Source organism: Lepidochelys olivacea, assembly GCF_965140295.1.
Source record: "Lepidochelys olivacea isolate rLepOli2 genome assembly, chromosome: 2".
Classification (NCBI taxonomy): Eukaryota; Metazoa; Chordata; order Testudines; family Cheloniidae; genus Lepidochelys; species Lepidochelys olivacea.
The window spans coordinates 110,370,211-110,479,456 of NC_140412.1; the positions used below are offsets into that span (position 1 = coordinate 110,370,211).

The following is a 109,246-nucleotide window of genomic DNA, read 5'->3' on the forward strand; positions in this document are numbered from 1 at the left end:
GGGTTATACATGTGTGTAAAACTAAGCACATGCACAAATCTTCGTGTGATCAGGGCCTAAAAAGAAAATAAAACAGATCAAGAGTGGGGAAAATTAGCCAAATGCTGAATGGGACTAATGGGGACCCAACTGCTCAGTCCTACGTTCTGGTTTTGATTTTAATTAAGCAAAATGCATAAGTGACCCATGCTGAATTGTCACCTTTGGTACTAAGCCTTCCCACCTCCATTTTTCTGCCACCCTCATTTATATTACCAAACCCGGGCTAATATTTCTTGTTTGGTATGTTAACCCTGGACTTTTACAAAAATAATTATGCTTCATTGTAATTTTTCATGTCTTAAAAAAAATATGTAAACCTTGCTTTTTCTTAAACCACATCTAACCCTAATCTTTGATATTTTAAATTTATTTTTGTCACCCTTTTTACCCTCTGTATATTTTTATCTTTAATCCATTGCCTTATACCATTTTTGTTTATATTTAACAGCTGTTTTAATTTCGGTTTCATTTTAACAATGCCACTTAAAAGAGGGATTATATTTTTTGCCATGTGGGATGTGTTTTGGCAGCAGAACTAGAATAGGAGGGAGAATAAAATGAAGAGAAGACCCAGAAGATGACATCAGCATGGCTCCACCCTGGCAATGGTTTTCACAAGCTTGAGTTGGAAGGTTGTTTGATTCATGCACCTATCAGTGCTCCACCATTGTGTTGCTTCTCTACAGTGCCCCTTGTGAAGCACTAATACTCTAGAGAAAATGGGCCAGGACCTTAGCTGGTGTAAATCAGATATCTTCATTGACTTCAAATAGGGCTTATGCCCACAGAGGACTTGACCTATATTAAAAATGGATTCACTGAAGCAAACTCTTTTAGGCTACAGCCACAGTGCACATGAGTGGTGGTCGCATATAGGGTATGTGTAGCTACACACCAGAGTGGAAAGCAGATTGCATCCACATTGCTGTGTGTAGATACATGGGTCATTGAAAGGTTTTGGCAGCGGTGAGGCAGAGGGAAAAGTCTCTGGCAACAGGGCCTTTCTCTGCAATGAGGATAGGCTATAGGAGGGAGGGAAGGAGCTGCTGAATCATTTCCCCTCTGCCTCCACCCTGCCAGAGCCTTCCTGCAGGGAAAGGCTCTGGCAATGGGGAGGCAGAAGACCCTACACTGCTAAAAATAGCAGTATATCTGCAAAGGCACTGTTTGGGCAAGAGAGAGCCATGTAGAGTATATATCCAGAGGCTTCAGATGTGTCTTTTTTCTACTTGCCTAAGCAGTACCTTACCATCTACACTGTTATTTCTACCCAGGCAAGAGCAGTGTGTAGGGTATGTACTCCAAAAGAAGCACACAGTGTAGGCATACCTTTAAAAAGTAATAAGGAGAGAGGAAACTCTGTGCTCGAAATTCACATCTGAAAGTCCATATTCCCAAATAACTGCTACAAGACAAAGCCCCATAGATGGAGTCTGTATTGTTTTGTGCAGGGAAACACAAATGAGCTTCAAACACAACTATGTGTTTGACTACGATTCAGACTATGATGTGGACCGATCACCACAACATTTAATATTTGGATACAAGGGATTTTGTTCAGCCTATAATAAAAGAAAAGGGATGGCTGAAAAATTCAATTTGGAGTTTGGACTTCAAAATCTGCATCCCAACAAAATTATATTTTCCTAGCTGTTATCACTCTAATGAGGATCAATTTTCCAGAAATTTACCTTTGAAAAGGAAAAAGAAAACCAACAAGATAGCGTTTGTCAGCTTCTCTGGGCACATGGCTGCCAAGAGTCAGTCATCTTGTGTCAGGCATGTTGTAAGTACCTGCAGCACAGCTGGATCCTCATGTATTGAGATGGGCTGCACACAACAGCTTCACTTCCATGGCTGAGCACTGGAGGATACAGTGGGACCTGGCCAGTATGGAGCCTCAAGGAGCCAGAGAAGACAGTGATGGTGTAAACAGGGACAGGTAGGAACAGAGAAAGTGGCTGAATGATGGACTCAGAGGTTAATACGGGGAGGACAGAGTCAGGGGGTCTGAATGATATGAGCAAGTGAAGTAGCCTTTTTTTAGTGCACAATGTCACATAGGACACACAGACAGGCCAGCTCTACATTACAACTTAAATTGGTATAGCTATGTTGCTCGGGAGTGTGAAAAATCCACACCCCTGAGCAATGCAGTTATACCAACCTAGCCCCAGGTATAGGCAGCGCTAAGCCAACAGTGGGGCTTCTTCTGTTGTCGTAGCTACCATCTCTCATGGAGGTGGATTAACTAGGCCAATGGGAGCTATTTGCTTAGCTCCACAAATACATCTGACTTATTCCTATTTCGCTGGCAGATTACATGAATTTTAATGCTCAGAGTCAAACTTATGGCCGATCCTGATCTGGCATGCCGTGATGCATCCATGTAAACTACCCTCAGTGCTAGAAAATGGTATGTGTACTATTCCAAGGCATTGCCAAAGCTCAGACTGCCTAACATCCCAAGTAGAGGCAGACTGTATGGTAATTCTGTGAGGCAAGTAGGCGCCCATGAGAGATTCATACAGCTGAGACCAACAAATTCTTTTCTCTTATAACGTGAAAGATCCTCCAAAGATGAATTGCCGAGATGCTGCCCAACCCCTGGGATCAGGAACAGCTTGGCTTTATGCTGGCTTTGTCAATGTAGACAGGGCACAGGACTTAGCTATGCAGAAGGAGGTGTTCACCATCACTCACCTGCCACAAAGCACTGTAGGAGGCCAAGATAGCTTGAAAGCAGGTGCCGCCAGCAAAAAGGCATTGCTAGGGGAGCTGACATAATGCAATGATTCCAAGTATCCCCTCAGCAGCCTCTGCCAGTGGGGCTCCCATGGCTGCCCTAAAGGAAGATGATGACAGTACCAACCACTGGGACTTAGGGAACAATGAAGAGACAATTCATACAACCTTCCCCCAGAGATCCTGGAACGAACAGGCTGTTTGCTGCCATTACACTGTTCGCTCTGCTGGTGTGTTCTACCCTCCCACACCTGCAAAGGGAGAGAGTCCTGGAGCTAGGCTCCAGCCCAAGCCTGAAAGTCTATACTGCAAATGTATAGCCCTGCAGACCAAGCCACACAAGCCTGAGTCAGCTGACATGGGCCAGCCATGGGTGTTTTAGTTCAATGTAGACATACCTTCAGAGGTCAAGGGCATGCAGATCAGCGTTGTTAAAATTTCCAGTGCTCCCAAAGTTTGGGGTTGTTTCAGGCCAGTTTGTTACAAAACCTTATTCTCCTGGGCTATTATTTTTACTTTGCTCACTCATTCTACCTCTCTCATTCTCCCCCAGTTTAAATTTCTCGATTCAATTCATTGCTTTTTGAGAGCAGGATTAAAGATATATACTCCATAAGCAGATAGGAATGGTTGGGTTTTTTGTGACTACCAAAATTCATTTAATAAATCTGCAGATTAGGAATGTTTATGCAGACCAGAGTAATGAAATTAATGCCAGGGTTCGGTAGGTTAATCTTTTTTTTTTTTTTTGGGCGGGGGGAGAGGGAAGAAAAAAAAAAGAAAGAAAGCATCTCCAGCAACCCATTGTTCAGCTATTTGTGGACCTTTGATGCTATTGTTCAGCTATTCTGACCTTTGATGCTCTGCTGAAGGAAGTCAGGGTGAAGGGAGCACTGAACTTAAATGTGATTGGGGCTGGAGAGATGCCATCTGTGAAGAGTTTCAAATTTGCAATGCTTCAAGATTTAGATTTGGCACACAGCCCAGTTAGTGCATTACTTAAGAGGTCCGATCTGCATAAGCACCACGAAGGTTGTAAATATACCTTCCACACTTGGTCATGCTGTTACGCAAGAGCTCAGCTGTGTATCATTTCTACAGTGTTCTGGGGGTGCCTCCCACTGAGAGCCAAAAGGAGAGAGAACTTCATTAGGCAGTTTCTACCTGTCACCTCCCCCACATAAGAGAAACTGCTCCTGATTCAGCAGAGATTTTAAAAAAAGTCTACAGTAGCAAGCCAGCAAAGCTAGTTTTATAATTATTGCCAAACTAATTCAGCTCTGAAGTCTCCCAGGCATGTCTCCTTAACCAGAGGCATGGAAGTTTTGCAGGTAATCCTCCCCATAATACTCAAGCTCGATGCAGTCTAACTCTCTTGCATGACTACCTTTATGGGGCACTGTGCCCACTCAGAAATGCAGTACTCAGTGGCTCTCAACCTTTCCAGACTACCGTACCCCGTTCAGGAGTCTGATTTGTCTCACATACCCTCAAGTTTCACCTCACTTAAAAACTACTTGCTTATAAAATCAGACATAAAAAAAAATACAAAAATGTCGCAGCACACTGTTACTGAAGAATTGCTGACTTTTTCCTTTTTACCATATCATTATAAAATAAATCAATTGGAATATAAATATTGTACTTTATTTCCGTGTATAGTATAGAGAGCAGTATAAACAAGTCATTGTTTGAAATTTCAGGCTGAACTGACTTTGCTAGATGACCTTTTCATGTAGCCTGTTGTAAAACTAGGCCAGTGTCTAGATGAGGTGATGTGCCCCCAGGAAGAGCTCTGCATACCCACGGGAGAACGCCTACCCCGGGTTGAGACCTGCTGCGGCACGCCATGTCCAAGGAGCAGTAAATGAACAGTCTACCTTTTGTGCAACCAATGCCGTTTTAATGCCTCCGTACATCTTCTGAAAGCGCCGGGCGGCTAACATGGCCCAGCTGAACAGTGGAATGGAAGACGACATTGATGCAGGTTTAATCTGACGCATTGATGCAGGGACCCCATAAGGAGGCAGGTCACTCAGCAGTGTTAGAACACCAAGGTAAATGGGGCAGACAACACATTCCTGTATGGTCCCAAACAAAAGGTTAAAACAACCGTAAAACCAGGTGCCCCTGAGAAGCCCCATAGGAGGAGGTGTGCAGCTGGGAGGTGCCGAAGGGATGCAGTCCCGAAGTAAAGAAGTGCAAGCTGCCTCCCCTGTGCTTTAAGGCTGTAATTCTGGCCCCAGCGAAGTCAACGGCAAAACTCTCATTGATTTTACTGTGGCGAGGATTTTACCCCAGGTTTCTTCAGCTCTTAGATTCTTTGTTCTATAAAAGACTAGTTTAAACTGTAGTTGTAACTTTTTTTTTTCAGTCTGCTAATGCAGAGTACCCCATTGTTTCTGACTCTGTAACACTGCCTCAGATAATCTTCCCGTATCTTAGATGGCCAGTCTAACACTATTCTTGTATTATCTATCGGGGGTGATATGGCTGTACATCTAAAACATCACATCACACAATTCTTTGATTAGCATTATTAATGTTTCCAGTTTGGGGCATGCTGACCTTAAACAGGGAGGCACACCATGGAAAAAACACCTACATCTCTGCAGTTCAAGCCACAATTGCTGAAGTACTAGAAGAGAGGCTGGTCTCACGGTCACGTGTCCTAACACACACACAGCAGCCGTATACGTTCAGTTGGAATGACCATTACTTTAAAAATTTTAAAGAAATAGAACAAAAGTCTTCACTGGATTCCAGTGATCCTGTAGCAGAGGTTTAAACTTTCTATCATAGGAATGGAGCTGCTGCCTAAGTTCCCCAAGGTCATTGAATGGTTAAGCTCCCCAACTCATCAGAAACTCTGCCCCTCCCAGGGAAACAAACATCATAAACAAAACATCCAAAGACGCAATTAAGATCAGGTCCGTCTATAGCCAGCTGACCTAGGCTTTCCACCAAGAGGTTTAACGAACTTCCTTCCTGCTGCAGTGGAGGAAGCCGATGAAAGTTTCAACATAGCCTCTCCTATAGGCTCCAACTATGCACCCCTGAAAGGATGCAACTGACAACCCTTTCAGCCCACAATTTCCCCAGGTAAGGTCCCTTACCTCACCTAAATGTATTTGCCCCTTGCTGGGGTTCCCAAATACAGCTGATCAGAAATTTTTGAAATTCAGCATTTTTCAATCAGGAAAGAAAAAAAACCCGACATTTTAAAACACATGTTCCAGCTAACTCTATTGCTAAACAAAGTCCAAAAATAAACCACACTTCCTTGCGGAATTTTTCCTTCTCTGGTGTCTCTACGAACATTTTATCCATAGTCCTTCGTGGTGTGCCTCACCTGCAAATCCTGGTCTGTCAGTCATCTGCACGATGGCGTACCTTGAAATACTTCCTGGTGTGAGGCCTAGAACTCCTAAGCATCCCTTGGAACTAGTTTCCAGGATGCCCTGCTGCACAATGAGGTAAAGAAAGATACTAGGCCTAGCTTAAAAAGGCCAGCACACATTGTTAGACAGGCCCATGCACCCTACTTTTATTTATATATGTATATAAAAATTGTATTGCTCACTAATTGACCAGTTCTCAAAGCTTTCCCCAAGTCTCACGTTTTGTCACTCCCTGGATGTCAGAGAGGTGAGACTGCCAAATCATAGTATGTCTGCCAAGGAGTCACACGCCTGGTATTGATAGTACATGAATTTGGCATAAAGCATGAGTTTTTCTTTAAGGATTACATGATAGTATTAAGGAAAATTAAATCTTCTGCAGAGGGTGAAAAGGGCAAATACTTTTGCTAAGAGGTTTCACTTAATCCCTGTCCAGAAAAAGCAATCTGAAGGGTCAGTTTTAGAAGGCAGAATTACTGTTTTCACCTTTCAGATAAAATAAGGGCACATATCAATGAGTAGAAGTAAAACTAGGACTTTTACTCATCATATCTGCTTACTTACCAAAGAAAAACAACAAAAACACCTCACCCTATCCTAATTGCTAGCCCTGACAAAACTCAATCTAGCAAAGTCAAGATGGGAGGGTCTTTCCTTGTCCTACATCAACAACCATAATAAGAGTGCTGTAGACCTAATTTTGCTTTTAATTACATCTGTGCAACCCCTACTTCAAACTATGCTCTCCCTTATACCCATTGCATTCAGGTGTAATAAATTGTCTTCAGTGGGGTTAGGCAAGTAAATGAGGATTGAATTCAGTCCTGTGATAGTTAACAATGCTGTTGATATGTGAGATGTAGCGCTAATAAGTATTTTCTACAGGGGTTTTTTTAAATGACAATTTTTTAAATTATTCACAGATTTTTTTTTTTCTGGTTTTCAGTTGATTTCAGTTTTTCAAAACCCAGAACGTTTTGGGGGGTTTTTTGTGAAAAAAAAAAAAAACCTAAACTTCAAAAAACATTTTCCCATTACAAAAGGCATTTTTGTTTGTTTGCCCTAGTAAGAAGGAATAAAATACCCTCACTTTGTCATAGCAGTTTCCTCTGCACTGCTAACAGAATTAAAAGTATATGCAAAGCTGATGCAGTGCCAATAGTTAATCCTTTCTATAACAGCTGTCTTCCACCTCCAACATGGAGCTGTGTCTGCTGCCTCAGTATCCTCTCGTAGATGGGCTTCTCGGGAAGCTATCCCTGGGCTACCTTAATATGGGCACTTCATAACTTTTGAGTGCTCAACGTTGCCACTGTTTTAAGCATTTTTTGTGTGAAATGTATATTATCACTGAACTAAGAAGATGCGGTGCTGAATACACAGGGAGCAGATTTGTTGCATGTGTTTCCAACAGACAGAAGCCCTCTCAGGTTTCACACAGAGAAAAGACTCAAACGTGTTGAATTTACAAGTTTACTTTACCAGGATGAATAGCTTTTATGATAAATCCGATGTTGTGATGTTGGGAGGGGCTTGTATGGCCATGGTTACAGAAGCGTGTAAAAGTGAATGTGTTCTAGTGTCTGATCAGGAGCGTATTTATGAATGACTTTAAAAGTAGGGCATGTATCTGGCTGTGCTATATGAGATCCGAGTTAAAAGGCACGGTCAGAGCAGGACGGCCTGGATTCCTTACTGCAAACAATCCTCATGACAAACTTAGTACCAAGTGCTTTATTTACAATGTGACTAGAACAGCAAATCCCCACAGTTACATTCTCCCAAGGGGTGGGGCGGAGGGTCTCACCACTCTGAAATCTAGATCTTCACTAGTCCCTTCTTCCAAACTACCCATCCTCTCTTCCTCCTCCTGTCCCTCTTAACTTTCCTCAGCTGATGAACTGAGCCACCTTGTTAATTGGTTTCAGAGTAGCAGCCGTGTTAGTCTGTATCCACAAAAGAAAAGGAGGACTTGTGGCACCTTAGAGACTAACAAATTTATTTGAGCATAAGCTTTCGTGAGCTACAGCTCACTTCATCGGATGCATTCAGTAGAAAATATAGTGGGGAGATTTATATACATAAAGAACATGAAACAATGGGTGTTATCATGCACACTGTAACCAGAGTGATCATGTAAGGTGAGCTATTACCAGCAAGAGAGCCGGGAGGGTGGAGGGGGAGGGGGGAGGGAGAGAAACCTTTTGTAGTGATAATCAAGATGGGCCATTTCCAGCAGTTGACAAGAACATCTGAGGAACGGTGAGGTGCGGGAGGGGGGAATAAACATGGGGAAATAGTTTTACTTTATGTAATGACCCATCCACTCCCATTCTTTATTCAAGCCTAAATTAATTGTATCCAGTTTGCAAATTAAATTCCAATTCAGCAGTCTCTCCTTGGAGTCTGTTTTTGAAGATTTTTTGTTGAAAAATTGCCACTTTGAGGTCTGTAATCGAGTAACCAAAGAGATTGAAGTGTTCTCCGATGGGTTTTTGAATGTTATAATTCTTGACGTCTGATTTGTGTCCGTTTATTCTTTTACGTAGAGACTGTCCAGTTTGGCCAATGTACATGGCAGAGGGGCATTGCTGGCACATGATGGTATATATCACATTGGTAGATGTGCAGGTGAACAAGCCTATAGTGTGGCTGATGTGATTAGGCCCTGTGATGGCGTCCCCTGAATAGATATGTGGACAAAGTTGGTAACGGGCTTTGTTGCAAGGATAGGTTCCTGGGTTAGTGGTTCTGTTGTGTGGTGTGTGGTTGCTGGTGAGTATTTGCTTCAGGTTGGGGGGCTGTCTGTAAACAAGGACTGGCTTGTCTCCCAAGATCTGTGAGAGTGATGGGTCGTCCTTCAGGATAGGTTGTAGATCCTTGATGATGTGTTGGAGAGGTTTTAGTTGGGGGCTGCAAGTGATAGCTAGTGGCGTTCTGTTATTTTCTTTGTTGGGCCTGTCCTGTAGTAGGTGACTTCTGGCTCTGTCAGTCTGTTTCTTCACTTCAGCAGGTGGGTATTGTAGTTGTAAGAATGCTTGATAGAGATCTTGTAGGTGTTTGTCTCTGTCAGAGGAGTTGGAGCAAATGCGGTTGTATCGCAGAGCTTGGCTGTAGACAATGGATCGTGTGGTGTGGTCTGGATGAAAGCTGGAAGCATGTAGGTAGGCATAGCGGTCAGTAGGTTTCCGGTATAGGGTGGTGTTTATGTGACCATCGCTTATTAGCACCATAGTGTCCAGGAACTGGATCTCTTGTGTGGACTGGTCCAGGCTGAGGTTGATGGTGGATGGAAATTGTTGAAATCATGGTTTAATTCCTGAAGGGCTTCTTTTCCATGGGTCCAGATGAAGAAGATATCAATGTAGCGCAAGTAGAGTAGGGACATTAGGGGACGAGAGCTGAGGAAGTGTTGTTCTAAGTCAGCCATAAAAATGTTGGCATAGTGTGGGGCCATGCGGGTACCCATAGCAGTGCCACTGATTTGAAGGTATACATTGTTCCCAAATGTGAAATAGTTATGGGTGAGGACAAAGTCAAAGTTCAGCCACCAAGTTTGCTGTGACATTATTGGGGAATAGTGTTCCTAATGGCTTGTAGTCCATCTTTGTGTGGAATGTTGGTGTGGAGGGCTTCTACATCCATAGTGGCCAGGATGGTGTTATCAGGAAGATCACTGATGGATAGTAGTTTCCTCAGGAAGTCAGTGGTGTCTCGAAGATAGCTGGGAGTGCTGGTAGTGTATGGCCTGAGGAGGGAGTCTATATAGCCGGACAATCCTGCTGTCAGGGTGCTAATGCCTGAGATGATAGGGCGTCCAGGATTCCCAGGTTTATGGATCTTGGGTAGCAGATAGAATACCCCTGATCGGGGTTCCAGGGGTTTGTCTCTGCGATTTGTTCTTGTGCTTTTTCAGGGAGTTTCTTGAGCAAATGGTGTAGTTTCTTTTGGAGGCCTCAGTGGGATCAGAGGGCAATAGCTTGTAGAAAGTGGTGTTGGAGAGCTGCCTAGCAGCCTCTTGTTCAAATTCCGACCTATTCATGATGACGACAGCACCTCCCTTGTCAGCCTTTTTGATTATGATGTCAGAGTTGTTTCTGAGGCTGTGGATGGCATTTCGTTCCGCACGGCTGAGGTTGTGGGGCAAGTGATGCTGCTTTTCCACAATTTCAGCCCGTGCACGTCGGCGCAAGCACTCTATGTAGAAGTCCAGTCTGCTGTTTTGACCTTCAGGAGGAGTCCACCCAGAATCCTTTTTTGTACTCTTTGGTCACTCGATTACAGGCCTAAAAGTGGCAATTATTCAACAAAAAAACTTCAAAAACAGACTCCAACGAGAAACTGCTGAATTGGAATTAATTTGCAAACTGGATACAATTAACTTAGGCTTGAATGGAGACTGGGAGTGGATGGGTCATTACACAAAGTAAAACTTTTTCCCCCTTCCCCCCCCCGCTGTTCCTCAGACGTTCTTGTAAACTGCTGGAAATGGCCCACCTTGATCATCACTACAAAAGGTTCCCGCCCATTCCCCACCCCCGCTCTCCTCCTAATAGCAGCTCACCTCAGCCTGCTCACTCTCATTACAGTGTGTATGGTAACACCCATTGTTTCATGTTCTCTGAGTATATAAGTCTCCCCACTGTATTTTCCACGGCATGCGTCCGATGAAGTGAGCTGTAGCTCATGAAAGCTCATGCTCCAATAAATTGGTTAGTCTCTAAGGCGCCACTAGTAGTCCTTTTCTTCTTGTTAATTGGTTAATCACTTTATACTTAAACTGCTACCTCAGCAATTTACCTCATGTGAGGAGACTTCCAAAGTACACAGAGTGATGAGTTAGCCTAAGGCCATTCACTGTCATAGGCACATAGACTGGAGATTACGTGGCCAGGTGCAAGTAAGGTCCTCCCTCGACACAGATTGATTGAAGTGCTGTACTGTGCCTCCAGGAGCCACAGTACGGAAGGTGCAGCTCCAGGAGAGTGGGAATAAACGTGGCTTTAAACCAGTTGTGCTAATTTATAGCAACCTCCCATGGACTCTTTGAGCTGCTCCACTGCCTGGAGTAGCCCAGAATCATCCACTCAGCTCCTGATATGTCCCTGCCTCTGCATGACCCCTGCAATTCTATGCGCTGCCTTTACAGGGGATTCTTGCACCATATTCCCTACTTCTGTACACCACTGCATCATGTATAGGGTCAGGAAACAGAACCTGCCCTTCTCTGTTATAGAGTTTGTTATATCAAAGTCGTACTGTTTTCTATAACCCAGTAGAGGACTCTGTGGTGACATTTATTTTCTGTTAAAGAAGCCAACTAAGATTCAAGAACTATATCTGAGCCTGTCTCTTTTATCCATAGTCTGTTACCCACATCCCCACAATGCCCATTAAATATCACAGATGGGTTTAAACTGTTTCCATTTTTTCTTTAACCAAACGTTCATAGAATTTGTTAAAAAACAGTTAGCTGAGGAGTAAAACAAAGTGAGCCAAATGTCTGTACATTACATTTTTTAATGTTGCATTTTATGACATTAGAAGGAGGCGGGGAAACAAAGAAGTAAGCCTCAGAGGCAGAATATAAATACAGAGTGTATGAATATATGCACAGAGTGCAGCACATTGCATTTGTAAATCATTTAAATGCCGAAACAAAATTTACAAAAGCATTTATAATTTCTTTATACATGTTGACCTTCTTTTAAACATAAAAATAGTTTAGTGAATCTTACAAAGATCAAAGCCTTTCACCCTTCACCAAGTTAAGGATGGTGAAGAAAGTGTATTATTTAGAAAAACAAAAACAAAATACAACTTCAAACAGGTACCAAAGAAATAGTATCTAGTCATCTTCGGTGAAATTCAGCCTCAGGCAAAAGGCCAGCAAAAAGCCAACACATCCTGAGACTTCAGTGGGCTTAAGTAGTGGGTGGGCTACTATTGGCTGAATTTTACCCCTAATTTCTGAAACTACTCCTCTCTAACATACTATTTATCATATACAATAATCAAGTGCCCCATTTCCTGCCCTTATCCAACAGATTTTTAAGATGTTTTCATTTACGTTATGATGGATATGAAAATAAAGTGTTGTGCCTCATGTCCCAATATGAGACCTCAATCCTACAAAGAGTTTTGCAGAATTAGCTTTATGCATTGTGAATGGCCCCATCAAAATCAATGGTACTATTCACATTGTGTAAAGGTAATTGCATGCATAAATCATTGCAGGACTGGTGTCAATTCACATTACTGATATATATAAAAATCTCTTACTATATGTTCTATTCTATGCATCCAATGAAGTGGGCTGTAACCCACAAAAGCTTATGCTCAAATAAATTTGTTAGTTTCTAATGTGCCACAAGTACTCCTGTTTTAATTACAACACAGAATACAAAAAAAGTGTAGAGTCCTCACTTTATACTTTGTTTATTACAAATATTTGCACTGTAAAAATGATAAAAGAAAGTCTTTCAATTCATCTCATAAATACATTGCACTACAGTACTTGTATCATGAAAGTACAATTTACAAATATCGTGTTTGTTACATAACTGCACTCAAGAAACAAAACAATGCAAACTTTACAGCCTACAAGTCCACTCAGGCCTACTTCTTGTTCAGCCAATTGGTAAGATAAGGTAGTTTACATTTACAGGCGATAATGCTGCCTGCTTCTTATTTACAATGTCACCTGAAAGTGAGAACATGCATTCATGTGACACTTTTGTAGCCAATATTGCAAGGTATTTACGTGCCAGATATGCTAAACATTCATATGCCCCTTCATGCCTCGGCCACCATTCTGAAGGACATGCTTCCATGGTGATGACACTTGTTAAAAAAATTAATGTGTTAATTAAATTTAAGACTGATCTCCTTGGGGGAGAATTGTATGTCCCTTGCTTTGTTTTACCCACGTTCTGACATGTGTTTCATGTTATAGCAAAGAAGGTACCAATGTGAGATTTCTAAAGATCGCTACAGCACTCGAGCCAAGGTTTAAGAATCCGAAGTGCCTTCCAAAAATCTGAGAGGAACGAAGTCTGGAGCATGATTTCAGAAGTCTTAAAAGAGCATCAATCCAATGCGGAAACTACAGAACCCGAACCACCAAAAAAAGAAAATCAACCTTCTGTTGGTGGCATCTGACTCAGAGGATGAAAATGAACACGCATCAGTCCACATGGCTTTGGACTGTTATCAAGCAGAACCCATCATCAGCATGGATGCATGTCCCCTGGAATGGTGGTTGAAGCATGAATGGACATGTGACTCGTTAGCACATCTGCATGTAAATATCTTGCGATGCCGGCTACAGCAGTGCCATGCAAAAGCCTGCTCTCACTTTCAGGTGACATTGTAAACAAGAAGGGGACAGCATTATCTCCTGCAAATGTAAACAAACTTGTTGGTCTGAGCGATTGGCTGAACAAGTAGGACTGAGTGGACTCATAGGCTTTAAAGTTTTACATTATATTTATTTTTGATTACAAATATTTGCACTGAAAAATGATAAACAAAAGAAATTGTATTTTTCAATTCACTTAATACTCTAGTGCAATCTCTTTATCATGAAAGTTGAACTTACAAACGTAGAATTACGTACAAAAATAATTGCATTCAAAAATAAAACAAAGTGAGCATTGTACACTTTGTATTCTTTGTTGTAATTGAAATAAATATATTTGAAATGTTGAAAACATCCAAAAATATTTAAATAAATGGTATTCTATTATTGTTTAACAGCACGATTAATTGCTATTAATTTTTAACTGCTTGACAGCCCTAAACAAAACATGTTTACATGCTACTGTATTTTAACTTGTTGCTAAATGTACCCAAGTTAAAGACCATTTACACAGAAAATAAAATATTTGTCCCATGATGAATTATTAGAGTAAGGAACTTGCTGTATGATGTGTATATGAGATTATTATGAGTGTAAGTGTTTGTGGAATCAGACCTTTAGTTTGTGTTCATCATGAATAACTGAGCTCCATGCCACAACTCAATAAATTGTTGAGGCCTCAATTCAGCAGTCTATCCCTGTTCAGCAAAGCACTTAAGCATATGCCTAAATGTTTTGCTGATTAAGGACTAGTTTTATTTAAAAATTAAATGTATACTGAAGTTCTCCAAAATCTTAGCAGTAAGTTTATCATACAGCAGTGTTTGCAATGGTGTGAGAGCTGACACTTCCAAGAGAGAGGTATTTTTATGTCTGTCATAAGCTGCTTATTTTAAAAATTATGTAGTATTTTATAGTGCTACTTGCGAGTAATGTCACTTGCATTTGTGAGTGTATGCAGGATCAGACTTCAATCTTCTGTGTAAGTTTACCAGAACTCCAAGTACATTTATAGGGAATTGGAATCCTAGGATGTTCAGCTGCGGAGTATAACCATGTTTGCATGTATTTAACATGAATATCTATCTGGATTTTTTTCCATCATAATCCCCAAAGACTAAAGACAACTGTCTCTCATCTGAAGCTCATAAGCACCAGGGGCTTCTATCCCTGATATCTCTATCAGAGCAGTTAGTCTATGCATTCCATTACCGAATTTTAAGTTTTAATAAGATTTACAAAACAATCCAAGTATGAAATTTCTAGCTTCAATCATTAGCTGAATATAGAAGTTCTGATTATAACTTATGATATCATGCTGGGGGTTTTCATCCTCATGTAGCTAAACAGCTTCACTTATTTTGTTCTAAGATATCTGGCCTCAAACAAAGTGCAAAAAAGAAACCTGCCTGAGAAAGATAAGAGCAACTGAAAAGGAAGGACTACAATGGAAGCTGGAACTCAAGCTTAACAAAAAAGTAGCAGGCACTACCATGCAACCACCCATTGATACCCAAATACATGTCAGCCAGATGTTCATATTATCACCACCTCTTTGTAACAACTGAGAGGTGAAACTGATCTTTGCTAATTTACGTATTTTCACATACAATAAGAAAATATGGTTTAACATTCATTTTAATTTAATCATGTAAACACTATGTACACTTTAGATTTTCTTTGGACTTCTTATTCTATGTTATGTTACTGGACAAATAGCAGCATGAAGCACTTAACGTCTTCAAAGCACTGTACTAACATTAACTACTGTTAATCCTCATCCCCTTCTGTGAGGTAAATAAAACATACACCATTAAAAATAATCAGTTACTGCAGCATTGACTATGTATCGTCTAAGTTAAAACAGATACTGCAGAGAAGCATTTATACCATAAACATGGTAAATATTTACCATTTAATGGTGCTTATTGTAACCAGGTATTATCTCATTTTATAATTGGGACCTGAGAGTCACAGCGGGAGATTCTCATCTGGTGTATATGGCATAGCTCCATTGTCTGCAGTAGAACTATGAAAATTTACATGAGCTGAAGATTTGGCCCACTGAAGTTAAGAGTCAGTTTTCTGAATGTGGCCTCTAATTTTAGGTGCCACTCTTCAGACATCTAGAGCCTAATTTCAGAGATGCTGAGCAACCAAAATTTAAACCGAACTCCATGGTTGGCACCTTTGAAGCTCAGGCTCCAGGGCCTATGTTCTCAGAAGTGACAAGTAATTTTAGGTGACCAACTACACTGATTTTCCCAAGGCCACAAAGCAAGTCAGTGTTATAGTTGGGACTTGAATGGAGAAAAGCTCATCCCATAAATCCCAGGCTCAGTCTATTAATCCATAATCCTTCTGAATATGCTAGCCTTCATGTTAGTCACTACAAGATCAAAAGCACTGGGGGGAAAAAAAAAAAAACTGTAGATTGACAATAATAAGCGAAGTAAATTCTGGCACAGTATGAATCAAATCTGGTTCTGATGTCCAACACTCATTGAGAGTTTTTGGCGTTGTAAGCGGTTGTAAGAGATTCACGGTGGCATTACTTAAAGAAGGTATATGTACCCTGTGTCCCAGGACCCTTTGGACTTTTGGCACTATTATCTTGCTTACATAACTTGCTGCATTTGCAAACACTTTAAAAAATCTTCTGCCTCAAGTTATCTCTTTGGAATCCCGGAACAGATTCATTGTGACTGCTTGATTATCTGGCCAGTGGTGCAGAATAACTAAGCAACAGCTGCATCAAGCAAAAGAGCCCCAATGTTACCAGTACTTAAGCGTTCACGTAAAGTTAGCACATGGGCTAACAGCTGGCAGCATCAGTGCTTAGGTTGTTGCACAGCCTCAGATAAACTGTGCTTTCAAAAACCAGGATGGGTTGATGCAGCACACATACCCTTTTTAAGGAAAACCAGGCTGGTAAGGTTCATAGTTTTAAGTTTTAAAATACTGTTCTAGGGTAATTAGAGTACTGTGTAAAACATTGCTTCAGAAATAAACTACCTTGATTCTAAAATAATGCATGCAAAGTAAAACGAAATTCTATCATCTGTTTTTTCAGTGCTGTGGCGTGCGTGTTTATTTAAATTAAACTAAATCTAGTATTCTGAATTTGCATCATAAGGAAATCAAACTTTAGATTCTGAACCATTTTATAAAAATCTGATGTTTGTTAAATAACCAGAGATTCACATTAAAATTTAGATAATTCTATAACACTGAAAAGGGACAGAATTTGCATGCTGTTAACAAAACTGAGGAATGCAATTACCTTATAGCCATCAATGTACATTGGGAAAAATTCTGCCCTCGGTTACGTCTGTATAACTGAGAGCAGAATTTAGCCCCTGGTTTGTAACTGCAGCATTAATGACAAAAAACTTTTATAATTAAGAAAGGAACTTCATTTGTTAGGCAACACTGGCTTCCAGCATAACAAGAGGGGAAGAAGTGTACCAACCCCACTGAGTGGACAGTTGTTTGGACAGAATGAATACATACAAAATATGAAAAACACCATGAGGTTTAACAGGTGAGGGATATTGAATATCATGCCATTGGTTATGATTAAAAAGACTTTACAACTCTCCAGCAATTTGCCCTTGGGAGTTTGTTCAAGTGAGTTTCTCTACTAGAAGTTCATGGATAAACTGGAAATGACAGTGGTGCTGTAAAAGTGTAGGTAGAAAAACAGTGCAAGGCCAAAGGCTGAACATTTTAATTTGTCATGAGTAACCCCCAACACTACCATTACCGCTCCTAAAGAAAACACATACATAAAATACTCTCAGCTTATCATAAATCACATTGGCCTGCATTGTACTCTATGTTTAGAATGTACTGACTACCTTCCTGCTTCACTTAGAAGCTCTGGATGAAGAATAAATACAGTCTTTCAGACTAGTACACTGTCTACCTTCCAGTCATTATTGGTAGCAAATACATTCAACATTAATTTTTTTCAAAGAGAAGCAGACACTATTATTTAAGGCCTTTGTCCCTGTTAGTCTGTTCTGCAGACTATGCTTCCTTAAAATAAGATGTTTACCACTGTTTCAGCAGCCAGAGAGCGAAGTTGAACGAAAAGGTCACATTTACAGCTGCCAAGAAGGCAAAGTTCCTGAGGCTTAGCCAAACAAAATAAAATTGATGTTCACTTTAGTTTTCTCTTTGTAGTCTGGGAGGGAGGGTAGGCTAGAGGATTGTATACCTTTTTCTGACTTTGCATCACATTTCATTCTCCTTACAGCCCTTGCCAACTGGGGTTGGAATTACTACTGATTGTAGAGAAAATGCATGTAAATTGCCACAAATATCAAATGCACAAACAGGATCCCATAACACAAGTAAGCACCAACTAATGGTGGTATAAACACCATGGATCAGAATTTGATCTCAGTTATTCCCATGCAAATCCGGAGTGAAGTCCATGAGCTTCAGAAGAGTTAGGGATCTGGGACAAAAATGGGAGATTGGTCCTGCTTTGAGCAGGGGGTTGGACTAGATGACCTCCTGAGGTCCCTTCCAACCCTGATATTCTATGATTCTATTCTGAATTTACATTGGCATAGTTCAGATCAGGATCTGAATCATGCTTGCAGTGAAGAACCAAATTAAACTAGAACATTAAATAACAGCCTTTTAGAGACATAAAGTAACTAATAAATTAATAACAGTGCTCTTTACCCTTTTGGGGGATAGAAATAATAACTACCAATGAATACAGCTAATATTTATCCAGGGATTTGTGTTAGTTGCAACAATTCTAAAAGGGTTACTTGGTGGGTTGGGTTGGCCACATCTGAAACCTGTATGAGTAATTTTTACAAGTTTCTTGTTGCTACCCTGTATAACCTGTTTAAAATGTATAAAGAACTCTGTGTGTGTGTGCGCGCGTGCATAATTATTATTTATGTACTTTGTGTGGGTACATACATACACACACCATACATATACATACATGCATCGTATATGGTTTCCTGCATATCCTATGGGAGATGTAGCATGGCCTTCGCTAAAACATTAGATTTGTTTCCAGAAGTTTACAACATCCACAGTACTCACAAAAGGCAGAGGGAAATGGAGCCACAAGTAGGTAGAGCAGTCAGCCCAAGAATGAAGAGCCATGTATATAAACCTAACATTTCAAGAAAGATGTGCCATGGTTGACTTGTAACATCACCTTTTAACACAGCATATACAAGACAGTGATTTCCACTGAGGCATTGGCAAATGAGGTTTTTTTGTTGTTTTTTTTTAAATAGGAAAGAATATTTTATTGGTTGCTACTGCTCCCACTGAAATCAATAGTAAAAATACCATTGACATCAACAGCAGCTAGTTTGGCCCTTTTTTCATAGTAATGAATATCCAATTAAGATCAGAGTGTGCAATAGCTATATCATCTGGTTTGTGCCGATTGTGAGATGCACATGGTATTTTCACAGTTAGGTAATACACCTAAATAATATAATTTAAACATAGTTTAGTGTGGTGTAGATCATTGGTAATTTTGTAATACACCAAAAATCACTGGTGTGGCATAAGTGAGTGTGTTCACTGTAGTACAATCCATACAATACAATAGTTTAGCTATGAAACGATAATTACCAGAATCCATTCTTGGTAAATATCCTCTTCATTATTTCTCTAGTATTCCCCTGCCCCCACCTGCTGTGGCATCTGGTTGAAGGGAAGTTATCAAATATATGTAAATATATATGTTATTTTAAGTAGGTCACAAGCCAACAGATAATGGCAACATGCTTTTTCTTCTTTTACTTTATAAATCAGCAGAGTACTAAGAAGTGGGCTTGTTCATTTGCCTGTACTCCCTCTACTGGCTGCATGACTGGTTCTGCAGAAGCAGAAGACCAATATTGCATAATAAATACATGCTCAGATTCTGGAAGATCCCTCTTTCTACAAGATTTTAACAGTTTTAAAGGGGGATCATATTTGTGGCTGAATTATTTGACAGTGACCTTTTTTTAAAAATTACATTTACACACTACAATCCCCCAGTCATTTCCTGAACTGTGGTTTGCAAGCAATATAGTGGTCTGAAAACAATAGGCACTTAGCCTCAAAGTTGGCAAGTAGAGGGAGAATTATTTGGTAGGTATGGCACCAAAACCCAATCTTTGTGCTTTCTCACATACATCTACTACATAGACTGAGGAAGAAACAGACAGAGTTTTAGGTTGTCGGTGGGGCATGCTTTTTCTTTTTGCCCCTGCAGGATTTGCAGACACAGCAGATGATGCATGGAGATGCCACAAGCAGCAAGGGAGAAGTCACCAGCGCTATGATACCCAATCCCACCAGGATCCCCACAACCTGCAAAGTTTAAAGGGAAAAAAAATTAACCAACAGGAAAATAAAAAGTGTGTATGTGTGAGTTGCAATCTTGACAGATGATTGTGGTGAAGGAGATTTCACCTTTCCCTTAATGTTTGTCATTGCTCTGTTTGAGCTGGTTATCAGCATACCTGTGTTCTGTTCCACATAACTGAGGCTCGAGAATGGCCCAGTTTGTTTCTGCAGGGGCCTCTGTCATAATGTCGTAAGAAGATATCATTCTGAAAGATAAAAGAAAAACTGTACTGAGCAGGTCACACTAATGTGGGGAGATTAACAGGACAGGAGTAGAACATTTCTGACAGTGCAGTAAAATTAACTGTTCTGGCAGAGAAGTTTGCTTGCCTGTTACTTAATTACTTTGAGAAATTAAATAGGAAACTTTAGATCTATAAGACACACTGTCTAAGATATTTCATATCCCTAATATTTATCTTCTCTATTCCTAATTTTTCTCGGTTCTCTAGTCAGTTCTTCCATGGACTTAATAGGCTGCTCTTTAAAATAGAAAGTCCCCACTTTTCTCCCACAAACTAATATTTATCAAACTAATTACTTTATCTCAACAAGATGAGGGGCACTCAGTTTCCAAACACCCTCCCCCTGACAGTTCCCCTGTAGCTTGAGCCCTGCTTTTTCCATTCATTCTTTAACCTAACTTTATTGTTATATAAGCATTACCTTGCAGTAAACTTTGAATACCTGAAACTTTAGGGGGTTTATAAGAGCTATATTGTAACCATGCAATGACTACACCTTGTCAAAGAAATCATTTAATTGCCTTATCTTTAACTGATTAAAACCAGCTAAGGGCATATCTACAGACAACTATCACAGCTTCACATGTTTAGACTACTATGGAAACTTGACACCCCTCCAATTTTTCATAGAGTTACACAATCATTGTGTACTCTGTGTACTCCAAAACAGACTTGAAAAAACCAGCACCCATAAACAGACTGAATAGAAAGTTGAGCACACCCTGTTTAACATATAGAGAATAAAGAGGAACAAGGAAGTTTCACCATTTCCAAACTGTGTAGCAAAAACCCATTTAACTTTATTTTACCTCAAGTGCTGGTACAAAGAGTTCTTTTCCTCACCTCCCACAAGTATTACTACTCACTGTGCCAAAAACTGATGTTATCATTGTACACCAGTATGTTCCACAGGACCTAATCCTGTGAGGAATTCAAAGTCAGTGCAAGTGGAGAATATTTGATGTTTTGGTGGCGGTGCTTGGCAACTTGCAGATCTGAGCACTTTTTAATGATGCTAGTGTCCCCCAAGTTCAGACTTCCTGTTCTCCCCTCCTCTTGAGCTCTTTGTATCCCTAATAAGATTGTGAATATGGAAAGTAGTTTCCAAAACACTTTCATCCTCAAACTTATTAACTGGATCATTCTCTTCTGCTAATACAGCACTAGAGACTGACTATGGAGAAGTGACCTAATTTAAATGAGCTCTGAATTGACCCCAATTTGAAACTGTAGCCTTTATCTGTGCCAGACCGAATCCGAACATTTTTTAACAGGTTGGAATCCAATGAATTGGGGGGAGAAGGGGGAACACAATTAAATTTGCTGTCCTTAGCTCTCAACCCAACTATCTTTAGCTATAGTATTGGAAAATCCCTCTTCCTCAAGAGAATTAACATTGGACCAAGGGATATGGCTACAATCCACTTCAATTTAGGAAAAAAAGAAAAATCTCTTTGAGGCTCATTGGAGGCAGAAGTAACTTAAGCTTTGGCCACCATGAGGATCCATTTAAATACAAGGGCATTCACTGAAGTAAAGATCCTTTCATCCTTACCATAAAGGAACAGAACTAGAACATACATGATTCCAGTTATGACATATGGAACTTATCCCCCAAATCCCAAACTAGCCTTGTTCTAGAACCTTCATCACATGGCTCTTACATCCAAGTTCTGTAGGCAGTACCAGCAAAATGTATGCTTGCAGTTCCTACACATCATTTGAGCGCAGCCTTCATTTCGTTCAATATAGATCCGGCACACTGGGCACTGTTTAATTGGAGCCTCTGTGTCCGTCCTGGTAAGTGCTCTAGAAGGGTAAGGAAATATATGAAAGATGAAATTTCAGTGCAAAACCTGTGGCTGTATGACTGGAGTACCAATGTCAAGTAGTATACGCATCATTATGTTCTTTAGGGCCTCTAGTTTGCACTCAACTCCATAGTCTGGCACGCTCCGTGAGTTTCAAGATTAAGAAGCTAACATCAGGCAATGTACTGGAAGTGTAAAATCTCATATTCAAGGGAATGCATTAAAACATATACTAAGAGCAAAAAAAAACTGCTCATGCAGCATAGAGACAAATTAAATGTTCAATTCCACTGATTTTACACAATGTACAAAGTAAACACTCACTACAGCCATGCATGTAACAGATATAACATTAAAAGAATGGCACTGGACAATGTGGAAAAGAGCTTCTGTATTTTGTTAAGATGACTGGACTGTGTAACTCAAAGTACTGTCCTTGCTTCTGCATGACAGCTTTAACCTCAAGCAAAGCCAAAGATCTAGTTTGAAGATCAAAATCATATGAAGACCTCACAGGCAATTCCAGTTTGATGAAACACCTCCTGCTCATCAGAATGCTTAGTTGTAACTCTTTCAACTCGTGCAAAAATATTCACAGTGGTGGAAGCCACAGAGCACAATAGAGAGTTTAAAGAGGACACTGTGCATGCCAGTGAATGCTGTTCTGTTTCTGTAAGCACAGGCTAGCCAGAGAGCTGGTGTGATGTAAGCATAAGAGTATTTACAGAATTCAGAGACATACAGCCATTGCCAGAACTACGCATCCCCACTAATAGGCTGATGTAAGCACACACCTAGTGCAGTCATTTTCATCCGTGCAAAGTGAGTGTAAATGGCTACCAAATGAGAATTCTCCACTCACACCAGTGGAAGAATTTTGCCCCTACTTAGCACAAGAGTTAGGCCTAGTCTACGTACCGTTTTTATACCAGTTCAACTATTATGGTTAATGAGTACGATTTCTCTACCAAAATAGTTAAATTGGTGTAATACCTAGTATAGGCACAGTTATGTCATTTTAAAGGTGCCTTATGATGGTATAGTTTATTCCCCTTTGTGACGGGTTGTTCACCCCAACTCTGGCCCTGAAGGCGTTACTGTAGACTAAGAAGGGGGCCAATTAACCAGACAGGCCACAGCCTGAATAACGAGGGAGCCCAGCTGAGGAGGAATGAGCTGAGCTGTGTTTTATAAAGGCAGGAAGTTGGCAATAGAGAAGAGTAACTGCAGTTGCTTTCTGGGAGAAGGGAGTTTTGGGGTGGGCAAATCCAAAGCAGTGGGGGAGCCAGAAGGTTAGGAAAGGCTCAGGGAAAAGGCAGTAAAATCTGAAGTGAAGTAGACTTAGCTACTAATCAGAGGGTCCCTGAGATGGAACTTTGAGTCGAGAGTGGGCCCAGGTTCCCTACCAGCCATTGGGAAAGTGGCACTAGCTAGGCTGTGAATGGGAACACACATGACTTGGCTGGAAGACTAAGCCATGAACACAGAGCATCTTGCCTTACTGAGAGCTAGGAAGAGAAGGTAAGAGGCCCAGTGAGATGAAAAAGAGGCATTGGACCTGGAATCAGCTAATCTCCAGAGTGACCAGGAGCAGGCGCACTAGTGGGGAGCAAAGCGGTGACACCCTTCCCTGTGGAAATAGCTATATTGGTATAAATCACCTTTGTATCGCTATACAGTAACTGCATCCACAGTAGGGAGGTTGCATCACTTTAACTACACTGATATAATTAAAGTAGTATAATCTGTGTGTGTAGACAAGGCCTGAATGACACACACAAAGGTGCAAAGCACTGGATAACCCAGACTGAGGACCAGTGGAGCTTCCAACTCCATAAGTAGCTGCTTAATGCAGGACTAATAGCAGCATGTGAATTATATTTAGAAACACATCTGCAATGATGTATTAGAAATAAAGTCTAAAATACAGAGAAGGCAGGTCCATGAAGTAGATGCAGCACTGGACACCCATTTTGTACCACTAGCAGAGCTGAAAGATGGCACAACCTAGCTGAATTCTGCTCTTACCCCTGCTCAGTTGGTATTACAATGGGTTGGTTTTCCTGGCACAAGTGCTCTGGGTGCCACACTTCTTTGCAGGATGAACAGAATTTCAGGTGACAAGCTGGGCATTCTACAGGCACTGCTTGCCCTGAATCAATCAGTTCAACATGGCACATGGTCTGGCAGTCAGCAGCAGGGCACCACGTTCTGCATGGGTCCAAGTGGACTTCTGAAATGTAAATACGGAAACAAAACTGTTTAAATCTGCATTCATTATACATTCCTTTTTTCACTCCGATTACCATTTCTCTAGTCATACAAGGCCTGATCCGATGCCCACTTAGATCTTTAAAGGATTCTGCATTGCTAACACTATGGACATTGTGCAAACAGTGTTGCACTGGACACATAATTAAGATGAGAATTTGTCAGACACTGTCAGACAAACTTCAGTCTTTTGCCATAAGAGGCTGGTGATAAGTTAATGAGTGAATGTTAGATAGTCTCCCCATCTCTCTCTAGAAGAGCCTAGAACAGGAGTTCTCAAAGTGGGGGTCGGGAGCCCTCAGGGGGTTGGGAGGTTATTATATGGGGAAGGGGCGTTGCGAGCTGTCAGCCTCCCCCCAAACCCTGCTCTGCCTAGTATTAAATACATTTTAAAGTGTTTTTAGTTTATGGGGAGGAGGGGTCACACTCAGAGGCTTGCTATGTGGAAGGGGTCACCAGTACAAAAGTTTGAGAATCAATGGCCTAGAACAACATTAGCCTCTGTTGCACTATTACAGGCCCCTGCTGAATAGCTGGCTTATCCATTTAAGGTAGTCTCTGGAAAAGCAAATGATATGAAAAACTTTTCTTCCTTAAGGGCTGGAATGATACTCCTTCAAAAAATAAATAAATACTTTGCCACGTTTGTACTGCTGTGATTCTAAATTTAAACTGCTCGTAAGCCCTGTCCTTCAAGTCTTAGGCAACAAGACTGAATTACAAAAATAGGAATAAATACAGCTAGCTAACAGGTCTGTTAAAGTGGGACATTTTTACACAATGTCAACATGAATATGTACCTAATATCCCTCTAAAAATATAAGCAATTATGATCTTGCACTTATATCAGGAGTAGCTCCACTGAAGTCTGAGTAAAGTCACTTACCTGGGCCTCATCCCCCTCCCGCCCCCCATATCTATAAACTAAGAAGAGCGATACCTATTCTCCTCACTAAGTGGTCATCACTAAAAAAACATTGGTCAGCTGTTACCACATAATAGCTTCTGTGATGTCACCATTATCACCCAGGCATTGATGTGGTATCTCATATACACTATCATTTGGTAATGAGTGACAAATGTTGACTTTTGCTACTGTGCCCCTGCGTTGACTAGAGAAATTTCAATGAGAACCCAGCTAAAATATGATCATGCTGACAGAGTTTCACTCTGTGATATATTTGATTTCACTGCTTTCCAGCACAAATTGGAGGAAGCCAGGATGATATGCAAAAAGTCTATTAGGAGCAGGGTGCAACTGCTAGTCACCTGCAACTCCTGTTCCTCTGGGAGCCTCTGATACAGTGGTGGGCAACCTGAGGCATGCAGGCCTCACATGGTGCATCAGAGTAATCCGCTGGTGGGCTGCCAGACAGTTTGTTTACCTTTGCGTGCCCACCCACAGCTCCCAGTGGCCGCGGTTCACCATTTCCAGGCAATGGGAGCTGCGGGAAGCTGCACAAGCCTCAGGGACATGCTGGCCACTGCTTCCTGCAGCTCCCATTGGCTGGGAACAGCCAAGCGTGGCCATTGGGAGCTGCGGGAGGCCGTGCAAATGTAAACAAACTGTCTGGTGGCAGATTACCCTGACAGGCCACGTGAGGCCTGCAGGCCGCAGATTGCCCACCACTGCTCTGATACAACCACAGAGAGGGGATGTGGATGGCCCACAAATGGGTGGGATTTTGCCCAGTTGTGAGATCTCATTCATCACATCTCATGGGAAGCCTCTACTGGTGGGACTCCAAATGGTAGAATCCTCAGTGAGGCACAGTTACTGAGAGAGCTTGATATTATGCAGTGAAATTAATTTGGGTCCCAGATATCCAGAGCCTAAAAATGTGCAACTAGAAATAAACCCCTGGGGTAGAACCTTCTACAAACTGTGGGGATTTCTCACACAGCTCCCATCTTTCTAATGAGCCAAACCAGAGTCTTATATCTGACCATCCCTGAATTTTGGAGATCTGAATTTCAACTGGGATCTGAATTTTGCAATCCATGCCCATCTCTAGTGGAAAACAAACATTTTTGTCTATTCTATTTTGGTTAAGAATAAATGATGTTGTCATGAAAGCTGCATCACTGGAGTCCTGATGCCACAGGAGGCCGAGCATTCTCAACTTCCATGGAATTCATTGGCAGCTGAGCGCTCAGCACTTCATAAGTTGGGCTCAGCACAGGATAAGATCAGTCCCTAGTAGATACTGACCTATTGTCCAATGCATCTAGCCTTTGCCACTACAGAAATGTAACACAAAAGTGTTTTCTTCTAGTATTGTAGTGCAGAGACAGCAAAACAAGTTGCAGTGTCTAACGTACCCAACTCTGGAAACTTGAGTTCTTTCAAAAATAAGATGGGAGAAAGAGATAGAAGAATGCCTGTCTTTGTCATTCACTGTTTTTAAAGCTTATTGGTTTTGTGGTATCTTTGCAGCAAGATATAAATGATGCATGAAATGTAAATCCCTGCCCACCCAGTATACAAAGAATATACAGATGGTACTATTCAGTCATTGCTGTGATGTGCTATTTGCTTTAGCACAGAGCACAATGAAACCAGAAATGCCCACCAAGCCTAGAAAGTTGCAGCTAAAAATATGATGCAAACAACTCTAAAGGGTTGTTGAATACTTCTATTGAGGTGGTGGTCCCTCTCCTGGTCTCCTCCACCTTTCCTCTGACTTGCCACAACCTAGGCAGCCAACTAGATTCAGCTCTAAGCAGAGAGGTCTTCCCTAAACTGCATACCAGCCATACCACCAGAGGCTGTGCTCTAGTCAGTTCTCACAATATGCACAGTCAGATGTTATCTGGAAAACAGCCTAAGAAAATGCAGAATAGTGTTTTTGATTCTGTGGGTAATACTTTTTCTTCTGAATTGGTACTAAACCAATGCCTTTCACATGGTATTTGGGGACAGCGTACTGTTAAAAGTCCCATGCTTTGGATTAGACATAAAATGGAGGTTTTGGTCTCTTGGGGTCATTAAAGATCCCATGGTAATTTTCACAGAAATAGAAGCAAAACCCATTTGTCCTGGCCAAATTCCATTCAGCCAATTGCATTCTGCCTACCTCAGTTGGGATACAATATTCTTTAATTCATGTCCTAAGCTGTTGCATAGCGTTACTATGCACTATAAAACAGCAGCTGCCTTTCACTGCAAAGGCGGCTGCACTCAAGTGGTGGATTTGTTTTCTGAGTATCATTAAAAATTTAGTAGTGCCTGGATCAAGACTGGGAGCCCGCTGTGCTAGGTGCTGTACAAATATATATGAAGACCCACTCTTGGCCCTGAAGACATTACAATATAAGACGACAATCCAGGAGGAAGAGTAGAGTGATAGGGATACAATCAAAAATATGATATTAATATAAAGCAGAGCCAGCACCAGAAATAGGAGCAGCGCAAGAAGGAGACAGCAGCATGGGGCAGCCTTGAGTAACTCAGATCCTTGGCTGTTGCGGAGAAGGAGCTTGGAGAGCATGGCTACAACATGGGAAGGGATGAAACTGAGGCAACAGCAGCATTGGGAGCAGGTCCAGTGAGCAGCGAAGCTTCCTGGTGCTATGAAGGGAGCCAGACCCCTGCTTGGTGTAACCAATGGGAGAGAAGAGCCCCTGGCCAGGGTCAGTGGAGTGGCACTGGCAAATTGCACAGGACCACCACCTGTGAGCTCCTGGGCCCACTGAGCAGTGAAGTGGGCCCCCAGAAGGAGGTGGCGAGTCCTTGTGCCAGAGAAGTGGAATGCAGTTGTCAGTGTGAAATGGTGGTTCCTCTTCTCTGAGCCTGGGTCCTGCTCATGGCAGTAGAGGATTTGTTTGTTCCTGGTTGGAGAGATACAGATTTGACTGGAGTGTGGGAGTTAGAGTGTTTGTGCCTGGTATAAGAGTAAGAACCTAGGTGATGGGTGACTGCTCGTGAGTAAGGTTAAGATTTTATCACAGTTATATTTAGTAAAAGTCACAGACAGGTCGTGGACAATAAACAATAAGTCACTGAAACCAGCAACCTGTCTGTGACTTTTACTAAAAATAACTGGAGGTGAGCTGACCGCTGCGGAAGACTGAAGGCTGAGCCCCATAGGAAGGTTGGGGGGAACGGGGTGAAGCCCGAGGCCCGCTGCCTGGGGGGTGGCATTCCAGCTGCAGGGACTGAAGCTGAAGAAGTCACGGCGGAGTCTTAAAGTCATGGAATCTGTGACTAAATTGTATCCTTGCTCATGAGCAAATGCTGGTTACAGCAAAAGGTCATAGGCTGAAAGAGTGGCTTGAGGGCAGAAGGAGCTGGGCTGAATTAACTAAATATCCTAGCAACAGTTAAAACCTGTCAGCAAGCCCATAAATCTTGGTTGTGCAGCAACTCTGCCTCCACCACAATTGCACCTACCTGTTTCTTTGCTCATTCTAAAACTACAGACTTTATAACCCTCCTGCCCAGGGAAGAGGATGTGGTATGGACATATCTTCAGTGGAAATGGAGTTTGGTGACCACCCTGCTTCTGGTCTAGGCCCTTTGGGACTCTGTTCCCACTCTTATACAAAGACTGGTGCCCGACAGGAATCAGGCCCAGGATGGTTTTCACAGGACAATTACTTGGCCAGACTTTTGAATTCTCTGTAAAATACTTGGTAGATTTCAAATCTACAGAATCAAACACAATCTTTTCCATGAATTTTTCATCAGACACTGCCCCTGGTTGTCATCAATGTATAAGTTGGGAAAGCTTATTGGTAAAATGTTTAGACATTTCTGAAATAAAAGAATCTTTCTTTGATTTCCGTATCACTTTGGGAAGCCTATGGCAGATATGGCAAGAGTTTAGACTCGAAGAAAATTGTTTAACTGATTGTGCATCTTCAATAGCTACAAAGCTGAAAAGAGGGCTGGATTTCCTCCATGCACGTAATCAGTACAATGGCTCTGGCTTAAAGAGTTTTGACTAATAGTATTTTCAAAAATATTCCTACAGAAAGGGCAGAGACTCTGGCTCATTTGTGACACCAGATTTATATACTGAGAGCAGCACTGTATACTTTAATCTTTACAAATCAGATCTGTGGATAATAGACTTTAACCTACGTCTACAAGAATGTGTGTAGTTAGCATTTAAAAACTGGTGGGGCACTTAAGACTATCCGGGGAATAGAAGGCTTGTCTTCACTACTGGGGTAAGTTGACCTAAGTTATGCTACTCTAGCTACATGAATAATGTAGCTAGAGTCAACATAGCTTAGGTCAACTTAGCGCAGTGAAGACACTGGGGTATGTTGACGGGAGATGCTCTCCAGTCAACTTCCCTTATTCCTCTCATTCCAGTGAAGTACCAGAGTCAACCGGAGAGCGCTCTGCCATCCATTTAGTGGGTCTTTACTAGAACTGCTAAATCGACACCCACTGCATCGATTGCAACAGCATTGATCTCCCCGGTTGTGAAGACAAGTCCCTATAGTTTCAGACGATACAGAATAAATAAGGTTAAAATTAACTAGTTTGGGAATAGCAGCAAAGAGCCCTGTGGCACTTTATAGCCTAACAGACGTATTGGAGCATAAGCTTTTGTGGGTAAATACCCACTTCATCGGATGCATGCATCCCACTTCGTCTGTTAGTCTATAAGGTGCCACAGGACTCTTTGCTGCTTTTACAGATCCATACTAACACATCTACCCCTCTGATAGTTTGGGAATGATTACTTGAACTCCTCTCCTCCTTGGTTAAGTGATAAAAACAAGCATAAAAAGATCTCCCAAAAATTCAGTTGGTCTTTATCCTGTGGTATAAGTATATCCAGGGGGGTCAGTCTTAGATTTTAATATACAGGAGTTAACATGCAATCAAAGGATTGAAGAGGGAACAATTGGGAAATCTAACCATAACTGTAAATCTAATGGGGTGATTTGTACTGATATCAGGATTCTCAATTAGTAAGTTAAGGAATTGACTTGACTAGAAGTTTCCCTCTGGATCCATTATAGTTATTGATGAATTCATGAAATGAATTCAACAGCCTCAAAAGCAAAGCCCATGATTTGGAATTTAAGAATTATTTGTTGTGAAAAACCTTTAAAATCTCATCTCTATTTGATTTAATTTTTTTACAAGGAACTTGGCTCACCAAAGATGGATCTTTTTATCTCCCAATTATGAATTTTGTTTTGAAATTTATCAAATGTGCTAAGAAGGGAAGACCATTCAGTGGACTGGCCCTTTTAATTTCAGTCAAATTAAATGCTACAGTTAATGTATTAGTTCCAGGTAATCCCTATTTCCTTTATAATATTACTTTAGTTGCTTTGAATATGCTTATTTGCCACCATCGGGATCCTCCTATTATAACAAATCCTTATGGGCAGAGCTAGAATCTTTTATTGACATATTGATTAATAAATTATCCATCAGCAAGCTTTATTTTTAGATCATTTTAATGCTCAGTTGGGTGTAGAAGATAAGGAAATATGAAATGTATCATTCTTCATGCAGTGACTGGTTGTTTGCTCTGCCCTCGAGAAATACTACAGATAAAATAATAAATTGAGCAATCCAAAAACTTTTAGTGATTTTTTGATAGATTCAGGTGGGAAGTTTCTAAGGTAGGCATAGTAAGGACACGAAGGGGCACTTTACCAACACCGACCAATGGGAGCGTGGAGCCGGTGCTTGGGGCGGGGGCAGCACACAGAGCCACGTGGCCTACCTGCCTAGGAGCTGGACCTGCTGCTGGCCACTTCTGGGGTGCAGCACAGTGTCAGAACAGGTAGGGACTAGCCTGCCTTAGCTGGGCAGCACCACTGACTAGACTTTTAACGGCCCAGTCGGCAGTGCTGACCAGAGCCGCCACAACCCAGTGCCTTACATTCCACAACCTAGTACTGGGTTGTGACCCGCAGTTTGAAAACCACTGCCTTAAGAGAGTTTGAGGCCAAGGTATGTGCTCAAATTTTGTATGGTGCAGAAACATGGGAATGGACTGATCCCATGGGATTGGAATGATCCAAAACAAAGTGTTTGAGGAAGATACTTGGTCTCCCAAATAATACCTCAACTGCTCTTCTTAGAGCCGAGACAGGCATGAATTCTATTGTCTAAAGTGTAATATTGTAATATCAATTTTTGACTTCACATTCATAGTATGCATCCACAACAACATTTGCCAAGGCTATGCTTAGAGGAACAGCTCAGTAGGGCTTTTCCATATAAATTTCCTTGGTTAGGGTATATTCAGAACTATTTGCATTCTCTAGGCCTCAGAATTGGAAAAAGATTAGACTAGTGATTTCACATTTTAAAATTTAAAATCAAGTTGAGATTAGAGGATACTAAAAAGCAATTAGACATGGCAGTTCTTTCCATTACAAAGATGTCTCCTTGGTTCCCTCTTGTTAAAAAGATTCATGGGTATGCCAATTATTTAGACAGCTTGTCCAATAGCAAGTTATGGACAGTCTTTACAGCTCTGTTTTCAATCTATGCAGACAGCTTACTTAGAAGGCAGCCATACTGGCATTGAGAAATGTAACCGCCTCTGTCTATGTGGCTCTGGGCAGGCAGAAGACCTACCCCATTATATTGTAATTTGTATTGCCACTTGAGGTCAAAATGGCTGTCCCTGGTTTTGGTATTGGCCTACGGTTAAGTCACTATTAATAAACTTGACTCATTAGATACACTTATACATAATATTTAAAATTATGTATATGCCAAATAATCCAACCTGTCACTCAAGTCAACATAACTGTCTGATTTCTTACATAGGCCATGGCAGAGATAAGCCCTGAGAAGCAATTCAAAGGACAAAAGCGTAGTGGCCTTGCCAGTCATTCCAGAATAGGTGTTCCATTCCTAAGGGGCAGCATGGAAGAAGATGCAGAAAGGTTTCGTGTAAAAAAAAAAACCAAAAAACAAAAAACAAACAAACAAACAAAAAAAACTTGTGATGAGGTCAACATTGTTGGCTGAGTGGAGATGATGGTGGAGGAAGGTGGGACTACGTAAAACTAAAACAGACCACTTCGCAGGGGCAGAATTATGAAAGGTGAGCACAGGTAGCTTGATGGTCATCCCATCTCAAAAAAAGATTAGAATAGGAAAAGGTACAGAGAAGGGCAACAAAATGATTTGGGGGTACAGAACAGCTTCTGTACAGAAAGATTAAAAAGGCTGGAACTGTTCAGTTTAGAAAAGAGATGACTGAGGGGGGATATTATAGTGGTCTATAAAATTATGGTATAGAGAAAGCGAACAGGGATGTATTATTTGCCCCTTCATTAAACACAAAAACCAGGGGTCACCCAATGAAAATTAATAGGCAGCAGGTTTAACACAAACATAAAGAAGTACTTCTTCACACAGTGCATCGTCAGCCTGCAGAGCTCATTGCCAGTGGATGTTGTGAAGGCCAAAAGTATAACAGCATTCAAGAAACCATGGAGGATAGTGGCTATTAACCCCCTAGCTCCAGGTGTCTCTACACCTCCCACTGCCAGAAGCTGGGACTGGATGACAGGGGATGGATCACTTGACAATTGCCCTGGTTCTGTCCATTCTCTCTGGGGCACCTGGCACTGACCACTGTCGGAAGACAGGATACTAGGCTAGATGGACCATGGGTCTCACCCATATGTCATTCTTATGTTCTTAATGTCATCGGCTTCTTTATGACAAAAGCTGTAGTCCAGTGGTCCCCAAACTTTTTACCTCACGCCCCTCCTTACCCCTATCTGCCCCTCCCCGAGCTGGGGCCAAGAGTGGGGTTGTCGCTCCAGGAGTGAGGGGGGATACAGACAGGGTTAAGAGAGCTGAGGATGGGGCCACAGCTGGGGGTGGAAGTGGAGCCGAGGCTGGGGGCTGAGGCCAGAAGCTGGGGCCCCGGATACGGGGCTGAAGGCCACGGCCAGGAGCAGAGCTGGGTGGCAGTCCCATGGGGACTTGCCCAGGACCCCACCCATGTCTCCCAAATGTTCCTTGGAAACCCACTAGAGAGGTGTGCCTCACAGTTTGGGGACCTCTGCTGTAGTCAATAATGAGCGAGATCCCCTCCCATGGTAAAAACCAGGGGAGAAAATCTTGGTGAGGGTTCCATTGCAGAGGTCTCCCCACTTTCCCTTTATTGTCCTATCATGCAAACTGGGTTTGCTCACATGGAAAAACCCAAACATTGCAGATCCTCTAGGATCATGGAAGGCCAAGGACATCCACTTGGACGCTCCATGCCTCCATACCAATGCCAGCCCCTGGCATCCTAACCTAATGCAAATGCCACCTGGTCCCTTGCAGCACAGCTACACCCATTCTATCATGGATGCCGCCTCACTGCAGCTCTCCCAAGGACCCAGTATGGGGGATTCTGCAGGAAAGGTAATCTAATCTCAGGCACACAAGTTCGAATATTTTCACTAATAAATTTAATTTAAAAAAATTGCCTTGTTGGTCCTGCTCCTGCTTATGTCCATGGGAGTTTTGTTACTGACTTGAGTAGGAATAGAATCCAGCCGGCTCTTTGTAGTTAAGTTATGTTAAAAGGAAGGACTTTTCCCTCCCTAGGGGAGAGGGCCTTCTAGTAATCAGTAGAATCCCGTAACCCCATATTTTAAGCCATGGTAGGATAAATATAAAATAAATGGTTCACACCTCGTTCAAATTTCAGTCGCTGGTATAACTGAAACTGATCAACAGGTACCAAACAGGCAATCTGAAATGAAACATAAGAATAGAAGAAATGTTAGGAAAAGAAAAAAAAAAAAAAAAAAAAAACAAACCAGCCAACCCCATATGCCTGCTCTTTTGAGTCTCATCTCAACCAACCTTCCTTTACTAGTTTCCCCCTCCCCCCCATTCTCCTCAATCCCTTCCTTCTCGAGATGCAAGTCTAGCTAATTCCAGACCACCTGTATTTCAGGTCACACATTCCAGTAACTTAGTCCCTATGTTTATTATCCTTCACAAGAAATAGTTCTTCCTGGATGCTTTATTTACTTCTAGCTTCCCCATGTATTTCATGTGGATTTATTATTAATGAAAGGTGATAGATTGCCAGCCCTGTTTTATTTATGTACAGAAGTACAACAAGGAAAGCTTCCCTCTGCCAATGTCCTTCAATCTTGGTGACAGGAGTCACCTCTAGGGTACTGAGAGGGGAGTTTAGTCTCCCTTTGTTGTCATTTTGGCTAAGATTGACGACAACAGTGTTGCTGGATTTTGTGATGTGCACCCTTGTCCACTGTGAACTGGACTGAAATTACCAACTCATTTCATATAGGCAACCACATAGTCGTTAGCTGGTATGTCTGAGTCACTACCAACCATGGCTGGATTTGAACTGGTGACATAGAGGTGCTGAAGGGCTGTATCCTCCATTATCTACCCTATAAAGACATTCAGTCACCCTAATTTTTTTAAGATTATTAGCCAGAGCCTCATCTGGTGCAAGTCAGCATGGTTCATTTGAGTCAACGTAGTTACATTTATTTATACCAGCTGAAGATATGGCCCTTTGGATCTTAGATTTTGAACCCATCACCTATATTTATCCATCATCCATTTAGGGGAGGGATAGCTCAGTGGAGGGGAGGGATAGCTCAGTGGTTTGAGCATTGGCCTGCTAAACCCAGGGTTATGAGTTCAATCCTTGAGGGGGCCATTTAGAGATCTGGGGCAAAAATTGGGGATTGGTCCTGCTTTGAGCAGCGGGTTGGACTAGATGACCTCCTGAGGTCCCTTCCAGCCCTGATATTCTATGATCCTGTTCACAGCTTTTGGGGGGAGGGATAGCTCAGTGGTTTGAGCATTGGCCTGCTAAACCCAGGGTTGTGAGTTCAATCCTTGAGGGGGCCATTTAGGGATCTGGGGCAAAAATTGGGGATTGGTCCTGCTTTGAGCAGCGGGTTGGACTAGATGACCTCCTGAGGTCCCTTCCAGCCCTGATATTCTATGATCCTGTTCACAGCTTTTGGGGGGAGGGATAGCTCAGTGGTTTGAGCATTGGCCTGCTAAACCCAGGGTTGTGAGTTCAATCCTTGAGGGGGCCATTTAGGGATCTGGGGCAAAAATTGGGGATTGGTCCTGCTTTGAGCAGGGGGTTGGACTAGATGATCTCCTGAGGTCCCTTCCAACCCTGATATTCTATGATTCTATGATCACTGTAAATACTCTTCCATCATTCTGAAAAATGGTATTAGTCCACCTCAGTCTTTTCTCCTGAGAATAAACCCACCTTCCTAAATTTTCCTGTTAAATTAGGACCTGTTTTCTGAGGTGCCTCAACTCCCACTGATACAAATGAACAGTTTCAGAGGGAGTTGATGGCTCTCTGCACTTCACATGAGGCCCTACAGCATTACACCCCCAGAATTTAGCCCTCTCCAGTACTCACTGAAGCAGTAACAAACTCTTGGTTGCCTCGCCCTCTGTTGCGCCAGTATGAAAAGTATTAGAATACAGACAAAAATACAATACAAGTTATCCTGCTTGTAATTTGGATTGGTTTTGCCACTGGGAAGGAGCAAAGAATGTGTTCATTTGTACATAACTCATTTTACTCAAGGTACAAAAATTAAGCAGTCTGGAATATAAAGTTGCATTTCAAAGGCAGATGTTTGGATCATTTATTTGATCTAACCCATGTTATACAAAAAAAAATGCCACTGACATCAGGATTTAAGTGTTTTAAAGATGCTTAAAAGATTTATAACTGAGGAAATCAAAGGATTTTATGTCAGACTTAGAAACATTAGCAAGTTTTTACAAAACACATTCTTAGCTTAATCAGTCACAGTCTTAAGGTTCAAAATATTTTTTCTTTCTAGTTCAGAGATTGAACAGAAATTACTATACACTGTCTTTTCAAGGGACAAACCTCTTTCCTCTGACAGCTCTCTAGGGTAATATGAGCTTCAAGACATTTTCATCTGTTCATTAAAAATTAGTTTGAAACATTCTTAGAAACACAACAGTAATCGAACTTAAAAAAAAAAAAGGAGCTGAGGAATTTCAGTAAAGAATGAAGCCAAAGAGTGAAAAAAGAAAGGTGCAATTTCAGCATTGTCCATATTCCTCCTGGTTGCCTTGAAATCTGAACAGAGTTTGGAGAAAGTAAGAGTTAGTCCAGCTGCTCCTTTCTAGTCATTCAGGCTCTGACAGCTACTGTATTTTAAAATGTGTGGCATCACTAATGCATTAATTGGTGATTCTTAAGCATGCCCTTTACTACTCAAGAAACTATTTGTCAAAAAATCCTCAGTGCTAGAGTGTGCGATTTTAATTGAGGTTGGGATTTTCAAATGCATTCAACATTGGCCTTACGCTGCTTCCGTTGAAATCAATGAGAATTTTACCACTGATTTCAGCAGGAGCAGAGTTAAATCAAAGATGAGAGCTGACTGTTTAAATATATGCACCCACAAACACAGCCTTCCATCTAATCAGCCCCTCTTTTCCTATCTAACCTCTCCATGGCTCAGAACCACCTCCCTCAGCTCTGAAATCTCTCCCTCCCATCACTTCTCAGCTCAGAACCCCTACTAGCACACCCCTGTACACATAAACCCAGTGGTGAGCTGGAGCTGGTTCGCACCGCTTCGCTAGAACCGGTTGTTAAATTTAGAAGCCCTTTTAGAACCGGTTGTTCCACGAGGGACAACCGGTTCTAAAAGGGCTTCTAAATTTAACTGGCCAAAAGTGACGCCTTAGGCGCCAACTCCACAGGTGTTCCAGCCCTGGAGCTCCCAAGCGGAAAATTTGGTGGGTGCAGACCACCCACCAGCAGCTCCCCGCCCCACCCCTGGCCCCAGCTCACCTCCGCCTCCTCCCCTGAACACACTGCCCCGCTCTGCTTCTCCGCCCCCCAGGCTTCCTGCGAATCAGCTGTTCATGCGGGAAGCCGGAGGGGCTGAGAAGCAAGCTGCGGCTTCCCGCTCAGGCCCAGGGAGGCAGAGCAGAGGTGAGCTTGGGCTGGGGGAGGGGGGGAGAAGGCGCGAGGAGGGCTGCGCGCGCCGCAGTAGGTAACCTGGGGTGGGTGGGGGAGGGTGCACAGGGGAACTGCTCCCTGCCCCAGCTCACCTCCGCCACCCTCGGCCTGAGCGGGAAGCCATGACCTGCTTCTCAGTCCTCCCCGGCTTCCCACCGAACAGCTGATTCGTGGGAAGCTGGTGGGGAGCGCGGAGAAGCAGATCGGGGCAGTGCGTTCAGGGGAGGAGGCGGAGTGGAGGTGAGCTGGGGCCGGGCAGGGAGCTGCTGGTGGGTGCTCTGCACCCACCAAATTTTCCCCATGGGTTCAGAGTGGGTGCTCCAGCCCTGGAACACCCAGGGAGTCGGCACCTAAGGCGCCACTTTTGATGTGATTAGTGGGGGAGATGCCGCTCCCCCTGCTCCCCCCTTGCTATGCTCCCCGGCCCCTAGGAGCCAGAGGGACCTGCCGGATGCTTCCTGGGAGCTGCCCCAGGTAAGCACCGCCAGGACTCCCCACCTCGCCCCCCGGCAGGTGCCTCTGGCTCTTAGGGGTGGGGTGGGCACCCACTACGGTGGCCCACGAGACCCTCCTGCCTGGTTCTGGGGGCAGTCAGGGGACAGGGGAAGGGGATGGATGGGGCAGGAGTCCCTGGGGGTGGGGGTGGGCAACGACCCCCTCGTAGGGTGAGGCGGGAACCTGTTAATATTTTGGCAGCTCATCACTGCATAAACCCTTCAGGACTTTGAAAACCCATCTCTAGGCTTAGAACCCTTCAGATCTTAGGTACTAATATGACCCCTGTTGTCACAGTATCTGAGCAGCTCACAGTCTTTTACTGTATTTGTCCTCAATACACCCTGGGAAGGTAGGAAAAAGACATGAATTGCTACAGCCTGAGCTAAAGAACCATGGCTAACCCTTCCCCCTCATCTCTGATATCTAACACCACTAGGCTCATAAATTGCTGGTGCTGGAGAATTAGGAGCAGAGGTAACCGGGACAGGTGATGACTTCAGGGAATGTATTCAGGGAGCCCCATATTCTGCCTCTATGGAGTTAACGGGAAATAGCCCCATACAAGCCTGTAATCCTGGTTTTGTGCCTCCTCCCTCTGCTGTCTGCAGTCTATATGCTGCAGGGATTTCCAGGATTGCAGCTCCAGAAGACACCAGTGGCAACGCAGGGAGGGTTCTGCTTATTCCAGGGACTGGAGCAGTATTCGCTCCACCAGGAGTCCCAGCAGACGGTATTGCATCAGCTACACAACTCAATATCTACAGTGTGGCTGGTAGGGATGGCAATATTGGAGGGGATTATCCCTACTAGTCTTACAGGCCAGCTGCCCCCTGTTTACAAGAACCTCTGAACAAAAAATAAACAAACAACAAAACAAAACAAAAGCTGTTTTAATAGCTCCACTTAAAGTTAATGAATATACAGTGAAGTGCACAATAGGCCAAAGTTCATTGTAGACTTTACTCCTTCCATGTAATACATAAATATTTGTTCTTTTGAAAAAAAATCCTAACTCTGAGAAGAAAGTGTTAAAACTTTAACAAATACTATAGTTAAAAGGTTCATCCTGTAGAAAATATAAAGTACAAGAAATTTCTTTAGAGTAAATTCAGAGAAAAATTGCAATGTGGGCCTGATCCTATTGGTTTCAAAGGGTTTGACTCATGCCCTATGTTATAAGGGGGGGAAGAGAGAAATCTTGTAGCTACATTATGGGTTAAGGAGTCAGAAAGCCTGAGTTCCATTTCCAGCTGTTACTGGCTCATTCAGATCTTGGGCAACTCATGTAACCTCTACCAGTTTTGCCATCTTTAAAATGGAGATAACATTTTCTCAGGAGTCTTGAGACTCATTTCAGAGTAACAGCCGTGTTAGTCTGTATTCGCAAAAAGAAAAGGAGGACTTGTGGCACCTTAGAGACTAACCAATTTATTTGAGCATGAGCTTTCGTGAGCTACAGCTCACTTCATCGGATGCATACTGTGGAAACTGCAGAAGACATTATATACACACAGAGACTCAGTGCATTTAAATGAAATGTGATACAGAAGTACAAAATAAAAAAAGTTTCTGCATATTGACCATTGGAAATTTCCTTACATAAGAAAACGTCACTCTTTACTTTGCAAACAAAAACATAAACCTATTGGTTATGTAAACAGGGCTAGATCCTCAGCTGTGACTAAGATACATTTAACAGGCAGGGAAGTAGCAAGGATGTCTTTATGTCTACTTTATGACACCCTGACCCTGGGACTGGTGAGTCGATGCCCAGCCCTTGAGATAACTTAATCACATCCAGCTGACTAGTTCAATGGGCCTTTCTAGCAACTGGGGATTGCAGGACTGGCCTGGAAAGTGGGTGGCATACAGCTAATTCCCCATTCCATGAAATCCTCACTCTGACAGACCCACCAAATTTCTGGCTCCTTTGCACCACAAAGCTGGCAAAAATAGGACCAAGGATCTATCCCACAATTTCCCCAGATTTCCAGGTGCCTTAAAAGAATCTATTTGAGTGTTTCTTAAAGAAATATCATCATTGCTTGTGTATATGACACCTTAATAGCTGCTAGTGCTGTGAATTAAAAAGAGCGATGAAATCATAATTATTATTTATTCAGCCCTTGGCACTTCATAGGGAAATAAAAGTGGCACATCCCTGACACAAGACGTTTTTAATCTCAGTTACATTTAATAAAGCAAAGATGACAAGCATTGGATGGGATCATTGTGAGATTAAATGTTTGTCTCCTCCTATCCTGGCATTTTTTCAGGCTGACTTTTAACGGCTCCCTTACACGTCTGTTACATTTCTACCCCCCCCCCCTCCTGATAATCCCATCCACTGTATCCACACACCCAGAACTTCCGAAGCCATTGGGAATCAGGGTTCGGAATCAAAGCTGTACCAAGTTTGATTAAAAAGTGACAAAGGAAGGAGAGCAGGTATGTGACAGAAAGGAAAATACCAAAGCTTGTTCCAGGCTAAGAAGTTGTCCAATTTAAGGAGACTGGTTGACAAATGCCAAAGGAAATATTTCAGAGCTGTTTTTAATTATGTTAAAGGTCTAGCGAAAATGTACATGGATAACAAATGCTCTTCTCCTCTGAAAAGCTGTCAGGCATTACATTTGCGATTTATCATACGTTTTAAATAAGTTTTAGATTTTGTACACATTAGGCACTTCTACAATATTGTTATAAAAAATATAACTGTAGTGGGGATAGTGCCTTTCTCACAAAGCATAAAGACTTAAGAAATCCCAGTAAACATATGGAGATGCTGTAACTCAGAACGCCCAGTGACGTCCTTGCACAGTGTCCAACAATAGGATTCTTAATGAGTTCTATAAAGGTTACAGTAACTGGGAGACACTGTAGGTCCCTGAGGCAAAGAAACAAATAAAGGAGGATGAAAGGAACGAGGTTCAATGCACACAAGGCTAGACTGTCCATTTATTTACAGCCCTCAGTACAGGGTAGCACACGGAAGCAGCTAGGAATTAGTCCTTTCTTGTGCCCTCCCCCACTTGCCCACCCACTACTCTAGTGGCCAGCACATTGGAGGCAGCAGAGCCAAAAAGCTCCATCTACTCTCCCAAGAGATGCACCAGAGAGGGAGCGTACTGGACACACAGCCGCTGCTTAAATCCTCATGCTTGTAATGGAGAGTCAGGGAGGTCACAGAGGGGAATGGATCTTACATCCATTTATGTCCCTGAGCAGCCATGTGGACCATGCCATAATCTTGCCCATAGAGAGGGAGGTTCCTCACAACAGATGATGTTCTAGTAAAATGGATGTTTGAATAAGTGAGACCACCACAAACACCGTGAACCAGGCTACCACAGGGAGCTGCACCAGCCAGTAACCTCCTCTGCCAAAACCCCTAAATCCATGCCTGGAGGCAGCATATGTAAGCAGGGGAATGGTCCAGCTATTGTGGGGGAAACTTTCCTGGCTTCTGCATTACACCGGGCTAGCGAAAGGATCTGAGTCCTCGCTCCCAGTTCCTTTACCCAGAGGCCTCCCTGTCCTTGAGGGCTCCCCTTCCACTCTCCTGCCTGGCAGAGTCCTCGCAACCCCAACAAGGCTGGGCCCAGGATTCCTGGGGGGGCTCAACCCCAAAACCTGCTGTGGTCACCTAGGATAGGGGCTAGGGTGTCCCCACTCCAGGGTACTCTCCACACTGGGCACTTCCCTGACCCACTGATCACTACATACAATTTAAAGCAAATACAAGTTGTTTAATCAACAATTAATTTAAAAAAGAAGGAAAAATGGGAAAGGTTAAAGGAAAATACATCACCCCGCTCTGTGGCAGGGAACATCACAAACAGTGTCTCTGGAATGTCAGGGCAGTTCACAGTCTGTTCCTTGTAGGTCCCAGGCCTCCTTCTCAGGCCCTGGCTGTGCTGCAGGGATGCTGCGTGTTGGACACTTGCTCTGGTGGTGGCCACACACCTCCAGGCTTTGGGTGGTGGGACCCTTCTTCCCAGCGTCAGCCCCCTGTTGGGTTAAGATCCCCCTCCCAGTCTGGCCTGCAAGGACCCTTGACTGCGGGTGTCTTTCTGCGCTGGGCCCTTTGCCCAGGGTCCCCCCTTGCTCACCACACCTGGTTCTGTGTCTGCATCTCTGCTCCCAGCACAGGGTCTGCTCTCCCTGGGCTGTTTCTGTGACTCTGCTCCCAACTCTGACCTGCTTCCTAGGCTGCTTTTCTGGTCCCTCTGGATCTGGTACGGCTCTGCTCTCCAGCTCAGCACGGTGCCCTGCTCTCACCTTAGCTCGGCCCCACTCTGTCTGACCCAGGCAATTCCAGCTCACAGGGAGGATGGGACCTTCCTGGCCTCCTGACTCCCTGATTAGCCTGCCCGCCCTGTCATTCAGGCTGACCTGGACCATTGGCCTCTCCCCTTTGTTCCTGGGGACTGTCAGTATCAGGGTCCTGATCTCCCATCGACCCTTCCCCTTTTAGTACTGGGAGCTAGCCAACCAAAACACCCCCATTGAATGTTAGTAAGGGGGCAACAGTCCTGTAACTGGGCGCAGACTCACCGGCGGCCCCTCATGCTGGTCGTCTCAGGGAATTAGCGTTCCAGCCTCCGGAGCGCTCTCTTCAGGCCGGTGTCTCGCCTTGCTGCTGCTGGCTCCCGTGTCCCTCCCAGGACCCCAGTGCCCCTTTCGCTGGGTGCTGTCCCCTGGCAGTACCCCACAGTTCTGGGTCTCCCCTCCCAGGGGAGCCCCCCCCCACCCACTATCCCTACCTCACCTCAGTCGTAGGCTCCTGCCAGTCACCAGCTAGCCCCCACACCCTGGGGCAGGCTGCAGTATGAGCCACTCATCACTGGCAAGGCTGGGTTTGGACCTGCTGCCTCTGCCTACCCATGGCTGCCCCTGCAACCTCTGTACCTAATTGGCCTTCCCAGACCTGCAGCCTGGGGCTTTCCTAGGCCAGAGCTCCACAGCTCCCTTGGCCTTTCCCCAGCCCTGCTCCAAACTAGGTCCTCTATTCAGGTTTCTGCAGCCAGGTCCCTCCTCTCAGAGCGCGAGAGAGAGAGCGTGAGCGCACACTCTTCCGCTCCCGCCTTCCCTAGCTTTTATAAGGCCTGCTGGGTCTTTTGGGGCGTGGCCCCCAGCTGTGGATGCTCTGCCAATCAGCCCAGCTCTTCCCCTGCCCCAGCCCTCTCCCAGGGCTATCTTAAACCCCTCTGGGCCCGAGCGGGTGTCCACTCCGCTACAAGTCCCCTTACACATATACTTTTGTATATGAGAAAAGTTCAAAAATCATTCCTCATAGCCTTCCAACATGCAGACTTCACTTCTACAGAAAATTCACCTAAAAATCCCACACCTTAAATATTTAAAAGCACAAATTGTATGGCTTTGCATTTATGGCAGAACGTTATTGACACCACAGCAACAGGAAACACTTTGATAAGTCAAGACCAAACAGTGTAGGTTGGGTTTGGTTTTCATGGGCAGAGGGAGGTTTCAGCCTCCTCAGTGTCGGAGGCTAACCTCATCCTCCCGCCACCAGATACAGCGTTTACTAGTTTCATCATAAAATATTTATCTTCACCGTTAAGGAGCTCGCTCATTTCAAATAGAACTGGCTTACTTGCTCCCTTCGCGTTTATTGAAAGCACCAGTGGATGACAAAGAGGAAAATAAAATAATTTGGATGCTGGAAAACAAAGATCTGATGGCAGTGGATCTCTACCTTCTTACACTTCACTTCTAGTGAATGACCAACCAGTTTTCAAATTAAAAAGAAAGAAAATAATTAACCTTTTTTAAATGCATGCTAATTGGATTTTTGCCCAAATAAGAACTGATATACAATCAGTAAGAACTTTAAAGATTTGGGCCAATGTTAAAAATATATATATATATCATTCAGACCATCCCTGCATCTCTTTACAAGACAGATGATGTGCCTGAGTCAGCTCTCAGTTATACTGGTGTCAATCATGTAAATCAGAAGTAACTCTACTGAAATCAATGGAGTGATGTGGTGCAAAACTAGAGAGAGAGAGAGAGAGAGAGAGAGAGGAGAGTCAGGCCAGATTTATATTTATGCCTGCAATGAAAACAGGACACTTACAGATCTAAATCATATATACATGAGGCCTACAGATACTAAGTGCTACACACTTCATACTATATAGGAATCAGAAGTAACAGACAAATCATGAACAGAGAGGCTGTGGACTAATTGTGGCCAGTTGACCACTCGCTGGCAGTCTGTGCAGAGCTAGCTGGTCATATGATGCTGGCTCTCCTCCTTGTTTCAGCTGCTAAACTGCATTAAAAGACAACTAATGATACCATAAGTACTTTCCTAATATTACTTTTCAACATAAGTGATTGCTGTAGTTGACAGAGGAATGCTACATGAGGACAAATGGAAGAGACGGCAGTAGGGCTGGGAGAGAAGAGGGACAGTCCCTCAGACACTCTAGTTGGAGAGCTCCTGCACTAGAAAATATAGGTCTTGCCTGCACTGGGGATTTGCTCTGATTCTGGTCATCAGTGCAAGCTGTGATCAGCACAATCAGCTGCACAAATGCAAACTGTGGCTTATGTCTACACCGGAGGTTGTGCACTAATGCAGCTCAGTCACTCACTGGTGTATTTCAGGGCAAATCCCCAGCACAGTCAAGGCCATTCGGTATGGGACAATTCTGCATCAGCAGAGAGAAGAACTGGATAACATACTAGGTCCTTTCCATCTGTAACACCTATGAATCCAATTCAAAATTGGTTCTTAAAGAATAAAACGTCTTGTTTGAGAAGATAACTGGTTTGCTTTTTAAAATGCTTTTTATCTTGAAACAGACCCTTCCTTCATCAAATATTGCCTTTTCATATATGTATGCTTTTAAAATGGCTACACTACGAGCAACTGTTGATTTAACACAATACCCAGGATTTGACCTAGGACTAGAGCTGGTAGAAAATTTTCCAACAGAACATTATTCTATTCTGTCAGAAAGTGCCATTTCATCAAAATCAGAACTTGAGAGACTGTTGATTTACATGAAATTTCATTTAGGAGAAAAAAAACTTTAAAAGCAGTTAAATAAGGTCAAAACTAAACATCAATTTTTTATTTTGAAATTACTTTTTCATTTCAAAGTTTTTTAGAAAGTCAGAATGAAGTATTCCCATTTTATTAAATCAGAATGTTCCAAGCAACCCAAAACAAAAATACTTTAAAATTTTGTTTTGCAGAAAAATTCAAGTTTCCAAATCAAAAAACAAAAAAAAAATCAAATGTCTCGACATTTTTCATGGATAAAAATTCCTGTTCCAGCATAGATCTACCTACAACATACCTTATGACAAAATATGGCCAAATATTCATATACTTTATGTCATGGCAAAAATTGGTTATTTGGATAATAAAATTAAAGTTGCTTTTTTCCAGAGCACCAGTTCCATCACCACTACCACAACATCGTTATACCAATGAGAGCAGAGAGCAAGCTGCCTAAAAGTAACATTTCAAATTGCAAGCGTCCTACTTGCTGACTATACTATGACAACATACTTAAATAGCCATCAGGATTATCCTTTGGATTCCATGGCCTGTACTTCCAGGCTGCCGATGGCCTTCTTGTGTGATAAACTACAGGCAAAATTTTGAACAATCTTTTTAAGTATTCATCCAGAGTAACAATTCACACAACACTATTTATCTTGAAAAATGATTCACTTCCGATCCATTTTGGATTTAGTATCCCTAGCCCATCAGCAAAACAGTGCTTGCTATAATTTCTATAAACTGCATACTTCCCATGCCACTTAGGCTGGAATGAATAAAAATCATTCTCTTGGAAATTTGAACATTTTTGTCAGCATATCAATTAGCTGTAAACCTTATACTGACGTCAACCCTTTGGAAAGCTGTTAATACTGAGGATTATTAGGTGAATTTCCAGATTTGGGGCAATAGGGAACGCTGTGTCAGAGAAGAAGTAAGGCTTTTGGTCAAAGGTGGGCGGGGATAGATCTGTAACGAATCCTCTCGGCTACACCTCTTTCCTGCATGAAAGCTACTCTTCCCTGATTTCCTCCCAATGAGCTCCATTTCACCCTACATCTAATTCCCAACACCTTCCTCAGGCTGCGAGCAAGCAGTACATTCTACCCAAACATACCTGAAATGCTCAGCTGCGCTTTAAAAAAGACATGTTCCTATTTTCATTTGTTTTTTTTAAGCTAGTATGGCACATATACAGTCCCTGAGCAGCAAGTAATGCAACATTGTTTAACACTTTACTGGAATACAACGTTTAGCTTTTGCCAGAATAGAAAGCAACAAAACACAACAGGGCGTAGGCTTCAGAATGCAGCTCAGAACAAAGATTAAGCCTGTAAAAGCATCTAAAAATAGAGTTACACACCCTGGAGAGTTTTACTGAAATATAAAACAGATATCTTATTTATACTGAAAAACTGAATAGGCTATGGAGTAGAAGAATAGAAATGCTGCACACCAAGAAGATAAAGTACCTTGACAGAGGGGTGTGTGACACATTCATAACACTAGCTTGCACTATGCCAAGTTATATCTTGTTTTATGGAGTCCTTCCATTTCATGAGCATTCAGGGCTTCAGTCAACGCTCATTGAAGTCAATGGAAAGACTCCCATCAGTTTTTCAGTTGGCTTTGGAAAGAATCCTAAATTCACCCCGTGACCTTGTATATAATAAAAGGTGGGAGGTAGAGGGGTTAATTGTTAGCTAACACAACTAGAAATCTTACTTGGCCTCTAGTGTAGGCACAGTTTAATGTGTTTAAAACCAGGTTAGAGGATTGTGAGGTTAAACTTGTGTTTAAATTAGGTATTAAATGGTGTTTCAAATGTCCACTAACATGATAGGATTTAAATCCTTTTTCCTGGTTTAGACAAAGTCTATTCAAGTCTTCAATAAAACTGAAACATTGTTTTCATTTGTCTTTTATTGGTCCTTTTAAAGAAGCAGATACTCAAACAAGAAATAAATCATATGAAGGTCTATTCCACCAAATGGCACAGAGGGTGTGGCCAACTGAAAGTCACGTGGTCTCACGTAATGAAGTTATATCAGAGTTGAGTCTTTATAGGCAAAAGTTGGAGATCAACTGTCTCATGAATTCACAAAGTGGAATATTATAACGTTATCATTTTTCTGCCTGAAATGGGAACTTGCATTTTAGATCCTGTACTGAATCATGTATAATGTTTAATTAATATTTCCATGCCAAACACCTTCAATATTCTTGTTTGTACAATGCCCTTATACTGTCATCTATTTAAATACATAGCATGCAATTTGGAATAAAAACATTCTATACTATCCAAATTTTAAAGGTTTGGACTCACCCCTGTAGTGCCTCCTGCTGGTCATTGGGGAATTAGCTCTTTCCAGCACAGAGCACCCTCTGAAAGCCAGTGATCCACACACTCTGGCCCCCATGTCCCTCACAGACCCTGGTGCCCCTTTCTCTGGGGTTCTGCCCCCTGGCAGTACCCCCACACTCTTCCTCTGGGTCTCCCCTTCCTGGGGAACCCCTAACCCACTATCCCCACCTTGCCTCAGCCTGGGCTACTGCCAGTCATCACCAAGCCCCTGTTCCCTGGGGCAGACTGCAGTGTAAAGGCCACTCATCATAGGCAAGGTGGTTCGGACCTGTTGCCTTCCTCTGCCTCCAAGTACTTCTATGGGCCTTGGACCAGGCCTTACAGCCTGGGGAGTTGCCAGCCTGGAGCACCCCCACTCAGCCTGTTCCTTCCCCAGCACTGCACCACCCTCAGTACCCTGTCAGGCAGGTAAGCCCTACTCTCTCCCAGCTTGGAGAGAGACTCCTTGGGCCTCTGGCTCACAGCCTTTTTAAACAGGCCTACTCGGGCCTGATGGGGCATGGCCCAGCTGCGGCTGCTTCCCCAATCAGCCATCCCCAGCCACAGCCCTCTCCAGGGCTGCTTTTAACCCCCTTCTATTTTAGGTGCGGGGTATCCACCCCGCTACACAAATTAACTATTTTTATTTATTTATTTTTTTAAGTGGTGCAGTCCTGTAGAGGAGAAAGAGAAACAGAAATAAAAGTTTCTGCATATAACTGACACGTTTTACAAAATAACTTTTTAGATCACTAAAGAAAACAGGAGAATGGTTTTACTATTTTCTGCTATCTGTTGTGAACTATTTTTCATAGTAAAAAGATATATTCAATGAAACCCATAAAACATTTCATTTTAACAGACTTCTAAAATGCAAAAGTTTCATTTTTCTAGTAGCAATGCCAATGGGGAGTTTCAGAACATTCTTTCATTCATGGGTCATTAATGCACTTCTTGGGCTGTGTAGTCACTCAGCCTTTAGCCCCAGAAAGCACCCAAGAAATACATTAATGGCCATTAATGCATGCCCTGGAGTGGCCTCTTGATTAGCTAATGGGAAATAAGTCTTTAGAATTTCTGCAGCTCCACAAACATAGCTTAATAGAGTAAAACTCTTTGTAACATTTGTTAAGTGTTATGATACAACTAAAGCAAACATTCTTTTCTGTTCAAGGCTGGTTGCCTACTTCCCAAGATGTGAGAATGCCCACTAGTTTCTCTCCTATTTCCATGCAGAGTAAAGGAGGAGAAGAGGAGATGCTGTGGAAGGTGAAGAATAACTCCATCATATGCCCATGTGCTGTAAGAACCCCAGATGTGGTTCTCAGGCCCCAGTTCACCAAAGTACTTAAGCACATGCTTAATTTAAGCATGTACTGGGACTTAACCAGGTGCTTAAGTGCTTTGCTGACCTGGGGCCTTGCAACATGCTCCTATTACAATATGCACATGCTGGCTTTTCAAACAAGAGGAAAGCAGACCTGGGATACCATCTCCAGTCTGCTAGTAGGAGAGGGCAGTCACAGAACGAGGTTGGCTCATCCTCATTTCCTACAGGAGTGAGGAGGAGTTATAGGAGAGCCATACCCTCTGAGTCTTTTCTTCACTCCTCAGCAGTGAGCACAGCTCTTTTTCTTTCATCCACCGGGTGCAGGCTCCTCTCCACACCTCCCTCATCAGGGAAGCATCATCATAGAGCAGGGGTCAGCAACCTTTCAGAAGTGGTGTGCCAAGTCTTCATTTATTCACTCTAATTTAAGGTTTTGCATGCCAATAATACATTTTAACGTTTTTAGAAGGTCTCTTTCCATAAGTCCTTAATATATAACTAAACTATTGTTGTATGTAAAGTAAATAAGATTTTTAAAATGTTTAAGAAGCTTCATTTAAAATTAAATTAAAATACAGAGCCCCCCGGACTGGTGGCCAGGACCTGGGCAGTGTGAGTACCACTGAAAATCAGCTCACGTACCGCCTTTGGCACACATACCATAGGTTGCCTACCCCTGTCATAGAATTAGGTCTTCTTCATATTGCCCCATAGCCCCAGGCCTTCTCTTCTGCTTCCTTTGCTTACTCTGAATTGGTGCGGGGGAAGGGTGCCACAGCCATTCTCATACTAAGTTATCGTTTCTGCATTCCAAGAGGTCGAGAATAGCAGCTTACTACAGAATGACATTTCACCACAGGTAGAGTGAAGTTTACTTTAATGCCTTGTCTACATTACAAAATAAACCACATTTAAAACAGTTGTTAAAATGGCTTAGCTTAGGATGCAGGGGTCACTACCTTGGCTATTGTACAGTGCAAACATTCTGAACAAAGATACTCACAGGTCACATTCACTGGGGGATTCACAACAGAATTCCGCTGGCAATGCCCACGTTTGAACTGGGTTATAGTGAGCACAGCTATGCCATCTTTGAATACAGGGCTGTAGGAGGCCCACAGGATAACAAATAAGTATTTGCTTTTGTGCAATTCAGGGGAAGAAAATTCAGGGCTTGGGTCTCATTTATTTCATTCCTGCACTTGGGGATGAGAGAAAAGGAGTGAGGGCAAAGGTCGTTTAATGCTTTTAGCCACCTTTGCACTCCCTACATTCTCCCTCTATTTGCCATGTAAGCAAGAACAGCCTTGGGGCTGCTCTCTCTGACACTCTGTTTTTCATGGCCTCTGGGAAGCAGAGAATTGCTGCAGTGTAGTACACTCCAGCCATACTAGCGACCCATCTCGTGTGCCATGGTTGAGAGTGGGGCCATCTAGGAACTTTACATCCTTTCTACAATAGCCAGGCAGGCCATTTGACTAGGGGCTATTTCTGACCACTTTACCCAGACTAAATGGCATAAAGGGGACATAATATAACTGAGAATTGGATGCTACCTCAGTTTCTTTATCTCAAACCTTAGAAGTATATATGCATGTTCCTCTGCATGTGTGTTATACATATCTGTGGGTGTATACACACGTGTGTATGTGTGTGCACACACTAGTGTAACCTCCTTGTTCAGCCTCAGGGCTCCCAAAGTCTCATCTACTGGAAAGTTCTCTCTTTTGGGTTTTGAGACTCTCACTCTTCTCATCTGTCAAATCCAACTCCCACCCAGCTTTCCCTTACAATTTATAGAAAGACTGACACACAAGAAACTGTCCTCATTTTTCCTGCTTCACCCCAATATAAACACACTGGGTTAAATCCTTACCCCACTTAAACTAGTGGGAGATTTGCCATTTACTTCAGTGGAGACAGGATTTCACCCACCGTAGGTATCCATATCAAAGCCATTCCAACAGTCATTGCTAATGAATGTTTAGTGGTTCCTGGATGCAGAATATTTTGGTTAAATCACCTGCCTGGGTAATTCAGAAATTGTCTGGATCCCAAGTAAGCATTTTCTCAAGACAGAAAAGAAAAACATCTATTTGTCTCTAGTTCCTATGGTCAGGCAGGCTTCCTGTCACAGACTCATGAGAGGTAATTAAGAGGAGGAAACAGAACAATATTGTATTTATTATGGTGGATTTATTAGTTATTTATTAATTTATTATTAATTATTATTTATAATAATTTATTATTATAAATAAAGGTGGAACTAAAAAGAGGAGAGAAGACAAGTGTCACTACCTCTGCTTCTTGTAGGATCCCATGGTTCAAGCATACCATGTCTGGACAAGTGATGGGAGAACCACAGCCTTCTCGAATTGCCAGCTGCATATACTGCTTTAGGCACTAAAAAGGAGAAAAGAAAAAAAATGATGGAAAGTTGCAACCCACATGATAGGGAAACGTAGATGTTAACACTGCACTACACAGGTGCCACCTCCACTTCCTTAATTGGCTGTCCTAGAGCACTAGGGAAAACATAAATTATCATACGTGTGGATGCTAAGAACCATTACTTTGGGAAGAATGCAGCAAAGAACAATTAATTATGTATGACTTCATCCATCACATATTGAGTTTACTCAAGTCAGCAAGTCAAGTCCTGTGCTAATACATTTTCTCTATATTAAGCCTAGACTTGGAAAAGAACAGGCTATATTTCACTCTAATTAAAACAGGTTTTGCTCTTCTATTTTCCCTTCATGTTTTCTTAATTCAGTCTCTCACCTGGTGGCCACCATTATAGGGCCTCACTTACAAGCAGGAGAGTTGCTTTCTCAGCAATCTGCAATGAAGGCAGCTTATAGATTGGCTAGCAGAGCACGGATCTGGAAACAGTGAGGCTATCAACTTTCCTCCAAATAGATTGTGTCATTTCCATGAATTGCCATCAACCACTGGCCTACTGAGCAAGTGTTCAAAGTCCATTTCCAACAGAGAGGCCCTCCTGCATGTGTCCACATCACTTCGCTGCACAAAAATAATTGTGTAGTATTTTTTCTTGGGATGAGAAAAAGCAGATCCCCAATGTTTCGTCCCCATTATGACACATCCAATTTGGATTTTAAGGGCCCTATTCTCCAGCCCGTTACACTAGTTTTATGCCCGTGCAACTGCACTGAAGTCAAAGAATTTAAAGCAGTATGAAACTGGTGTAACAGAGGTTTCTAATTCTAAAATACACAGGAAGTAGTGAACCCAAAGGGTCCTGTGAAAAAAAACATTGACCAATATTCCAGGTAAAAGTGATGTAACAATGTATACTGCAAAACGATGTAATTCAACTCTACTGTGCATGCCAGCAAAATGTACACCTGCCAAATCCTTGTGGTCACTTAAACAGTTTATTTTAAAGGAAAATGAATATATCTTCCACCAAATGGCATGGCATTTAAAATAACATCTGATTTCCAATAAGATGTTTATTTTTTAAAAAAATTTGTATTTAAAGGGAGATCATCAGGTAATTTATTACCAAAATTTAGGGATTTAATTTTTTAAGAGTTTCAAAAGCCTAATTTTAAAACCAACAGGTTAAACTATAAGCCCTGCCACATGCCCCTGCAGGAGTGTAATAAGGTATAAGGAGCCCCTTTAAGTCCCTGCGTGGACTCCCTGCATTTCCAGCGCCTGTAGGGTAGGCCACCACTGGACTGTTATTCCCCCACCCATCAGGTGGGAGTCTTGGCTCTGCCCCTCCAATGCTCTGGTAAGCACAGCTGAGCTGGCACAGACGATGAAGTAATCTGTGCCAGCAATAGGTTGCCCCCGATCAAAGGGAAAGAAGGGACTAGATGTGACCCTGGGGGAGACACTCTGGTTTTGCCTTGCTCCCGGGTTTCAGTCCAGCCCCATATGTTTATGACTTATGTTTTAAATTTCAATCAACTTTTATTTGTTTACATTTAAACAGTTCCCTACATGAGAACTAGAAAGTGATACTAGTAGATATAAGAATAGAACTGGCCAGTCTATTTTCACATTCCAAGATGAGCAAAGGGCAAAAAGTAAATAAGCAGTATAACTATTCTAACAATTTTAATAACTTCAGGTGTTATTAGTAACACAAGGAATTTAGTGAAACTTAACCAGATGCTGTCCCTTTATTCATTCAAACAATGTAGTTAATGCTCCTTTCCAAAAGGAACCTAGAAACAACACGAGAAAGAGTCAGTAATTGAAACATAAAGTGGGTTTAATGGCCTAGCTACAAAAGACACCTCCCATCTGCATAGAAAAGTAAATGGAAACAGAGGAAGTAACATAGTCATGATTGATCCCAACAGGAAATGCTCTACTCCAAAGTCTGCCCCCAAAAATCCACATGCAATGGAGTGGAGGAAGGCTGCATAGCTCATAAGGGTAGGACAGCCCAGCAATAGGTGCCAACTCCGTGAGTGCTCCAGCCCTGGAGCACCCATGGAAAAAAATTAGAGTGTGCTTAGCATCCACCTGCAGCCAGTTCCTCCCCTCTCCCTCCCTCAGCACCTCCCACCCACCAGAGGCCCCACCAATCAACTCCCCCGCCCCGCAGCGCCTCCTACCTGCCACGGATTAGCTGTTCCACAGCATGCAGGAGGGGCTGAGGCGGAAGGGGAGGAGCGGGGATGGGGTGTGCTCAGGGGAGGGGCAGGAACTGGGCTGGAAGAGGCGGGTCAGGGTGGGGCCTTGGGCGAAGAGGTGGAGTTGGGTGTGGTCTGGGGTTGAGCAGGAGCTGAGCACTCCTGGGGAAAGGAAGATGGTGGTGCCTGTGGGCCCAACACATGCTCCCTGCATCCTGCTCCCATTGTTCAGAGCCCACCGTACCCTTTGGGGAGCGTAGATTTTCCTCCTCAGTGTGTCTCTCAGTTAGTGTTGGAGAACAATCCTTTTCTTTGACTGCAACCCCGGCTCCTGTCCCTTTTGGGATGGGTGACTATGTTTAGTAATTTACTTTGACAGTAGGATACAGTAGACTCAGATTCTAAGATCAGTTCAGGCCACCCCATTAAAGAGCGAGGACAAAGGCTAAGAAGTTACTGCAGGACTTATGGAAGCCCAAAGGCTTTTTCTTACTTTACCCTGCTAGGGCAGTTGACCTCAGCACTAACAATTATTTTCCTGTGGAAGAATGTGCGTGCAGCTTTAGGAATACACCTTCAAGGGACTAGATGGCTCAAAAGCTTGATACCATAATATGAAACCTTTCTCCTCTAGTTTGCTGGTTCAAATCCAGATCAGGTTAACAAAGGCTAGTGTGTCCTTTATGTTGTAGTTTCACAGACTGAGTTCAACAAGCTTTGGATCAGAAGCCAGTAGCTGAGGCTCTCAAAAGTACTTTACAAACAACAGCCCTGTGACATAAATTTTACAAACATTAAATGTTTTACATATTACAGAACTGACGCTGAGGGACTGTGGGCCCAATTCAGTCAGGTGCTGAGAAGAGCTGAAGGTGCTGAGTGCTACCCAGGTGACACACAGCACATTCCAGGACAAAGCCTTAAGTGACTTGCCTAAAGATCACACATCAGTCTGTCTGGGAACCAGGAATAGAACCTCACCTCTCCTCTTCCCAAAATTAGCAGTAAAGAAATTAAAAAAAAAAAAGTACTGTAGCTTTTAGCACAGCAGAACTGCTTTAAGCTTTTATTATTATTATTTATTTAAAAACACAGACACTAATTTAGTTTAATTATAAAGTAGCTGAAAATGAAGCACTGATGCAAGCCGTGACTGTGGTGAAGACAGGGCAAAGAGAATTATAAATTTATACAGTAAAATAGTTATTTGCATTTGCAGCATCATACAACCATTTCCACACCCCAGAAACACATCAAAAGTTGACAAAAGCATTGAAAAATTGCACTTTTTGCTTAGACATACACCACAGTAATGAAAATCTATTGATACATACAATTTCCTGTGTACAGAAACTATGACCCAGATTTTCAGAAGTGGGAAGGGGGCACCCAACCCCTTTTGAAAATTAGAACCCTTTAAGGCATCTTACACAGAGAAAGAGTGCATGCAAGTAAATACAGTTCTTTAAAGATAGGATCATTTCAGAAACACAGGAAACAGTGGTTAGAGATGTGCACATGACATGTAGGCAAGAGTTCTTGGTTGTATTCATGGCTCTGCCACTTTCTCCCTGTGTGTGACATTAGCAAGTCACAAAGCATGTTTACCTTCTAGTCTAAAAGTAACTGCCTAAGAATAGTATTGTTTCTCAGCAAGAGACAATTTAATGAAAAAATGTGAACTGCCAGACCTGCAAATTCACCCTGGTCAAGTTGTGTTCTTCCTGGCTTGCATATTACCAACAGGAAATGGAATTTAGACCTTTATGTTCATGGTACATGAGCCAGAATAAAATCTTGTTCCTTCTCCCATAATTTTGCAGTGGTGACAGAAATAAAATAAATTTTAAGAGTGGGATTATTCAAAGAATTCGCTGCTAACGTAACTGCTCCGACTGAAGTCAATGGAACTTCCATTAACTTCAGTGGAAACAGAGTTAGGCCAATGCTGAGTGTTTTGGAAAAATCTTACCCAAAAAAGAAAGGGGAAAAATATTTTCTCATTAAAGCAAGTAGCTATGGCTCAAAACACACATAGATACCAAGCAAATTTATTGTGCAAGATGTGCCATTTTTGCAGAGCCACTCTTCTGCCCATAAATGCATTTCAGCCTGTCATTCCCTCAGATTTTTTATCTACAAAATGGGGATAATAAATATTTACCTACCTCCCAGGATGTTGTGAGGCTTAATTAGTTAAAGTTTATAAGAATGCTTTGATGAAATATATTGTTTTATGTACATATATACAGAGAGAGAGATTATATTATGATATATATGTTGTGACAAAGTTCCTCCTCTACCTTGATAAGTTTTGCGCTTATTGGCGGATTTGCTCGCCTTGGAGATTCACGGCAGCCGTCAGTTTGGCCGTTTTCGTGAACCCACAGTCCAGGTCAACTTCTCCTGTGTCTGACCAGGAGTTGGGAGGTTTGGGGGAACCCGGGCCCGCCCTCTACTCTGGGTTCCAGCCCAGGGCCCTGTGGAATGCAGCTGTCTAGAGTGCCTCCTGGAACAGCTGTGCGACAGCTACAACTCCCTGGGTTACTTCCCCCTGGCCTCCTCCCAACACCTTCTTTATCCTCACCATAGGACCTTCCTCCTGGTGTCTGATAATGCTTGTACTCCTCAGTCCTCCAACAGTACGCTTTCTCACTCTCAGCTCCTAGTGCCTCTTGCTCCCTGCTCCTCACACACGCACTACAAACTGAAGTGAGCTCCTTTTTAAACCCAGGTACCCTGATTAGCCTGCCTTCATTGATTCTAGCAGCTTCTTGATTGGCTGCAGGTGTTCTAATCAGCCTGTCTTAATTGTTTCCAGAACGTTCCTGATTGTTCTGGAACCTTCCCTATTACCTTACCCAGGGAAAAGGGACCTACCTAACCTGGGGCTAATATATCTGCCTTCCATTGTCTGTTGCCTTGAAGAAAAGCCTGGTGACGGTGGCAAATTGGCCCGTGCTTCTGGAAACTATGCCACAGTTATCTCCCACTATCTTGAAACTAAGAAAACCTGCGTGAAGCTGCCTTCTGGTTCTGAGAAGGTGATCTCTTCTGCAAACAGAGCTGTTGGTGGCATTGTTGCAGGTGGAGGTCGTATTGACAAGCCTATCCTAAAGGCAGGTCATGCCTATCACAAATACAAGGCAAAGCAAAACTGCTGGCCACATGTCCGTGGTGTGGCTATGAATCCTGTAGAACATCCCTTTGGTGATGGTAACCATCAACATATTGGTAAGCCTTCAACCATCAGGAGAGATGCTCCAGCTGGTCGCAAGGTCAGTCTCATTGCTGCCCGTCGTACTGGTAGACTGCGTGGAACCAAGACTGTGCAGGAGAAGGAGAACTAATGTCTTTCAATACACAATAAAAGGCTTTAACCCCCCCGTCCCCAAAATCACTCTGCTTTAGCCATCTGGCCCGACCCTGTCACAATGTCTAATATAAACACTCCACTATATTCTATTATATATATACATAGAGATAAGGAATGAGAGGGTGCATATAGACTCAGACACATACTCATTATATATCTACAGCTCAAGTGGAGACAATATGACATTTTCAGAAAAGGAAGAAACTGCTAAGAGATACACTGAAAAGATCTGTCCTGGACTAACAGCATACAAAATTTCATTTGCAGTAAAACATTTCATGCAAGCTTCAGCCTAAAGGGAGTTGTTATGATAACATTCTTAATCTAACTCTGGAAATAGGTGCTTATATAGTAACTATGAATAAGTACAGCACTTCCAGTAGGAACTGTTCTAACTTCACTGATTTCACTAATATATACAACAGGATTAAACAAAATATTGCCAGAGATAAAGGTTTTTAGTGTAGGATTTAGTCTATATACGGCATTAGCACAATTGCACATTTTTACCTCTTGATTTTTAAATTAGTTCAGGCAATGTATTTAAATCTCATGTTGCTAGGCAATGACACGACAAGGGCACTTGTACTCCTCTCACTACAAATCCATATTTCTATTCAAGGCCACTTTCAAATAATCTTCTCCTTGCCACAGACAAAAGACTGGTCTCAGTCATTACTGCATATTGCTTTTTCAAGTACATCAAGTGCATTCAGTGTGTTCTATTAACTTTCTCAACTCCAATTTTGTACAAAGCTTTCCAGCTCACTAATTGTAACTTTTATTGCTTTTGATAGAAAATATGAAAGGAAACCACAAACCTGATGTGACAAATTTTAATATCTAGTTTTTGATTAAGAAAAATAAAGGAGACAGTCAGTTAAAGAATGAGGGTGGAAAGGAAATCAGGTCAGCCCTTTCAATAATATGTCCTATAGGCAGTACTGTTGACAGTTGAGCCCTGTATCTAGTTAACATTTCACTGCAATTATTATATCATTTAAAAGGCAAAAGCTGTAGGTTGTGATTGGGATCAAAGTATGACCAGTGCTTAATATGAGAGTAAGGTAGTGGAAATGCAAAAGAACTAGGAGAGCTCACTGAACATGCTCTGCCAGAACAATTTAGACCAAAAATGATTTTTCAACTAAACTTACAATTTCATGAAAAAAAAATCAATTTTTCATCAAAAACCCACAAAACTGACATTTTTCATTTTAAACTAAAATGTTTCGATTTTTATATGCCAAAAACTGATTTTTTAAAATTATTATTATTTTAGTTTGTAGTCTTTTGATTAAAACCAAAAAAAAAAAAAGACAAAAAGTTTTCAGCAAAAACAAAAAAAAAGGGGCGGGGGGGAGTAACTTCCCAACCAGCTCCACAAGTTACAATTTATTTACTATTTCTATAGTGGTAGCATGTAGAGGCTTTAATCAGGGAGCAAGGTTCCATTGTACTCACTATCTATTTTTATCATGTAGGACATAATGCTTCTTTCTTTAATTCTTTCCGTTCATAAAGAGCCCAGTTGTTCAATACATACCCATGTGCAGTGCAATTGACGTCAAGGGGTCTACTCATGTGAGCTCTATGAATATTCACCACAGTGAATACAGATTTGCAGCCTGGCACCAGAAGTGCCTGGTCAGTGCCGGTGCATGTACACTTACATTCAAAAAGTACTTGCAGTGTGTGGAATAATAGGTATATTTATCTAAGGTTTTATAATGTGCTTGTCATCATGTTATTCAAGTGCCTGGTATATATATGGTCAGCTATTATAAAATACACAGCTTAAAGTATTTGTCAAGATAGATTTACCAAGTGTGGTTAAAAAATCAGCACCATTTCATTTTCCACATCTGTAGCTTAACATTTAAGGGCCTGATACAATACTCACTCAAGTTGTTGGTAACATCTCCATTGGACAAGGGATGAGGCCCTATAAAAGTAAGACACATGGAAAAAGAGTGAAAAATCCTTTTATAGTTTGATGAGCGTGTTGTGGTCTTGTGGTCAGAAAAATCAGTGGCTGTGTACATTTTTTTGGTGACCATATGGCCACAAATGGCGCACCAACTGTTGAAAGCAATTGAGTGTCAACAGGCAAGTGTGACCACAGGGCAGTGTATACTGCTTTCTAGCTCATCATTCCATAACAAGAAGTATTTGATTTAGTGGCTCTTTCTCACACCCAACATGATAAATGCAGTTATTGGGATTTGTTCCTTCATTGGATCTGCTTATAGTATTGGTAATCACCATTCTTATGTGCAATTTTAAATTGATTGGCTTATGCTACTCAAAGTCTGAAGAGCCATATTGTAAAAATTAAAATAAAATACATATTGGCTTCTGGTACCCCAAATGTCGTGGGATCGCTATCATTAAGCACCAGAGAGTGAATACACCCGAAGCCATAAACAAAGTGACATGTCACATTAGAGCTGGTCCCAGTGTGTTCTGGACTAAGGACTGAGTCCAGACACCTGTGTTCTGTTAGGCCTAGCTCCGTTACTGATTTAGTGCTGGGTACTGGGCAATTTACTTATGTCTCTGTCTCAGTTTCACCACATATAAAATGGATAATACCTACTTCAAAGGAGAAGTGAGAAGTTCTTTGAATACGTAAAGTGCTTTGAACATGTGCTACGTATTATTTTATATATGCCAATTTTATCATGTTTTTTATGAGCTCATCTAAATTAATTAGCCTCTTACTCCATCTTTTCATGTTCTCTATAGGTATATATATCTTCTTACTATATGTTCCATTCTATGCATCCGATGAAGTGGGCTGTAGCCCATGAAAGCTTATGCTCAAATAAATTTGTTAGTCTCTAAGGTGCCAAAAGTACTCCTGTTCTTCAAGCTTGGAAAGAAACCCAAATGCCACAACATGACAGTTGGTGGGTAGACATGGAAAACAATCTGAAGTGAGCTTTATTTAAAATCATTGGGGCGTTGCAGCACCAGGACTGAATGTTTGATCTGCCTACACCTAAAGAGAGGAGTATAAGAAAGTGGTGCATGGGGAGAGGGAATGAATCTTTTCTTGAAATTAGCAAGAGGAAAGAGGATGGCCTTTAATAATTGGATTTTTTTTAATCTAATTTGCATCTTACACTGGTTTTACATCATGTAAACTCCATTAACTTTAATGGAATTGTTCCAGATTTACACTGGTGCAAGAGGAAATCAGACCCTTAACTACCGCTATGAACTGAAAACTATTATCTCACTGGGGCACAGGTGTGTTGATTTTGGAGATGGGCCATTATTTTCTTGTGAGAGAGAAACAACATGTGGAAAAGAGTGCGTGACTGAGGATCAACACTGGCCCAGGTAGGAATCTTCCCTTGCCCTGTGTTGTCTCTTTCCTCCTCCTCTTCATTTTTCACCTCCACCTTTTGGTTGTCTCTCACCTGTTTTAAAGTTGTCTCCCTCCCACTCTATTCTCTCTCTCTCTCCGTCTCACACACACACAATGCTGTCTTTTCACATCCGTTTCCTCTATTGTGCTGCTCAGTGCTGCCTGGGATGCACTAGGTACAGCAGAAAATTCTCCTCTCTCAAGCACCTGCAGATAAAGCAACAGATGCACAGAGTGTTTCATAAATCAAGGTGTCTCCATGTCTGTGTGCTGAGTCCTGGGAAAATGGCTGGCCCCTTTGTCTCCGCAGTAACTCGCACACGCTTAGTGGCATGCAGCAGCAGTATCGTGGAGGAAACTGAGATTGGGGAAAGACAACAGGGCAGAATGGCTTCAGGGCCTGTCTCAAGCTGGGCTCTCACTACACCCTTTGAAATGAAACTCAAAGTAGAAGGCTCTTCTCACTATAGTTCAAAAAAGTTGAGAGGTTAAATGTACTCTCACTTGCCCTGCTAGCATGGCATTGTCTATTAAAGTCACCCAGACCTAAGAAAGGGAAATCTGATTCTCCTTTACACAGAACTATTGTACCAGTGTGTGTGATGACACATGGATTGTTATAGTGGCATTTGTTTCATGCATTTTCCATTGTAGTTAATTCACACACTTCTCAAAAACATAAGACCACATGAATGATGAGTCATACCATTGCTGCATAAACATGTGCCAACACCCAGAAGCTAGGATGTGAAATTGTCTTTTGTTTTTGCAAGATTGGTCTGTTATTGTACATGATATTAGACAGCTCAAACCTTGTTCTGGTGAGTAACATACAACTTGAAATTAATTGCTGGTTGGTGACTTCAGCAGGCATGTCACTTGCAGTTAAAGTCACTCATATAATACTGAAGATCAGAGTATTTGGAAAAAAAAGTTGAAGAGGAGATTGGAGCAGGATTTGGCATTGATATTCTGACATTCCTATTAGCAGGAGTGCAAGTAGAGTGGTATCCACCAGTACACATTACCGACAAGAGATTTTAGCTGGTATGGGCTACCGGAAAGACTTGGGGCTAGCCCCCCACCTTTGGAGGGGGGGTAGGGTGGGGCTGCACTCTGCTCCTTAAAGGAGCAGAACATGGCTAGGGAGGGCATTCATTATTTAAATGGCTTTCACAGCACAATACATAAGCTAACAAACTTAAACAAAGGATTTGTTTGTTAGCATATGTATTGTGCTGTTACGTTGGTCCGGAGTCCTCCAGAGGGAAGGGGGTGTGGGGGCGGAAGGTGTTTAAACAGTGTTTTTGACTCTGTTTCTCCCCATTGGTCTGAATTATCCATGAAATCCATACTGCATCACATCAAGTCCAAATCATTAGAGGAATGCCTCTGCTTGCACTGACCAGAGGATGTTTGGATTCCGATGTCAGCCCAGTTCTGCAGCCTTACAGGAATCAGGTGTTGTCCCCAGTGTACACAGAATCCTTCTTTGCAGCCAAACTAGTCTAACATGCATTTTGTTAACTGGAACTGGAGCAGCAAAACAAAGAAAACAAATGCCTCATGTTTCAGCTTTGTGGGTGAGAGAACTATAAGTGAAGATTATAATGCTGGACACTGATGGCCTTAAACCAGCTGCCTCAGGAATCTGTCAAGAACTTTGCTGAAAATATGCTCCTCATCTTAGCAATGGAGCTAAGACTTATCACACATCTGCCCACCTTTATTCGAATGAAGCTCCTTCTAATATGACAGCTCAGGCATTGTTAGTTTCACACAGAATAATTTACAAATTTGGAACCTAATCCTGTAAACCCTTAATCATTTGATCAATCTCATTGAAGACAATGGGACTATTTACATGATTATAGACCACTTTTGTGGACTGGTAAGAGTTTCAGGAGTCTGTTCCTATAAAAAGAAAACAAGTACTTGTGGCACCTTAGAGACTAATAAATTTATTTGAGCATAAGCTTTCGTGAGCTACAGCTCACTTCATCGGATGCATGCAGTGGAAAATACAGTGGGGAGATTTTATATACACAGAAAACATGAAACAATGGGTGTTACCATACACACTGTAACAAGAGTGATCAGATAAGGTGAGCTATTACCAGCAGGAGAGAAAAAAAATCTTTTGTAGTGATAATCAAGGTGGGCCAATTCCAGCAGTTGACAAGAACGTGTGAGAAACAGTGGGGGGGGGAGAATAAACATGGGGAAAATAGTTTTACTTTGTGTAATGACACATCCACTCCCAGTCCTTATTCAAGCCTAATGTAATGGTGTCCAGTTTGCAAACTAATTCCAATTCAGCAGTCTCTCATTGGAGTCTGTTTTTCAAGTTTTTTTTGTTGAAGAATTGCCACTTTTAGGTCTGTAATCGAGTGACCAGAGAGATTGAAGTGTTCTCCAACGGGTTTTTGAATGTTATATTTCCTGACGTCTGATTTGTGTCCATTTATTCTTTTACGTAGAGACTGTCCAGTTTGACCAATGTACATGGCAGAGGGGCATTGCTGGCACATGATGGCATATATCACATTGATAGATGTGCAGGTGAACGAGCCTCTGATAGCGTGGCTGATGTGATTAGGCCCTATGATGGTGTCCCCTGAATAGATATGTGGACACAGTTGGCAGCGGGCTTTGTTACAAGGATAGGTTCCTGGGTTAGTGTTTTTATTGTGTGGTATGTGGTTGCTGGTGAGTATTTGCTTCAGGTTGGGGGGCTGTCTGTAAGCAAGGACTGGCCTGTCTCCCAAGATCTGTGAGAGTGATGGGTCGTCCTTCAGGATAGGTTGTAGATCCTTGATAATAAACCCCCAGGCTACAGGCCTTGTGCAAGGCCCAGAAAGGTACAGGGGCTGCAGAGGCGCAGCCTGATGATAGGCAAAGGCAGCAGGTCCTAACCCCTTGCCAATGATGAGTGGCCATTACACTGCAGTCAGCCCCAGTGAGCAAGGGCTAGATGGTGACTGGCAGTAGCCACTGAGGCAAGGTGGGTCCCCTGGGAGGGGAGACACAGAGTGTGGGGACACTGCCAGGGGGCAGCACCTCAGGGTGAGGAGGCACCAGGGTCCGGGATGGACACAGGGCCAGAGGCAGGTGAGACACCAGCCTGTAGAGGGCGCGCCGAGGCTAGAAAAGAGCTAATTCCTGAAACGACCAGCAGGAGGCGCTGCACCGGTGAATCGTTGCCTCGCTACAGTGTAGCATTGTAGGACGACTTTGTTGGTACTCGGCTACTAGCAGCTTTTCTACATCTAAAAGAGAAAAATCCATTTTGAAATCTGGTATCTTATATCCCTTCAGAACTAGACACAGGAGTTTTATAGCCCTGGGAAGGGGCAATCCCACATTCCCAACTGGATGTGGAAATCACTTCTAGCCCCTGAAACATCTGACATTGGAATTTGAAGTAACATTTTGAGATACAGTAATCATCATTTTTAGAAGTTTCTATAGTTCCTTCTGAGCCCTGGACAGTTGGACTTTTGGTAACAGACACCTGGCTTTACAAGCAGAAAAATAAAAAATGTCCCAATGCTGTTATTTCAAAACTGTGTAAAACATTTCTCTGTGTATATATATCTTCCTACTGTATTTTCCACTGCATGCATCCGATGAAGTGGGTTTTAGCCCACAAAAGCTTATGCCCAAATAAATGTGTCAGTCTCTAAGATGCCACAAAGACTCCTTGTTTTTATTTCTAAAGTAGTTCTTCTGTAGTGTGTGGCCTATAGAGTACAATATATGTTAGCATGGTGCCCTCTAAATATTTTATTAGCACTTGTTTGGATGAACTCCATTATACAAGAGAACCATCCCAAACACATGCTAATAAAATCTTTACACCACACTACATCATCATATAGTCCCCATATGTATAGTATAGATTTATAGTACACACAGAGGAGCCAGGCAGAGACTCCAGACAGGAGGACCAGAAGGAGCCAGAGCAGGGACTGCTGCAGTCGGGGAAGGGGTCAAATGGGGGCCAGTGAGGGCCACTCATCTGCCTACCACTATCCCAGACCCAGAACTGTATACTCTGGGAGCACTAGGACCCAGTTGGTGCTTCCCTTTGTCCCTCCGTGGCCTTGGAGGAAATCTGCAGAGATGAGTCAGACTAGGATGACCAGATGTCCCGATTTTATAGGGACAGTTCTGATATTTGGGGCTTTGTCTTATATAGGTGCCTATAATCCCCCCACCACTCCCGTCCTGATTTTTCACACTTGCTATCTGGTCACCATTAGCCAGACAGAGACTCCAGACAGGACACCAGGAGGTGCAGAAGCAGCCAAAGCAGAGACCTCTGGACATTCAAACAACTTTCTACGGTTTTGATAGGACTTTCTCTACCCTGTGCTGATTGGCTAGTTGCTCCAATCGTCCTTCTCCCTCATTGTCTCTTCATCTCAGCTTCACTCCACACCTGCCCCTGGCCCTCTTCTCCCCTCCCCCTTTCTTTCCTGCCCTTCAATGTCCCCGTCCCCTTCACTTTGCTTGCCATTTATCATAGCCCTCCCTAACTAACCCGATCTACCGCTGTGAAATTAACTTGACGTTTGCTGCCATCACGTAGTTCACTCTGATGGTGTGTTCTACCCCTTGCCCCACCCTGTATCTGTCTTGTCTATTTAGATATTGAGCTCTTCATGGCAGGGATTGTCTACTCGTCTGTTTGTACAGTGCCTGTCACAATGAGCTGGCCCTTAGGCATTACCATAATAAACATGATTATTACCAATGCACAGTTTGTTGTGAGACTCATCCACATTCTCATTTTAAACTAACACAATTCAGACTCAGCCAAGTCACCATATACTTTCTCACAGATCCCAAGAAGCTGCAGAGAATGATTACTTTGGGCTTGAGCTCATGAGTTTTTACTGTAGGCTTACTTGAACAGCAACAAACATTGCAGGGATATCTGGCTGATGCCATCTTATTTGAACTTAAGCACAGGTCCAAAGTGAAAAGTCCATGTACAAATCCATTAGGTTTTTCCTTTAAACAGCTGAAATCAAATATTTCTAGTTGAAATCTCCAGTCTTAATAGCACTGTTCTACTCAAATGCAGATACACACACTCCAATAAAATTTACTTTGGTTGGAATACAGGTTTTAGGAGGGATAATGTTTATTACATCAACGCTAAGCTGGAAGAATACCAGATGCACAATACTAACCCATTTAACTTTTTTGTTTTACAGATCACAAATGATGGGGAGAAACATAAACCTCGATGCCTGAATAATTAAATTTCCATTAGCCCTCAAAGTTAGTAATGATGTAGAGGAAAACCATTGTGCTTTGGAGCATTCGGAAATACAGAGCCAAGATAATTGTCAGCTGACAACATGTATGTGAAAACAACAGAAACCCATAGTAACAGCTTTGCATAGGACACACACTCTCCATGTTGAGCCTACCTGCTACATCAGGCTTAATGTTATCCTTGGCTCTGCATGGATAACCTTGTTATGGAAAACAAAACAAACTAGACTTGCTTAAAGCATCAGCACCCCAAAGACTGTTTATGTCTTCATTCCAGATACTAAGGCTGAGATTCTTACCCCAGCTTCAATCTTTTCATACAGATAAAAGGCTCAGAGCTGGGTAAAGAGGGGATCTTACAGCCCTGGAGGCAGCAGGCATAGAATTATACTTCAGTGCAGGAACTGAGGAAAGCAGCTGCATAAGAATGGCCATACTGGGTGAGAGCAAAGGTCCATCCAGCCCAGTATCCTGTCTGCCGACAGTGGCCGGTGCCAGGTGCCCCAGAGGGAGTGAACCTAATAGGTAAGGATCAAGTGATCTCTCTCCTGCCATCCATCTCCACCCTCTGACAAACAGAGGCTAGGGACACCATTCCTTACCCATCTTGGCTAATAGCCATTAATGGACTTAATTTCCATGAATTTATCCAGTTCTCTTTTAAACCCTGTTATAGTCCTAGCCTTCACAACCCCCTCAGGCAAGGAGTTCCACAGGCTGACTGTGTGAAGAAGAACTTCCTTTTATTTGTTTTAAACCTGCTGCCCACTCATTTCATTTGGTGGCCCCTAGTTCTTATATTATGGGAACAAGTAAATAACTTTTCCTTATCACTTTCTCCACACCACTCATGATTTTATATGCCTCTATCATATCCCCCCTTAGTCTCCTCTTTTCCAAGCTGAAAAGTCCTAGGCCTCTAATCTCTCCTCATATGGGACCCGTTCCAAACCCCTAATCATTTTAGTTGCCCTTCCCTGAACCTTTTCTAATGCCAGTATATCTTTTTTGATATGAGGAGACCACATCTGTACTCAGTATTCAAGATGTGGGCATATCGTGGGTTTATATAAGGGCAATAAGATATTCTCCGTCTTATTCTCTATCCCTTTTTAATGATTCCTAAATCATTAAAGCATCCTGTTTGCTTTTTTGACTGCCGCTGCACACTGCGTGGACGTCTTCAGAGAACTAACCACGATGACTCCAAGATCTCTTTCCTGATTAGTTGTAGCTACATTAGCCCCCATCATATTGTATGGATATGTGATGGATTGGATCACAGAAATCCCCTTGGGGCTGCCAACTGATGTGCCAAGACTACTTCTGTCCTGCTTTCCCTGCCAGCTTGGGACTCCAGCACCCTGTCTTGCTGAGCCAGACACACCAGTCTGCTCCAACACAGATGCAGGGTCTGAACCACGTGCCACAAAGCTGCAGACTTAACTGAAAGCAACTTACTGAAGTGTTCCTGTCTTTAACACTCAGATGCCCAACTCCCAATGGGGTCCAAACCCCAAATAAATCCATTTTACCTTGTATAAAGCTTATACAGGGTAAACTCAAATTGTTCACCCTCTATAACACTGATAGAGAGATATACACAGCTGTTTGCATCCCCCCGAGGTATTAATACATACTCTGGGTTAATTAAGTAAAAAGTGATTTTATTAAATACAGAAAGTAGGATTTAAGTGGTTCCAAGTAGTAACAGAGAGAACAAAGTGAATTACCAAGTAAAATTAAATAGAACACGCAAGTCTATGTCTAATATAGTAAGAAACTGAATACAGATATAAATCTCACCCTCAGAGATGTTTCAATAAGTTTCTTTCACAGCCTGGATACCTTCCTAGTCTGGGCACAATTCTTTCCCCTGGTTCAGCCCTTGTTCCAGCTCAGGTGGCAGCAAGGGCATTTCTCGTCATAGCCGCTCCTTTGTTCTATTCCACCTACTTATATATCTTTTGCATAAGGCTGGAATCCTTTGTCCCTCTAGGTTCCCACCCCTCTTCTCAATGGAAAAGCACCAGGTTAAAGATGGATTCCAGTTCAGGTGACATGATCACATGTCACTGTAAGATTTCATTACCCACTTGCCAGCCCACAGGTATACAGGAAGACTTACAAGTAAAACAGAGCCATCTACAGGTAATTGTCCTAGTTAATGGAAGCCATTAAGATTCCAGACCACCATTAATGGCCCACACTTTGCATAACTACAACAGGACCTCAGAGTTATATTTCATATTTCTAGTTTCAGATACAAGAGTGATACATTTATACAAATAAGATGACCACACTCAGTAGATTATAAGCTTTGTAATGATACCTTACAAGAGACCTTTTGCATGAAGCATATTCCAGTTACATTATATTCACACTCATTAGCATATTTTTATAAAATCATACAGAGTGCAACTTTACAGAATAGTTGGGGTTATTTTTTCCAATGTGCATTACTTTACATGTATCCACATTACATTTCATTTGCCATTTTGTTGCCCAATCCCTTAGTTTTGTGAGATCTTTTTGAAGTTCTTCACAATCTGCTTTGGTCTTAATTATCTTGAGCAGTTTAGTATCATCTACAAACTTTGCCACCTCACTGTTTACCCTTTCTCCAGATCAGTTATGAATAAGTTGAATAGGATTGGTCATAGGACTGACCCTTGAGGAACACCACTAATTACCCCTCTCCATTCTGAAAATTTACCATTTATTCCTACCCTTTATTCCCTGTCTTTTAACCAGTTCTCAGTCCATGAAAGGATCTTCCCTCTTATCCCATGACAACTTAATTTACATAAGAGCCTTTGGTGAGGGACCTTGTCAAAGGCTTTCTGGAAATCTAAGTACACCATGTCCACTGGATCCCCCTTGTCCACATGTTTGTTGACCCCTTCGTGTCTTACTAATCTATTAGAGTTCTTTGATTTCCCTTTTGCAGAAACCATGTTGACTTTTGCTCAACAATTTTTCTTCTGTGTGTCTGATCATTTTATTCTTTATTATTGTTTCAACTAATTTGCCCGGTACTGACATTAGACTCACCAGTCTGTGATTGCCGGGATTGCAGCGTCTGCTTCAGGGGACTGCCCTCCCCACCCCCTTGGTTGTAGGAGCTGTGCCAGGGTCAGGACTGTGGTGGGAGGGACATATCAGACACAGAGGCACAGCACATAGTACTGGGGAGGAGATTCTGGGCAGAACTGCTGGTCCTAGGCTGCTGTAACTTAGGTTAAGTTACACCAGAGGTCACATCAACCCCCACAGTAGCCCAAAATCAGGAGTGCATGTAAGTGGCTTAAAGCCACCAAACCTACCTCCCCCTGCTTTCTGGGCCATGAGTTTTGTGCTGCACCTCTTAGAAAAGGAACACAGAATTTTACCCCAGAAGAAAATTATCTATTTAAAAGCAGATAATGCTAATGAGGCATGTGCTGTAATTACCAGTGAAGATGCCTTCAGGCCCATACATGGGCAGTCCAACCTAATGGTTGAAACCTAGATTAGCATTGTGGTCAGGGGTCACACCAAGGGTCACAGAGTAAGAGGCAGAAACTACGCCCAGGATCAAAGCCAGAGTCAGTAACTGGGGTCAGGATGAGACAGCAGGGAACAAGGCAAGATAACATAAGCATGGCCATACTGGGTCAGACCAATGGTCCATCTAGCCCAGTATCCTGTCTTCCAACAGTGGCCAGTGCCAAATGCTTCAGAGAGAAAGAACAGAACAGGGCAATTCTCAAGTGATCCATCCCATTTTCCTGTCCCAGCATCTAGCAGTCAGAGGCTTAGGGACACCCAGAGCACGGGGTTGCATCCCTGATCATCTCGGTTAATAGCCATTGATGGACCTATCCTTCATGAACTTATCTATTTCTTCTTTGAAGGGAAATCTGAGTGCTAAAGCATGTTCTTCATCTACAGGAGAACTCCCACTGTGGTCAAAAGTTGCACATGCAGTTTGAGAGCCGTTTGGCTTCGTGCAGAGTAGTCCTTCACTGGTACTGAGAAGGATTACCTGCTCTTAGATAAGATATGTACAATGGAAACATTAGAACTTGCATCACGACTAGCTTATATAGATGTATCTGGCTCTCAGCAATCTCAAATAAGTGGCAGGAAGATAGCAAGCAGGAGCAACATGAATGAACACAGCATTCTGTGCAATCAGTGACTCAACCCTCCATAACCTGAGTCACATATTGCCACAATAGCCTTGTTTCTGTAAAATCGACCAGTTAACAGGAAAATGGGAAGTGTTCCTTCCTTGTCCATCCCTGACACCGCATACAAGACATGCACAGAACAAGTAAGAGAGAGAGAAGGAAACAGAATAAGCATGAAAGACAAAGGTACCAGAGAGACAAGGTGGGGGAAGTAATGTCTTTTATTAGACCAACTTCTGTTGGTAAGAGAGACAACCTTTGTCTTACCTCACCCACCTTGTCTTGCTAATATCCTGGGACTGACATATATATAACAACAAGTCATAAAGACAAAGGTAGACAGACACCAAAAGTGAGACAAAGCTTAAACACAAGGCTTAAGAGCTATTCAAACATTTAAAAGTCCATTGAAATGAGAGAGAGACATTTGGACACATTCTGCTAAGTATGTGAATACTAGATACAGATTCCTAGCTGGTGTAAATTGGCATTGCTCCACTGAACTTAAAAGAAAGAGGATGATTTACATCAGTTGAAGATCCGTTCAACTTAGTCGTTCTGTGATTAAAGATTGGGGTCTACTAATGTAAAGACTATCCAAAAAGGATTTGATAAAAATTATACTAACCAAGGCTGAGTAGAACTTTCCCATGTGTTCTACAGAAATTCCACAATCTTAAATTTACAATAGTCAAAACCATGTTTTCATATTACATTCTAGAGAAAAATTTGAAAACAAAAGATATAAGTTGGATAGCTTGAACGCTCTGTTTAATCAATAGGCAATTAAATCATAATAAAGGTCAAAATTAAAAACCACATTCACAGATTCTATTTCAATCCATTGAATATTGCCCATTTTAAAACATGCAGCTAGATGCTGATCTTATTTACTCTGACATAAATGTAGACTAGCTCAGTTGAAGTTACTAGAGTTATTCTGGATTCACACAACAAAACAGAGATCAGAATCTGGTTCATGAGGTGAAATGAAAGCCAGTCAAATACTGGAGGTCTAATTTTGGGTTGGCCACTGTATGACCTTTATCAAGTCACTTAACCTTATACCACTTAATCTTATGCCCTTATACCTCAATCAGCCTTACTGACAAATTAGGTTTTTAAAACAACAACAACAACACTTAATTGACAAAAAATGCTACCTGGGACCTCCACAGTATGACTGAACCGGAAGAGTTTGAGGGCTATTTTCTTTAGAGCATCTATAAAATATTTATGGGGAAGAAACATTTTAAAAAGATTCTACAGAACTCTATGGTGGTATTAATATTTTTCTTCAGGAAAAATAAAGATGCTGATTGAATATGAATTGTTTACTTGCTCAGCTAACCATAAAAAGAGAAGGTGTCCTACTGTAATTTATGATTCCACCAATATGCATTTTATTGGCTATGGGAGTATCTTCATTAGAATTCCAAGCTGATGAAAGCCTCATTAACGTCAACATTCTTTTAAGCAAGACCGGACAAAGCAGTAGCAAGAATATGCCAGGAAACTATCTGTATTGGCATGGATGGGAGTAAATGACACCACTGCCTGACTTGTGCCATAACAATATAATAGGTCCCTTGTACCTCCATAGTCTATTACTCTATTTCTTGGTTAAGGTGCTGTCACTGCTTACCGCTGTACAGAAGATGCAGCTGCATTCTTGAAGAGTGGTCATCTTATCAAGAGAATGTTCACAGAGGCATAGCTTGCAAGTGACTAGAGGTTCCAGACACAATTCCCCAGCTTCTGACACATCAGTTGTCATGGTGGGATGGCCGATCTTACCAGCAGAATCCATCCGTTCATTAATATCTTACTCTGGTCCACTCAACCTGCAAAAAGAAAACAGCTGAAACTCCCCAAAAGCAATGCCAGTAGCAAAAAAGTTTACATAATAATCCAATGTAAAGCCATCTAAGGGGTTTGGTTTAGTGAGCTTCCTCTAACCTACCTGTAGTTCCTAGTTCATGTTGGAGCTGTGTATTGTATATCTGGATGAAAACCCTTCTCAGCTGAACTGCAAGATGTTGATTGAAAACCTTCTAAGTTTTGTGCATGTTTTCAGACTGGGGCATTTAAAAAATACTGCACAATACTGGGGATAATTTCATTTGTCTATTCTGTTTCATGATCCTCATGTTAAATGAAGCATTTCAGATTCTGAAATGTGAAATGGTGGAAAGTAAATATACCAATTTTATTCAGAGCTTCTTACCATTTTCTAAATAGAGTGCAGCGATTAAGGTACAGGACAGAGAGTCAGAAGGTCTGGAATCTATTCAGAGTTCTGAACTGATTTGTTATGCAACCCTGGGTGCAGGTCTATACACAGTATACATTAGAGAGTGTTCCCAGAACTAGAAGCCTGATTGTCTGTTGGCCTGCAATGTGTGTAGTCATTTTCACCAGAGAAAAGCAATGGTAAAACTTTGGCAAATCAGAATGACACCATTATGCACTCACTTTACAAAGGTGGAAATCACTACAGTAATAGAGAATCAGGTCCAGTATTCATGTGTGCATGTGTGAATGAGAAAGAAATATATTTCTCCAGATGGAACTGAACCCATACAAAACCTTTTTGGAGATATAAAAAGTCTAGGTTATTTTATAAATTATTTTTAATTTCTAGGCTCCTCTATACTTCCTGGTTGTGCCTGGCAGTGAAGTCCTGAAATACCATAAGAAGAGCCTTTCTTGTTAGACTTTGGGCCCACTTTTGCAGACCCAAGCAATGTGGCTAAGGTTCATGCATCCAAATTTCCGGGTGCTCATCCAAAGCAAAGCTCTCCTTTACAGGTTCACTAAGTCCAAACCTCATTCCATTATCCTTAGCTCAGTCTCTTTATGGTACTATGCCATCCATAACAATGAGTTCCTTATAACGGTAGAGCAAGAACTATAGCAATTGCCAGAAGCCTTTGGAATAAAACACCTCTCTGAGTCAGAATCTATAATACGCTGTTCTGTAATTGCTGCAACAGTGATGTGTCAGTGAGTCACTGGAACTGTAATAGTGGATCAAGAACTATCTATCTGTTATTTAGTTCTACATTTTAGATCTTAACCCAATATATAATGAATTACAACATATGTTTACTCAGATATATACACACTCACTTCTACTGCAGCTGTACCTTCACAGTATTACACTCTTACCATATGCTATGAAGCACTATGTTATTCACTTCAGTGCCATGCAGAATTTCCAATTTTTGGGGTACCTATAGTAAGAGATGTGGCTAGAAATAGGAACTAGAAGGGGAAAAGAAGAGGGGGAATATTTTAGGTTTGGGATTTCAAGACACAAATGGCTGTTCATCTTTTCCAGGGTCAGATTTCCAACAAGATCTAAGGGGGCTGTGTTGCTGGATTTGCACTGTGTATGAATGAAACAGTAAAGAGGTTAATAAGACTCAATGTGGGTCATGGAGTTGACAGCTTTTTTTATTAATTTTGAAGATGGTCAAAATTTGGCAAAGTGACAGACAAGTAGCACTAGTGACTGTAAACACACCAGTCCTGATTCTCAGCTTTGTCTGAGCTGGGCTTGGATGTAGTAGAGAATGGAAGCCACAAGGAGCTGGTTGTGGCTCCCTGGTTCCCAGCTGCCTCGCTCAGGTGCGCACTCAAGTAGCATGAGACCTACTCTGCCATTTGCAGATAAGGCTTGGTAGACCATGGCTCTACTACTGCTCCCTATTACTCCACCCCTTACACCACGGGTAGAGCAACAGCTGAGGCCGGAGGCAGCTGTGGCAGAGATTCCCAATACATGGGGAGAATTCTCCTGTGAGGATTTCCGGCCAGTGACGCAAAGTGAACTTGGTGGTGGACTAGAGAATCTGGCTCATAGTGAGGTCAAATCCATTTTACCTTGCTTAGCACATAGTCCCACTGCAGTGGGACTCTGCAAGTGAGTAAAGGAAGCAGGATTTCATCCAGTGTCCACATCCATACTGTGCAAGCTTTCCTCAGACAGCCCTGATGATACACCTCAATCCTGACCTACAACATTCCTGCTATGCAACATTTAGGCCTCCGCAGAGCAGTCAATCCACAAACAATCTTCTAATTGGGACACAGGTAAACTGGAAACAATGAACGTTTTGTAGGCTTATTTTAATTAAACAATAACAGAGGCCCGTCGAAGTGCCTTTACAAAAGATTAAAATTCACATTATAATCAATAAGTAGACTGCTCCCAAGTCTATTTTAAGCACATGCCAAAAATTCAAGTTCAACACAAATAAATTAACCAACAGCTACACATGTCTGGAATGAAAAAAAAAAATAGATGGAAGAAAAAGACGGTGCCCCATGTTTTGGTCAATAAAAATGTTAAATATAGCTATCTGAAGAAATTCAGAAGACCTGCTGTCACCAATTCAATGTCATTCACCCAAACAATGTCTTTGAAAACTGATTTTACAAGACTTAACAAATCTGTAAGCACTATGATCCATTCTATCGTCCCAACTTTTCCTTTCTTGCCTTTATCTTCCACAATGCTTTAACCCATTTAAAATAGGATACTCAAATCAATATGAAATGTATTGTTACCCCTTTTACTGGAGGCCTAGTCAAAGTCTGGGGACCTGTAGATGGTGTTCCAGTTGGGAGTAGTCAGGTAATTCTTTGATGTAATTTTGTTTATTTACAAAGAATGTACAAGCCCTGTGTCACTGACCACAGAAGGAATAAAGTAGCAGGAAACAGTTTATTTTGCTCACAGCACCAAAAACACTCTGTTGAGCTTGAATCTCTGACTAAAAAAAAAAACCTTCTCCCCAGGTTTCTTCCAGAGACAGCCTTTTAGCTGTTCCTTCTGGCTGTCTCTCTCACTTTGTCTGTTCTTGTCTGACCTCAGATTCTGTGAGATCTCTCTTCCCACACACATACACACCTACTGAAAACAATACTCAGCCAAAAAATCCTGGGTGGGTTCACACACCCTTTTGTTTTAGGTGGGGCTTAGACTTAGTGTTATGTTAATTGAAGAATATGTTCATACCTGCCAATCTTAAATCAACCCCATTACAAGGTTTCACCCAGCTCATAACAGTATCACTGAAAGCTGAGTGTACTAGAGTACAGGGCATAACTGTGCAATAAACTTCTTCACTGAACAATAAAGACTATTTGCTGTTTTCTGAACACAGTTATAGTATTCCAGAATGCTCTAACCCCAAGAGAGATTCTACATTAAATTCTTCCTTGATGTAACTCAGAGGCATTATCCCAGGGATGTATTTGAGCAGGTATATGCAATGGCTGCCTCACAAGTTGAAAAGGCAAGGGATCGAGACTATTTTTTTTAAGTCATTGTCTATTCTCTTTAGACTGTATGTACTTTTCAAGACGTATGGTGTGTTTTCTTAAATTGCACCAGCTTTGTGAGATGTGCTCACATTTCCATAACTGTGCGTCTCTAAGAGTAACAGCTTTGGTGCCACATGACCAGGTATGTCCTGAAAATGCAATGAATCTGAATGGAGGTCCTATAGAAAAGGTCAGCTCAGGGGAGGGTAAACTGCATAGTCACCAGGAGTGCAATTCTCTGAGTGGTCAGTACAGTCAATGTTTTTGTCCGTTCCATTCAATTGCCTGCAGACACTTTCACTTGTCTCTGGGATGTGACAGAGCTTTGTGCTTCAAAGCAACACTGAAATGTCTCAACGCAACCCATAAGCAAGAAAACAGAAAGGCATTCTCAACGCAGAACACAGATGGCCTGGATGTGAATGAATGAATACAGACAAAAAAAATAGTAGAGGAGTTCATAATAAAACAAACAAACAAACAAACAAACAGAAGCATTCGAGGGGTGCATAGTTGTTGTTTGTCCTGGGAATTTTCTGGCAATGAGGTGTCCTGTTCTTAGAAAACTGTCTGAGTTTGGTGCAAAAAATAATTTTCAAGGAAAAAATAATTTTAAATCGACCAACTGCTCTCAGGAATTTACCTAGCCTGCCTGGTGTCTGTTTCCTGACTTAGTTGCCAGTGCAAGTCTTGATAGTAGTGTTTGGAGGGGGCGGAGGGGGGGGAGAATAATCACTGGAGGCATACTCTATGGGCTCTATTCACCCCTGTGGGCACAGAGCAGTGCAAATTACATTATCTGCTACTAATGTCACTTCACATAAAGAATTCACCACAAGGAGAAGACAGATAACATTTGCACTACTGCCCTACCTCAATGGTTTTTACCCTGTAGGGTTACAGGATAGAAGCTTCAAATTGTGTTAGTAGGAACTCCACAATTAAAGTTGGTGTAGTCCAGGGGTGAATCTGGCTCTGTATTAATATGTCAAAAACATCTATTGCGTGACTTGTCGTAACCAGGTAGGTGAGGTAATATCTTTTATTGGACCAACTTCATCGTTATCACAACCAATAATGTGTCCCTCTCAATTTCACTATATAAAGCTAAGAAGTATTATCAATAATAATTATTTTCAAACACTCTATTCTGGAATCAATATAAATTTGAAAAAGACATCTGATCCAAATCACAGAAAAGAACAGAAGCTTCTATTTCTCAGATGAAAAGGTAGGAACAACAAATATGATGTCACATTTCAGCATCTGATTCACCATAACATATGCAGTTCATATTCACAGGATTTAATTCTATTTTTACTGATAAATGTTGATTGTCATAAATATAAAGGGAAGGGTAAACACCTTTAAATCCCTCCTGGCCAGAGGAAAAACCCTTTCACCTGTAAAGGGTTAAGAAGCTAAAGACAACCTCGCTGGCACCTGACCAAAATGACCAATGAGGAGACAAGATACTTTCAAAGCTGGAGGGGCGGGGAAACAAAGGGTTCTCTTTGTCTGTGTGTTGCTTTTGCCAGGACCAGAGCAGGAATGCAGGTCAGAACTCCTGTTAAGGGTTAGTAAGCAATCTAGTTAGATATGCGTTAGATTCTGTTTTGTTTAAATGGCTGATAAAAGAAGTTGTGCTGAATGGAATGCATTTTTTGTGTCTTTTTGTAACTTAAGGTTTTGCCTAGAGGGATTCTCTATGTTTTGAATCTGATTACCCTGTAAGGTATTTACCATACTGATTTTACAGAGGTGATTCTTTTACTTTTTCTTCAATTAACATTCTTCTTTTAAGAATCTGATTACTTTTTCCTTGTTCTTAAGATCCAAGGGTTTGGGTCTGTGTTCACCTATGCAAATTGGTGAGGATTTTTATCAAGCCTTCCCCAGGAAAGGGGGTGTAGGGCTTGGGGGGATTTTGGGGGAAAAGACGTTTCCAAGTGGGCTCTTTCCCGGCTATATTTATTTGTTAGATGCTTGGTGGTGGCAGCAATAAAGTCCAGGACAAAAAGGTAAAATAGTTTGTACCTTGGGGAAGTTTTAACCTACGCTGGTAAAAATAAGCTTAGGGGGGGTTTCATGCAGGTCCCCACATCTGTACCCTAGAGTTCAGAGTGGGGAAGGAACCTTGACATTGATAAAGGTTGATTTCACCATACTGAAACAAACAGATAAAAAAATATGTCCATCGATAGGCAAAGTAAGAAAAATCCTGCTTAAGAAATAAGAGTTTGATTTAAGGATTGTATATATTTGACATGCGAGGTTAACAATTTGTGGTTTCACCGTTATAAAGCTTTGACTTTTTTTAATCTCAACATCTGCAGTTATTAAATAATTATTGTCTGAGCTCCTCCCCCTCCCATTATCTGACTACCAATAATTTAAAGGATAGGTCATCAAAGGCTATTAGCCAAGATGGGATGCAACCCCATGCTTCAGGTGTCCATAAGCATCCAACTGCCAGGAGCTGGAACTGGACAACAGGAGATGGATCAGTTGAAATTGCCCTGTTCAGTTAATTCCCTCTGAAGCATCTGGCATTGGCCACTGGCAGAGATGGAATACTGGGCTAGATGGACCATTGGTCTCACCCAGTATGGTCATTCTTATGTCCTAATTTCCTGCAACTGTGAAATTTAAATCAATGCAAATTGAAAAAAAGCTAAAAACAAATGATAAAAAATAAAAATAAATATTTTTAAAGACTATATAAGCATATTACTGTTAATAGTCCAGTATTTATTTATCAGGTCAAATGCTGGGTTTGGATATGCACATGGATATCACCATGAAGTGGAATAATCAGTGTTTTGAAAGAGCCACACAGATGAACACACTCAATTGAGGGGTCCTCAACTCCTAAAAATTGTACATTAGAATAATTAAAATCCATCCCAAATAATGTGTTTGACTTCACATGAGCAACCTTAATCATATATCCCAAATGTTCAGAGTCTGCTATCACAAACCAGGACCTTCAGACTCCAAATTTCTTGAGTGCATCGTATTCCATATGCATCATGAAATAAACAATCCACAAAAAAAGTCTCCTCAAATTCATTGTCAATAGGGAGTTTCCTGCACACATGTGATTTTATACATCTTTCCACTACATCAGAGATCCAAATGCAACCTCCAGCACTGAGGGACATCATGGAGAACTGTGAAGCCTTCTGCCTTGACGCTGATTGGATGCTGATGAGTATAAATGGATTATACTCATGTATATAAGTCATTTGTCCATCTTTTACATTCAATGTCCAAAACCAGGACCTAAACAGGACCCTGTGTATGCAGACATTATTCCACTGAAGTCAGTAGAGCTGTATGTGTTTGCCCAGGGTTGCAGTTAAAGGGTGTCAAGAAAGGGAAATAAGGAAACAGGAGAAATGAGGCTCCAGGAACGGTTAACTACACAGAAAGTGGTAGTCATGTTTTTGTCAGCATGGTCTACACTATGAGGAGAAGCTGGACTCTATTTTTGGCAGAGATGCCACCACTAAATCATGGTATCTTGTGGATGCAACCAAGGACATCTCCATAGATGCCGACCAGGACCGAGCCAAAGAAGGTTGATCCTGAAACTCAGGATCTTGTAGACCTCGACAACTCACTGAAGTCTGAAGCAGACACAGTGCTGGAGACCCCAGACTCTCCCGAATCACAGGCAGAGGACCAAACAGTGTAGGGCCCTAACACATCCCTGAACCTGTGTCCCTGACGAGTTGCAGTGTTTCATAAAGGCCACCTCTCTGGTTGTTCAAAACATTCAGCAAGTCTGTCCACTTCCTCTTCCCATCCATCAGCAAGGTTCTCTTCCTCACTCTCACATAGCTGCTTGCTGTGTTTTGTACAACCTAGCATACAAGGCAGATATTGCTCATCAGTCTCCAGTCTTGACATCAGGCACCTCCATCTCCCAGAATGACAGGAAGAAGGGCAACACCCTCAATGTCCATAGTGATCCTCAGAGAACGAATTCCATTTTTCATTGCAGAAAACAGTCCACAGTTTCTAAAGATCCTGGCATCAAGGACATTTCCAGACCACCCCACATTAGTATTGGTGAACATTCCATGGTGATCAACCAGGACTTGTAGCACCCTAAAGAAATAGCCCTTTCTGTTGATGAACTGTGAGTCTGGTGGGGGAGCAAAGAAAAGGCATGTGCGTCACATCAAGGGCTCCACTGCAATTCAGGAACCCCAACCGTGCAAATCTATCAAATATTCTATGCATTGTCATGACTTATGAGCCAGGGAAACATCACCTTCTTGATAGCAAAGTGCACACCTTCATTACAACAACCCCAATGGTTGATCTACCAACACCAAACTGGTTAGACACTAACCAGTAGCTCTCATGTAACTGTTCCACCACTGCAGTGCCAGGGCACGCACTGCACAAATCTCTAGGAAAAGTAGCTTTTGACATCTTAGTTTTGCCACCAATGCTAGTCATCCCAGGTCTGCAGCACTACCGTGTCCTACCAGTCACTGCTAGTTGTCTGAAACCAAAAGCAATGGTCCAAAGAGTGAAGCTGCTCAAGGAAAAGTTCAAGCAAAAGCGTCTGCTTAATTTCAGCCACCACCTTCTCAAGTGCTGTTCTAAAGTCATTGTACAGCTTGAGATATATCGCAGCAGCCTGTTTGAATTAGGCACCATAAGGATCAGAACACTCAGCAATGTTTCCTCCATGCTGCCTGACAGCACTTTGAAAATGGTGCTGGCTTGTAACAACAAGATGCTGAGCTGAAACAAGAGTAATCATAGGAACTATTTACTTTGGCCCCAAGTCCCACAATTCCAGTCCAGTGCGTTCCAGTAGGTAACCCATACAGTATGGAAAGACTGCCCAGAATGCTGAGCACTTAATCTGAAACAACACAGAGCTTTGTGGATGCAATGATCACCAAGGGAAGTAGCTTAACCAGGGATAACTATGTGATGTGGGTGCACTGCTCATATAACACAGATTCACAGAACCTGCAACAGCTTTCAAGGGTAGACATGCCCTGACCTACTTAAAGTTAAATGAGTGCTTTGCTGAATGAGGGCCTCAAAAAAGACAATTGACATCACAGATTGAAGGTCGGATTTAATCTGTAAACTACTGCATTCAGACTGATTTAGCATCTTAAATCTGTGCCTTGGGAATACAGCAAGTATTGATACATAACAACTCCTTTTCTGGATACTGTAAAATGCCACTGAGAACATGGCAATGTTTAAAAAAAAAAAAAGGAAAAGAAATTGTTCTAAACCTCTTCTTATTATGCAGTCCTAGGAAATCAAAGCTAGCACATCTGTAATCTCTTTCATAATGGGTCTTTTGCTCTGTAAAAATTTTATTTTAAGAAAAGATGTTTAAAGATCAAGCAGCTTGCGAAAACATGCTGTCTGGTATAAAATAATACAACAAGAGCAATTTATCTCATTTGTTTCCATTGGGAACGGTTGAAAAATTAAGCACTTCAGCTGCTGTTCATGAGGCACTAGATATACAAAGTATTTTCATATCGTGCTGGCAACCAAAAATAAATAAAATACTTTAAAAAGAATGCAGTGGGTGGGAAAGCTCGGACACCGAAAGTGTTTTGAATTAGTTCACTCACCGTCTGTTACATTAACTAGCTTCCTGAAAGTATAAAATATAAAATATAAGATAGATAATCAGTTCTTCTATTGTTCTATTAGCATTTTAGATACCTGAAGCATGCATTCATAAGTTTCCTGGTTTCAGAGCCATTGTGAACAAATAGATATCATCACCCTCATCACGGCAAATCCCAATGGGATGTGGCCTCCTTGCAAACACGTAGATATACTTTAATTAAAATGAAAGAGTAATACAGTATTTATCCAAATCACTGTAGTCCACAACGGTGTTGCTGCAGTGATTGTGGGCATAACTGTAGAGTACTTTAGCATTTCTATAAGGGAGTCCATAATGTGGGAGATTTTAGAACACTGATTCTTCATAGTAACAACTCCTTACTTCAAGACCTACTCAGAGAAGGGGATAACTGATCTTGACTGACCATAATGAACCAAATTCAGCATTCATATAATAAATGCAACGGCACAGGTACCAGCTAATGCTCATTATAATGATGGTTAGGGTGTCTTTTATCATACCTGCCACTAGGAATCAGAGGAAAAACCTAGGCAGTTTGGTTTTATGTTTCTATTTTTATTTAATATTTTTAAAACTAATCAGTAGCTTATCACTAAAAGAGAGCTGCCATTATGCAATTGAGAGAAAGCTAAGAGAAGCTCCTCCAGATCACTGCCCCACAACATCTGCCCCATCTGTAACTGGCCAGAAGAAAATGAGGCTTCTTTTTATTACTAAACTGAATTGCGTATCCGGAAAATGGTCTTTATGACATCTCCCTACTGGACAGTCACGAAACAGCAGTCTTCACAGATTTTAAGCCCAGAAGAGAGCATTACAATCATCTCATCCAACACACAGGCCACTGAATTTCATCCAGTAATTCCTGAATGGAGACCAATAACCTTGTGGTTGAACTAGAGCAGTGGTTTTCAAACTGCAGGTCTCGACCCAGTACTGGGTCACAGTGGCTCTGGACCGCACCACCGACCAGGCCGTTAAAAGTCCCATTGGCGGTGCTGCCCAGCTAAGGCAGGCTAGTTCTTATCTGTTCTGACACCGCGCTGCGCCCCAGAAGCGGCCAGCAGCAGGTCCGGCTTCTAGGTGGGGCAAGTCCATCGCATTTCATGCTATTCCTACAGCCTGTATTTCAGTGACTAAGAAGCAAGACCAGAAGGATACACAGCAAACAGGGAAAACGAATGTATACACATAACATTTCCAAGCATTTTCTAACAACAAATTCATAATAACAGGAATTCTAATCCTAACTCATAGGAATATGATTCAAATCTAAAAATTAAAACTAAATGAATCCAGACTGATACCATCTAATATTTGTTAATGCTAAACTACAATGACTTCCCAAACAATTATTTTAATGTACTCAGAGTGTTAAGAACAAAACAAAAAAAACACTTCACTACCCAAAGAACTCACCATACATTTTTATAATTAACAAAAGCAAATGACAGTTTTCCATAATATATTAAAATATACCACTCATCATTTTAGACAAAAGGATGCTGTTCAAGGTAATTTAGGAAGTTTTAATTTATTTTTAAACACACTGGATCAAGGGCAACATTTTCAAGAGTGCCAAAGTGACTTATGCTATGTCTACACTGCAATTCAAAACCCACAGTTGACCCGTGTCAGCTGACTCAGGCTTGTGGATCTCGGGCTAAGGGGCTGTTTAACCGCAGTGTACACTTTCAGCCCAGGCTGGAGCCCAAGCTCTGGGACCCTTCACCCTCATGGGGTGCAGACACAGGTATTTAACTGAAGTGCGAAAATACCCTTAGACACTTAGGAGCTTAAGTCTTATTGACATTCAGTGAAACTTTGGCTCCTAAATGCCTAATTCACTTTTGAAAATGGGAGATAGGGAGCACTTATGAAAATTTTATACCAAAAATGTGGGGTCACTCAGAGGTGAAAGTAAGCCGGTATGCCGCAGTACAGCATACCGACAAGAGCCGATGCCCTAGGCCCTATAAATTGCCTCCAGAGCCCCACTGCTGAAGCCCTGGGGTAGCGGCTGCAGGACTCCGGCGGCTATTTAAAGGTCCCGGGGCTCCCCTGCTTCTACTGTCCCGGTCATTTAAATAGCCGCCAGAGCCCCGCCGCTGCTACTCCAGGGCTCCGGGGGCTATTTAAAGGACCGCGGTGGTAGAAGCAGGGGAGCCGCAGGCCATTTAAATAGCCCCCAGAGCCCTGAGGTAGTGGGAGCTCCAGGGGCTATTTAAAAGGCTGGGGCTCCAGCTGCCTCTGCCGCCCCGGTCCTTTAAAATAGCTGCTGGAACCCCACCGCTTCCCCAGGGCTCTGGCAGCTAATTAAAGGACTGGGGCAGTAGAAGCAGGGGAGCCCTGGGCCCTTTAAATAGCCACCGGATCCCCGGGCTGCTGCTGCTGCCCCGGTGGGGGGGGCGGGGGGGAGGAGGAGGGGCACAGGGTGGGCTGGAGCTGGCTCTGACCCCCTAGCACCACCCCTTCCAGGGGCCAGAGCTGGCCCCAGTGTACCGGTAAGTCACTCAACTTACTTTCACCCCTGGGGTCACTCCATTGACCACGGTGGAATTTGACTGGGAATGAATTAAGCCCATTAAAAGGGGTTGCTGTTGTAAGCTTTGGCCCTGAGATAGCTACAAAATGTTATTCTATTAAATGTTTGAGCATTTATGGAAACAACCAGTGTCACCCCCCACGATTCTTGTAACAGCTCTTAGGAAATCCTGAAATCTTTCCTCAATCAATCTCTTACCAATTTCAACAGGAATTTGCCTAAGTAAAAAATACATGATGAGAGAGAGGGATCAGTCCCTTCTGTGGTAAAATCTGCAGGAAGAGATGAGAGGAGGAAAATTCAGTAAGGCCCCCCTCACTAAGGCTTCCCTCTCATTGTTCCATCAGGCATTTGAGTTGCAGTTTTCTCCCTTTCCCTCCCAGCCTGCCTATGGAATGAACCATGGGTCCAGCCCTCAAACCCCATGGATGCTAGGGAGAGGGAAGGAGATTATTTTGGTAGAGGCATCAATTGTGCATCAATTCTGAGACCCAGCACTCCTCCCCATGCTTCCTAGCATAGGAAGTGGGGTGCTGGAACTACGGGTTCGGGGTGCTCCCGCACCCCCTGGCTTGAAGTGGTATCCATCATATACCAGGTTTACAGTTTGGTTCAATGGCTCTCAGCACCCACACCATACAAATTGTTCCAGCACCCCGGCTTCCTAGGAACATGGTTTGATCCATCACCCTCCCTCAGCAGTTCTGCAAAGGCAAGGCATCTTTAATCTCTGGGAGGAGCTGCATACGCAGGCCATTGGTGGAAGGATGCTGTGATTCTGAAAAAAAACACAGAATGTCTAAAGAGACGTTAACTGGTAGATTAAACATGCATATCCTAACAGCAATTATTCTTTGGTAAGTCCGATAAATACTGTACTATTGTACTACGGTAACATTGTAATTTCTTGCCTTTATATATTTACTTTTACAGAGCAGGACACGCTTTGCTCTGCATTTTTTCAGCTATACAGAAAGGCCTGACATTTTCCTATCAGACTTCACCTAGAGAACTTGACAATGATTAGGAAGCTGGTGTGCTAAGAGTACTGCTGAGCATGTGACCAACATTGTTTCCTTGTGCTCCCCATCTGTGTCTTTATCCAACTGTTGTCTCCTGTCTTGAACTTAGGTTGTAAGCTCTTTGGGACAGGGACAGTCTTTCTGTTCTGGGTTTGTACAATGCCTAGCACAATGGGATCCTGGTCCATGATTTGGGCTCCAAGTTGCTACTGCAATGCAAATAAATAACAAATCGTGGGTACACTAGAAACCTAGTATCAAAGGAAAACAGAAAGATGTACATATTCGCACATGCTAGGTTCCATCTTTGAAAGCCTCACCAGTGTTTGTTAACTAAGAGCCAGCTTCTGCAAGCTTTTGTGCACAATGTTTACTATGCTCACACAAGTATTCCCATCGGCTTCAATGGGAATACTCACGTGAACAAAGTTAAGGGAGCATGCGCATTTCAAGGATCCAGCCCTAAATCCCTGATCATCAGAAAGTTAAGCATCCATCTCTTTCCACAGAAACACCTTTCTTTGCAACTGTCTGACTATGACTGGCATTCTGTTAATGTTATCTTATCCTGTCTTCCTCCATATTGTGGAAATCCACTGGGGAAGGTTTCAGGGTCAGTGGCTAGCAGGAAATACTTTAGCAGAATGGGGCTGTGCTGGGAAGGGAGTGTAAAGGTAAATGGTCCCCAGGATTTGCTCATTTTGCCCCAGTTTAATCCCTGTAAACCACATCCTCCCCCCACAATCAGAATGTTTCCAAGTTTCCACAAGAACAATCTCATGGAGTTTCCCATCCCCTCTCTGGGAGTAATCTGTGTCATTGATGATCTGTCCCTACATTTATAATTTTTAAATAGCCTAGGAATTTTTTTTGGTCCAAAAATGATTAGCATCTACCCTAATTGTTTCAAAATTTGTATTTTTGTTTTAATGTATACAAATAGGGTCTTGGAAACTGCAATGATATTTTAATTTGATTGTCTGCAACCATAATTACAAGAACAAAGAATTTTGCCCCTTAGCCATGGTGATAGGCACCATATTGAAGCATAAATAGAGACAGCCTCACGGAACAAAATTCAGCCCTGACAAAACTGGGTTCGGCTCTTTGGTTTTAAAAGGAGAAGTCATTGCAAACATGTAATAATACATCATATCATGTCATAAATACAGGGTTTTCAAGGCTTTAAAGTTACGCACTTGAAGTCATGAAATAATAATCTGTATTACAATAAAAATCATGCACCACCAAGATAAAAGCTTCCATCACACATCCAGAGAAAGTTCTTTCTTTTATTAATGACTCATGTCTTGTACTCCTAGATGCTTTCCTCAGTTTATTCTCATTACTAGTGCAGATTAATAAGGGTGCAAGTAAATCTGTTGTGAGCTTTTCTACCAGGCCTGACTTTCAGTGTAAGTAGGAGTGAATGTGGGCATGACAGCTCAATGATTTTTTTTTTCTTGCAAAAGTAATTGTATACTCTGATCATGTCGCCTTCAGACTCAGCCTGCAGAACAACTCCCTCTGCCTGGCATGTCAGAGATCCCTCCAGGAAGGAAGCCTACTTAGTTACAGCATCACACTGATGTACTTTAATAGCAGGGTATAAACACATAGAAGTTTGGGTTTTCCAACATGCTCAGCATCATGGCCCAACTCTGCTCCCACTAAAATCAACAGGAGTTTTACCATTAACTTCATTGGGAGTCAAATTAGAGCAACGCTGGGTTCTTCTGAAAATCCTACCCAATGGGTCACGATCCTGGAGCCCTCACACGAGTGATCCCACTGAAGTCATAACTAAACACTGTAGGATCAGTCCCAAAATCTTATTTGAAAGGCACAGTTAGCCAGAGCAATGCTGAAGTCTATAGTTATGTTTATATAAAAATACAGCCCCTAGATTACAGCATGCTTTGGGGATGTTAACAATTAGATATACAAAACTGTACATAAATTAAAACTGCAAGGATTAGTAGCACACATAGGCTCACAGTACTTTTAAAGAATTGCATCTAAAGCCAGAATTGCTTTCTAATTTCAGTGCTTATCTAACCACTTGTTCTGCAGAGGTGGTGGTTGGTTGGTTGGTTGTTAAACAGAGATACCATACAATCTACCTGCTCCTTCAATAACCCTAGTCTGTTATAATTAAGAAAATACAGAGTATAGTGATCTCACGGTGTATTTGAATGTGCAGATACTTATATATTGAGGAAACAAACTCAGCAAAGCAGGAACAGGTGTTCAGAAATTTTAATTTAGAATGTAATTGTGTTTGCAATGCCTTTGGACTGACCCCACATTCCTTAATTAGTGGAAATTTCCACTTTGGGGTGAAATATTCAAAAGCACTCAGGTCTGGTTAACTCTGTTCCCATTGACATTGATGAGAGTTTTACCTCAGATGAACTGAAGTATTGCTAGAGTAAGGACTGCCGGAGCAGGTCCTTTATGCATTGAGATCATGTACGGTATTATTTTTAATGAGTGTTTTAATGTCTGCTGACACTGATGCCCACTCTGTTCCCTCTGAACTGAATCCAGTTATCTGAGAGAGAAGTAGAGAGGGAATACTGAACACTGAATTTTCTTTGTGGATCAGCACAAAATTATTTGGCACAGGCAACTCTGCAAATATTTGTGAAACAGTGGGTAAATTTGCCATGTATGATGGCCCTCAAGCTTGTACTTCCCCCTCTGTGGTGTGGAGGCTCATAAATCCAGTGCTGGTGCTCAGTAATGCTGTAATAGGAAACATATTGATAAAGGCTGCATCCAATGTCACTGGTAATTTTTTTCTTCTATGACCTATTCAGCTTTGTTTAGCTTGATGTTTCCCTTCATTTGCAAAAAGCAGCTTATTTTTAAACTAGGTTCCTAGCCCTACAGGTTTTCCTCACCATAGCAAAGTGCACTGCCCAGTCAGACTTAGGCAAGCATGGAGCCTGCAAGCACAAGTTGTCCCATTCCTCAGGGGTTCCTCAAGGAGAAGAGGGAGTACAGTGGATGCCATTTTCACAATCTTGTGAAAGGTAAGGTAGCCTCTGTTTTGATTTGTGCAGGGGAGTCCCTTTGAATACAGGCCAGCTCCACGTCGGAGACAACTCCACATTGTAGATGGATGCCACAAGAACAGGTGAACAAAGTATGACTGTGAGGCTGCAATAATAGCTTTAGGTTTCATTATGCTACCGGCTCAGGAGGTATTTGTGTATCTGAGCTGGATCGTATCTAGACATTATGTAGTTTTAGACATATTTAAGTAAATATTTATCCCCCACATTCCATTTCCCCCGACCCCCAAAGAACATAAAAGGGGGGAAGTTAAAGCTCTAAGGACAATTGAGGCCTCACTCCACAGGCTTGCTCTTCTAGGCACTCTGTGTTTGAGACTCCCACTGAAATCAATGGCAGTTCCCTACATGGACACTCACAGGAAGAAGCCACGAGAACTCATGTTATGGGTATTGTATGAGGTGCTCTATTGAACTGGGAGTCATGTTTAAAATGATAGCTCTTTCTGTTTCTTTATGAAGTGACTCACTTCTTCCCATAGGACTATTTTGAATGTATTAGGATCATAATAAGGAGAAATTACTTCTCCCAACAGGAGGAAAAACACTGATAAACTGCTTTTTCAGTTTTCTAATACTTGTGAGGCACTTAGGCCAGATCCTTAAAGGTATTTAGGCTCCAGACTTCTATAAAATCATGCAGAGTTGACAGGGTCTTGTTTTTTAACATCCTACCAATAGTAAACTGCATGGAACAAAATGAGCCTAATTCTTCTCTCACACTGGCTTGACATGGGTATAATTCTATTTACTTTAATGGAGTAACTCCTCATTTACAACAGTTTCAGGCATTTTCTACATGGGAAAAAATTTTCACTATAATCCAAGTTGTGAATGAAAATCGCTAGAGTTACACTGGTATAACCACCCCCCCCCCCGCCCACACACACACTCCCTCCCTCCCAGCCCCTGCAATGTGGGCACTCTAATTCTGATAAAAAAGTGCTTTATTTTTTTATTTAGCTTATGTCATTTGGGAGGGCTTAAGGGGGTTAAGCTGTACCAAAAAAGCCACTTTTACACTGGAATAAGAGTGTCCAGACAGTGGGGGAGGGGGTTATACAGTTTCCTATGTAGGCAAACCCTAAGTGAGAGAAGAATCACACTAATGTGTCTAGTTCAGAAGAGATAAAGGGCTGTACCAACTCAGCCAGATTTTGAAACTTTTGTTTCAAGGTATCTAGATACTCCAAACCTAATGCTTAGACTTCTAAGGCAAGCCATCCCCAACCAAAGCACTCACCTTCATCTTGAGGGTTACCTGACAGGTCATGTTACTGCACCTACTCCTGGTAGGTTATTTTGGTACATGTAGGTATTTCAGTCCTGACCTGTGTCTATGCTAAATCCATTTCCTCAAAAATATTCAGTGTCTATTTACCAAAAGAGTGGCAAGCCATGCTACACTATTTCCTTAATTATAGTCCTTCTAAATATTTAACTACCTATAGTGCTCCCTGGAGGTGGATTTTTGCAGTGGATTCTACAGTGAAGGGTTTGCTATAAAGATTATACACACAGTAAGAAGGCAGAATGCCTTCATTTTTTTTTTTTTTACAATACGGAGCCTTATAATGAGAAGTTAGAGTGCAGCACCCTTATTTTTGAGGTAGCCATGTACTGAGAAAAGGAGAACACTATATTTTTATATTGGTAAACATACAGTTTTCCTGTCTGTTCAGTGTCAAAAACCTGATCCACATTAAGAATCAAATGTATTGTTCATTTAGTATTTATGTGCTTAATCTCGGTATCCTTAAACTCTGAATGGAATTAGAAGACTATACCAATACTGAGCATTCAGATCTGTAGTCTGTTTTCCCGATAGGAGTTACATGATGCTGTGACATACGGAATGTTTTTAAACCAGCAGGAAATCTGTGCATTTCAAGCCCACCCTCCCTTCAGCTCATTCAGATGTATGTTTCTGATGTAAAATGAGTTATTGTATGTAAGCAACTGTAGATAAGCCTAAAGGATATCATGCAATTTTCTCCACTGCTTTCACATACACAAATATGTCCTAATACTGCAGCATTTTCAAACAAACCCATCATGCAGATGCTTTAAAAAGTTATACTATAAAAACTGATTTCATTCTTTTGTAGCAAACCAAATGCATATTTAATTTTCTATGCTTTTAATAGCCAAGAATCCAAGAATTCTCTTTGCTTCAGGTGGCTCTGTGTACCACATGGTTACACATTTCAGTTAAAATCATGTATAAATGTTTTCTAGTTATTTAACCTTTCCCTTTTCTTTCCTCTCTCTCTTGTTTGACAAGCACTATATACAGAATCATTTAGCCTTTTCAGTCTCTCACTATAAGGAAAAGTAGGTTAAAAAAGAAAGAGTAAGAGAGCTATCTTCCAACATACCTTGCAAGGAGAGTACTGTTCACTCCCAGCTGTTTGACTTTTCAATACCTTCACTCACACTTCAGTGCTCCCAAGATTCATAATGTCACAATCACTGTGGACTTACAATTTGAAGCAGAAACAGATTTCTCTCTCACCCTTCCTCTCTTTCTCTGTGCAGCTGACAGCGTTACACTTTGTTAGGACTGTAACAGGACTTGTCTCCCAGCCCTTTCACCACTCTGATGAATAATCTCCTCCCTGCTATTAAGAGCATGTTACCATTATATCTTAAAAAGCACGTCAGACCTTGTATGCAGTAGCTGTGGGAAAGCTGCATTTATTTAAACAGGAAGCTTGAGCACAGCACTTCCTACTTCCCATCTGAGTCTCAGTTGAACTGCAGGTGATTGCTTTAAACCATCAAATTCCAACCAGTACATATCCCAATCTTCTTATTTTGACATCTCTGCTATTTGTAATTATAATTCCCATCTGAGTCCTGACAAGGTAAAAGTAAGAGAGATATAATGGTGTATGTGACACTTATACATAGCCCTCCAGTTGTCACTTAACCAGCTCTAGGACAGTGGATTGTATAGCAGCTGACCTGTTGGCACGTTGCCTGAAATGTTACTGCTTTCTGCTCATCCCCTCACATGAATGAAATGTTTTGAATATGAAGTGATTTCCCCATGAGGAAAAATATCTGAAATTACAAATATAAATTGCAGGTGCAACTTCAAATCTGAATCTTATTGTGCTGTTGATTTTATTCAGCTTGCGTCATTAGGACAACTAAGGGTATGACAGTGCTGCAGAAAAGAAGGCTGCAAAACTAGATTCTGACTCCTTAATCTGAGGTTGTATGCAACAGAGGTGATGAATTCAGAGGATCCATTCTCCTTGCACAAGTGCTCTGTTCATCTAGTGAACCAGCAGTGGTACATACTGTACCATATAGAATCATAGGACTGGAGGGGACCTCGAGAGGTCATCTAGTCCAGTCCCCTGCACTCATGGCAGGACTAAGTATTATCTAGACCAGGGGTAGGCAAACTTTTTGGCCCGAGGGCCACATCAGGGTTGTGCAACAGTATGGAGGGCCGGGTAGGGAAGGCTGTGCCTCCCCAAACAGCCTGGCCCCTGCCCCCTATCCGCCTCCTCCCACTTCCCGCCTCCTGACTGCCCCCCTCAGAACCCCTGACCCATCCAACCCCCCCTGCTCCTTGTCCCCTGACTGCCCTCTCCCAGGATCCCACCCCCTATCCAACCCCCCCACTCCCTGTCCCCTGACTGCCCTGCCCCCATCACACCTCTGCCCCCTGACAGGCCCCCCAGGACTCCACCCCCTATCCAACCCCCCGTTCCCTGTCCCACCCAACCCCCCGGGACCCCACCCCCTCTCCAACCCACCCCATTCCCTATCTCCTGACTGCCCCCCCTGAACCTCCGCCCTATCCAACCGCCCCCTGTCCCCTGACTGCCCCCTGGGGCCGACTGCCCCTTATCCAACCCCTCTTCCCCCCACCCCCTTACCCTACTCTTACCCTTACCCTGATTCTCAGAGCGGCAGGACACACTTATTTGAAAGCCTGGGAGGTGGGCGGGCGCAAGCCGCGCGGCGGCATTACTACAGGGGAGGGGGATACAGTGGGGGAGGGGCTGGCGGTGAGCCTCCCCGGCCGGGAGCTATGGAGCTGGACAGGACCATCCTGCGAGCCGTAGTTTGCCCACCCCTGATCTAGACCATCCCTGACAGGTGTTTGTGACATAGAGCCAGTTAGTACTCTTCTCTGCCTGCTGAAGGAAAAGTGCCAGACCACAGATGACATCTGGTATGGCATTTCTATATGTCTTAATGGGTGTGAAAAAAAAAATTGAGAAAGAAAAGCTAGGGACATTAATCAAAGTTAATCTGCAATCTTCTCTTTATGATGAAATGTGTTGTACATCATGTAATTCAGGATGGCAATATGCCTTCATACTTATTTGGGAGGACTGTGGAATGTATGCTCATTCTCCTTTTGTGTATCTCTCTCATTGCTGGGCTTTTCAGAGTTGATTTTCAGAGTTATACTTCATCCTATGAATTTTTATAAAAATTTATAAAGATTAACTTTCAAATTTTAAAAGCTAATACAGTTGTGGGTTTCTGTACATTTATAAATGTATACCTATGCATACAAAAAAAATCATGTTAAAATTACATTATTAAGGTTGCAAAGACAGTCAGAGGCTTAGGGACACCCAGAGCATGGGGTTGCATCCCTGACCATTGATGGACAGATGAATAGCCATTGATGAATCCACCCTCCATGAACATGTCTAAATCTTTTTTGAACCCAGCTATAATTTTGGCCTTCACAACATCCCCGGCAATGAATTCCACAAATTGCCTGTGTGTTGAGTTAAGTACTTCTTTTTGCCTATTAATTTCACTGGGTGACCCCTGGTTCTTGTGTTATGTGAAGGTGTAAATAAGACTTCTTTATTCACTTCCTCCACTCCATTCATGAGTTTGTAGACCTCTGTCATATCCCTTTTAGTTTTCGCTGAAAAGTCCCACTCTTTTTAATCTTGCCTCATATAGAAGCTTTTCCTTAATCATTTTTGATGCCCCTCTCTGTATCTTTTCCAGTTCTAATATATCTTTTTTGAGATGGGGCAACCAGAACAGCACGCAGTATTCAAGCTGTAGGCATACCATGGATTTATATAGTGTAATTATGATATTACTGTCTTGTTATCTATCCCTTTGCTAATGGTTTCCAGCATTCTGTTAGCTTTTTTGATTGCCACTGCACATAGAGTGGATGTTTTCAGAGAATTATCCCACCGTGACTTCAAGATCTCTTTCTTGAATAGTAACAGCTAATTTAGACCCCATTATTTTGTATGCATAGGTCGGATTGTTTTCCAATGTGCATTACTTTGCATTTATCAACATTGAATTTCATCTGCCATTTTGTTGCCCAGTCACCCGATTTTGTGAAGTCCCTTTGTAACTCTTCACAGTCTGCTTTAGACTTAACTACCTTGAGTAATTATTTATTGTCTGGAAACTTTGCCACCTTCCTGTTTACCTATTTTTCCAGATCATTTATGAATATGTTGCAAATCACTAATCCCAGTACCACTATTTACCTTTCTCCATTCTAAAAACTGACCATTTATTCCTTCCCTTTGTTTCCTGTCTTTTAACCAGTTACTGAACCAGGAGAGGACTTTCCCTCTTCTCCCACGATTGCTTACTTGCCTAGGAGCCTTTGGTGAGGGATCACGTAAAAAGCTTTCTGAAAGTCCAAGTACACTACATCTACGGAATCACCCTTGTTCAGCTGTTTGTTGACACCCCCCCTCAGAAAACTCTAATACATAGGTGAGGCATGATTTACTTTTACAAAAGCCATGTTGACTATTCCCCAACAAATCATGTTCACCTATGTGTCTGATAATTCTGTTCTTTACTATAGTGTCAACCAATTTTCCTGGTACTGAAGTTAGGCTTACTGGCCTGTAATTGCCAGGATCACCTCTGCAGCCTTTTTAAAATCTGGTGTCACATTAGCTATCCTCCAGTCATCTGGTACAGAAGCTGATTTAAGTGATAGGTTACATTCCATAGTTAGTAGTTCTGCGATTTCATATTTGAGTTCCTTCAGAACTCTCGTGGAATACCATCTGGTCCTGATGACTTATTATTATTTAATTTATCAATTTGTTCCAAAATCTCCTCTATTGATAACTGAATCTGGGACAGGTTGTCACCTAAAAAGAATGGACTGGGTGTGGGAACCTCCTTCACATTCTTTGTAGTGAAGACCAATGCAAAGAATTCATTTAGCTTCCCCACAATGGCCTTGTGTTCCTTGAGTGCTCCGTTAGCACCCTGATAGTCCATTGGCCCCATTGATTATTTGGCAGTTTCCTGATTCTGATATACTTTTAAAAAATTGCTGTTAGTTTTTGAGTCTTTTGCTAGTTGCTCTTCAAATTCTCTTTTGACCTGACTATTTATACTTTTACACTTGACTTGCCAGAGTTTATGCTCCTTTCTATCCGGTTCTCCACCTTTTTCTTTCTGAGCCCCCTCACCTCCAGCATGCTATAAAACCTCCATGGCCCACCTGTGTCACAACTGATTTTCTGCATATAAAAGTCAGGGCTGGCATTAGGGGGTAGCAAACAGGGCAATTGCCTGGGGCCCCACGCGACAGGGGCCCCCACGAAGCTAAGTTGCTCAGGATTTGGCTTCAACCCCAGGTGGCGGGGCTCAGGGCCCTGGGCTTCAGCCCCATACGGTGGGGCTTCGGCTTTCTGCCCTGGGCCCCAGCAAGTCTGACGCTGGCCCTGCTTGATGGACCCCCTGAAACCTGCTCACAGCCCCCCCAGGGGGCCCCAGACCCCTGGTTGAGAACCACTGGACTAGACTATTATGTGCCACAGGCAGAGCACAGAAGGAACCAAGGTTCACCAGGGCTCAAGGCCCCTGAAATGGCAGAGAAATGATTAGGTGAGATATACCCAGACAATGCTGGCAACTGGCACGCACACACACACACACACTGCAGAGAAAAAATACCAAGGTCACTGCCAATCTGACCTGGGGAAAAATTCCTCCCTGACCCCCTTATTAAGTTGTTTAGCCCCACAACTCCTATTTGGAGGCTGTTCCAGAATCTCACCACTCTGATGATAAGAAACCTTCTAACTTCCAATCCTTCTTCAAGTGACATTCTCACCTCCTGTCCTCTCAGCTTCGCTCCCTATCCCCACCCATTATCACCTGATCTTGTTTACCCTCCCTGTGCCTCATAGTCACCTGGCCCTCACAGTGTTCCTGCCTGTCTCTTGACAGCACAGCCCGTGGCCATCTTCACAGAGTGCAGCCTGGCCGCCATTTGCATAGGAAACAAAGCAAGATGGCATCCACCTTTACTAGGGCAGACTACCTGCCACCTGTAAAGTCTATAGGGAAATAGTGGTCATCTTCACTATGGGCATTCTGTGGCTTAAATCCCATTGAAAATCATGGGTGATGGGCATACCACCCCATATTTCAAGTAGCTAAAGTGGTATGCAATTGGTCACCGCCAATGCCTGTGGAGCCATCCCCACTGCTGGTCCCAGCACCTCACCTTCCAAGTCTGTGCCATGCTCAGCTCCCACCTTTCAGTCCAGCCCACCCAGGTCCAATGTTAGTCCCCACCCTGAGCTCTCCTGCCAGGCACTGAGCGTGCCCAGGAGAAGCTAAACCCACCAAGGTGCTTGAGCCCTGGAGGTTAGATTAATCTGCAAGGTTAGACTAATCTCTTGTGGACCTGGACCATGGCTCCACCCCCCACTCCACCCGTGCTCTGCCCCAAGGCCCTGCCTCACGCTCAGCCTCTTTCCCCTGAGGCCCCGCCCACCACTTGCATGGTGGGGGAGGGTGGAGAAGAGCGAGCTGAGATGAGGGGGTGGGGAGGAGCGAGTGGTGGGCAAGGCCTCGGGGCAGGGAAGAGCCGAGCAGGGGTGGGGCCTTGGAGAGGAGCACAGGCAGGGCCTCAGGGGGAAGAAGCCAAGCGAGGGTGAGGCTTCGGGGTAGAGCCCAGGTGCAGCAGTGGGGCTGGGCCATGGTCCAGATGCCAGGGCCCCTTCTGCATGTGGGCCCGGCCCCACAGCGCCATTGGTGCCATTTTAAACCTGGTACGAGCACCCACAAGCCACAGTATTGCTGACAGTTTCATCCAGAAGGCTACAGTCAGACATAATGTCTTTAAACTGGGACGTTAATGAAGTCAGCTTGTAGGTGAGTACAATGATTTTAATATACTGTAATTCATAATGTAATTATGTAGTTCATTACTATTTTAATAATGATTAAATTGTTAAGATACCAAGAATAGACACATATTAAAAAACTAGAATATGAAAGAAGTATATAAATATGCTGAAAATAACCTCCCCCAAAAACTGGCAGAGCTCCTTCCCCCCCCCAAACACACACACCTCTTCAAAAGCACCCACCAGCAAAAACGAAAGTCAGCACCTGTGCCTCCCTAGGTTTGCCCCTCTCAATGGTACACATTGTGCATAATATGCATATGTCTGTGGGCACCACTGAATGCAGAAAGTGTTCTACTTAACCAGGAGAGGACGTTTTGTGGGTTAAAGCAGGACAGTCCCACGAAACCCAGGACTGTTGGGAGGTATGGCTGGGTGGCCATTTTGAAAAAGGCAAAACTTTACAAGTGTGTTCCTAATTATCCCTAGATCACAAGACATTACACACACACACAACTCAGTTGGCAACTCTGTCAGGCCCCGTCATCACGTGTATATATATATAACATATACAAAAGCCCCCATAGCCTGATAACTGTATGTATCTGTGTGTCCGGTTGACAGAAGAGGTAAGTCTGTTACAGCCCTAGCTTAGGAGCCTTAGCTCAAGTGTAACAGCTCGTGCTTTCAGATTTGGGGGTTGTTGGTTCAATCTGTGGTGTATGTCAGCTAAAACTGTGGCCATCAGGCTATTGTATAAGAAGAATAGAAAAGGATAAGATTAAATAAAGAGCAAAATGAGACAATATGATTACATTTTTCCAGGAAAAAAGCATAAAAGACAGCTAACACGCATAAATACTTTCCTAATATTACATTTTGCATAGCTACATAGAAAGGGAGGTGGTCCACATGAATGTGAGAGAAAAGGTGTCCATGAGATGATTTCACATACAGCATCTTAGACAGTATATTTGCTCAGGCACAGAATTTTTGAGATGTCATGGTGACTCTTTCAAATGCCACCAGTGAAAGTCCAAATTTATCCCACTGTACCATCCTTCTCAAATACTTGTGGTCTATTTTATAGAATTACAGTCCCTACCAGCTATTCCTCAAGTCTGCTAGTACAGCGCATAAGAGCTGTAAAGAAACCCATCTTCTAGGTCAAGCTAATTTTGTGAACTGTAATAAGTCATGCTAAAATTGCTACCCAGCTGGATTCCCCTGTCTCCCACAGCAACCCACATAGATTCAGTATTTTTTTTTTTGTTCATTGAAAAAGAAAAAAATCACAAAGGCATGTCATGTCATATGTCAGCTCTCACAAACTAAACGCTTCCTAAATTAGATTTCTTTTTAAATTATGATGATGGAGTCACACAAGCATGGAGTGTCACACTAACCTTTTAAATTTGAAAAGAAAAAAGGCTCTTAACTGAGATGTTATATGCCAAGATAAGTCTCCAAGTGAATTTTTAGATGAGTTTGAAACTTCTAGAAGAGTAAATGTTAACACAGTTGAACTATAAACAGCTACCAGGTCTCTCTTTCCATCTACTGTAAGTATTTCTAACATGTCCATCACTGAACTATCAGTGCACAAACATGTCACTTCAATTACTAATTATTCATTTATAAGGTAGCCTAGCCACAAAGCACCACTGACCATTTTTCAAGTACCATAACCACAATCCCATTAAGAGCAAATGAATATGCCAAGTTAGTGTGATACTAAAAGCCTTATTATAACTCTGCATAAAGAGCCAGGATCAGACTGCAAAAATAAATGTTGCTTCCAGTTCAGACTGACTGAGAATTGTACAACCAATAAATTAAGAACGGCAAAAAAAATGACAGGTTTCAGAGTAACAGCCGTGTTAGTCTGTATTCGCAAAAAGAAAAGGAGTACTTGTGGCACCTTAGAGACTAACCAATTTATTTGAGCATGAGCTTTCGTGAGCTACAGCTCACTTCATCGGATGCATACCGTGGAAACTGCAGCAGACTTTATATACACACAGAGAATATGAAACAATACCTCCTCCCACCCCACTGTCCTGCTGGTAATAGCTTATCTAAAGTGATCATCAAGTTGGGCCATTTCCAGCACAAATCCAGGTTTTGAGTTTGAGTTTGTTTGTGTGGTTTTTGGGAGGGGGGTGAGGGGGTGAGAGAACCTGGATTTGTGCAGGAAATGGCCCAACTTGATTATCATGCACATTGTGTAGAGAGTTGTCACTTTGGATGGGCTATCACCAGCAGGAGAGTGAATTTGTGTGGGGGAGTGGAGGGTGAGAAAACCTGGATTTGTGCTGGAAATGGCCCAACTTGATGATCACTTTAGATAAGCTATTACCAGCAGGACAGTGGGGTGGGAGGAGGTATTGTTTCATATTCTCTGTGTGTATATAAAGTCTGCTGCAGTTTCCATGGTATGCATCCGATGAAGTGAGCTGTAGCTCACGAAAGCTCATGCTCAAATAAATTGGTTAGTCTCTAAGGTGCCACAAGTACTCCTTTTCTTTTTGCAAAAAAAATGAATGGCTTACCTCTCATTATAAAAAACAATGTCATGTTATGGTACAAGTTTTTAATGCCAGAACCTAACTCTCACTTACACACACACACACACACACACACACACACACAAAAGAAAAAGTGTCTTCATGTATTTCACCCACTGAATATGTAAATCTCATATTTGCATGCACAAAAAGTATTTATATATGCAAAAGGGGCAATTTCACAAGGAAATGTGGTGCTTATATGTGACATTACTATCAATTTTTAAGAAAACAAATGCCTTTTGTGTGCAAAATAGGTAGAAGTGTATTTTATGTAGTTGCAAGAGCGGTGCTCATAGTGTCATTGGATGATAATGATCCTTTGCAAAACAGCAGAAAAAGTTTTCAGAAGAGAGATTTCATCCTAATAGTTATTGTGCAAAAGCAGTGGCTTTATTCACCTTATCATGAGGTTCTATGCTATATATATATCATGCAGGTGGTGCTAGAAATCAGATGACTGCACAAAAAAATGCAAAGCTTCATGGTATATTTTGTAAGCATTTTTTGCATACCAAGGCTTATTTTGATTTGTTACAAGAAAATCGAGATCCTGTCTTTTCCTGTTAGATTGTTCTGCAACTCTGAGTTGGTATGCAGGTCCCTCACTGATATACTAGGCTTGAAATCTTAATTCTCTTTGGCTAAAACATAATCAGACTTTATAATAAAAATGTTTGGTGGTGAAGTATAATACAATCAAGTAGACTTTTTTTAAATACTGGTAAAAAAACAAACAGGGAAAGAAACATACCTACAGTGAAAAATGTGAGTGAAAGGGCTTGGCATTCTGCCATTGACAGCATGGTTATTCCTCATCTGATTAAAAAGTGACTGCAGTTTCCTTCTGAACCTTTATGATCCATAGGACCTCAAAATATGTGGATGTGCCTCACATGGACACAATGAAGAATAGGAAGAAGTGATTGTAAATCACCCAGCTCCATAAATAAACCCAAATGCATTACTTGTTATGAGATGTTGGTCTGTGGGGCCCCATGCAAACATAACACAGTTGTGTAACTCCCACAAGAACCAGTATTTCTCCTAAGGATGTGACAAATACCACTTTGAGAACTTTCTCACACAGAAGATATTAATTATTGGTATCTGTCAAATAGAGAAGAGATGAAGCCAGTGAGAGGTCTTGCTAGAAAGTGGTCAGAGTTAGCATTTGTAAAGGGTAAAACCTCCATCAGCAACTAGGGACACCTGTATGTGGAATGCTTGCTCCAGAGACAGATTCACAGAAATCTTGGCATCCAGTGTAGAGACTGAAACCACAATACTGGGATTCCATTCAAATTTTGGGGCTGGATCCTGCAGGGACTTACAAGTGTACTTATTTCCATTAGAAGTCCCCTTGGGAATACTTATGGTAGTAGGTATTTGCAGGTTCGGGCAACTTTGTCCTCAGCAACTCAACAGCTCTGTAAGATCCCTCTGTGATTTTTAACCTAGCTCCTCTTAATGACTGTTCAGCAGTATGAAGAGTTAGCAAGAGGGGAAAACAAACCAAGCTAGGATGGAACTGCCATAAATAAAATGCTAATGAGTTTTCAGTTAATGACTAAACATTATTTCCTGAAAATCACGTGTTTTTCATGAACAGTTTGTCAACAGAAAAATGGGCTAGAATCATCACATTGTTTGTTCAGCTCTAACACAAACATGTAATACACACTGTTATGGAGTTGCTGGGTTCTTCTGTGGACTCACACTAAGAGCAGGTGTTGAAACCCTGAAGGGAGTTGCTGACTGAGCCTGTTGACTCACTTTGGCTTGTCAATATGTAATTCTATAATAGTTCTGAAGAGAAGGGATTTGTCCCCTAGGCAGTGGTGCTGATATGTCACAAGACAGCAACCCTACAGACAACCAAGCCTGGCACAAAGGCTTGTGCTGGAGTTTAAGTTGTTAGTTTTGTGTTGCCACATTAATAAAGCCAAATACAAGGAAAGGGTTGACTCTGTACAGTGTGTATAGTTTGTTCTGGAGTGGAAATGTGACCTGTTTATAGACATGTATTCATCCATATTGGATCACAGACCTGTAACTGTCCAATAAACATAAATGAAATCTACTATAAGAACATGTATCTACAAGCTTAAGGCAGATGGAAAGAACAATTTGTAATCTCTAGCATTCAGGGTATCACACGTATTCTTGCAATAAGGACTCACTAAAGTTTTTCTAACTTTTAAAAATAGAAACCTAAGGGCAGCAAGTGTGCACTGGTAACAGACCAACACAGTGAAGATTCCAGGTTAAGTAATAGGAATTCTTATTCCTTATTAACTATGTTCACAGCTAAATTCAGAGCTTGGGCCTTAATTTATGTAGTTTTTGTCTTCTCGTTTTGATTATGCTCCCAAAGTGATACAAGCTGTTGACTGGTTTCAGAGTAGCAGCCATGTTAGTCTGTATCCGCAAAAAGAAAAGGAGGACTTGTGGCATCTTAGAGACTAACAAATTTATTTGAGCGTAAGCTTTTGTGAGCTACAGCTCACTTCATCGGATGCATTCAGTGGAAAATACAGTGGGGAGATTTATATACACAGAGAACATGAAACAATGGGTGTTACCATACACACTGTAACGAGAGTGATCAGGTATGGTGAGCTATTACCAGCAGGAGAGCCGGGGGGGGGGGGGGACCTTTTGTAGTGATAATCAAGGTGGGCCATTTCCAGCAGTTGACAGGAACAGCAGGGGAGGGGGTGAATAAACATGGGGAAACTACAGTGCTAATAAGCGATGGTCACATAAACACCACCCTATACCGGAAACCTACTGACCGCTATGCCTACCTACATGCCTCCAGCTTTCATCCAGACCACACCACACGATCCATTGTCTACAGCCAAGCTCTGCGATACAACCGCATTTGCTCCAACCCCTCAGACAGAGACAAACACCTACAAGATCTCTATCAAGCGTTCTTACAATTACAATACCCACCTGCTGAAGTGAAGAAACAGACTGACAGAGCCAGAAGAGTACCCAGAAGTTACCTACTACAGAACAGGCCCAACAAAGAAAATAACAGAACACCACTAGCTATCACCTTCAGCCCCCAACTAAAACCTCTCCAATGCATCATCAAGGATCTACAACCTATCCTGAAGGATGACCCATCACTCTCACAGATCTTGGGAGACAGGACAGTCCTTGCTTACAGAGAGCCCCCCCAACCTGAAGCAAATACTCACCGGCAACCACACACCACACAACAAAACCACTAATCCAGGAACTTATCCTTGCAACAAAGCCCGTTGCCAACTGTGTCCACATAACTATTCAGGGAACACCATCATAGGGCCTAATCACATCAGCCACACTATCAGAGGCTTGTTCACCTGCACATCTACCAATGTGATATATGCCATCATCTGCCAGCAATGCCCCTCTGCCATGTACATTGGCCAAACTGGATAGTCTCTACATAAAAGAATAAATGGACACAAATTAGACATCAAGAATTATAACGTTCAAAAACCAGTTGGAGAACACTTCAATCTCTTTGGTCACTCGATTACAGACCTCAAAGTGGCAATTCTTCAACAAAAAACTTCAAAAACAGACTCCAACGAGCGACTGCTGAATTAGAATTAATTTGCAAACTGGATACAATTAACTTAGGCTTGAATAAAGACTGGGAGTGGATGGGTCATTACACAAAGTAAAACTATTTTCCCGTGTTTCTTCCCCTCCTCCCCCTGCTGTTCCTGTCAACTGCTGGAAATCGCCCACCTTGATTATCACCACAGAAGTTTCCCCTCCTTCCCCCGCCCCGCTCTCCTGCTCTCCTGTTGACTGTTAATTAAGTGATTTCGCGAGCTACCTAGAGTTGTAGTGATTCCAAACAGTGAAGTTAAATTGCATTTAAAAACTGGAAGAGCAAAATATATAGGTAGCATATGGAGACAGGTAGCTTCATCTGTAACATCCGTATAATGCTCAGGATGGTATTTTTTCTCCCATGGGCCAATTGGCAGAAGACCAGGGAGGGGTTGTTGTTTTTTGCCTTCTTTGTAGCACCTTCAAGCCACAGTAGGAACAAATTTAGAACTTAACTAAGGTACTGGGGTGGTGGTGTTTATTCATCACAACTTGTGGACGGTTTCCAGTGCAGTTAAGAGAATACAATGAATGGTTCCCAGAGGTGATGGGCTTTGGGCTCATGTGATAGTGTGAGACCTTGTGGCCTTTGCAGGCTGAGGGGCCTTGTGTCCCTCATAGGCCAAAGTCCCCACTCTCCTGTACCCTCTGTCCCCATTACTGGGGAAAGGGTGCTAGAACTCAGAAAGAGCTGAGTCCTTTGGGGCAGGGTATGCTGAGGAGAGCCTGGGTAATATGGGTTATATGGTACAGAGCCTTGTAACCCTGGCACCAGTTAACGGATCATATGGTAAGGAGCCCAGTAAACCCCGCACTGGAATCTATTAAATGCCTAGTATAATAGGAGAGTATGGGTGATGGGCTGGTAGCGCCCTTCCCCTGTGTTAAACTTTAATAAAAGTTGAAGCCTGCCACTTAATTCCATGTATGTGTCTTTCTTCATTTTGCCACTTTGTCCATATCAATACCTCCAGGGGGCAGAAATTAGAGACCTGATTCTGTGTTCATTAAAACCAGTTGCAGATTCCCCACGAACTTCATTGGGGCAGGACCAGGACATAACAAATCTTTGAGTCACCTATGAGTGATGCTGTTTCTCTGGTATCCAGTTCTGAACAGGGACCAAATCTGTAATTCATTATTATTGGACTTAGCTGCCAAGTTTTGAGGAGCTCCTTGAATGTCGTTTGTCACAGAAGTGAGTTTGGCTTGAAGAGCTGGGGCTGAGGATGCACCCCAACCAGAAAACTGAGGATTTTCTCCATCTCACCCAAGCTTCCTCTTCTCATTTGATTCCCATTTTGTCTCTCCCACACTTGCCCTCTCCCTTATTGCACTCCCTCAGTCCTCCTTCCCCCACCCCCTAATTTCCCTCAACTCAGTTATACTGAAAGCAGATGTGACAAGATTAACCCAGCTACTCTTCACTTCCCTCTGGGACTAACTGTCGCAAGAACAGGATCCAGGGATTTATCATTACTCCGTCCCCTGCTGGGTGATGGTAACTTCTCTTCCCTACCCCTGCTCAGAGGAGGGGGAAATTATGCTAAATCTCCTTGAAATGAGACACTTAACACCCACTACCTGGCAGGTGGGTGGTAAATGCTGCATTTCTAAAATTACCACAGTGGAAGCTCACAATCAAGCAGATGGAAGCTTCGCTGTAAATTGAGTGAGGACCCTTTCAATTGCACTGAAGCAATATGGGAGTTTCACTTCACACTAAGCCCTGGTCTACACTAGGACTTCAGGTCGAATTTAGCAGCGTTAAATAGATGTAAACCTGCACCCGTCCACACAATGAAGCCCTTTATTTTGACTTAAAGGGCTCTTAAAATCGATTTCCTTACTCCACCCCTGACAAGTGGATTAGCGCTTAAATCGGCCTTGCCGGATCGAATTTGGGGTACTGTGGACACAATTCGACGGTATTGGCCTCTGGGAGCTATCCCAGAGTGCTCCATTGTGACCACTCTGGACAGCACTCTCAACTCAGATGCACTGGCCAGGTAGACAGGAAAAGAACCGCGAACTTTTGAATCTCATTTCCTGTTTGGCCAGCGTGGCAAGCTGCAGGTGACCATGCAGAGCTCATCAGCAGAGGTGACCATGATGGAGTCCCAGAATCGCAAAAGAGCTCCAGCATGGACTGAACGGGAGGTACGGGATCTGATCGCTGTATGGGGAGAGGAATCCGTGCTATCAGAACTCCGTTCCAGTTTTCGAAATGCCAAAACATTTGTCAAAATCTCCCAGGGCTTGAAGGACAGAGGCCGTAACAGGGACCCGAAGCAGTGCTGCGTGAAACTTAAGGAGCTGAGGCAAGCCTACCAGAAAACCAGAGAAGCGAACGGCCGCTCCAGGTCAGAGCCCCAAACATGCCGCTTCTATGATGAGCTGCATGCCACTTTAAGGGGTTCAGCCACCACTACCCCAGCCGTGTCGTTTGACTCCTTCAATGGAGATGGAGGCTACACGGAAGCAGATTTTGGGGACGAAGAAGAAGATGATGATGATGATGATGAGGTTGTAGATAGCTCACAGCAAGCAAGTGGAGAAACAGGTTTTCCCGACAGCCAGGAACTGTTTCTCACCCTGGACCTCGAGCCAGTACCCCCACAAACCTACCCAAAGCTGCCTCTTGGACCCGCCAGGTGGAGAAGGGACCTCTGGTGAGCGTACCTCTTAAAATAGTATACATGGTTTAAAAGCAAGCATGTTTAATGATTAATTTGCCCTGGAATTCGCGGCTCTCCTGGATGTACTCCCAAAGCCTTTGCAAAAGGTTTCTGGGGAGGGCAGCCTTATTGCGTCCTCCGTGATAGGACACTTTACCACTCCAGGCCAGTAACACATATTTGGGAATCATTGTACAACAAAGTATTGCAGTGTATGTTTGCTGGCATTCAAACAACATCCGTTCTTTATCTCTCTGTGTTATCCTCAGGAGAGTGAGATATCATTCATGGTCACCTGGTTGAAATAGGGTGCTTTTCTTCAAGGGATACTCAGAGGTGCCCGTTCCTGCTGGGCTGTTTGCCTGTGGCTGAACAGAAATGTTCCCCGCTGTTAGCCCCGGGGAGGAGGGAGGGTTGAGGGGGTAGGGTAGCCACGCACTGGAGGGAGGCAAAATGCAACCTTGTAATGAAAGCACAAGTGCTATTTATGTAATGTTAACAGCAAGGTTTACCCTGAAAGAGTGTAGCCACTGTTTTATAAAATGTGTCTTTTTAAATACTGCTGTCCCTTTTTTTTTCCTCCACCAGCTGCATGTGTTTCAATGATCACAGGATCCTCTCCTTCCCAGAGGCTAGGGAAGATTAGAAAGAAAAAAAAACGCACTCGTGATGAAATGTTCTCTGAGCTCATGCTGTCCTCCCACACTGACAGAGCACAGACGAATGCGTGGAGGCAGACAATGTCAGAGTGCAGGAAAGCACAAAATAACCGGGAGGAGAGGTGGCAGGCTGAAGAGAGTTAGTGACGGGCTGAAGACAGGGCTGAAGCTCAAATGTGGCGGCAGCATGATGAGAGGAGGCAGGATTCAATGCTGAGGCTGCTGGAGGATCAAACCAGTATGTTCCAGTGTATGGTTGAGCTGCAGCAAAGGCAGCTGGAGCACAGACTGCCACTACAGCCCCTGTGTAACCAACCGCCCTCCTCCACAAGTTCCATAGCCTCCACACCCAGACGCCCAAGAACGCGGTGGGGGGGCCTCCTGCCAACCAGCCACTCCACCACAGAGGATTGCCCAAAAAACAGAAGGCTGGCATTCAATAAATTTTAAAGTTGTAAACTTTTAAAGTTCTGTGTGGCATTTTCCTTCTCTCCTCCACTACCTCTCCTGGGCTGTCCAGGCTGCCTGTGTACGGCTTCATGAGCCATGGCATTAAGGGGTAGGCTGGGTCCCCAAGGATAACTATAGGCATTTCAACATCCCGAACGGTTATTATTTGGTCTGGGAATAAAGTCCCTTCCTGCAGCTTTTGAAACAGACCAGAGTTCCTGAAGATGCGAGCGTCATGTACCTTTCCCAGCCATCCCTCGTTGATGTTGGTGAAACGTCCCTTGTGATCCACCAGAGCTTGCAGCACTATTGAAAAGTACCCCTTGCGGTTTATGTACTCGCCGGCTTGGTGCTCAGGTGCCAAGATAGGGATATGGGTTCCGTCTATGGCCCCACCACAGTTAGGGAATCCCATTGCAGCAAAGCCATCCACTATGACCTGTACGTTTCCAGGGTCACTACCCTTGATATCAGCAGATCTTTGATTGCGTGGGCTACTTGCATCACAGCAGCCTCCACAGTAGATTTGCCCACTCCAAATTGATTCCCAACTGACCGGTAGCTGTCTGGCATTGCAAGCTTCCACAGGGCTATCGCCACTCGCTTCTCAACTGTGAGGGCTGCTCTCATCTTGGTATTCATGTGCTTCAGGGCAGGGGAAAGCAAGTCACAAAGTTCCATGAAAGTGCCCTTACGCATGCGAAAGTTTCGCAGCCACTGGGAATCGTCCCAGACCTGCAACACTATGCGGTCCCACCAGTCTGTGCTTGTTTCCCGAGCCCAGAATCGGCGTTCCACAGCATGAACCTGCCCCATTAGCACCATGATGCATGCATTGGCAGGGCCCATGCTTTCAGAGAAATCTGTGTCCATGTCCTGATCACTCACGTGACCACGCTGACGTCGCCTCCTCGCCCGGTATCGCTCTGCCAGGTTCTGGTGCTGCATATACTGCTGGATAATGCGTGTAGTGATTAATGTGCTCCTAATTGCCAAAGTGAGCTGAGCGGCCTCCATGCTCGCTTTGGTATGATGTCCGCACAGAAAAAAGGCGCAGAACAATTGTCTGTCGTTGCTCTGACGGAGGGAGGGGCGACTGACGACATGGCTTACAGGGTTGGCTTACAGGGAATTAAAATCAACAAAGGGGGTGGCTTTACAGCAATGAGTATTTCAGGCAGGACTTCACGGAGGGTTCCAATAAGAAATGGTGCACCTAAGTAATTGTTCTTATTGGAACAAGCAGGTTGATCTGGCCTCTGATTGATACATGGCTAGATTTACCTTGCTGCACCTTCTCTGTGAGTGACTGCAATGTGACCTAGAGGAATGAGTCCCCTAGACGGGGGGGGGGGGGGAAGCAAATGAGTACAAAACAAATCTGGTCTATTTCTTGTTTTGATCCGCTCCATCTATATTTTACATCTTTGGCTGGCAGCAGATGGTGCAGAAGGACTGCAAGCCATCCACATCTCATGGCTGCTCGGCAGAAGATGGTGCAGTAGGACTGCTAGCCATCCTCATCTCTTGCCTGCGTGGCAGAAGATGGTACAGTAGGACTGCTAGCAATCTGTATCGCCTGCCTACTCACCATAAGACGGTTCAATAGGACTGACTGCAGGACTAAAGAGAATGACCTGGTCAAGTCATTCCAAATTTAGTCCCTGCGCCCATGTCTGCCCAGGTGCTCCTGGCCGACGTGGCTAGGAGCACCTCGGACATGACGATGACGGCTGCCAGTCCTACTGTACTGTCTGCTGCCACAAGGCAATGGGTTGATGCTGCTGTGTAGCAATGCAGTACCACGTCTGCCAGTACCCAGGAGACATACAGTGACAGTTACCTGAGCGGGCTCCATACTTGCCGTGGGATGGCGTCTGCACAGGTAACTCAAGAAAAAAGGCGTGAAACAATTGTTTGCTGCTGCTTTCACGGAGGGAGGGAGGGAGGGAACGGGGGCCTGACGATATGTACCCAGAACCACCCGCGACAATGTTTTAGCCCCATCAGGCATTGGGATCTCAACCCAGAATTCCAATGAGCAGCGGAGACTGCAGGAATTGTGGAATAGCTACCCACAGTGCAACACTCCGGAAGTCGATGCTTGCCTCGGTACTGTGGAAGCACTCCACCAAGTTAATGCACTTAATGCACTTAGAGCATTTTCTGTGGGGACACACACACTCGAATATATAAAACCGATTTCTAAAAAAATGACTTCTATAAATTCGACCTAATTTTGTAGTGTAGACATACCCTAAGTACAGTCTAGGTACCATTGAGTTCAATCTACTGGATTTCATGAAGAATGCCAGTCTTTACATGGTATGTTTAAAAAATTTCTTCTTTTAAGTCAGTGGCTGTCCTAGTGGGTAAAGAGAGGTTCTTGAAGCTGAGCGAAGGTGACATGAGCGGGGCTGGAGCTGTATGAGGCCCAGTGGAACAAAAGCGCAGGAGGCATAATATTTACTTTTCCTGTTCAAGCACCGCTTAAGTCCAAGCAAAGAATGTTTCTGCATCACGACTGACGGCTGTCATTGAGGAAGTGACTTGGGAATTAATCTGTTGGTGAAGCATGACTTCACTTTTGAAAATCCATGCTAGCTATGTCTAACTCTTCTGTACTTTTCTACAGGAGATATGGCTCAACAGAAGATTTTACAGTAGAACCCCCCTGAAATATGCAATTATCTGTCCAGCACTCAAGGCACTGTTTCCTGATACAAATAACTAGAGCTGGTTGAAATTTTTCTTTTAAATTTTTTGATGAAAAATGGCCTTTTTTAAGCAAAATTTTCACTATTTACTGTTTCTCATCAGAACCCCAAATTAAAACATTTCAAATTTTGACATTTTAAAAATTTTGAATATTCAAGGTCTTTTTGCTTCTTTCCCCTCATTTTTCCTTTATTCCCTTCTACCTCGTAATGCAATAAAATGAATGATGTAATTCCCCCACACACATACACTCTGGAAAAGATACAAAACGGCAAAAGGAAAAATTAAACTCTGATATTCATCAAAGGTGGGGGAAGAAGAGAGGAAGACAAGGGAGGAAAATGATACATTCAAATTTTCAAAAAAATCTGAATTAATATTTTGTGAAAAATTACCCAAAATGAAAAGTTGTTCTATTTCAACTCCTGTAAAATGGAAACAACTTTGACAGTTCAATTATTTTGCTAAGTGTTTTTTCCATTTTTTGACCGTTCTACAGATAACATTGCAAACTACTGTCTATTATTTGTTCAATGGTGTTCTCTAGCAACAGCTAGCCTCTACAAATAGCCTAGACCCTTTCCAATCATGCTTTAGATCAGAACGTGCCATAGAAATGGTATTAACTGCAGTACTGAATTATTTTCTTCAGGCTAAAAGAACAATGCGGTATGATTAGTTATTTAGTGTCTGAATACTGTGCAATTACATTAAAAACAGGTTTTTAAAAAAAACTGAACCAATTCATTTGTGCTTTTCTTGATCATATCCTCTAACAGTTTTGGTGGCTGAGAGGCATAGAACAGCTTTTGAAACTCCTCAATTCATTCTTTTCTCTTTTAGGAGAAAACATACATTTCTCTCCTTTGAAGCAAAATGACAAGAAGGGTGGAACAAAACCACTTGAATATTGACATAACTTCCTTTGTGCTTACTGTCAAACATGCTTCTTTTTATAACCTGGGTGGATATTTTTGTATGTTTATTGTGGAAATCCCATTAATTGCTAGGGACTCACCATTTTGATGTAATGTGGTATATAACATACATAAAACAGTCAATTCTTTGTGTCAGTCAAGTTGATATGAATGAGACTGGTAAAGAGGAAGGGAATTGAAGAATATAGTATGGAAAACAAATAAAATGTCCGTTTTAAAGGACAGCAATCAATTTCCACTGAACACAGCAGAACAGGGGTGACTGGAGGAAACTACCTACAGCTCTTTGATTCTCTGTCCCATCCCCAGCCCTAGTGCAGGTTAGAACAGCCTTGGGACTATTCTAACTTGTTTCAACTGGCAACAGTCCCTAAAGAACCATCTGCCAGCTGGTGATACCAGACTCCACTCCAGCCACTAGTCTTCCTGTCCCAGACCATGCCACCTGGCACCTGCAGTGGCTCTAAACTTGCTGAGAATTTCCCCATGTGAGTTATCCCCAGCTAGAGAACTATAGAGAGTTTCTGCTTCCTTTGCACCATCTTCAGAGAGGGTGGCTCAGCATTTTTATCT

At 42.6% G+C, this 109,246-nt stretch overlaps 1 protein-coding gene across 1 annotated transcript; it reads right to left on the bottom strand.

Annotated features, from left to right (window-relative positions):
- Positions 1-16,747: 16,747 nt before the first annotated feature.
- Positions 16,748-89,596, bottom strand: RNF144B (ring finger protein 144B). The gene is made up of 8 exons (XM_084619324.1): positions 89,295-89,596; positions 70,931-71,129; positions 50,749-50,853; positions 33,897-33,957; positions 24,020-24,224; positions 21,845-21,989; positions 20,052-20,141; positions 16,748-19,899 (listed from the first exon to the last, which is right to left on the bottom strand). The coding sequence occupies exons 2-8, from the start codon at positions 71,093-71,095 to the stop codon at positions 19,759-19,761; spliced, it is 912 nt and encodes a 303-aa protein (XP_084475450.1). The 5' UTR covers positions 71,096-71,129; positions 89,295-89,596; the 3' UTR covers positions 16,748-19,758.
- Between the last annotated feature and the right edge of the window lie 19,650 nt (positions 89,597-109,246).

What these genes read in the sequence shown, in the direction of transcription:
- RNF144B (XM_084619324.1), bottom strand. Translation starts at nt 71,095, where the DNA reads ATGGATTCTGCTGGTAAGATCGGCCATCCCACCATGACAACTGATGTG. An exon ending in GTAATACCAACTGAGCAGGG is followed by an intron (nt 21,990 to 24,019) that starts GTAAGAGCAGAA and finishes TTACCCTTCTAG; the next exon opens with AGCACTTACCAGGACGGACA. An exon ending in TTATGTGGAACAGAACACAG is followed by an intron (nt 19,900 to 20,051) that starts GTATGCTGATAA and finishes TAAACTTTGCAG; the next exon opens with GTTGTGGGGATCCTGGTGGG.